Genomic DNA, 144,179 nt, shown 5'->3' with positions numbered 1-144,179 from the left:
ACTCTAAATTAATGTTCCTACTCCTTTTTCCAACTCTAGTTTGGGATTGGATTTTGTTTTTCATTTATATCTTGATCAGAATTCTATTCCAGAGATGGGTCATTGACTTTTGTGTGGAGTCTTGTTTTCCTTGGATACTAGGCTTCACCTTTGAGTCCTACATAAAGATGTTCACTGGTGTCACTTCCAATAAACTCAGTGAATCCCATGGGCCTTCATGAGTCTCCAGTGAGTCCCACAGGTATTTCCAGCACTGTGCTTAAGAGAAAAATCTTTCTAGTGTAAAGTTTGTTTTCATTTCTTTTAATGATCTTATGAAATTAGGAATGCTGAGAATGCTGAATCACACAGATTCTGAATAAAAGTTTAACTTTTCAATCAATCTCAAAATAAATCTAATTTGCAACCTTACTTGAAAAATCTATTTCAGTTCAAAAATAAGATTAAAAAAAATTACTGACAGTGCTTTTTAAAAGTCTCTATCATTTAGAGCGTCATATGACAATATTTATAGATAAAATGGTATGATTCCTGGGATTTGCTTAAAAATTTCACAGCTGGTAAGAAGGAAAAAGACAGAAGTACAGAGGAAATATGATTGGTCACAAGGTGATAATTTATGAAGATGAGTTATGTATATAATGATTCCTTTTACCATATTATTCTTATATTTTACTTCACTGTTTATATAATAAAATTCATTAGAAAATATGACATTGTCACGGGCATGAAGAAGAGAACATAGTATCCATGAAATAATGGAGAGATTGTCATTTGAGGAGAAATATTGGCTTATTAAAAAGAATACAGCTTATAGGGAGCTTTAACTGACTGACAGAGATATTTGACTTCTTCATATTCTGTTGACTTTGAGCGAAAGATAGGAAAGAAAAACTAAATTTAGAAAATCACATTGTTATCCAGACAAATTGCTTCTCCAGTAAAAAAGAAAACAGAGAGAGACAGAGAGGAGAGAAAGAAAGATAGAAAATGAAAGAAAGAAAGGAAGAAAGAGAGGAAAATAAAGCAAGAGAGAAAGAAGGAAGGAAGGAAAGAAAGAAAGAATGAAAAAGAAAGAAAGAAAGAAAGAGAGGAAGGAAGAAAGAAAGGAAGAAAAGAAAGAAAGCGGGAGGGAGGAATAAAGAGAGAGAAAGAAAGTCTGTAGTAACATGGCTCAGTTAGAGCAGTGTGTATGTATATGTGTATGTGAGTGTGTGTGTGTTTCAAATTCAAAACAATGAAACACTGTGAAACTATACAATATAATATTTTTGTTTGGTAAAAGCAAATTTTTTACAGGTATTTTATTTTTGTTTAAATTCACTGATTACTTAATGGACAATAATTTATAAAATTTACAGATGTATTTTAATAAAACAATATTTGTCATGTGTGTTTTGTTTCTGGCCATTATAATTGTTTATTTTATGATTATTACTGAATATAATTTTGTTATATTGAGGAATGATCTGATGCTACTATCAAATATGCTAGTTATACCACTCAAATTTCAAAGGTAAGATGTCATATAGGAATATATTACTTGCTTTATGGTTTATAATTATTACCTTAATATTCATTTTGTTCACTAGCAAACATCTCAAAATTTCCCTTCATAATTTGAGAAGAGTATTGGTAATTAGAGTCATGGTAAAGTTCCAAAAATTGACTTGAGATGAAATATTTATTTATCTCTAAATAACTGAACTTTTAAAATTTTTTTATTTTTATTTTTTTTTTGCGGTACGCGGGCCTCTCAGTATTGTGGCCTCTCCCGTTGCGGAGCACAGGCTCCGCACGCGCAGGCTCAGCGGCCATGGATCACAGGTCCAGCCGCTCCACGGCATGTGGGATCTTCCCAGACCGGAGCACGAACCCGTATCCCCTGCATCGGCAAGCGGACTCTCAACCACTACGCCACCAGGGAAGCCCTAAATAACTGAACTTTTAAAGTTGCCTTTCGGTGACTTCCACTGTGAAATACAGATTGGTATCAAAAACATGTTTTTTTTTTTTTTATTATTGTTCTCAAATGCTTTTATCTCAAAAATTATGGGCTACTGAATAAATAAAATGCAGTGGACTTCTGCATATGTATTAAAACACACATGAAGTATTTCACTCATTTTATTAAAAAACAAACATTGGTCATAATGCTCTTTACTCTTGACAGGAAATCCATTTTTATCAGCTTATATTCATTTAAAAGTTAAAAATAAAATGATATAAAGAACACAAACTTAGGGACTTCCCTGGTGGTCCAGTGGTAAAGAATCTGCCTTACAATGCAGGAGACGCGGGTTCGATCCCTGGTCAGGGAACTAAGATCCCACGTGTCGCAGGCAAATATAAATAAATAAATAATAAATCTTAAGAATACAAACTTGTAGCTTGGTAATGTTTCTACTTTCAGTCAATGAAGCATGTGAGTGCTATTCCTTTAACATTATGCATCTTATATCCATCCTTTCCCAGCCATCCCTGTTACAAAAACCTTAATTCCAGCTCTTACCATACTATACTATAATTATTGATGTATTATCTAGCTCATCTCCTTACTTTCCACATCTCCCCACACCACCCAGCTTGCACCAAAAACCAAGTATTTTAAAATTTCACTTTTCCTATAGTACTTCCCTGGCCCCAAATTAGAAGATTACTCCATAAATGACAAACATTTCAATCCCAAATCCCAAGCCTTTCTTTTCTTTTACTTAAACTTCTTCCAGCTTTACTGAGATATGATCAAAATAGAATGTATACATTTAAGGAATACAACATGATCATTTAATGCACATATATACTGTGAAATGATTACCACAATAGGGTTAGTTTAACACTTCCATAACCTCATATAATTATCACTTTTGTGTGTGGTGAGATCATTTAAGATTTACCCTTATAGCAACTCTCAAGTATGTGACAATATTGTTAACTATACCCACATTTTACATTAGATCCCCAGAACTTATTCATCTTATAAGTGGAGGCTTGTACCCTTTGAACAACATTTCCCCATTTTTTTCTAGCCCCCAGTCTCTGGTAACCACCATTCTATTCTGTTTCTATGAATTCTGCTCTTTTAGATTCCACATATAAGTGAGATCATACAGTATTTATCTTTCTCTGTCCAGACCCTTCTTTCACTGTAATCTGTGTATCTCCCAAATTTAATTAGTCTGTATATAGACTCTGCTCCAGATACACTGATCTACACATGCACATCGAGGATACATGTGGTTAAGTCTTGCCTCAGAGCATTAGCTAAAGTCATTGCCTCTTTCTAGTTTCTGTCTCTCTCGTTGATGTTCAATGAATCTTACACATCCTTCACATCCAGTGTGCCCCACCTTTTCCAGAATTCTTTGATGAATAAACCTAGCCCATGGAAATCTTAAGCTCTTTTAAGTTGCTTTAGAAATAGGAGTCGCTACCTTTCATTTTACATTTCTCTATACTCCCTCATGTGGCTCAATCTATTCCTCACCCTCAGCCCTGCCTCCAGGCTACAATACTCAGAAAATCATAGACACACAAGACATAGATATTTTTAGACCACAGCTAAAGGGCAGGCTTTCTAAGACCATGAGTGGCCATTTATATCTTTCCCTTTTATCATATACTTTGTTCAAAGCAAAGTGAAATAACTTTAATATTCCAGGTATTCAATCAAACTTATCGTTTGATTAAATGAATCTTCATTTCACCTGTACTCCTTTCTGTGTGCAACCTAAACTTTAAAGTCTTCCATTCTTTAAATAATGAAATAACTGCTCTATTTTCCATTAAATAAAAATTTCGGACTTCTTGTTTTAGCTCTGACATGACAAGAGCTTGGAAATTGTCACTCTGGTCTTTACAACAAGATAAAGCTGCACAAACTAAAGATCAATGACTTTTCTAGAATCTAGCAGAAAACTGAGTTTTCAGGACAAACCACTCCTAAAATCTGGAGAAATGGGGGAATCTGTAGTCACAGCTGAGATTTGCTTACCAACAGAAGAAGCCTCTGGAGTCATAAACTGTTACAAATATTCAAACTCTCATTGTGACAAGTTACTAGAGGCTGAGTATGGATTCGTGCAAAAGTGAGAAACTCTAAGGGGCTTTTGTCTTAGAGGCGCCCACACTTTTATGGGCTTTATCTACAGGAACTCTACCAGGTTCACACCGTGAAAATTTGAGAAAGATCCCTTCTTTGCTCTGGCAGTGGGAGAAGAAGAGCAAGCTTTGTGAAAGATACCCAGAGTCTTTCCCATAACTGGAAAGGTCTCAACTCAAGGGGAATGAGCAGAGCCTTGTCTCCGAGCCCTGGGAAAAGGGCATCCCTCTCACTCAACTCCCCTGTAGTTTTCCTGTCTCACAAAAGGGAGGGCTGAGAGATTAAACTTTAGTTTAATTTCCTGCCTTCCAAATCTCATGCAAAATGTTTCTTTCCACCATAACTAACCTATAACTATATAGGAAGGTGATTTTCTGAAAACTCATCTCAATTTAGCTTAATTTTCAAAATACAATCTGACAAAAGATGTATGTTTCATCAAAAAGGCAGTGTTAAGGAGCTGAATTATGTCTCCTAAAAAGAAATCGTAAAGTTCTAACCTGTGAATGTGAGCTTATTTGGAAAGACAGTCTTCACAGATGTAATCAGGTTAAGATGAGTTTATACCAGATTAGGATGGGCCTCAAATCTAATTTCTGGTGTTCTTATAAGAAGACAGAGATTTAGACACACACACATGCACACACATGAACACACACACACACGCAAGACGGGATGAAGGCCCTGTGATGATTGAGGCAGAGATTGGAATGATGTAGCAGCAAGACAAGAGATGCTAAGAATTACCAGGGACCACCAGAGGCTAGGAAGAAGCAAAGAATAATTTTTCCTCAGAGCCTTCATAGGGAGTATGGCCCTGTAAATATCTTGGTTTTAGACTTCCAGCTTTTAGAACTATGAGAACTTAAATTTCTCCTGTTTTGGGAAAAAAATTACCAATGAGTGGTTATTTTTTACAGCAGTCCTAGGAAACTAATACCAGAAGTATTATCTCAATTGTGACTTGAATATCCTTCTATGGAGTTTGTCTTTACAAATTAGAGTCACTGAAATGTAGTTTTTATTCTGAATAATTTGTCTTCCATTTTTGGATTAGTTTCAACCATTCATGGTTATTTAATACTTGGTACCCTGATTTATTGAAAATCAAAGAGAAAAAGAGATAGAAAATATGATATTTAAAATAGACAAAAATTGAGTGTAAGAAAACATGAAGAAGATATTATCTGGTAATGACAAAGATCTCAGGAAATACCAGAAATGATCTATCTATTGTGAAGGAGGCTGATATTTTAACTGTAGGAATATATGTAATTTAAGTTATGACAAAAGGAAAATAAAAATGTTTCAAAGGAAAAATAAAACATTTCATGCATCTTTGAAACTCCCCTTCATAAGAAAGTTATGACTTAATAGTACTGTTTTTCACCAAAGATAGATTTTCAAAGAGAATGACACTTGTGTGTTGTGGTTGACCACACCCACATGGAGGGAGTACAAAAGTCTGGGGGCAGCAGGTGATATTCATTCTTAAGAAAGTCATCTTCAACATCCAACCTAATACTCGAGCCCTGTCACAATGAGCTACTACTACGGCAACTAGTATGGTGGCTTTGGTTATGGCCTTGGTGGTTTTGGTGGCCTGGGTTATGGCTATAGTTCCAGCTATGGTCGTGGAGGCTATGGTGGTTATGGCTGTGGCTACTTCCGTCCTTCTTTCTATGGAAGATACTGGTCATCTGGATTTTACTGAAAGCATTCTACATCTACAATGGTCTGTTTCCCCCGTCCAGAATCCACCACACAGGCTGCCTATCTTCACTCCTGCTATGTTACTGACATGAAGCTTCCTCCTTCATCCCTCCTGTGATATTTCTGGAAGTATTTTCCAATAAAATTTGTCAACATTCAGGACCTTGTTTCATTATTTTTGCCTACCTAAATGCGCTATTTATTCATAAGTTTTGCATATTTGATTAATATATTTGGTTGAAACTTATTTTTTCCATACAATTATTTACTTCCTTAGAAGTGATCTTATTAACTTTTAGCCTGTAACTTCTACATCTCATGTGATAACTTGCTCATATATTGTTCTTTTTTAGATTTGACATCCTATAAAAACAAAATATTTAGGCATAAACTAATTCTTATGAATATAATAACACTTCCTTTGTAAAGTTATTAGTTTAATATAATAACTACTTTATTCTCAGTGTATCAGGGAAAGAATATTTTTAAACCTATATAATCTTTAGAAACTGTTATGTTTATGAGCTTGTAAGGAAGAGCTGTCTGTACCTCTTTGCTCAGTCTTTGTTCAATGTGCCCTCTACTAGGAGCCTCCTTAGAAAACAATGACAGGGATACATGTTGTTTGAATCGTTTCTCCCTCCCCATCCTCTGCTGCCAAACACATACACACTGCTCACTCCAGCAGCTTCAATCTTTTTTTTTTTAAGTATGCCTTTTTTTTTTTAATATATATTTATTTATTTATTTTTGGCTACGTTGGTTGGGTCTTCGTTGCTGCACGCGGGCTTTCTCCAGTTGCAGCAAGCAGAGCTATTCTTTGTTTCTGTGTGCAGGCTTCTCATTGCGGTGGCTTCTCTTGTTGTGGAGCACGGGCTCTAGGCGCGTGGGCTTCAGTAGTTGTGGCCCATGGGCTTAGTAGTTGTGGTTCGCGGGCTCTAGAGCACAGGCTCAGTAATTGTGGCACATGGGCTTCGTTGCTCCGCAGCATGTGGGATCTTCCCGGACCAGGGCTCAAACCGGTGTTCCCTGCCTTGGCAGGCGGATTCTTAACTACTGTGCCACCAGGAAAGTCCCAGCAGCTTCAATTTTTATAAAAAATTGGAAAACCTGGGTTTTCTTTTTCTATGTTCAGACTTTCCTTATTATTTTAACATTTTAATATGTAACTTTTCAGGTTTTACCTTACTTTATTCATAAGTTAAAAAAATTGAGGCTTGAATCAATGTTTCTATAATTTTTCCAACTCAGATTGAGTAGTATTTGTTCCTCATTTAAGTCTTGAGAGGGATTTTATTGCAGGTTATTTTTTTGGGGGCGGTGGCTTCCTTCAAACCTGAGACTGTTATGGATTTTTATTTCATATTCTCATAATTAGGGTCTTAAGATCCCTAACTTTCATCTTTAAATTATACATGATAGGACTCCCAGTATAACTCTCATTTAATTAGGTAAGTTGCACAAGTTTTCATGGATCTCCAGTGATTCTTACTAATACTTCAGTAATGTGTTAATAAACTAATAGTTGTGCTGACTTTTTTGTGATTTAGTGAATGGAGAAATGATTTGGAGGATGAGTTTCATTGATTCAAGCTAGAAATCAGAAACTTCAATTCAGTTATTAGCAGTTACCTACATACCACTAAATCCAACCTGACAGGACATTTTAAATAATGGGGCTTAAATTCCAGAAAATAAATAATAACTAAAAAAATCACACACCGCATACCTTTTTTTAAAGAAAGAATCTTTATATCTATCAGGTATATACTGAAATATTTATGGACCTAAAAAGTAGGGCATCTCAAAATGATGCAACAGTGAAGGAAGCATGTGAGGCTATGTTTGAAATACAATTGACCCTGACTTGGTAATTCATTAAAATGAATGAATGATTGGTGGGAGTTTTTTATATTGTATTACTATATTTCTGTATTTAATTTTTTTTCCATAACCATATTTTCAGAAACAATTAAATGTTTTATTTTGTGAGAAGGACTCTAGGACTTAAGGAATGTGGAGAGATGTATTGAATAGAACCTTACTTCGCGTACCCCCTGCCAAAATGGTATTTTAAACAAATTAGAGAAGGGCAGAGTTGAAGAAGAGAACAGCATGTGCATTGTCATGGGGAGGGAGAAGAAAAATATGTTCCATAAGATAAAGAAGGAATTGGAGCTTAAGGGTCATTGTTGGATTATTAGAGTGAATATAGTATATGGACATCTTAAATAATGAAAATGGTTTTCATTTCATACTGCCATAAATTAAAAAAAACAGTGTCACAGAAAAAAAATGTTTAAAAGAAAATAATTGAAATGCAGATAAAATACTGTAATCTTGGCACCTGCCCAAGAAGTCCCAGCTCAAACACTGTGCCCATATATGGGGTCTGGACTAGAAAGGAAAGCAGTTTGAGATTTATTTCAAGAATGTCATGCAGAATACAGTAAACAGGAAATCAAATTCTAGAGAGACAAAGGGGATTCCTAAGGTGATAAAGACAGCTCCCTTAACGCTGATTATCAGATGAAAGAGCAGTAAGTATGGATTTGAACAGTGCAGAAGCTGCTGAAAAATGGCAGAAGAAGTGGTGGTAGTAGCCAAATTTGATTATGTGGCCCAATAAGAACAAGAGCTGGACATCAAGAAGAATGAGAGATTGTGGCTTCTGGGTGATTCTAAGTCCTGGTGGCGAGTTCAAAATTCCATGGATAAAATGGGTTTTGTGCCTTCTAACTATGTGGAAAGGAAAAACAGTGCTCGGAAAGCATCGATTGTAAAAAACCTAAAGGATACGTTAGGCATTGGAAGAGTGAAAAGAAAACCTCATGTGCCAGATTCTGCATCTCCTGCTGATGATAGCTTTTTTGACCCAGGGGAACGTCTGTATGACCTCAACGTGCCTGCTTATGTAAAATTTAACGACATGGCAGAGAGAGAGGATGAATTGTCATTGATAAAAGGGACAAAGATGATCGTCATGGAGAAATGCAGTGATGGGTGGTGGTGGGGTAGCTATAATGGACATGTTGGATGGTTCCCTTCAAACTACATGACTGAGGAAGGCGACAGTCCTTTGGGTGACCATGTGGGTTCTTTGTCAGAGAAATTAGCAGCAGTTGTCAGTAACCTAAATACTGGGCAAGTGTTACATCTGGTACAGGCTCTTTACCCATTCAGGTCGTCCAATGATGAAGAACTTAATTTTGAGAAAGGCGATGTAATGGATGTTATTGAAAAACTTGAAAATGACCCTGAGTGGTGGAAATGCAGGAAGACCAATGGAATGGTTGCTGTGGTGCTGAAAAACTATGTTACCATTAGGCAGAATAATCCATTAACCTCAGGTTTGGAACCATCGCCTCCACAGTGTGATTACATTAGGCTTTCACTTACTGGAAAGTTTGCTGGCAATCCATGGTATTATGGGAAAGTCACCAGGCACCAAGCAGAAATGGCATTAAATGAAAGAGGGCATGAAGTTGATTTCCTCATTCATGATAGTGAATCTCCGCCAAATGATTTTTCAGTATCACTAAAAGCACAAGGGAAAAATAAGCATTTTAAAGTCCAACTAAAAGAAACTGTCTACTGCATTGGGCAGCGTAAATTCAGCACCATGGAAGAACTTGTAGAACATTATAAAAAGGCACCAATTTTTACAAGTGAACAGGGAGAAAAATTGTATCTTATCAAGATTTATCATGATACTGCTGACCAGAAGTGACTGCTATACAGTTGTAATTCATCATGTAATTGAAGACTGAGAAAATATCAGTCCAATCACGCTTGATTGGAAATTGCTGTTTCTAACTCTATATGAAAATTGACTCTAATACGTAAGTATTTTTATTATAACTCAGTCCATACATATATACTACAGACGCCAAACGTCTGCATAGAGCAATTCCTTATCCTTGGTCTTCTGTTTTATTGTTTTTTTGCTCTTTTTCTCTTTACTTCTAATATTAAGGTTTTATATTTTGAAAAAAATGATGCAGATCGAAAGTCTTTATATGGAAGAATTTCTTTATTGCCTTTCTTTTATTTCCTTGTAAGGGCACCACCTTAGTTACTTCTGCAATGGTTCTCTTCATATAAAATTATTATATCAATTATATCAATATATGGCATATGCTAAAATAAATTTCTTGGAGAGTTGTTAAAAAAAAAGAATGTCATGCATACTGATCATATGAATGATGATAAAGAAGAAGAATGTGAGTTGTGTTCACATTTTCAGGGCTTGAGGCTGAATAAAGTTCCTGCTCATGATCTTATGAGCAGAGAAATAGACATATGTATGAGTAAAAGACAAGAAACCTTGACCTCAGAATATTTGCATCTACACTGCCACTTTGATTGCCAAATGAAGATACCTTGTTGACAGAATATTATGATTGATGTGTTCATCATGTAATTTCCACTTATAAATTATTTGTAATTATGAAGAAATGCCTCAAAATTTTCTTTCTGCACAGCAGATAATTGCATCTTAAATACAGAGTAAAGGAATCAAAGTGACTTTCCAAAGTTGGTCTTGGCACCAAAATATTTATTTTTTTAGAGTTTTCTTTTTATTGTTATAATTAGGTTGCATTCATGTGTTCTCATTCCCAGGTATTTACAAATATATTTCCCCTCCAATTGGCTGTTGACTGACTAGAATTCCAAGGAAATGGATTTTGTCATAATTATTTGGTACTGAGAAATTTGGGGCCTGATACTGTTTATTTATTTAATTTTTAATAAAGTTAACTTAAAGGAGGATAGCACATTACATTTAAACAAGGAAAAATAATAACTATGTCCTGTAAGTTTCATATTTGTCTCTAAAATCTGCACAAATACTACTGATATTTAATAATATACCTTATGTTTATCCTTTCTAGTCCATTTTTCTTATTTCATACTATGACGGGATATTGTAAGAGTTTCTCAAGTGGTCCTCTTGCTTTCAAGAATTCACCATACAATCCACATTTCAGAGAAAATATATATTCCTAAAACATCACTTCTCTGAACCCATAGCCCGAAACAAAACTATAGAATATAATGTATGGCCCACCCTGCAGGTAAGTTAAAATGCTTCCCAACCATCAATTATTCTTTATTTAAACTCTGTGCTCCAACCACAATGCTTTGCTCATTGAGGACACACCTTGCTTACCTTTGTATCTGATCATAAGCTAAAACCAGTTTCTGTGTTGGAAACTCCTCTTCTCACTTTGTAAAATTCTTATACACATCCTCTAGATGCAGCTCATTATACATTTCTACAGAATTCTTACTTGCAAGACATTGCAGCCACCATAATAGTTAATTCCTCTAAATTACCCTTGAAATCAGTGTAACTATCCATCATTTTACTCCTCCATTATACTACTTTATGGTATTTATAAGAAAAAACACATATGTCTTCATTCACATACACCAAATAACACACACATACATACAACATAAAGAGACAAGCACACAAGCACACATACAATTGAGAATACAATTAAGTTGTGGGATTTAAAGTAAATGGAGTCATCATTTATATATTTATCATCTATCATCTCCCTTCCCAAAGGCTTATCATTGTTTCTTTCTCATAATATAATGTAAATATGAATATTTTATTGACTATATTTGTTTTAATTGATTTTTTTACAATTTGAAGTATATAAATATAAATATTTCTATCCCTTCATATAAATACTTCTCTATTTACAAAAAACTCATACAATATGAATTTGCATTTCAGGAAAAAATAAATTTAAAAAAATCAGCAAATACGTATGTTGTTTCCTTTTACAAGGTATTGTGTTAGGTGTCAGCTTCATGCCTTCGAAGTACTTTTAGACCAGTTCCAGTAACCAGTCAAAAAATGAAAAATTTTGTAAGAGGCAGTGTCAACTTAAAAGAGTAGATGTATGTTTGTAGGTGCTTTTGGACTAGAATTGTTGAAGAAAGCTATGAGGAGAGGGAGTTATTTTAGAGTGAGAAAGGATGTCTGATACAAAGCTTAGAGTGAGAAAGGCAACTGAAGTTTCAAGAAACAACTGGAGAGGGCTCACCTAGGTAGAGTGGAGGTTTATTGCCACTTGTAGTGGCAAGAAACTGGAGGAAGTAGGCTTATGATCAGATACAAAGGTAAGCAAGGTGTGTCCTCAATGAGCAAAGCATTGTGGTTGGAGCACAGAGTTTAAATAAAGAATAATTGATGGTTGGGAAGCATTTTAACTTACCTGCAGGGTGGGCCACACATTATATTCTATAGTTTTGTTTTGGGCTATGGGTTCGGAGACGTGATGTTTTAGGAATATCTTTACACGTATGAAGGTGCTTACAAGGTTATCATACAAATATGCAAAAAGAAAGAAAAGCCACATACTTGTGCATATTTCCTTTCTAAAAATATGTGTTCTCAATCATTTATGGATTATTTAATAATTTTACCTTAGTTTATTTCATCATAAATAATAAGGAACGATCATCATTGAAGAGAACCCTATCTGAGGCAAAATGGAGATATCATTGACAAAGATCAAAATCTCAAATTATCTAAAATAAGGGAGCCTGATCATTATGATGTAGGTACAGAAATATGTAAAAACATAAACTTTGAAGACATGAAAATAATTATTAACACAAAGCCTGTTTCTGAAGAATGAAAATTCAATTCAATTCAAAGAAAAATCATACTTGTGCATCTCTGGAACTACCCTTCTTAAAGAAAGGTATGGCTTAATAGTACTGTGTTTCACCAAAGATGGATTTTCAGAGAGAATGACACTTGTGTGATGTGGTTTACCACACCCACACGGAGGGAGTATAAAAGGTGGGGTGCAGCTGGTGATATTCATTCTCAGGAAAGTCACCTTCAACATCCAACCAAAGCTTCAGCCCCTGACACAATGAGCTACGACTGCAGCAACTACTATGGGGGCCTTGGCTATGGCTTTGGTGGTTTTGGAGGCCTGGGCTATTATGGTCTTGGAGGGTATGGTGGTTATGGCTTGGCTACTTTGATCCTACTTTCTATAGAAGACACTGGTTCTCTGGATTTTTCTGAAATTTTTTTTTTCTGTTACTCATTCATTATTTTTAAATATTTTTTTTTCTTTTTTTTTGTGGTATGCGGGCCTCTCACTGTTGTGGCCTCTCCCGTTGCAGAGCACAGGCTCCGGCCTCGTAGGCTCAGCGGCAATGGCTCACGGGCCCAGCCGCTCCGCGGCATGTGGGATCTTCCCGGACTGGGGCACGAACCCGTGTCCCCTGCATTGGCAGGCAGACTCTCAACCACTGAGCCACTTTAAATAATTTTTAAATAAATTAGTTGTTTTGTTTCCTTCAAAGCAAGCAGTGAAATTTTTGAGAGGCTATTGAAGATATTGCAATAAAGATTGACACTTTAAATCAATGGAGACATATGAATCTAAACCAGAGTTTCATCACTCATGCTGGAGGTTCTCATTCCTGCAACATTACTGACATGTAGCTTCTTTCATAATCTATTCTGTGATAATTCTGGGCATAGTTTCTAATAAACATTTTTCACAAGCATAAAAACTTGGGTTTGTTTTCTTTCATTCATTTTGACATAATTGATTTTCAAGCTTTGTAATAATAATGTTTTTTCATCGAATTTTTTTTCCAAGTGGAATTATTTACTTCCTACTATGTTCCCTTATACATGACACTCACTGATGTTTAAGATTATAACTCCTTCCAGTGATACATGTTTTGCTTAGTTCATGTTTCCATTTGTTTGGAAATCCCACAGAACCAAATAGTTTTAGACCTTCTGAATTCCAATGAAGATACTTTTCCTCTACAAAATTCAGCGGTCCATGGAACACGTGTTTTATTTTCAATATTGTTATATGCATTACTAAGAATCTTCAGTGATGTAACATGTGGGATGCCTTTCTTGGTGACATCAGATTTTCTTGAATTACTAAGCGGTGCAAAAAACAGGTAGCTGTGAACAATTGCTATGTCTTCAGGATACTTTGATGCAATGTGTCTTCTTAGAAGCCAAAGGCATTATGATGTATTGATTAAACCCCATCACCTCTAAGTCAGATTAATTCTCTTAGTGACTTTCAGCTGTTCAATTACTATTTTCTCGTTGTCTAAAACTTGACAGGAATTACTTCCGAGATCTTGTCCTTGGTTTTTGGCTTCATCTGTGAGAGGGGCTGTGAACTTCTGCTTCATATTTGGCTTCCTCAGATCTCTCTTCTTATCCCTCGATCTCACACAATGTTCCTCCTGACCTACCATTCACTCGATTGTGAGCCTATTGTGTTTTCATATGTCGTAATCTATTCTCACAATAATTCAGCAATGAATTCAAGAAAGAAGAGTGTCAGTAGTGATTCCTTTTGATAACTTAGAGAAATTATGCATGATTACAAGAGGGATACTCACCAATTCCACAGAGAATTGAAGTTTTTCACCCAATTCCATAGCAAGTATTTATGCAGCACTGCAGCAGAATCTAAAAAGTGACCCTATTGATGAAAGCCTGTTTTACCAGGAAATAAGAAAGATCAAAGTACAACTGTAATTGCTTCCATTATTTTTAATTTGTCCTTATGTTCTGTATATTATATTTCCATGTTCCATATATATTATATACACACATACCTTTAGGTAAAATGGTATAATGTCTGGATTTTTTTCAGAATTATAGAAACAGGGCATTAGTATAGGTATAAATGAAAGATAATTGGCAATGAATTGATTATAGCTGAGGATGAATGACATTCATTTATGGGTTTAATTCATAATCCATGTTTGTACTTTTCCATGAAAAGTATATGAAAACTGTACCCCAATTAAAATTTCTATCATGGAAAAATATGCACTACAGGACTTAAAGAACCTGGATAGATAGATCATACTGAACTAAGTAATCAGAGGAGAATATAGTTTATCTGAACCTTACAAAATTGTTGAGACATGAACTCGTTGATCAAAGGCATAACAAATGACACAACAGCTGATGCTTTCTGAATATGAAACGGATATGTTATATTAAAAAAAATTTTAATTTAAAATAAAAAAGCAAACTAAATTTCAACATTTGATATTGGATAATTAGACTGAATATAGCATTTGGAAAGCTTCAACTTGATAAGTAAGTTTTCCCTAATTAGGTATATTTGAAGATTTCTAGAAGTGTAGTTTAGTAACTGAAATGCAAAGAAATTGGTTTTAATGGTACAAAAATTATTTAAGAATAAACTTAACCAAGAAGGTGAAAGACAAAGGCATATACTGAAAACTACAAAACACTGATGAAAGGAATTAAAGGAGACACAAACAAATGGGTTGATATCTTGTGTTAATGGATTGGAAAAAGTAATATCGTTAAAATATCCATACTACCCAACGTGATCTACAGATTAAATGCAATGCTTATTAAAAACCAATGTCGTTTTTACAGAAATAGAAAAAAAAAACTTGTGCAATTCATGTGGAAGCACAAAAGACCACACAAATATCTAAATTATTCTGAGCTTTACAAGCAATTAATCCTGACATCAAATAATTATTCCTAAAATGTCATATCTTTGTGGCAGTACCCTGGATATAACCATAGAATGATTGACTCTCCATATTCAGCAGGGAATATGCAAAGATTCCCATGGATCTGGAAACAACGTACTTCTTAATCTTCAGTTATTCTTCGCAGAAGTTTTCTGTCCTGTCTACATGCACATCTTGCTTAGTGTTCCTCCTCAGCATTTGTTAAAACCATGGCCTCTTGAGGAAGTCTCCTCTTCTCTTCCCTATTGAATTCTTATAATTTATTTTTGATTCAGCCTAATTTAAACCTTCTCCAGAATTTCTTTTACAGGACAATCCATCCCATTATAGATTTTCTTTCTCTAAAAAAACTTAAATAATTTTAGTTTCCTTTAATTTTCTACTTCCATATATTTAGCTTTGTACCTTCATACAACACATACACATGTAGAATACACACACACACACACACAAACACACACACACACACACAAGCACCCCTTGGGTCTATAATGAAAGGGTAAGCTTTCTAAGATCATGAAGTAATCATTTATTTTTTTCTCACTTATCATCTTCCTGTCTAAAAGTATGATAAATTACCTTTTATATGATAGGGACTCAGTAATACAAAAAGAGAACAATTCAATAGATGACTGTGGTCTGGAATATTAAAAGAGACTATAAGGAGAATATATTCCACAGGTGTAGGAAGTGTAGGAACATTTAGTTGAAAGGTGCAAGAACAAGCTTCGACTATAGATACAAATTGCAGTTTTAGAAACAATAGGATAATCCTTCTATATAGGATGGATGCTTCATGAAAGGTAGCAGTGAGAAGAAAGTTAGGCTTGAATATAATCTAGTAGAATTTGACCAACACAATATGCAGGAAGTTAGAATGTCTTGCAGAAAAGGCAAACAGAAGGATGGTCAAATATTGGATAAATTCTCTCTCTTGTTTTAAAATTATATAATTATGCATGGTAGTTTTATAATTGTTATGCTAGTTTATTCAATTTTTAAAAGAAAGAAAACACGATATTTGGTACAAATTGAAACTCTATTGTAGGCAAAGTGAAGGAAATATCTTTTGACAAATCCAAACTCTCAGAAAACGACAGAAACAAGCTGCCTGATGTAAGGGATTTGATGATTACATTTTAAATGTAGAAATAGGTGTAGTCGTTACCTTTGAACATAAAACCTGTTCTTCTATATAAAGACTGGTTCTTAGACACACTATTTAAATAAATTCAAAGGAAAAATTGACTTCATCCATGTTTGAAACTACCCTTAGTAATAAAGTTATGTCCAAGTGGTATTATTTTTTAATCAGATATTCATTTTCAAAGACAACGAAGCTCATGTTGTGGTTTGCCACACGTTTCACTGAGAATGCCAAAATGAACTGGTTTCTTTCCAGTCTTCATTCTCAGGACATTTATTTCACCATCAAACCAAATCTTCAACCCCTGATATGATGAGTTACTATGGAAACACCTACAGTGGCCTTATTTAGTGTTGGTGGCCTGTTTTATGTCTCTAGCTCCAGCAATGGATTTGGAGGCTATAGTGGTTCTGGCTGTACTACTACTACTACCTTTCCTCTATTGATGGAAATTACTGGTCCTTTGGGTTCTACTTTTTCTGTAGAACTTGCTGATCTCTTAGGCCCTTAGAAGCTACACACAGTCATGTGTTACCTCTACTTGCATGTTCTTCTGTATCATAAACCTCATATTTGTTTTATCTTCTTTGGCTTGTAGCTATTTATTTGGCATCCAGTGGCAAAACAAACAAACAAAAATAAACAGAACAAAACAAAACAAACAAACAAAAAAAAACAAATCTGGGCACTGATTAAAGGTAGTAAGAAAGATTTTATTCACTACTACTGAGGTAGGGGAAAAAGTTTCATAGAACTGAGCTGAATTCCAATCTATGCAGAAATGACAGGGTGCTTTAGAAAGCGAATGAGGGAATAAGGTGGAGGAACAAACATGGCCTTGAGCAGAGTCAGAGCAATTGAAAATTACAAAAAAACAGGAAGAGAGATTCACTAATGTGATTAGACCATCTGGGTTTGTTCATTGGGCTATCTGAAGGAAAAACAACTTTTCAAATCTTCATGGCAAGAGGTAGTTTTGCAAATTGTATCAGGGCACCCAGTGAAGTTAAGCCCTTACCCTCTTATAGGACTAGAGGCAATGGAAAACCTTGGAGGTTTCCATTTCAAAGAGATGACTCCCAGGTCCAGGAGGAGACAGTCCTGTGTTGTAGAAGATACATCTAAAAGGGACAGAGAAGGGATTTACAGTCACAACTTGTTAAAGTAAATGCTTCTAAGAAAAGCGTGGTCAGGGGCCTATGGTCAGCTTTTGGCTGGAACAACCAACTTCTTTGGGCACTGCTGAGTTTAGGAAGGCTGAGAGTTGCAGTTCTTATAAGTCAAGTCTAAGGCTTAGCTCTGAAGGGAGCTCAGAGGACACCTGGATAAATTTGGTCAAGAAAAGAATCTTTGTCACATGCAAGCCTAATGATGAAGAATGTGTACTCTTGAATAAATGCTAGTACAAATTGTGTTAGCAGGATCTCACACCTCGAACACCTTCATGGATTGTGCTATTGGGAAAATGTTCTACCATGCTATCATTGTCAAACTGTTCTTAAACACAGGGGTCTCCTGTGTGAATTTTCTGCTGATTAATAAAAAAAATATCCTTAGCTCACATAGCAAAAAAAATGCTCCATTTTTATTAGTCTTCTAGGTAAAATTCTTGCATATAATAATTTTTCAATTACAATACCATTTAAAAAGTTTTTATTATTTGATTCCCATTTTATATAGTATTTTTATTAGTATTGACTTCTAGAACTACTTGGTCTAAATAATTAAAGGTAAAATTTAGTGGAAAAAATGTATTTTGTCTTACATATACATTCCTTGAGTGTCTCAGTACTTTCTTTATTACTATTTTCTCTCTTTTAAATGACTTTTCTTCTCAGTGTCTATACGTCTCAAAACAGGTCAATGTCTGCTCCCTCAATGGACTCTAATTAATTTTTTTTTTCAGTACGCGGACCTCTCAGTGTTGTGACCTCTCCCGTTGCGTAGCACAGACCCTATTAATGAAAGCATTACAAATTCTCCACTATCACTTCCAGAAAATAGTATCTGAGAAAACATTTACAAACTCATTCTGCTGGGACATTATCCTAATATCAAAATCAGAGAAGAATATTAGCAGAAAAGAAAATTATAAAACAATGTCTCATGGAATTTGTTGTAAGAATCCTCAAGTAAATCTAATCTAACAATTTATTTTAAAAAAATGAATGAGGTAGAATTCATTCTAAGTATGTAAGGCTGGTTTAACATTTGAAAATCAGTTTATGTAGTCCACCATATCAATGAACTGTTAAACAACATTTCAGAAAAAAAGACTTGATTGAAATAAAGAGACATTTATTTGGGGTTTGTTAAGACTGCAGCCCGGTAGCATAGGTTCAAGAAGCACTTGAATTGTGGTTCACTGGACTACAAAATAGAGGAAGCTTATAAGGGCAAAGACTGCAAGGTTCCAGTTACATGTTATTTGTCCAGAATTATGATTGGAGAGGCAAGAAGTAAGAGTGCTTGTTAAGCAAGGATTAGTTGCGGTCTGAAATGGTTGCATATTTGCAACAAGGTTATAACTAACAGATGTTGTACTAAAAATGGCTGGTGGTTGCCTTGGGTTTGGTATAGTTCAGAAAGTTCAAGTTCTCAGTGGTGCAGAAATGTATCTGAGACCAGAAACTCAGTGGCTGCCCGACTCCATTTTGTATGCCTGAACTATGATTATCCCATTATGATTTCAATCTGTCATCAAGGCGAAAACAAATAAACAAAGAAGCAAAACCGCATGGTCATGTAAATGGATGTGGGGCATGTAATTCTCTATTATGTTTAAAAACTCACCTCCAGCTAGGAACAGAGTAGAACTTCTTCAACTTGATAAATAACAGGTAAGAAAAAAATCCTCTATTGCTAACTTAATCATTAGAAACTAGAGACTGTCAACTAAAAAATTATTCACAACCTAGAAACTGAGTTATGCTTTATTCAGCTGGAATTTTTAAGGCTTCAAGCCCGAGGCGCAGCATCTCAAGTAAGCCTGAGAGAACTGCTCTGAGGAGACGAAGAGGAGAGCCAGGATATATAGGAGTTTTGCAACAAAAGGCAGGTAGTCTGAACATCAAAATATTGTTGTAAATTAAAGAAAACCAGATGCGTCAAGTTAAGGAATTTAGCACTTTGTATGGAAAGATTCAAGAGTCTGGGCTCACTGAAATCATTCATTTCATATGTACCTCAGCTATCTGGGACCAGTATCCTGTGTTTTCACATCCTGAGTTCCCTCAGGCTCACCAGCTCACCTTCAGCTGGTGGCTGCAATCTCTAATGACTGTGACATCCTTTGTTTACTGATATTGAAATGGTTGGATGTCGCTTGGAGGAGCTTGGTCCTTTATGCCTCAGTGCAGAAAGAATTCAGTGAGTGGCAAAATGATAGATAAGTGATTTATTAGAATAGGATGCTTGTGAGTCTCACAAGTGGGTGGGCGAGAAGGTGCTGCCCCCGGAAAACTTAGTGGGCTACAATTTTATAATCAAAGGAAGAGAGGGAAGGGGGCAAAGACCATTTTCTTCTTCACTCTTGAGTAGACATCATGCTTTCATCATTAGCTCTTCCTCTAGATTGGGTTTCTTCTCCCTACATGGTCATGCCAGGACTGTCATGGCACTATGGAAATTATTATTTTTTTATGTGTGCAGAGAGTATGTCCTAGGGGTCATTAAATTACTGAGCTTACTGGGCAGGATGTGGGTCTCATGCCACCATTGTTTTACTGCTTGGGAGCATGTCTCGTGTCTCTGTCACATGATTTTTGTTGCTAAGCAAGCTTTCTTTGTTTTGTGGTTAAGTAAACCTGTTTTCTTGAGTAATCATCAATTACAGGGGTCTCCTACACGTTTTTCTTTACTTACAATCCCCTAGTGAGATTAACTATTTAAATACCTACTTTGTTCCTTTACTCTGTACCTATCATATGGCAGGCGATATTCCATTTCTCAATATATTAATTCTAAGATTGGGTTATTTTATACAGGTTGACTCAGTTGTTTTCTCTTTAGGAGATCAAATGGATCCCACATTAGGTATGAATATTCACATGCTTTTTTCCTACAGCAATTAACTTTGATAAAAGTTTTGAGATACTTTCAAAATTGCCCTTGTTCAAATGAGTTATCCTCATTCATGTTGGTTCTAAATTACAGACTTGAAGTATGTTATTAAACTACTGCTATTTCCTCTAAGCTTAAACAAACAAACAGGACCAGACAGTAAATATTTTAGGCTTTCTGGTCAAACATTCTCTAACACAACTACACAATTCTGTTGTTGTAGTAGGAAAGTAGGCACAGAAAATATACAAATGAAGAGTGTACTTGTTCGACAAAACTTTATTTACAATTACAAACACTGGCAGGATTTAGCCCATGGGCTATAGTTTTTATATTATCAGACCTAAAAGATAAAATAAAAATACTTTATTGGGCATGTAAAGTTTTTAGAAATAAAGGTTTTCTTTTTTTTACCTTATGTTATATCAATACCTCCCCACCCCTGCCGCTTTTTATTCCAACATCATTAAACTTTATTCTACATACAAATTATGAAGTATTGTGGTTCTATAGCATGCTACTTAAAGTTCCTTCAGTATAAAAGGTTATATTTCCTTTTTTCTTCTACCTGTTAAATTATTAGTTTCTCTTTCTGAAAAAACTTATACATATGCAATCATGTTTATAGGAGGTTTGCTGGTTTGAGCTTCCTTAGATATGAATTACTTCTGGGGTGACCAACCATCCCAATTTACTTGGGACTGAGGGTTTTCAGTGCCCAAACTGGCACAGTCCCAGGAAAACAAGGACAACTGGTCACCCCAGCTGTTTCCATGTTCTGCTCTCTTAAATATTTAAATTTAATACTCTTATTAAATTTAAGAGATTTTATATTCTACCACAACTATGACAATATTGAATTATAAAACATACATTTCACTTTCTATTTATTTTCCGTAATAGTGAATTTTATAACTACAGTAAAAACTAGGTACTATTCATCATTTATTGTCCAAAAATATCATATAGTTCTTAAATATTCCATGACTATATATATATATATATATATATATATATATATTAGAATGAGGTTAATAGAAAGTGGAAAGAAGAAAAGAGGAAGGAAAAAGAAAAAAGGAAGGAAGGAAGGGATAGCTCTGTGTAAATAAAGTATACATTAAAAAGTAACTTTTTCTTTAATAACCAAGAAACCACAATACAATTATAAAATTATTTAGCCTTACAAATGTAAAGATAGATTTTGGTAGAAGTCTTTAATTACTTGTAATTATTTGTAATTAGGATTACAAGTAATCTTTAATTACTTGTTATTACTTTTTGATATAAGAAATTGAAGTAGTATTGACAGAAGAATATGAAAATATACTATTTCTTGCTATTACCAGAACGTAATTGTAAATATTAAATACTGGTCTTGTTGATTGCCTACTAAAATGCCAGATCAAAATTCTCACCCATGAAATACTTTTGTGTTATCAAAAGATTAAAACATGATGCAGAAAATAAATGGTAAAATGTAGCATCAGATAGTTTAAAAAATTTGAATGAAATAAATATTAGAAAAGCATATGTATTACTAAATAATTGCCCTCTTGTCATGTTAAATTAATTATAATTTTATTAGCATTGCAACTTCAGTGACTAACAGGTCTAAGAGATGTCTTGAACATTGAAGAGATAGAAATCATTTGCATCATTTAATATGACGAAAAATTAATGGCCAATAAAATAGATTGGGCTGTGGCTTCTGTGACCAGGGGTGTTACTAATCTGTGGATGTGGCAGCTTTTGAGAATAGGTGGTGGTGGATATGAATGCTTCCATCCAGCTTGTCATGGAAGACACCTCTGGTGGGTAGGACCTAAGATTCTTGGGGGAATGATCCAACAACAACATCAAACTTTTCAAGTGTTTCATCCTATCAATTCTATTTCTAGCTTGTAACAAGCGAGAAGATGAATTGCAAGCTTACAACTTGTTGGCATAAGATTTAAGAGCTGTCTGTATATGTACAGCTGTTCAATAGCAATTTGGACTTATTCTATAAATATTGGATATTTTACCACAACAGTTTTCTCTCCTTGCACTCTCAAGATAATGATTTTTCATCTGAAATTTCTTTTGTGTATTTACACTGGGAGAGATCTCTATAATCACTTTTCAATACATGTGTTTAAGATGGCATTATAGTGTGGTTTTAACTTTAGTCATTCATCTTAATAAGTTTCCTTTGTTTTATGGTATTTGAAATGAAGGCAACTGTTTCTCTTCCTGAAGACAGCATTTATTCCTATTATTAAGTCAGTGGAAAACAAATAGCACAAATTAAGTTTGAGAGGGAGAGATTGCTGATCTTTCCTGGTTTGCTTTTTTTCTTCTCTATTCTGTTTGTGAATGAGAATCCAGACTTCCAGTCCTAAGTAGTGTCATCAGTCATCACTGAAGTACTTATTAGACAGTAAATATGGCCTCAATGGCTTTTTGAATTTTTAATCAAAATTCATATTGTTGTTAACTGCAATTTATGGCAATGATCTTGTGTGCTAAAATCCCTGGGTTGAGATTCTGGTTATAGACATTCTTGATTTTAATTTCTTTAGCCACATAGACTCTGATTATATCTACAGATAGTATTCTGAATCACCAAAGGGAAATTGATATCAATGAGCTGTGTGAAAGCTTTATACTGAACCAGTGAATCAAAGAGTCTACCCATCCTATCACACAGACCCTGTTATTTGTCTTTTAATTAGCTGACTCACGACTTATTTATAGGGTGAGGACTACTTAAGCTGCTCATCAGCTAAAAAGTTTGATTGATTTTCTTTCTCCAAATCTTTGCTATTTCCACCTTTTAAAAGCATGTTCACAGAGTCTTTTTGGTACTCTGCACCAAAACCTTAATTGGGAAATTAATTGAAAGTCACCCTAATTTAAATTAGAAACATTTAAAAATTAACCTGATAGGAAATTTTCTATAAATCACAATTAATCTAAATCATAGTCCATTGAGTAAAAATAACATAATTTTTTTTTCATTTTAACACTTCTAGTGGATGAGTATATAATTGTGGTTTTTAATTTGCATTTTCCTGATAACTCTGATAGCTGATGATGTCAACATTTCATTTACTTATTGGACATTTGTATGTCTTTGTTCCAGTGCGCCTAGGTTTTTAGTGATGTTTTATCTTTGGACATTCGAGTTGTAGGAGATCTTTTGATGAATATATCGATCTCTATCTGTATCTCTATTCCCTGTGTCTAATCTATATCTATATCATTTATATCTATATGTATATCTATCTATATTTATACTTTATTTCTTCCAGGCTGTGGATTGCTGTTGATGACGTAGATTTCACAATTTTTATTTTATAGTCAGTGATTTCTGCATCTAAAACAAATCAAAACAAAAATGTCTAGAGGCTTTAGAATTTTAGCTCTTATGCTCGGGTCTATAATACATTTTGAATTAATTTTTATGTATACTATGAATAAATTAAGCCATTTTTTCTGTTTTCATATGAGTATTTCATTGTTTCAGTACTATGTAATGAAAAATCTTTTGTTCTGGAATCTTTGTAGAAGAAAAAGTCGAATTCTAGACTTCTTAATATTTTCCATTCTTTTATTTGTGTATCCTCACTTGAATATCACACATTCTTGATTATATTAGTTTAATGTCTTAAAATCAGTTAAGGCAATTTTTTTAAGATTGTGTTGGATATTCTAGGTCCCTAGGATTTCCTTATACGTTTTAGAATACTTTGTAAATACATATTTTGTACAGGCTTTTTGATTAATATTTTATTTAATATATAATTTTGAGGTATTCAATCTATTGTCAATACACAAACATTATATATAAACATATATATATTTATTAACTTATTCCAGCATTAATTTGTAACTATCAAGGACTAGGTCTTGCACATCTCTCTTTAAAATAATCTCTAACTATTTTATGTGTTCTGATAATATTTTAAATGATATTTTTGCATTTTATTTTCTAATTTTTAATGTATAATTTCATACTGGATTTGTAGATGGAGTTTATTTTTTCAAAGATATTTTTACATTTTATTTTCCAATTTTTCATGTATAATTGTATTATTAATTTGTATATAATTAAACTTGGGCTTATTTTATAAAATAATTAGTGTAAAATTAATATTATTTATTGCACTAATTAGAATTATTTAGATAGTTGCTAACATTCATCATTAAAGCAATATGGGCTTAGTGTTTTCTTATTAGAAGTCTATTTTTTTTTCCTACAAATTTATTTTCTTAAGAAATATAATCTTTAAAGTCTTTATTTTTTCTTCTTTCAGTTTTAGGAAACTTTTTATTTTGAAGAATGTTTTAACTTCTTCCAAGCAGTATGCAGTTTAGAAATCAGTACAGAGCACTTGATTTTTATCTTATTTGGTATTAAGAAAGCCTTTGGATGTGGTGGCACAGTGGTTAAGAATCTGCCTGCCAATGCAGGGGACTTGGGTTTGAACCCTAGTCCAGGAAGATCCCACATGCCATGGAGCAACTAAGCCCATGAGTCACAACTACAGAACTTGTGCTCTAGAGCACATGAGGCACAACTACTGAGGCCATGTGCCACAACTACTGAAGCCCATGCACCTAGAGCCCATGCTCTGCAACAAGAGAAGCCACTGCAATGAGAAGCCCACACACCGCAACAAAGAGTAGCCCTGCTTGCCGCAACTAGAGAAAGCCCGTGCACAGCAATGAAGAACCAACACAGTCAAAAATAAATAAATAAATAAGTAAATTTAAAAAAAAGAAAGCCTTTGGAAAATCAGGTTAGTTTGTTTTCTATTGTATTAGTCCTGTCCTGGGTGGAACCAGTTTTGAGCAATTAGTCATTATATATATAATCATAATATTGATATAGCTCAATAAAATCCAAAATTGAGACAGTAGAATAAAGCAATGGCATGAAGTATTTTGTGACTTTTTAAGTCACCATAATTATCTTGAAGCTCTGTGGTAATCTTACCTCAGAGAACTTCAAATATGTTTCTAGTCATTTAGTAGCAGGTTCTCAAAAATGAATCACATGAATATCAGGCAGTGGAATATCAAATATCCCATTAACATTATGTGTAAACCCTTAACAAATATTTCCTTCATTTGTTCATCCTTTGATGGTGATGAATTTTTAAAATGTGTCCAAATTTTTTAAAAGATCTGTAATATTAAAGATATCCATAATTAATCTCTGAAAGAAATCACTACTGTAGGCTCACATTGTCTACTACTCTGTTCCTCTTCCCAGTTTCTGCACAAGATCAATAGAGCCATTTACTTATTTTCAGCATGTTATCATAATCCTGGATTCCAGAAACCAGTCCTAAATTTCCAGAATGCCCTCTTGAGTTTTTTGAAGTATTTATTGCAAAGGATTGTCAACATTTATTTAACTGGGGCACTGTTGGTTTTGACCAGGCTTAAATATAGGGGAAAAGGAACATTTATTTGCTTTGTTTTCTCTCTCTTCTTTCTACCTCTTCTCAGGTTTGGAAATGCCTTCTTTAAGGAGGCATCAAGGTTTTAAATATTGTCCATTAAAAATTAAGAAATAGGTCTATGCTGGACACTTTAAACAAGATTGGTTCTAAGTTGGCTTCAAACTGCACACAATCAAGTAGAACTTGTTTGTATATCAGTATTTTTAGATATTTGACATCTAAGTGATTTTAATTTCAAATGAGACATGGATTTAGGAGTATAATTAGTGCCTTGATTACCTCAAATGATAAGAACTAGTCATTATTATGGAAAAATAAAGACAGAGAGCCTTCACAGCAAAGGAGAGTCATCTTCACGGTATTGTCAGCCACTAAACTGGACTGGAGAGATTCTCAAAAGTCTAAATGAGGTGGAGGTTATGCCAGTCCTTATGTTAGAACAGTCTTGAAGTTGCAAATAATAATTCTTATTATAGTCACAATTTAATCAGAGGAATCCTAATTGAGCTCAAGAGTTAATTTAAAAGTTTTACTATGATGGGCGATGACTCCGTGCATATTAAACAAAACAAATAGCCAATAACATTAGTTTCATAAAATTTCTTCTGAGGAATGAAAATGAGGTAGTTCTGAATGATTTACTACACCTGTAACTTAGGGTATAAGAACTTCAGCGCAGGTGTTGAGATCCATACACAGGAAACACACCTTCAATAGCAAACCAAGACTTCAGCCCCTGACACCATGAGCTACTACTGTAACTACTACAGAGGCCTGGGCTATGGCTATGGATAGGGTTGTGGATGTGGCAGCTTCCGCAGACTGGGCTATGGCTTCAGAGTCTATGGATATGACTCTGGTTATGAAAGCTTCAGATATGGCTGCCATCACTACCCATTTTTCTGTGGAACATATGGATTCTCTAGCTTGTATTAAAATTCTTCTTTATGAATCTAATATCTGGCTCCATAAGTAGACTTGCTTAATCTGATTTCAATCATGGGCCAATCAAGATTATGCTCGGTCCATTTGTTCAATATAATTAGTGCCAAAGACTTTTAGTACATTTATAATTACATCAGGTCTCCTCAATTTCCTTAATAAGCACTCTTAATGAAACAGCAAATATAGCTTTGGTTTAATTCATTTATTCTCAATGATATATACATATAACTCAGTATAAATATTAGTCAACATTGAAGGAATATTTTAATATACTTTCTTGAATTTTTATTTCCTTGACTTTAATCAGATAATACTTAGAGTTTATTTCAACAATAATAAAAAATTCAACTTTAACAATTTTGAGTAACATATCTATGGTAACAAATAAAAATGATTTATATGTTTTACATTTGATGTAATTTTATTTATCAATGCAGTCCAAAATATGTAAATAATCCATCCCTTCTTTCAAAATATGTCCTTTTGTGGTAATTAAAGAACAGTGGTAGACTCCAAACTTCTAGGAAAGAAAAATATTTGTTAAATGAATTTCTTTATTATATATATCACCTTTCTCTATTTGCTGTTATTTCACTTGGTATTCTCATGAAAATAGTTATTTTATAATCTTACTAAAAGTGTTACAAGCTAATTAATTAAAATATATGTAGTATTAAAAATATAAATTAGTTTAGATTTTTATTGTTACTGTTTTTCTGTGGCATGCAACAATATTCTTTTTCACTATCATCACCATGACATTAAATTCTTTTGCAACTGTAAATGAATGCAAACACCTAGTTATAACCAATAAATATATTATTCTGCAGCTTTACTTGAAGAGAATCATCGAAAGAGTTTTTTTTTTTTTAAGTGGAATTTCAACCAATTAACACATACCAAAAAGCAAACATTTTATTGCTGGTGTTTCACATAATTGGGTATATAAATGATACAATATAAATATATTGTTTCAAATTTGAATGGCATTTTCAGGTAATATGAATAATATGAATATGAATAATTCATGTACAGTGAAGTTTGTTTTTGTTGTTTAAGTTGGTGAAATCTAACAAGGACAACAGAAATAGGAACTGGACCTAGCATTAAGGTTGTACAGTGCTGCTCCCTATAGTGCAACTAGGGAAACTGCAAATGGTTAAATGGCTTGCCTATAGTCACAAACCCAAGTGTCAGAACCAAGATCAGAAAACAGTTCACCTGAATTCTGGTGTTCTGCTCCATCATGCTGATTCTTTTTCATTGTATATTTTAAAAATTTGAATACCATCTAGAAAGTTCTCATCATGTTTTCATGAACAGCTATAATTTTATAGCTAAATTTATGGGGATTAATTTCCTCTTAGATTAACTACCTCTTATTGTGTTTCCTTTTACATTTTTATTGTTACAATTTTATTTTATTGTATGTAATCTCCTGCTTCTCAATTTCTAATTTAGTTTTGCTTCGAGGCAAATGAAGAATGAATAATTTTAAAGCTCAGTTCTCAAGATCATGACTTTTTATTAGATTTAAATTTGTTTAAACTATATGAAGATAGAAAAAAATAAAACTCGGCCAGTTCTGGTCATTTGTCCAATCATATGTTATGCTTTCATAGGAGAGGTTATGCTAGTTAAATTTTGGTCATTCCATTAAAGGAACTTTGACCCATATAACCAAATTTCATTTGAAACTATTCTATTCTCACACAGGTCAGTATCTTCACAGCCTGAGGAAGCTGTTGCAAAGTTACAAAGAGAAATAATTATAAAAAAAATTAGAATGAGAAATATGCATGTGTGGCACTCCTAGTATAATATTTTTGTAACCTACATTTTCATACTTTATTGATTTGTGTCTGAATTTTAAGGAAAACTATGGAATGTATAACAGAAGTTTCCATTACATATAAGTAAAGACCATTACTTACCCCAAAAGCAAACACATTTTCTTCTTTGCCATCCATTATCATAGAATTGTTTAACATAAATTTCAAAGGAAACTTCCTAAAAGTGAAATGAAGGAAAAAAAAAAGATCATCATTCAGTCTACTTAGGGTCTAACAACGAAGCATAAAACAATATTTCTCTAAAGAAATATATATCGCTCATTTTCCAATGAATACTTTCATTTTGATCATTTTTTTCACTTAGGAAAAAAACAAGGCAAATATTTGTTCCATAGAGTCTATAATATTTTAGTATTGATATTTTATTGCCAATGATCATGAATCAAATTGGTTTTGGGCAAAACTCTCACATTTTATTCCTTGAAACTATTTTGGTTTCTATTTGACTGTTGAAGTTTTCCATTTATGTTTTGTTTAGTGTTTTATCTCAGGACGGTGCATCCTTTTTATCCCAAACAAACAAGATTGTCCATTAATCACTCTCACACAATATGGCTGAGTTATATGGGCAAAATGTGATATCCTTAACTCAGTCTGAATTAGTTGTGATTCTATGTCTTCAAAAGGACTCACTGAGAATGAAAATTGAGCTTATCAACTCTTTCTAGTTCAGAATGAGAAGTCATGAAACAGTATTTGGATAAAAGACACATGGAAAATGGATTATGGCATACTGAGTCATATTGTGGCTTCAAAAGGTAGCTTGCTAAGGTGCAGTCAGAGAGTTGCACAGATTGTGGTAGCCATGATAGTAAATGTAATTTACTTATACTTTATTTATTAGTTCTATAAACAATTCTTAATTCCCTACTCTGTTGTTTAGAATTGAAAACATCCATTTGAAGAAATTAATCTTCGATAAAATACCTGGATATCTTACAAAAGTTCAACTACATGTTCAAGACCGTGTAAATTAAATAACTTTTTACTGACCCAAGTCAAGAGTCAGGTGCTACATGGAGATTAATCCAGTGTAGGGTCAACCTTGGACCTCATTGACTAACTCAGTGAAATTAGCAGAGGAACTCCATGAAGTCCAAGACGAAAGTCCTCACATATATTTCTTGTTTCTTGGTTCTGTGTTATTTTGACATTGTGTTCTCATTTTCAAAAATTTGAAGATATTTTCAATATTAAGATACTATTTTAACATTCAGAAGGACCTAGGAGTTTGTTGTATGTTTTAAAAGACAAGACCTTAATGAACAATTAACAGATTAGTAGTGAGTGGTAAGAAATCGCCTGAAGATGAATGGGTACAGGACACACATATAAACAAACGGAAAGATACTATGGTAAATATAAAGAAGAGATAGAAAGAAAGACATTTATTGGAATAGCAAGTGGAAGACTGGGGTAGGGGGAAATATTGTCAACTTTAAAAATTTACCTGGTTGTTCCTCGTGAGTATTGAGAGGAAGGGAAGAATAATGAGAGCTAAAGTGAGTATGAAAATAGAGATCATATATGGATAACTGAAGAAGGGTAAAGAAAGGGAGAAATAAGCTGGCTTGTGCAAAAACATAGACGCAGATGCAATCTGCAATTTTAGTAGGACTTTGAATAGAACCAATTATGGAGGAAGGTCTTAGGATTTGAAATGAAAATTGAACTGCTACTCCGATAAGCCAGCAAAAAGCTGGATTTTGTGCCCTCAATTTCTGAAATTAATTGTTCCATGTTTTGCAAACAAAAGGTTCTGAAGATGGTGTGTAAAGCCAAAAATTATAAAGGTTATTATGAGTTAAATGTTAAAAATCAACATATGGCTTTTTTAAAAAAAAATAAAATGTTTTCATATATTCTAAATAGAGGCACTTTCTTCAGTCCTCACCCCATAAGTTTGCTTTCTAAAAAATATAGATTTAACGTCTGTAAATTGAACAAATATCTGTGAATTTAGTTGGAGATGGAGTTGTTCATTCAGGAGATGACAGAACAGAGGAAATGTTTAATTATAAAAGAAATGCCATCAAATGTAAATGGTGTAGTATACCTGATAATAAACAATTCAGCTTAGAGTTTGGAATGCACAAATTTTGAAGAGTCAGACATTTCTTCCCATAAAATCAAAGCAACAGGCTCAAGGACATCTTAAATAAGAAGCTAAGTAACCTGAAATAATTTAATGAGAATGAGGACCTCTCTCTGTGTCAGGAGACAGCAGATTAATGAGTTATAACATTACAGGTAATATGTAGAATGACACATAGGAAGGCTATACAGGTACTATGTAGAATGACACATGATTTATCACATGCTCTAACCAGGGTATATAAGCTTCCCTCTACACATGTTGAGATCCACACTCAGGATCTTGTCTTGAACAGCAAACAAACCTCACCACCCCTGACACCATGATCTACTACAGCAAATACTATAGCCATAGCCTGAGCTATGGCTATAGTGGCTTTGGTGGACTGGGGTATGGCTATGGTTGTGGATGTGGCAGCTTCTGCAGACTGGGCTATGTCTGTGGCTTCAGAGGCTATGGCTATGACTCTGGTTATGGAAGCTTTGGATATGGCTGCCATCGCTACCCATTCTTCTATGGATGATATGGATTTTCTAGCTTCTGTTGAAATCCTACCCCAGGAGCCCAATATTTGAGGCCATAAAAGAATTATCTAAGTCTGACTAAAATAACTATACCAAACAAGATCACCCAGGACCAAGCCAAGATCAAAAGTATTTAGTGTCTAAGATTTTAGGAATATTTATCATTTCATAATTGTCTGCTTCATGTTTCTTGTTGTCTCTTATTCATGCTTTCTTAACTGTGGGATTTATCTAATCCTTTTGCAATAAATTTTCCTAAGTTAAGACAGCATACATGGCTGTTATTTTTTTATTTAACTCACAATATCAATGTGATTATTTGTAATTGCACCTAATTGACAATGAAAAAAATAAACTACTCCATGAAGAGCTAAGGTAATAGGAGATCTTACACTCACCCATATGGCTAGATAGATACACATAAACCATAACCCTCAGTTGAAATAAAGATCTTTTTCTCTGAATGCTAAACCAGATCTTATTCAATGCTTTTGTTTAGATAACATTGGTATTTAAAACCAGCACTGAAATATCAACTTTATATATTTTCATATTTAAAGTGAAGCTAACATGAAGAATAAGTGTCCTTCTGTTTTGTCCAAAATTGATATTTATTTAGCTCTTTCAGTGATAAGAAAACATGATGATAGAATAAAACTTCTCTCTAAATATACATTGAAAAATGAACTTCTTTTTGTGAATCTCTATCATGTTTTCCTCATGGTCTGCCATGGTGTGACATGACATTGTTCCTCAGTATTATCAGCACATTGAAATAGTTTGCACTTCATCAGGGAAACTTAAAAATCACTGTCATTCCTTGGGAATGACATTTGATCAGGACATATTTTACATTTGGTAGTGTATATAGGTCCTTTTTTTTTTAATCTGTATTGAGGTTATGGCTGATCTGAAGCTTTATACATTCTAACAAGTGTCTTAAAATGTTGACCTTCAAAAAGTGGGTCACTTCTTGTTAGTACTTCAAATAAATATTTGACTGTGAAAAACACATAACAAAATGTCAGCATTTTGCCAAAAAAAATGTTATATATTTAGGTAGTGAAACAAAAGTGAATATCTTTTGTTTGAGTTATTAAATTCAATAAAACCAAGGCAATAATATAATGACAGAAATGTGAAGCTGGCTGGGGCACTGTAAAACTTAACAAAACAGAATCTTAGATGGGAAAGTACCTCCAAAAATTAAAATGAATTGCTAATGATCAAAAATGGCATGAGCAGGACAGACTAAGACGAGAACCAGTTTTACTGAATACTAGACAGTCTGCTTCACCATGCTTCCTATCCCATTCCTTGAGCACTTCCCTTTTAAGTGCTATCAAATAAAACATCTTGAAAGTTCTGGCCATGTGTCTTTGAAGAGATAAATTATCACAGCTGGTGGACCACCTCTATTTATTTTGATTTGCAAATATTCCGACACAGAATGTTGAACTACCAATTTCTTTTTTTTTTTAAACATCTTTATTGGAATATAGTTGTTTTACAATGGTGTGTTAGTTTCTGCTTTACAACAAAGTGAATCAGTTATACATATACATGCCCCCATACCTCTTCCCTCTTGCATCTCTCTCCCTCCCACCCTCCTTATCCCACCCCTCTAGGTGGTCACAAAGCATGGAGCTTATCTCCCTGTGCTATGCGTCTGCTTCCCACTAGCTATCTATTTTACATTTGGTAGTGTATATATGTCCTTGACACTCTCTCACTTTGTCCCAGCTTACACTTCCCCCTCTCCCTTCCCCCTCTCCGTAACCTCAAATCCACTCTCTAGTAGATCTGCGTCTTTATTCCCGTCTTGCCAATAGGTCCTTCATGACCATTTTTTATTTTTTTTTTTTAGATTCCATATATATATGTTAGCATACAGTATTTGTTTTTCTCTTTCTGACTTACTTCACTCTGTATGACAGTCTCTAGGTCCAACAACCTCACTACAAGTAACTCAATTTCATTCTTTTTATGGCTGACTAATATTCCACTGTATATATATGCCACATCTTCTTTATCCATTCATCTGTCCATGGACACTTAGGTAGCTTCCATGTCCTGGCTATTGTAAATAGAGCTGCAATGAACATTCTGGTACATGGCTCTTTTTGAATTATGCTTTTCTCAGGGTATATGCCCAGTAGTGGGATTGCTGGGTCGTATGATATTTCTATTTTAGTTTTTTAAGGAACCTCCATACTGTTCTCCATAGTAGCTTTATCAGCTTACATTCCCACCAAGAGTGCAAGAGGGTACCCTTTTCTCCACACCCTCTCCAGCATTTATAGTCTGTCGATTTTTTGATGATGGCCATTCTGACCGGTGTGAGATGATATCTCACTGTAGTTTTGATTTGCATTTCTCTAATGATTAATGATGTTGAGCATTCTTTCATGTGTTTGTTGGCAGTCTGTATATCTTCTTTGGAGAAATGTCTATTTAGGTCTTCTGTCCATTTTTGGATTGGGTTGTTTGCTTTTTTGTTATTGAGTTGCATGAGCTGCTTGTAAATTTTGGAGATTAATCCTTTGTCTATTGCTTCATTTGCAAATATTTTCTCCCATTCTGAGGGTTGTCTTTTGGTCTTGTTTATGGTTTCCTTTGCTGTGCAAAAGCTTTGAAGTTTCATTAGGTCTAATTTGTTTATTTTTTTCCCATTTCTCTACAAGGTGGATCAAAAAGGATCTTGTTGTGATTTATGTCATAGAGTGTTCTGCCTATGTTTTCCTCCAAGAGTTTGATGGTGTCTGGCCTTACATTTAGGTCTTTAATCCATTTTGAGTTTACTTTTGTGTATGGTGTTAGGGAGTGCTCTAATTTCATTATTTTACATGTAGCTGTCCAGCTTTCCCAGCACCACTTATTGAAGAGGCTGTCTTTTCTCCATTGTATATTCTTGCCTCCTTTATCAAAGATAAGGTGGCCATATGTATGTGGGTTTATCTCTGGGCTTTCTATCCTGTTCCATTGATCTAAATTTCTGTTTTTGTGCCAGTACCATACTGTCTTGATTACTGTAGCTTTATAGTATTGTCTGAAGTCAGGGAGTCTGATTCCTGCAGCTCCATTTTTCTTTCTCAATATTGCTTTGGCTATTCAGGGTCTTTTGTGTTTCCATACATATTTTAAAAATTTTTGTTCTAGTTCTGTGAAAAATGCCAGTGGTAGTTTTATACGGATTGCATTGAATCTGTAGATTGCTTTGGGTAGTAGAGTCATTTTCACAATGTTGATTCTTCCAAACCAAGAACATGGTATATCTCTCCATCTATTTGTATCATCTTTAATTTATTTCATCAGTATCTTATAATGTTCTGCATACAGGTGTTTTGTCTCCTTAGGTAGGTTTTATTTCTAAATATTTTATTCTTTTTGTTGCAATGGTTAATTGAGTGTTTTCTTAATTTCACTTTCAGATTTTTCATCATTATTGCATAGTAATGCAAGAGATTTCTGGGCATTAATTTTGTATCCTGCTACTTTACCAAATTCTCTATTTAGCTCTAGTAGTTTTCTGGTAGCATTTTTAGGATTCTCTATGTATAGTATCATGTCATCTGCAAACAGGGACAGCTTTACTTCTTCTTTTCCAATTTGGTTTCCTTTTATTTCTTTTTCTTCTCTGATTGCTGTGGCTAAAACTTCCAAAACTATGTTGAATAATAGTGGTGAGAGTGGGCAACCTTGTCTTGTTCCTGACCTTAGTGGAAATAGTTTCAGTTTTTCATCACTGAGGATGATGTTGGCTGTGGGTTTGTCATATATGGCTTTTATTATGTTGAGGAAAGTTCCCTCTATGCCTACTTTCTGGAGGAATTTTATCATAAATGAGTGTTGAATTTTGTCGAATGCTTTCTCTGCATCTATTGAGATGATCATATGGTTTTCCTCCTACAATTTGTTAATATGGTGTATCAAATATATTGATTTGCCTATATTGAAGAATCCTTGCATTCCTGGGATAAAACCCACTTGATCATAGCGTATGATCCTTTTAATGTGCTGTTGGATTCTGTTTGCTAGTATTTTGTTGAGGATTTTTGCATCTATGTCCATCAGTGATATTGGCCTGTAGTCTTCTTTCTTTGTAACATCTTTGTCTGGTTTTGGTATCAGGGTGATGGTGGCCTCATAGAATGAGTTTCAGAGTGTTTCTCCTTCTGCTATTGTTTGGAGGAGTTTGAGTAGGATAGGTGTTAGTTCTTCTCTAAATGTTTGATGGAATTCGCCTGTGAGGCCATCTGGTTCTGGGCTTTTGTTTGTTGGAAGGTTTTAAATCTCAGTTTCAATTTCCTTGCTTGTGATTGGTCTGTTCATATTTTCTATTTCTTCCTGGTTTAGTCTCAGAACGTTGTGCATTTCTAAGAATTTATCCATTTCTTCCAGTCTGTCCATTTTATTGGCATAGTTTCTTGTAGTAATCTCTCATGATCCTTTGTATTTCTGCAGTGTCAGTTGTTACTTCTCCTTTTTCATTTCTAATTCTATTGAATTGAGTCTTCTCCCTTTTTTTCTTGATGAGTCTGGCTAATTGTTTATCAATTTTGTTTATCTTCTTAAAGAACCAGCTTTTGGTTTTATTGATCTTTGCAATTCTTTCCTTCATTTCTTTTTCATTTATTTCTGATATGGTCTTTATGATTTCTTTTGTTCTGCTAACTTTGGGGTTCTTTTGCTCTTCTTTCTCTAATTGATTTAGGTGTAAGGTTAGGTTGTTTATTTGAGATGTTTCTTGTTTCTTAAGGTAGGATTGTATTGCTGTAAACTTCCTTCTTAGAACTGCTTTTGCCACATCCCATAGGTTTTGGGTTGTTTGGTTTTCATTGCCATTTTTTTCTAAGTATTTTTTGATTTCCTCTTTGATTTCTTCAGTTACCTCTTGGTTATTAAGTAGTGTGTTGTTTAGCCTCCATGTGTTTGTATTTCTTACATATTTTTTTTACTGTAATTGATATCTAGTCTCATAACATTGCAGCCAGAAATGATACTTGATACAATTTCAATTTTCTTAAATTTACCAAGGCTTGATTTGTGACCCAAGATATGACCTATCCTGGAGAATGTTCCATGAGCACTTGAGAGGAATGTGTATTCTGTTGTTTTTGGATGGCATGTCCTATAAATATCAATTAAGTCCATCTTGTTTAATGTATCATTTAAAGCTTGTGTTTCCTTATTTATTTTCATTTTGGATGATCTGTCCATTGGTAAAAGTGGGGTGTTAAACTCCCCTATAATGATTGTGTTACTGTCGATTTCCCCTTTTATGACTGTTAGTATTTGCCTTATGTATTGAGGTGCTCCTATATTGGCTTCATAAATATTTACAATTGTTATATCTTCTTCTTGGATTGATCCCTTGATCATTATGTAGTGTCCTTCTTTGACTCTTGTAATAGTTTTTGTTTTAACGTCTATTTTGTCTGATATGAGAATTGCTACTCCAGCTTTCTTTTGATTTCCATTTGCATGGAATATCTTTTTCCATCCCCTCACTTTCAGTCTGTATGTGTCCCTAGGTCTGTAGTGGGTCTCTTGTAGACAGCATATATATGGGTCTTGTTTTTGTATCCACTCAGCCAGTCTATGTCTTTTGGTTGGAGCCTTTTATCCATTTACATTTAAGGTAATTATCTATATGTATATCCCTATTACCAGTTTCTTAACTGTTTTGAGTTTATTATTGTAGGTCTTTTTCTTCTCTTGTGTTTCTTGCCTAGAGAAATTCCCTTAACATTTGCTGTAAAGCTGGTTTGGCAGTGCTGAATTCTCTTAGCTTTTGCATGTCTGTAAAGCTTTTAATTTCTCCATCAAATCTGAACGAGATCTTGCTGGGTAGAATAATCTTGGTTGTAGATTTTTCTCCTTCATCACCTTAAATATGTCCTGCCAGTCCCTTCTGGCTTGCAGAGTTTCTGCTGAAAGATCAGCTGTTAACCTTATGGAGATTTCTTTATGTGTTATTTGTTATTTTTCCGTTGCTGCTTTTAATATTTTTTCTTTGTATATAATTTTTGATACCGTGATTAATATGTGTTTTGGCATGTTTCTCCTTGGATTTATCCTGTATGGGACTCTCTGTGATTCCTGGACTTGATTAACTATTTCCTTTCCCATATTAGGGAAGTTTTCAACTATAATCTCTTCAAATATTTACTCAGTCCCTTTCTTTTTCTCTTCTTCTTCTGGGACCCCTATAATTCAAATGTTGGTGTGTTTAATATTGTCCCAGAGGTCTCTGAGACTGTTCTCAATTCTTTTCATTCTTTATTCTGCTCTGCAGTAGTTATTTCCACTATTTTACCTTCCAGGTCACTTTTCCATTCTTCTGCCTCAGCTATTCTGCTATTGATTCCTTCTAGAGAATTTTAAATTTCATTTAATGTGTTGTTCATCACTGTTTGTTTGCTCTTTAGTTCTTCTAGGTCCTTGTTAAACTATTCTTCTATTTTCTGCATTCTATTTCCAAGATATTGGATCATCTTTACTATCATTATTCTGAATTCTTTTTCAGGTAGACTGACTATTTCTTCTTCATTTGTTAGGTCTGGTGGGTTTTTGCCTTCCTCCTTCATTTGCCATGTGATTTTCTGTCTTCTCATTTTGCTTAACTTACTGTGTTGGGGTCTCCTTTTCGCAGGCTACAGGTTTGTAGTTTCCATTATTTTTGGTGTCTGTCCCTAGTGGCTAAGGTTGGTTCAGTGGGTTGTGTAGGCTTCCTGGTCGAGGGGACTAGTGCCTGTGTTCTGGTGGATGAGGTTGGATCTTGTCTTTCTGGTGGGCAGGTCCACATCTGGTGGTATGTTTTGGGGTGTCTGTGGCCTTATTGTGATTTTAGGCAGCCTCTGTGCTAATGGATGAGGTTGTGTTCCTGTCTTGCTAGTTGTTTGGCATATGGTGTCCAGCACTGTAACTTGCTGGTTGTTGAGTGGAGTTGGGTCTTGGCAACTCCAACTCTCAACTCCAAGGTCGTTGAGATGGAGATGTCTAGGAGAGTTTTGCCATTTGATATTACGTGGATCTGGTAGGTCTCTTGTGGATCAGCTTCCTGAACTTGGCTTTCCCACCTCAGTGGCACAGCCCTGATGCCTGACTGGAGCACCAAGAGCCTGTCTTCCACATGACTCAGAATAAAAGGGAGGAAAAGGGCTTCCTTGGTGGTGCAGTGGTTGAGAGTCCGCCTGCCAATAGAGGGGACACAGGTTCGTGCCCCAGTCCGGGAAGATCCCACATGCTGTGGAGTGGCTGGGCCCATGAGCCATGGCCACTGAGCCTGTGTGTCCGGAGCCTGTGCTCCGCAACAGGAGAGGCCACAACAGTGAGAGGCCCATGTACCACACACACACAAAAACAAAACAAAACAAAACAAACAAAAAAAATGGAGAAAAAAAGAAAGAAAGAAGAAGATAAAATAAAATAAGTTATTAAAATAAAAAATAATTTTTAAGAAAAAATATTTTGTAAGTAATAAAAAACAAACAAAAAAAAAAACAGACAGACAGAACCCTAGGACAAATGTTAAAAGCAAAGCTATACAGACAAAATCACACAACGAAGCATACACATACACACTCACAAAAAGAGTAAAAGGAAGAAAAAATATATATCATTGCCCCCAAAGTCCACCTCCTCAATTTGGGATGTTTCGTTGTGTATTCAGGTATTCCACAGATGCAGGGCACATCAGGTTGATTGTGGAGATTTAAACCTCTGCTCCTGAGGCTGCTGCGAGAGTTTCCCTTTCTCTTCTTTGTTCCCACAGCTCCTGGGATTCAGCTTTGGATTTGTTCCTCGTCTCTGTATGTAGGTCGCCTGAGGGTGTCTATTCTTTGCTCAGACAGGACGGGGTTAAAGGAGTAGCTGATTCGGGGGCTCTGGCTCACTCAAGCCGGGGGGAGGGAGGGGTACTGATGCCAGGCGAGCCTGCGGCGGCAGAGGCCAGCGTGACGTTGCACCGGCCTGAGGCGTGCCGTGCATTCTCCTGGGGAAGTTGTCCCTGGATTCTGGGACACTGGCAGTGGTGGGCTGCACAGGCTCCCCGCAAGGGAGGTGTGGACAGTGACCTGAGCTCACACACAGGCTTCTTGGTGGCTGCAGCAGCAGCCTTAGTGTCTCATGCCCATCTCTGTGGTCCGTGCTGTTAGCCGCGGCTCGTGCCCTTATCTGGAGCTCCTTTAAGCAGCGCTCTTAATCCCCTCTCCTCGTGCACCAGGAAACAAAGAGGGAAGTAAACGTCTCTTACCTCTTCGGCAGTTCCAGACCTTTTCCTGGACTCCCTGCCGGCTAGCTGTGGTTCACTAACCCTTTCAGGCTGTGTTCACACCACCAGTCCTCTCCCTGGGATCTGACCTCTGAAGCCCAAGCCTCAGCTCCCAGCCCCCTCCCGCCCCGGCAGGTGAGCAGAGAAGCCTCTTGGGCTGGTGGGTGTTGGTCGGTACCCATCCTCTGTGCAGAAATCTCTCCATTTTGCCCTCTGCACCCCTGTTGCTGTGTTCTCCTTCATGGCTCCGAAGCTTTCCCCCTCTGCCACCCACAGTCTCCGCCCGCAAAGGGGCTTCCTAGTGTGTGGAAACTTTTCCTTCTTCATGGCTCCCTCCCCGAGGTGCAGGTCCCATCCCTATTCTTTTGTCTCTGTTTATTCTTTTTTCTTTTTCCCTACCCAGGTATGTGGGGAGTTTCTTGCCTTTTGGGAGGTCTGAGTTCTTCTGCCTGTGTTCAGTAGGTGTTCTGTAAGAGTTGTTCCACATGTAGATGTATTTCTGGTGTATCTGTGGGGAGGAAGGTGATCTCCGCATCTTACTCTTCCGCCATCTTGAAGCTCCTCCTCCAAACTATCAATTTCTAATTGAGCTTCTTTGTAAAAATAGGTTCTAGTAAATAGTGTTAAAGCCAACTCTACTTTTAAAAAATTATTATAATGCATTTGAAAAGCTTAGACTTGTTTACTGCACATATGAATGGATTTACTCAGCCAGATCATATCCTTTTATTCAACTCAGGAGAGGAATCGTAGCTTCATAGTAAATAGGTGAGGGTAGATATATTTCAGTGTCACTATTGGAGGATGGTAATCTTCAGTTTGACTGAATAAAACATAATTTCATACGAAAATACTTTACCCCCTAACTGGACAATAGAATCATAGTCTAAAGAAAGACTTTATGTAGCTAAAGAAAAACTACAATCAGTATAACTATTTGGAGAAACTGCTTAGCATTCTTAGTATAATGCAGCTTTATTATTATACCTCTTACTGGTACATTATATTGATTTGTGTTGGAATTAACAGAAGAGCTCCAAAATCTTCTTTTAAGGAAAAGCTGTTACTGGTCTGGAGAAAATGCATCACAGGATCATCAGCACCACAACTGAGGGAAGATATGGCAGAATTAAATGGTCAGCGTGTGACATCATTAAACCTGTTTGAGTTATTTCTGATTTTATGGCTTCCTGTTGACTTAATGGGAATGAAATATTGAAATTAACAACTGTCTTTTAATGTAGGATGAACAATAAAAAATGGAACAAGTTCTGAAGAGAGAAGACAAAGGAATTAAAAAATAAGTGGTGAGGTAGCCAAGAGTTTTTTAAGACAAAAAAGCATTAAACATAAAATTTAAAAATTAATAAACTGGACTCATTCTATTAAGAAATTCTGTTCATACATAGACATCACTTTAAAGTGCAAAAATAAGCCACATATAGAGAGAAAATACTTTTAAAACAGATTTGACAAAATACTTTTACCCAAGTACTCTACAAATCAATACTAAAATATTATAAATGCAATTAAAAATAAACAAAATAATTGAACAGCCACTTCCAAAAGGTTATCTAGCTGATCAATAAATGTATATAATGGTCCCTAGTGCTATTACTCATCAGGTAAAAGCCAAATTAAAACAATGCTCAGCTACTACTACTTTCCCACAAGAATGATCAAAATTAAATAGTCTGAAAATAGCAAGTGTTCTCAAAGATTTAGAGCAAGTGGTGCTCTCTTACATTGTTGGTGGGACTGTAAACCTGAAAATCATTTTGGAAAACTATTGATAAGATCTAAAAAAACTGCTGTCAAAATCTAGAAGGATGGTTATCTCTAGAGAGTGAGGACAAAAAAAAAAAAAAGGAGCATAGAGACACTTTAGGCATTAGGGCATGCTTAGTATGAGTAGTGTATGCCTATTTATAAGAATTCATCAAATTTTACACTGAAATTTATATATAATATATAATTCATTATTATGCTTTAAAAAAAACCCAGTGCAAATAAAATGATGGTTATATGTTCCTCTAAATTCAGAAAGCCATTTGAGGTTATTCCTCCCTTAAATCTTTATTGTTTAGATGCCATCACAGAGTTACCCATGCCTGTCAGAAGCGTGATGCTTAATTTTAAAGACCTTAGAATTCATTCATCCTTTCAACACATATTTGTTGTGTTCTTATTACATGGTAGCTATTAAGAGAGGTAAATAAATCCAGTTGGGAAAATTCATCATTTGAAAATTACTTAAAAGACTAAAAGAACCTGAACAATACATTTGAGGTTATATAAAGTTCACACAAACTTAAGGACTAGAGCCAAATGTTAAACGCAAAACTAGATAAATTTAACCAGGTTTGGAATAAGCTTCAGCTATAAGTGACTAACTTCTTAGAGTCAGCTGAGGGACTTTTGTTCTCAATTGTCTTTTTCCACCCCTTATCTTTTAACATAACATCTACAATTTGGAGATGCTGAAGACATTTCCAATGTTAATGGTATCTTATTGAATTTGATAGAGCCCTTGGATTTGTATTATTTTTTTAACATCAGAAACCTTAACAAACATTTAATATCTTAGTGAGACTAGTATGGTGTTTCCTGAGAATAAGGGGACCAAAAAAATAAATAAATAAAGCACAGAAAAAGCAAAGGGAATAAAAGGGAAAACAGTTTTCATAAAAGTAAAGATACAAGAAGAAGGAAAAGGAAGAGATTAACTAAGTAACTATAGACTGAGTGAAAATTGATGGGTGCCAGAGAGAAATTTTATGTACATCACAATTTTACCTAGCCACCATAGCCTAATGGCTAATTGGAGGACAGAGGCTAGATGATATATAAAAAGAGATAGTAACGTATATGTTAGAATGGCTAAAATTTAAAGCACTAAAAACAGTTAATGCTGGCTTGATTGTGGAGCAACAGAAACTATCATTCATTGCTGATGGGAATGAAAAATGCTACAGCAACTTTGGAAGACAGTCTGGCAGTTTTTCACAAAGCTAAAAATGGTCTTATGGAAAAGATTCGGTAATCATTTTCCCTGGTATTTACTCAAATGGCTTGAAAATTTATGTCCACACAAAAACCTGAACAGAGATGTTTATAGAAGTTTTATTCCTATTTGCCAAAGCTTGGAAGTAATCAAGATATCCTTCAAGAGGTGAATGGATAAATAAATTGTGGTACATCCAGACAATGGAATATTATTCAGGGATAAAAAGAAATGAGCTATCAAGCCACAGAAGGATAAGGAGGAATCATAAAGGCTTATTGCTAAGTGAAAGAAGTCAATGTGAAAAGGCAAAATACTGCATGATTCCACTATGACATTCTGGAAAAGAAAAAACTATGAAGACAGTCAGAAGATTAGTATTTGCAGGAGTTTGGAAGGAGGGAGGGAAGAATAGAGGGGGCAAAGGGGATTTTTAGGGCAGTGAAACTATTCTGTATGGTACTGTAATAGAGGTTAATGACATTATGTATTTGTCAAAACCCACAGAACAGTACAACACAGAGTGAACACTAATCTAAACTACAGATTTTAATTATTAATATATTAATATTGGTGTGTGTGTGTGTGTATGGGGGGTGGCATATAGGAATTCTGTATTTCCTGCTCAATTAATCTGAAAACTTAAAACTATTCTTCAAATAAAATTTATTAATTAAAAAAAAGATATTGTATAAGATAGATATATGGGTGAATAAACAGGAGGAAATGGTGAATGTAAAGACAGGGAGGAATATGTACACTTTGGAGGCAACTTGGATAGATGACATGCCAGAGAATAGGGTCAGGATTTGAGAAGATAACTTTTAATATGTTTTTAAAGCTACTTTTGAAATAAATTTTTGATTACTGTGATTTGCCATCAGTTTCTGAACAATTTTATCCCATGGTTGTCAAAGCCCATAGAAGGGTACAACACAAAGAATGAAGAGTAAACTATGGATTTTAATTAATAATTATGTCATTATTGGCTCATCAACATAAAAAGCAATAATGTTTCTTTATTTTTTAAGGTAGCATGAAAAGTAAAAAGTATGTCAGTTATGATGGTCAATGTTCTAAAACTAAATAAAAAGTAGATTTATTTTTCTAAAGTTCCTTACTAGTGTTCACAACAGTCAAACTGGTTCTTTCCAGCTCTCAAATGTTTCTGTTTTCTTATTTCTGAACTAAATAAATAATTCAGTTTTGGGACAGAGGAAAATATGCTTTAAAAGGATATTATTGATTACAGAACTTTGACCAATTTCTTTGGTTTAATTTTCTTAAGTGAAGTATCTAAAGAAAACCAGAGATGATGAAATATTTAATTGAAAACCACAACACAATCAAACCTGATTGGTATGCCTGGCTATGAAGAATAGTATTTGGGATCTGATATGTCTAGACTTTGAAGATACAGCATTCCTTCTTATAAAGTGGTTCAATAACTTTTTTCACCTGCTTTCTTGAGGTATAATTGACAAATATAATTGTGTATATTTAAAGTGTGCCAAGTGATGATTTAATAAAGTGATGCAATAACTTTTAAGAGACACCCTAACTAGGTAACAAAGTGATCCCAAATATTTTAATGAGTGTGAGGCCTTCTCCTTGTGTCAGGGGACAAAGAATTAATGAGTTATTCCAAGTATATATATATAATGTAAACATGACATAAAAGGAGGGTATACACATGATTTATCACATGCTCTGACCAGGGTATATAAGCATCCTTCTACACATGCTGACATTCATACTCAGGTTCTTGCTTTGAATAGCAAACCAAACTCACCACCCCTGACACCAAGAGCCATTACAGCAACTATTACGGAGGCCTTGGCTATGGCTATGGAGGCTTTGGTGGTCTGGGCTATGGCTACGGTTGTGGATGTGGCAGCTTCCACAGACTGGGCTATGGCTGTGGCTTCCGAGGCTATAGATATGGCTCCGGTTATGGAAGTTTTGGATATGGCTGCCATCACTACCCATCATTCTGTGGAAGATAGATATGGATTTTCTAGCTTCCACTGAAATCTTACCCTAGGAGCCCTATATCTGAAATTACATGGGGCTTTCCAAATCTGATCTCAAAAATTGGACCACAAAGGTCATACTGGAGTTATCTGCACAGAAGTATCTAGCTTCTCAGAATTTTGGACAATTTTTCAATACACTCCTATACCTCCATCATAATCCTAGACTCCTCTAATATTTTTTAAAGCTAACTGGATTATCTGTTTACCTTTCAGTAAAACATTAAATTTGAAAACAAAATATATTTTTTGTCTTGTTCATGAAACTCAATTATATGGAAGTGATGATGGTTCCATTCTACTCAATTGTCAGTAAGGGATGGTATCTCCTTGGCTTAGAATCATTTTTGTTTTCCATATACCTCACAAATATCCATACAGATAGAAAGACTGATATAAAGACTAATTCTAGACTAATATGAAAAGATTTTTTCAAAACTGTTAGTGATTTAATATTTTTACATCTCTTGCTTTTGTTTAGATAGTATTCAGATTTAAGTCAACAACAAAAAGCAATGCCGATTTAACATATCTATATATTTATTTATCAAATACATGTGTTTTATTTAACTTAACTCACATTTCTCAATTCAGTCCAAATGCATAATGAATCCTTCCATTTATTCAAAATCTATTTGGCTTTTTATTGTAAATGCAAATACATGGTAATAGATCAAACCATCACTAGGCTATGAAAGTAAACCACCTTTCCAAATTTTTTATATTTAGTATAATCCACCCTGTGTATCATAGTCTTCTACACATTATTTTCTTTGATATTTTCATCAAGCAGCTGATCTATAAGTAAATAATGAATTAGGGTAACGTTTTTCATATGAGGTCATTTAACTGAAAACGTTTTAACTAAGACTTTTCTGTTAGCTTTCCTATATTCTTACTGAATCTTCATGACTTGACATGGTATTCTTCTTTACTACCATCATTATATTGGCCATTTTTTCAAGCTAAGAAGGGAAAAAAACAACAAGACATAATCGTGAACTAATTTATTTTTTAGCTTAAGCTGATAACAAGCACAGCTATATCCAAAGAGCTTTCCTATAAATCTGAATTTCAGTTAAATCTGAATTTCCCCTTATAAAAATGGAGAGGAGGGGACATTTCATTGGTGAAATAAGAAAAATATGTAAGCAAATACCAAGTTTTTCCTAAAATAAAATGATATATTCAGGTAATAATATGAAATTAAGATTTTTTTATTGAGGTATACTTGACATATAACATTCTACCAGTTTCAGGTAAACAACAAAATGATTCAATATTTGTATACAATATTTGTATACACCACAATAATTCTAGTTAGCATCCATCACCACACACAGTTTCATTTTCTTTTCCTGTGATAAGAACTTTTAACATTGCTCTCTTAGTAACTTTAAAATATGCAATATAGTATTATTAACTATAATGACTATGCTGTGCATTATATCACCGTGATTTACTTAGTTTGTAACTAAAAGTTTGCAGCTTTTGACCTCCTTCACTCATTTTGCCCACTCCCAACCCCCTCACTCTGGCAGCCACCAATCTATTCTCTGTATCCAGGAGGGGATATTTTGTTTAAACTGGTCAAATATATTTGATTCAGTCAGATAGCAGTATCATAAACAAACATTAAATGTCAGCAGTGCTTTGTACCACATTTCTCAGCTTAAAAAAATCTCAGAAAAGTAATTGGCTTCTATAGAATTATATATTAGCTCTAGTGATAGCATCAGGACCAAGGCCAAGATCTTCTGAATCTAGGTGCCAGAATGCAGCTGCCTTCTTCAGTGTATTTTCCCCATTCATACAAGCAAATGGAGTATCTTGAAAGCTTTGCTCAGCTTCCATGAACTTAGCTGAATTTATGGGGGATGTGAAAGAGGATTCACCTTCTTAGATAGAATTACCATTTTTATAACATTTTATTCTTATAGAACATATAAAAAATAAAACTCAATTTCAATTTTAGCTTTATCTAGATTTCACCTATATCTATATCTATTATATTTATACATGTATACCTATATTTATACAAGATCAAAGTCTTCATTTGAAAGGTACATACTTAACCTACATAAAGAGAAATTTGGTTTTGAAAGATATCACTTATCCTTTCAATCAATTCAGTCTGGGTGTTGTAGAGTCTCAGTGTACAAAGCAGGTGAGATAGAGTTGTGTGGCTCCATTTTGCACACTTAATGAGGTAATAGTTCCACAGTCTATGGACATGCCTTATAGGTCTAAAAATAAAAATAGCCATCAACGTCATTAGACTGGGAAACAATCTAGTGTGCATGATACTCCTAGTGAAATGCATTATCATATTTTATTACATCCTATTTTATGATTTAATTAATTATGTCTAAGAAACACATTTTGAATTCGTGGTAGAAGTGCCCTTAGCTTCCTAATAAAAGCTATAATTTGGCCAGTGGAAGAATATATTTTCATCATTTAGCACATCAACACAGGATCTGAGCTTCACAATCAACTGATTGTCTTCTTGTAGAAAGCTCCCAAAAAGATTAACAAAGAATTGTGCAAGTCTTTGAGTCCACTGAACTAACAACAACAACAAAAAAACACAAAAAAATCTCAAAAGAAATAAACATTTTTCTGTTTTCAAAGATAATTAGTATCTAAAGGATATTATAATTGTTTTATTTTTTAACCCAGAAAAAAGTCAATAAAAAATATTTGGCTCATATATTTCACAGCATTGTTTCACAATTTTTTGTTCTTAATTATATATTGACATAATATTATTTTCTTTGAAAATACACAAATAAGTCATGGTATATTTCATTATTGAGATTTTTTAAAAATTTGTAAAATCTATTGGATTTTATCTCATGTGAGCATAGCTATTTTCATTGGAAATAAGAACATAAATTAGCCCTCATCACAGACAATCTAGCAAATTTACTTAATCATTCATGGAATTCTTAAACTTGTTAGATTTATTTGTGATCATTTGACTTCAAAATGACTCACTGAGGAAAAAAGATAGTTTTTGCCAACTATTTTCTTTTTCAGAATAAAAAATAAAGATGGAATAATGTTTGCTAAAGGAAAAAACAGGATTTAACAGTAGGATTAATTATTCCTTTGAGTTAAATATTCCTTTAAAACCTGAAAGCCATTTGAGTCCATAATTCAACTTAGAGAATGATTACAAGTTGTGTGTCATGCAGAATTTAGTTTTTCATTAATTCAACAAATATTTTTTGTTTGGAAAAACAGTAAACAAATCCAGTTAGGGAAATGTATTATCAAAAATGTTATAAAAACACTAACTCTAAAAGATATTTGCGGTGAGTTCCCTGGTGGGCTAGTGGTTAGGATTCTGGGCTTTCACTGCTGGGGCCCGGTTTCAACCTTTAGTCGGGGAACTGAGATCCCACAAGCTGTGCAGCAGCACTCCCATGTTCACTGCAGCATTATTTACAATAGCCCAGGTATAGAATCAACCTAAGAGAAAAGTGATGGATAAATGGATAAAGAAAATGTGTTACATATATATGTGTGTCCAAGATATGGGCACATCTAGTGGGGCTTAAACTTGGAATGGGTTTACTATCTTCACAGAGCAAACTGAGAAACAGCAGAAGACTGGCCCACTACTTCATATACCTGATTCCTGTCTCAGTCATTTCATCACTGCACATTCATTTTTGGAGATTTCAAGGCAAGAGGATTTTAAGAAGCCCTGTTAAAAAATATTGTATGATTTTAAGAGCATACAAACATATATATATATATATATATATATATATATATATATCTTAAATTTAAAACCTTAATGAATAAGTAACTATGAAAAAAATATTTGCTGATTACCTGAGAAAAAGTAAGGGTCTGGTATACACAGAATTGGAAAAGAAAAATTTAAGAGCAAAATTATTATGGTAAAATTAGAGACGTGAGTAGAGGGATAAAATATTGATTGGAAAAAGTGGGTAAGAACAAAAGACCTAGCTGGTTCAAGCATGTATTGGGAATGAACGTAGAATGAGATTTAAAGAGATGTTTAAGAAGAGAATGATATATGGATTATAAAGAAGCATAGAGGAGAGAAGAAAAATGGTAACTGTGTAGCATAGAGCCAAGATCATCTGCATTTTTAGATCATATTTTGGGTATTGTCCATTCTGGAAAAGTGGGTAATTGTGCAAAGGGAATATTTTTTAATGGTTTTCAGACTGGTTTTGAAAGTGAGTTTGTCTTGTGTGCGTATATATATATGATATATATGTATATGTATATATATTTTATATGTGTATACAAATGGAAATAAATTTGATATTTATTTGGAGAATTTTATAGATTTAAAAACTTTAATCTTGGGCTTCCCTGGTGGCGCAGTGGTTGAGAGTCTGCCTGCCGATGCAGGGGACATGGGTCCGTGCCCCGGTCCGGGAAGATCCCACATGCCACGGAGCGGCTGGGCCCGTGAGCCATGGCCGCTGTGCCTGCACGTCCAGAGCCTGTGCTCCGCAACAGGAGAGGCCACAACAGTGAGAGGCCCGCGTACTGCAAAAAAACAAAAAACAAAAAACTTTAATCTTGATCAGCGTATTTAAATTTAGGTGGAATTAATACACAACAATCCAAAAAATGCTATGAAAATGAGAAAATATTTAATGAGAAAACTCCATCAAATATGAATGATGTAATATGCTTAGTAATGAAGAATTCTATTCAGGGAAGTTTTATTTTGTGACTTTGAAGACAGATTTTTTTTTTCTCATTAAAAAAGACTGTAATGAGTTCAAGGGCCTTTTGACCAGGCAGCTAACCAAGCTCAAATATTTTAATGAGTGTGTGCCTTTCCTTGTGTCAGCAAACAGATGAACAATTTGCCTCAAGTAAGTGAATAATCTGGAATGATACAAAAGAATGGCCACATGTTTTACCACATGTTCTGACCAGGGTATATAAGCATCCCTCTACACATGCTGATATTCACACTTAGGTTCTTGCTTTGAACAGCAAACCAAACTCACCACCCCTGACCGCAACTACTATGGAGGCCTGGGCTGTGGCTATGGAGGCTTCAGTGGTCTGGGCTATGGCTATGGCTGTGGATGTGGCAGCTTCTGCAGGTTGGGCTATGGTTGTGGCTTCGGAGGCTACGGACATGGCTCTGGTTATAGAAGCTTCAGATCTGGCTGCCATTGTGGTCCATTGTGCTATGGAGGTTATGGATTCTCTAGCTTCTACTGAACTATGGCCCTAGTAACCCAGTACCCGCTACCATGAGTGGATTTGACACAACATTATTCAGTCAATGAATTGAGATTACCCTAGACCTATTTAGCAAGAGAAACAAGAATTTCAGAGAATTTATTATTTATAAGCATGTCTGCTTTATGTCTTCTGGCATCTGTTAGCTTGGGCACTAACAGATGATGTATGTTGACTACCAATAAATGACCTAATTTGAAATAGAAAATATAGCTCTTTGGGGTTCATTTAACTCAGTTATGTGTACATACCTATATGTATTTTTGCTATTTGTCAATTATAAATACAAGGATTATCTCCTTTAATTTTTTTTTAATAAAAACAAGTCATGTTAGATACACCTATTTATAGTTGCTAGCCATCCATATTATTAAAACTGTAGTCAGAGCATACTTGCATTTCACAAATATTATAATCCATATTTCTAAATTTTTAGAGAATGTAAGCTCTGCTTTTCTGTGAATCTTTGAATTATATGTTATCTTCCTTTATTCATAATCTGCTTTCATCTAGTTTGTTATGCATGTAAGATAAGACTGACTTAAATTACTTAAAAGTCATTGACAAATTGGATAATAAAAATGTGAACTTGGACATGCAACTCATCTCATTTATCCTTTTATGGGAACACTGTCCTTCATCTTCCTCATCATTACTACACTGAAGTATTTGTAATCCAGTAAGAACAATAAATGAACGGAAATATCATCAAGGAGCAAAACATTGTTTACCTTCAACTGACCAAAATTACCATTCAATAATTTTTTTAATTTATATAAAGATGAATTTCAGTCAAACATTATCTCTTCAAAAACAATCATTTTATTGCAACATAAGAAATAAGGAATAGAATAGGTAAAATACAAGATTTCCTAACTAGTTTTCCTAAAACTGAATGATATCTTCAGGTAATGATATAAACCAAATAATATTTGGTATAAACTGGGCAAATATAACTTTAAAAAAGGACTAAAATTAAATCATAGAGTTAAAAAACTGAAAGGGATGTTAGAACTCTATAATGCTGCCTCATAATCTTGCAGGCAGGGTATCTCAGAATAAATGATTTTCCCTTGAAAATTAGTGGTAAGACTAGGGTCTGAACCCTGTTGTCCTGAGTCCCAGGACAACTATACTATGTTGACTCTCTCTTTATGTATTTTCTCTTTGAAGGTTGTCAAATAGACCATTTAAAATGTTCTGTTCATGGTTACAAGAAGAGCTAAATTATGACAACTGATTTTTGAAGATTGGTCCCTTTACCTTGATTAACACCTGTGCTTCTTTAACATTTTTATTGTTCTGAGATAGAGATTGTACTTATAATTTTCTAGTCTATCTGCTGTTGAATGTAACTAAACAATGAGCAATGTTAAAACTCAAGTCTAAGTAAGAACAAGACACAACAAAACAAAAAACCCATGACTTCTTCTTTTAGTCATTGCTACCTAAAAGTTGTATGTAGCTTCACAGTGGGCTGAGCAGGAGAAATAAAGACAAGTTACTCTACTGAAGGATCAGACTATGTACTTTGACCCAGGAGGACAAAATTTCTATTTTCCTTTCATTTGGTTAATAACTCTAGGGACAGTATCCATGGGGCTGACAAGGAGTAAATAATCAATACAATCAAACAATATTATTATTGTTGCTGACATTCTTAGTATAATCAATATTATCATAATTCTGTGCTAAGATTGCATTGATCTATGTCTTAGGTGAGAGAAAAATGTTTTGAATTTTTAACAAAAGACTTCTTTACTTCCAGGGAAAATGTGAGAACATTTTTCACTCCATGAACAGAAACTTAGGTCATGAGTTAAAACTTTAAAAAATATAGTGACAATCCAAATCTGCTTTTGATCCACTGATTGGACAGAAAAATAATAACTCCCCAAAGAAATTTCCAACATGACTTTTTCTCTTATGCATGTGGAGGAAAAAAATACAGATTTGTTCCATATTTTTCAAACTGTTTTTTCTTGCTTTTGCAACTAATGGACATTTATGAAATATGCATACCTTTGTCACATGTTTTCTTTTTTGAAAACACATTTAGCATTATTGTTATTGAAGATTTTCATTTGTATCCCATATTCTTTCCATATATAAAGTAGAGACAGTCTTTATGTTTAAAAAAATAGCTATACATTTAGTCTATACATTTAAAAAAATAGCTCTTAATCATGGTCGCATGCTCTGACAGAGTTACTCAAGAAGAATGTGAAATCCTTAATGTTATGTAATTTATTCATATTGTAAATTATTCATTAAAAATAAAAAGATTCTTATTTTCAATTGGCTGATTTTCTGAAATGAGGAATAAAAATGAAATAAAGTAGGGTTAGAGTAGTATGGAGTTTAAAGCCTTATACTGGATTAAACGCTAGTCTGTAACCAGAAAGCCTGTTGGAACTCATGTCAAACTTAAAATATTTCTAGAATAGCCAGTGAATTGCTCAGGTTATGATATGCATGTTCCTTGTTTTAATATTAAAGTCTTATAATTCTTTAAAAAATAACTGTTGCTATGCTTTATTTAGATACTAGGGTCAGCTTAGTGAACAAATCTGTCAAAAAATATGTCATCCAAATATTACTTATAGATCTCAGCAAAAGCTTAGCAATATGGTTATAGTCATATAAGACATGTTTTGTGAATCTCAAGTTTCAAGATATGGGCACACTTACCTAGGGCTTATTCAGGTATGGGATCAACTTTGGGTATTAGTAACTACCTCTCTGTGCTGAGGTGAGGAACTCTGTGAATATCAGGCCAAACATTTCCAAAGAGTGTCTCCTTATTCTCTGTCCATTTTTACAATTATGCTGCATATTTAGATAATTTAAGTATTCCAGATTGTACAAGTCCTTTTAAAATTCAGATGATTTTAGGAGTTGAAATATGTTTTAAACAAGTATCAATATCTTATAGAAAGGTCTAGTTGATATTTTAGAAAAGACCAGTAACAAAAAATTGGCACAGACTAGGTAAAGAGAAGACAAAGGCAAATGTAATATATTGCCTATGAGATCTAGATGGAAGGAATGCAGTGTTGATTTGAGTATGTAGGTTAGAGCCCAAACCATTTTTCTCTATTCACACTTTTACCTGGATGCATAATGAATCATGGAGGGAGGAAGTTGGATGATGTTCAAAATGGAATTCGAAAAAGATGTAAAGTACATGGATAAATGATGAAGAGTAGAGAAAGAGAGAAAATGTGTGGAGGTGAGTATAATCTGCATTTGGAGCAGCAGTGAGACTAGAACTTATTCTGGGGAAACTGTTCAGGATATTAAAAAAAAATAACTGTGCATGAAGGTTTTCCACAAGATGGAGTTTTGATCACTGTGATAGTCTCTCCATTTCTGAGTCCAATTCTGCTAGTTTTTAAGCCAAAACAAGTATGCTGGTGTGTAAAACCAAAAATAAATCGATCATAGTACATGGTCAAAGTTCTAAAACTCTAGAAATCAAGTGAGCTTTTGTTGTCGCTTTCTGGTATACACAGCAAGCGAACCAAATCTTTCTGGACTTAGAATATTCTTTTATCTTCTGAAGAAAGGTGCATCCTTTGTGTCTCATGCTGCAAAATATGTGTGCCTTTTGACAAAATTGATCAATTTAAATGTCTTGATATTTCCTAGAATCAGTTATGACAACCCTCAAATGCCTATGATGAGAAGATAACTAGAAATTCAACAACATTTAATATAACTGATGTTAAGTGACTGGTGATAAAGAATTCAATTTAAGGTTTGGTATGCTTATATTTTAAAGAAAGAGCAATTCATTTTAAGAAAATTAATGCACCTATCTCAGGAACAACCTAACTAGGGAGCCAAGCTGGTTAACACATTCTTAACGAATATGGTCAGAGCATCATAGATTTAGGAGTTTTCTTAGGCAAGTATAATTCATGAATGAAACCAAAGGATGGGCACCTGTTTTATCACATTCTCTGACCAGGGTATATAAGCCTCCCTGTAAAGATGTTGACATTCACACTCTATGTCTTGCATGGAACAGCAAACTAACTCACCACCTCTGATACCATGAGTCATTACAGCAACTGTATGGAGGCTTGGGCTTCAGCTATGGAGGCTTTGTTGGCCTGGGCCATGACCATGGCTGTGGACATGGAAGCTTCCAAAGACTGGGCCATGGCTGTGGCTTCAGAGGCTATGGATATGGCTCTGGTTATGGAAGCTACAGTTACAGTTGCTGTCACCATCCATCGTGCTATGGAGGATATGGATTCCTTAGTTTTTACTAAAGAAAATGGAAATTGGATGCAGAGGGAAAACCTCCAAATTTGTTTGGTCCTATTTTGTGCTTTCATCCCCAAAACATCCACCCTATTTTATCCAGGATCAATTAATAGCATTTATCAATGGTTACAGTGCCCTTATGAATATTTGGTGACTTTTTACCTCTAAAGCTGCCATCTAAATGCATAGTCAATAGGTATCACCATTCTAATTTGATATCCTCATTTTGGTTTACTCTTCTTGCCACCATTACCATGATGTTCTCTTTCTAGCAAGACCACAGAGAAAACTTGTATTTTGCTTTTGTCTAATAAACTGATACTTTAATAAAATATAAATGTTTCTTTCTGATGCTTTTATCTTTTTAACTCCTTCTTTTGAAACTAATCTAAAAAATTTACTTGTGAAGCAGTGAGAGCTGTGGTTACATGTTATAGTATGATGCAAATGTTTCTAGTTCACCACATTATATAAGCTTGAGAACACCTAGGGTGTCAGTTAACACTAAATGAAATTAACGTGTCCCTGTTTACTCACTTAGGATATCAGCCCCCTCAAATGTCCCTCAAATGTTCCTAGAATGACTAAGGATTCTGGGGTTCTCATATTTGCATTCAAGTGCATTCTTCTGTGTGACATTGCTGTTAGCTAAATATCTTCTTATTTTAAGACTTTTTTCTTAGAGCAATTTTAGGCTCGCAGCAAAATTGAAAAGTAGGTATTATGATTTCCCACATACTCTCTGCTCCCACACACTACCAGTATCTCCCTAGAGTGGTATACTGATTACAACTGAAGAACCTGCATTGACATATCATAATCACTCAAAGTCCATAGTTTACCTTAGCGTTCATTCTTGGTGTTGTACATTCTATGGGTTTGGACAAATATACAATGGCATGTATCCATCATTATAATATCATACAAAATATTTTCACTCTCCTAAATCTCTTCTATGCTACTCTTATTCATCCTTTCTCCCACTGAATATCTTCTTGGTACCACTGGCCAGACGTGCCTTTGCTTTATTTCCAAACTTTCTCTTGGACAAGGGGAGGTGATAGGGAAGTATCACTCATTTCCTGGGAAGGAACTACATTTCTATAGTTGGCATCTACTGAAGGTCGTTGTCCCTTACAAGGCTGATCCACCTAGCACTGCCAGGATGCACTGGATCATAGAGGTACAGTGTTCTATGGAAAATAGGGGTGGGGGATCTTTTCTCATTTCTTTTTGCATTCTATTAGAGTGTTCTTAATATTCTATACATTTTCTCATGAATGGATGATGGTACAAGTCAAACCTGAGTAACACAAAAGATGCTTTGCTGATAAGAGTTTCTCATGGCTGTCAACTCTGGCTCCATTACTCTGTCAAGATCAAGAAAATTTGTTGGCTCTTTCTTCTTTCAAGATTTATTCTCTCCCAGAAAATTCCTCAGTTTCTCTAGAGGGACTTTCTTTTTAGGTTATTTCATCATTCACCACTTGGAACAAGCTTTTTGGAACAAAAACAGTGAACACAGATTGAATCCTCCTCTAGAAGGTTTTTTAGCCAACAGGCCAGAGCAGCCTGTTTCACCAGTTTGTCCGACATGACCAGACATGTCTGAATCCACTTAAATTCATACTTGGACCACTATTGCTTACCTCTTGAGAAATTCTTTTTATCCTTTTGTAAATCTAAAGGAAGAGCATTACTATATGAAAAATTTCCCAATGAAAAAGTATTACTTTTTAACCTACACTGCAGTTTAGATTTCAAATTAAAAAAAAAAAAAAAACAAACATGAGAAGCAAAAGAAAAAAAATAAATGAAAAAGAAGAATTCATAGATCAAGGGCTCAGTGTCTTACATAGAAGATAGCTTACATCATGGGGATGACATGAAGCTCAGAGTGAACACACACCCAGTGCTATTAGCTGGAAGGCGTCAACTCAAAGAATCTCCAGAAGATCCCTTTGTATGCATTTAACCTTGCTAGTGATATATAAGCTTTGTATTTTCATGCATAAAGCTTAGTATGTTCTAAATCCCTTGGATAAAATAGAAGAGTTCTTCAGATAATTATTTTGTCCTTTAACTAAAAAGGGCAATGGAATGATACTTGTAGATTAATAATGATGATAATTGTAGTTCTTGTTCTGTATGATTCATATCTTTGATTTTCATTTTCTATTGTCTAAAATTTAACAATATGTGAATTGATTTGCATGTACTCTGATAAACATACAAAACATATGAGCCTTCTAGAGGACTATTACTTGGAATATATAGTATGTGATTGCTCAACTTAATTTTCTCCAGACAGATAGTACCTCCTACTAAGTATGACCTTGTATACCATGTATGTTATGTTTAAATATTGGCCTTATTTGAAGGTGTTTCTGATTTTTTGAACTGTCTAGATGCTATTAAATTGGATTTGTGCCCAAACATAATTAGTGATTCTCCTGAGTGTCATATCTTTTAGAAGCATATTGCAAAAGTGATGTTTATGTCCTTGGTTTGCTTGTAAAAGAATTGGAAGCCAGGAACATGAAACATTTTAAAATTGCGATCACTAAATAGTTCTGTTGAGAGAATTTTGTTTATATCTATTATGTCAGTAATACGTTAGAAAATAAGTAGGGGAGAAATCTCTTGATTAAAAATAAGGTCCTAATTTTGAAGAAAGCATAATAGTGTTAGTTTTATCCCTGGTATGCTAGTAAATAAAGGTTGCATAATTTAGGATCCAAGATTAATGTTAAAGGATAGAGTGGAGGGAGAGTAATTTCTTGAAATGTGGATACAAAAAGTAAAATTTCTTACCCCCACTAAAAAGGGTTTTAGAGACATAACATTCATAATCACAACTCATTACAGCTTAAATTGGTCACAGGAAATCTAATGATAAAAATAAATATAAAAACTCTTTAATCAATGAAAAGTACTCTATTAATATGAAAGGGCAGTTTAGTAAATATTTTATCATATGTATGTATAGAATAAAAATTCAGTATACCTAGTCCATTTTCCAAGTCTGAATCAAAGTTTATTTTTTTTAAATATATTTAACAAATATAATTGCTGGTCTCCAAATGAAGGGGCCTAGGCTAAATCTATGAATCCGCCTATAACTATAGCTATGAACTTGGAGATTCTGAGGTTTAATATTGGCATATATTTAGTTATGTTCTTGCCAAACACCTTGCTATGGGCTGTAGAAACCATGTGAATTCTATTGTCCAGTTTGTTGATAATGGCACAGTGATCCATACAGCCACTCTGGTCAGAATTTGGAGAGGCTTCACATGTCTTTTCTCTCATCCATATCCAATTGGTAACCATTTTGTGCTGCCTACTTAATGTATGTAGTTCAGTTTACTAATTTTTTAAAGTCTATAGTTATCGTTTGTCTCTTGGGCTATGGCTATACATTCTCATCTATTCATTTTTTCTTTTTCATTTTATAAATTTAATTTTTATTGGAGTATAGTTGCTTTACAATGTTGTGTTGGTTTTTGCTGTACAGCAAAGTGAATCAGTTATACGTACATATATCCCCTCTTTTTTAGATTTCCTACCCATTTAGGTCATCACAGAGCATTGAGTATAGTTCCCTGTGCTATATAGTAGGTTCTCTATAGATAATAGTTATCTATTTTATACATAGTAGTGTATATATGTCAATCCCAATCTCCCAGTTCATCCCACCTCCTTCCCCCCTTGGTAACCATAAGTTTGTTCTCGACATCTGTGTCTCTATTTCTGCTTTGCAAATAAGTTCATCTGTACCATTTTTCTAGATTCCACATATAAGCAATATTGTATGATATTTGATTTTCTCTGACTTACTTCACTCTGTATGACTGTATGACCAGTCTCTAGGTCTGGTTTCCAGGACTCAAAGCCTCCTTTCTTTTCCTTTTTTTTTTTTTAATTTAATTTAATTTATTTATTTTGGCTGCATTGAGTCTTCGTTTCTGCGTGCGGGCTTTTCTCTAGTTGTGGCGAGCAGGATCTACTCTTCCTTGTGGTGCACAGGTTTCTCATTGTGGTGGCTTCTCTTGTTGCAGAGCATGGGCTCTAGGCGCGCGGGCTTCAGTAGTTGTGGCTCACGGGCTCTAGAGAGCAGGCTCAGTAGGTGTGGCATACGGGCTTAGTTGCTCCGCGGCATGTGGGATCTTCCTGGACCAGGGCTCGAACCCGTGTCCCCTGCATCGGCAGGCGGATTCTTAACCACTGCACCACCAGGAAAGCCCTCAAAGCCTCCTTTCATCCTTTGGTCCCTTTGTTGAAAGCCCTTTGTTTAAAATGGTTTCTTATCTGTCTTGGGATGACACATTATGCTGCTATTATGAAGAGAATAATTCAGCTCCCAATGTGCTGATATGGAAAGAATTCAATTAAAAATCAATTTGCAGAAAAACATGGATCATAAATTTGGTCCACCAGATATGAAGCTCAGTAAACACTGACTGAATGAATATATGGAATTACCTAAATAATCCATAATCTTTCTCAAATAATTGCCTTTGTCCTAGCTCCTTCCTCACCTCAGATGATATGGTCTTCTCTTTTCATGATGAGCTCCTACTCATCTTCAAATATCAATCTAATTATTATCTCTGTTGGGATGCCTTCTTGTATTCCACAAGGCACCCAACAACATCACGTACAAATGCCCGTTCCTGACTACCTTATTGGCCTCTAATCCCCTATGTAGCTTTTTCCTCATAACACTTATCACCAATGGATATTATATATTTGCTTATTTATTCACATATATGGTTTGTCTTTCCCAGCAAGTGTAAACTCCATATGGGCAGAGACTTAATATGTTTTACTTACTGCTGAATCTTCAGTGTCTAGAGCAATGTTTGATCCATTTAAAGTATTTCATAAAGTATGTACTGAATAAATCTCTGCTAGCACTAATCTATTAATTATTTTTTATGTCACATTCTTCATTAAATTAGAAGTCATTTATTATAATAATATGATTCTATTGATGAAAATGAAAAATAAACTTTTATTTTTATTTTAAACATCATGGTTCATCATCTTTTTCACAGATATTTATTAACCGTTTACAATATGCTAAGCACTCTGCTTGGTACAAAGGCACAATCATAAGCCAACGTCAATATAACTACTAGTAATAATAACATATTTATTGTGTTCTTACTTTGCCTGTCATTGTCACACCTAAACTTCAGAATTTTAAGAGATTGTTGCTATTCTAGGGTAATAAATGAGGGAATGATAGTTTGAGAGGCTAAATTACTTATCCCAAATCACACAATAGTGAGTTGTGAGATAATAATAATCAATGATAAATTAAAAAGTAAAAGATTTTCAACCTCAGCACAAGTTCGTATACATGTAGTAAAGATGGTCGGTTATAAGAATGTAGCTTCATGCTGCCATCACATTGCTGGTTAATGACTACAAACCTCAACTGTATACAAAAATAAGTCTAACGCTCATCCGAGAGCTGGGGGAAATGAGATAGATTTTCTGGGTTCACTAACTTGACTGGGGGTTGGTGTGGGTACTTGGCTCTGCACCACACATCTTTCATACTCCAATAGGCTAGACCAGATATGTTTTCATGCAAATGTCAGGGGTATGAGAGCAAAATAAATACCTGCAAGGTTATTGGATACCCAAACCCAGAACTGACACACCATTAATTCTATCTCATTTTCTTGGTCAGAGCATCTTATATGGCTGAACTAGGGGTCAGACTGGGAGAACACTAAAAAGTCATAAGGCAAAGAGAGTTGATGAGAAAAGGGGCAAAACTTTGTATTTTATCAAGGACATCATTGTCTACCCTCACTTTTGAGAATTCTTTTTCTTAGGTAATGTCATTATTCAAGGTAATCAGTGATCTCTTCTCTGCAAGCTGATGACTCTCAAATCTATATCTCCGGTTTGTAGGGATGCCAAATTAAAAACAGGACAACTTGTGAAATTTAAATTTCAGATAAACAAAAAATACATTTTAAAAATAGGAATGTTCAAAATATCAAATGGAACGTACTTGTACTAAAAAAAATATCATTTGCCTGAAATTCAAATTTAACTGGCACTATGTTGTTTTTTTTTTTTTTTTTTTTTCTCTACGCGGGCCTCTCACTGTTGTGGCCTCCCCCGTTGCGGAGCACAGGCTCCGGACACACAGGCTCAGCAGCCATGGCTCACGGGCCCAGCCGCTCCACGGCATGTGGGATCTTCCCGGACCAGGGCACGAACCCGTGTCCCCTGCATTGGCAGGCGGACTCTCAACCACTGCGCCACCAGGGAAGCCCATCACTATGTGTTTTTATTTGCACTATATTGTATCTGTCTTAATCTAGCCTTTCTTCTGATATTTTTCTGCTTGGAGAATGTTTCCAAATGTGTGTCTATGTAGGCAACTGAACCTCAACATGGTCTAATAGTTTATTCTTACACATGTACCCTTTCTGCCTCCAGACCCTTTGTTCTGGTATTTCCATCCACCTAATACTACAAGACTGAAAAATCAATTACGAAAATAATTCTCAATTTGTCTCCTCTCCTCATTCATTGATTTATCTTTAATTCTGCCATTTAAATCTTCCTAAAAGAGATCTCATCTTCTTCATCACCAATTCTTCTCCTTTACTTGACATCTTTTCATCTCTTCATCACAATATTCTCCATTAAGAGTCTTCTTAAATCAACTTTTACTCCATTCACATCTTAAGATGACATTCTCTTTTACATCCATTGAAGTCAGACCGCTTGGGTTACAATGTCAATGTCAAATAACTCTATTACCTTGGGCAATTTATTTTACCTCATTAAGTCTCATTTTTGTTATCTGAAAATTGAAGATGATTTCATTGTTTTCCCTGTAATGTTGTGAGGATTAAATGAGCTAATATTTGTAAAGCCCAAAGAATGGCCAGAGTAAACAATAGACTTGAGCTATAAGTATAATTATTACTCTAATACTTTCATTGCTGTATAACACCTTTTTCCTCTGTTTCATTCCATAGAAGCACCTCCTTATCCTGTAAGGCTTAGCATATAAAAACTATTCTTTCATCATGGTCCTGAAAAAATAAAAATAAAAAATCTGTCCTCAACTATATTCTTTTCATGTGTTTTATTTTTTCACAACAACCTTTATTTTATAATGTAATGTTTGCTTTTCTTTCTCCCCTGCTCAATAGTGAGCTCCTTCATTGAAGTCTAGATTTACTCAAGTTTAATGCAGCTACATTGAAATTCATTACAGACTCATACAGTGAGATGTCTTTCTTTTTTCATTCATTGCTGTAATACTAGATTCCTATTAAGACTGTAATACCAGATAGTTCTTAAACTTGATATGATCTTATTATAAGTTGAATTTCTTTTATGCTATATTTTTATGCTAAAATGAGAACTGAAATAATTTGCTAAAAAGATTTAAACAGCCCATATAAAACACTGCATTGCTTCCTAGGTAGACAGTAAATGCACAATTAAATTATCAGAACCCACATTCCAACAGTCATTTGTACCATATGAAGAGGCTCAAACCCACGTTCTCTCCACCAGTCTACTTCTTCTATCCGCCTGTCTACTCCAATGTTCTGTTCAGAGATCTTAGGAAAGCACTATTTACTAAGCAAGGAAGTAGTTAAAAGAAAGATTACCAAGTCATTACCATTGTCTTCATCATGTACTTTTCTTCCAGAAGTAAAGAATGTTAAGGAGAAATTGGATATATCTAACATAGTTCTTGATTGGAAGAGATGGAAACCACTTAAAAAATAAATTTATTGATAGTACAGGTAACTCAAAGAACCTGTTGGTAAGCTGGGAGATTAATTTAACAAACCATACAGGATCCAGGGATGTAAAGATGGCTGGAATAGCAACCAAACCAATGCTACAGCAATAGTCTTGTCACAATATCACTTTATCCATTACTGTCACAGTTGGACTGATGTGGTGGGACCTGCCCTGTGGTTTTTATAATTGTTAGAAACTATTAGCAATAATCAGGAAACTTTGGGGAAAAAAGAAAAGGTTTATTACTTACAGGACCTGGAAATTACACAACACACCTGGGGTCACACAGCGAGGTCAAGGGGAGAGAGAGGGAATGCATGGGTCTGAGGTTCTGCTTTTATTGAGGTTGAGGGTGAAGACCTAGGGTTTCATGGTCTTACTCTTTATTGGTGAATTAATACATAAGAGTGAGAATTTACAGTGCAGGAAGAGAAAAAGAAACAAATGGCCCGTTATTGAAATCAATCAAGAGCTCTAAAACAAAGGTGGCTTGACTCTCTTTATCTAATCATATGGCTGGAAATGTGTTTATTTGAGATACTTTCTTTGAAGTGGATGTCTCTTTGAAGTGGATGCCTGGGTAATCAAAGCTTAAGTCAGGCACTTGACTTACAAAAAGAAAAAAGCAAAACAAGACAAATGTCAAGGGTTTAAACTACATAGTGAGAGTATTTCTTCTTCTTTTTTTTTTTTTTTCCAACATCTTTATTGGAGTAGAATTGCCCTACAATGGTGCCTTAGCTTCTGCTGTATAACAAAGTGAATCAGCCATATGTATACATATATCCCCATATCCCCTCCCTTTTGCATCTCCCTCCCACCCTCCCTATCCCACCCCTCTAGGTGTCCACAGAGCACCGAGCTGATCTCCCTGTGTTATGCGGCTGCTTCCCACCAGCCATCCATTCTACATTTGGTAGTGTATATATGTCCATGCCACTCTCTCACCTCGTCCCAGCCCACCCCTCCCCCTCCTCGTGTCCTCAAGTCCATGAGTATTTTTGAGATGTGGTTAACATCTACAATTAGTCCGCTTTAAGTAAAAGAGATTACCTGTGTAATGTGGGTGGATCTAAACCAATCAATTGGAAACCTTAAAAGCAAAAACTAAGGTTTCCAAAAGAAGGACTTGGAATGCTTTTAAGACTGCAGTAGCAAGTCCCGCCTGAATTTCCAGCCTCAGTGTGTGTGTGTGTGTGTGTGTGTGTGTGTATGTATATATATATATACACATATATATATATATACTATTGCGTCAGTTTATCTGGAGGCCCCAAAGATGCACCTTCCAAACAATTCTTCCAGTTTTCTATAGGTGGTGAAAATTTCCCTAAATGAAATCAAATCACCACTTAGCACTTAAGGTTATGACATGTGATCATGGTTAGAACTGTCAATTTGTTTCCCAGGGTTTGAGTGCACAGGTGGTACATTACTCCCCACCTGTCCCTGAAACACTAGACACAATAATATTGGGAGGAAAAGGAAAGAAGAAAACAAAGAGATAAATCTGGAGCAAGAGATATGGTGTCAAGAGGGCAGACTCATGTGGAGTGACACAGTGAGAGCCTTGGAACCTGTGAATGAAAAATGTTGCCCTCCATATTAGTAAACAAAGGAGGTTGCAGCCATCAAACCACTACAGTCATCCCCAGCAGTGAGCCCTGAGGGAACTCAGGATGGAGACAAATGGGCTGCCCACCACCAAGCTCTCAGCCACTGCAGCTCCCCAGCAGTGCACCCCAAGGGGACTCAGGATGAGAAAGCACAGGATACTGACCCTGGATAGCTAAGGTGTATATTAAAGGGATAATTTCAATGAGCCCAGACTCTTGCGTCTTCCCATACATAGAAAAGTGCTAAATTCATTAACTTGAGGTATCTGGTTTTCTTTAATTAATAGTAATCTTTTGCTGTTCCGACTACCTGGCCTTTGTTGCAAAAACTCCTATACATCCTGGATCCTCCCTTACCTCTTCAGAGCAGTCCCTCAGAGTTCTTCTGAGAGGCTGTCTCCCCAGCTTGAAGTCTTCAGAAAGTCCTCCAAATAAAACATAGTTCTCAATTTTTAGGTTGTGCTTTTTTTTTCAGTCGACAAACTCAGGGAAAAGCATTTGGTGAGGGAGATCCTAAGAACAGATGTGACAGGGGTGAGAGACAGTGACCAAAAGGAAGAGAAGTCACCAAAGATCAATCACCTCTACAAAAATTATGCCCCAAGCTTTTACTTGTTCTAAGTGTGTTGTAGAAACACCATCAAGAAGTGTCTATCTTATTTCTCTTCTGGGGGCTCTCTAAATCAGCAGTTCAGGCAAGTGAAAACCAGATAAGCTCTCAAGCCTCTTAGCTAAATTCAAAACCAACTTATGCAGTTAATAGCTGTGATGCCTTGGGGCATGTTATTACTTAAGTGCTCTGTGACATCTGTGGAATGGGGGTAATAATAGTATCTACCTCACAGGATGATTGTCTTAAATGAATTAATACATCTAAAGTTTCTGACACATAATAAATATGAATAGACACTATTTTTACTATTATTGTTACCAAGTTGAGATTCCTTGTCTCTATTAGTTGTTTGATTATCTAATAGGTAGCCTATAAAATCTGCAAGGAAAGTGCTACAACATTCAAGCCAAATATGTTTCCAGCTTTACCTAATGTACAAAGGCATAAAAGATAACTGCTCTTTAGTGTTTACTAAAGAATCTACTGAGAATTTAAATTCATGACTTGAAATAACTTGGGTTAACTGATTTTTATTTTCAAGATATTTTCTTACCCTTCACGAATTGATTTTTAGTGCTAAAAATAAAACAAGTAAGCATATGATTTTTGATGAGTTTGAGCTACAGTGCTTAGCAGTTAGTCTGGCTGGCCTCAAATTTAATCACCTGGGATCAATTGAATTGAATTTAATAAAAAATCAACCATTTAAAGCTGAATAATTTGCAACAACATGGATGAACCTGGAGGATATTTTGCTAAGTGAAGTAAGCCAGACACAGAAAGACAAATACTGTGTGATATTACTTACATGTGGAATCTAAAAACGTCAAACTCATAGTAACAGAGAATAGAATGGTGGTTCCAGGGTTTTCGGGCTGGGGGAAGTGAGCAGATGTTGGTCAAATGGTATAAACATTCAGTTATGAGGTGAATAAGTTCTGGAGACCTAATATATAGCATGAGGACTGTGGCTAATAATAATGTATTTTATACCTGAAAATTTTCAGGAGAGTAAATTTCAAGTGCAAAAAAGAAGTTAACTATGTGAAATGATGGACATGTTAGTTCACCTGATTATGGTAATCATTTCACAATGTATATGTATATTACAACAGCACGTTGTACACCTTAAATGTATACAGTCTTTATTTGTTAATAATACCTCTATAAAACTAGAAAAAAGTTGCCATTTAAATGTGCCATTTCACACTAAACATTCTATCCTCCTCATATATCTATAGATGGGGAAGAGGAAGAAAGAAAACCCCTCTCTTTCATAAAATTCACTAAGGTTTTATTCCTTTCCTTACAAGGCAATAGTTGTCAAAAGTATGTTTGGACTCATCAACTTATTTTTATTTGTTCAATTTCTTCCTTTATTATATTTTCTTTAGGTCACTTTTAATCTCCTTTGTCCAAATTTCCCGTTCTTTTCTCCAAACATTTCCTTTACTGCAAAAGACAAAAAATAATTCCTTTCCAACATGTTTATCTCCTTAAATTCTTCCTACATTATATCTCTAAATTAAAAGGAAATAATAGAAAAACGTACAGAATCAACTAAATCATCCCTTGACAGATTAGACAGAAACTATAAATATCAAAAACAGCTCCCTTTTTGGGGTAAATATCAAGTATGTGTTTGCATTTGAACAAATGCATATGTAGATTTTGAACTTTCTATATGTGAGGACCGTCTTGAAGACTATTTAAAATGAAATTTGTATTAATCTTTATCTGCATCAATTATAAGAGGAATACATTCAATTTTGAATATGACTGAAAGGTTTTTGAGCATCTAACCTCCAAGCAGAAAAAAAAGAGAAAGTACTTTTAATATGAGTTGATAAAATATTAAAGTTGGCTGTTTCAGTCTGAGTGTTCATCAGCTAGTGTTACTGAACTGTGAAGACATAATTTTAAACACATCACCTTCCATATCTTTTCTACGAGTCTCTTAAGGAAGAGAATTGAGTCTTCAGAAATCAAAATGAGAAGTGCAGAGAAAAGAGAAGAAATGTTTTGCTAAATTGCTTTAGTTCTTGTCATACAAAGATTGAGAAACAGTATTATAGTAGTATCATTGTATGAATATACCACATTTTCTTAACCCATTCATCTGGAGATGGATGTTTAGTTTGCTTCTGTCTTGAATAATGCTTAATAAACATGGGAGTGCAGATACTGCTGTTTCTATTTTGAGTGAAAGGTACTGAAGTTTCCATGGGTGACTTTATAAAGCATTGACCTTATAAAAAAATTAATATGGAGAAAAATGTAGTTGCAGAGAAGAAAAGATATGATTAGCTAGCGTTAAAGATACTAAGAACTTTAGAAGAGACAAGTACAATAGGAGAAATATAATATACAAAAATATTATAGACATCACTTATTAATTACCTAATTTAAGTCAGGCATTTTGAGTACCTTACATAAACTCTGAAAAAATTACTATCCCCATTGTAAAGATAAGGGAATTGGATCAGACAGTGGAAGTGACTTGTCCAAGACCAAGCAGCTGGTAGGTGGTAAAGTTAGGATTTGAACCTGGATTCAAAACCCATGTTTTTTCTTTATGCTACACCCTGCTGTTGCCAGAGAGAGGCATCAGTGGTGATATTTGGGATAAATTGTGGACTGCGAGAGATGATATTGATTTTGTAGTCTTCACTGGTTAATTTATATTGAGCATTAATTGGTAAAACTCAATAGTTTTAGAAACCAGAAAAGAATAGAGAAAATGAATTTTGCTTAAGATCATAAGTTTTTCATTGGCATATACCTGGGAAAAATTTAGGAAACTTTAGTATAAGCCAACTGTGAGTAATTTTCTATAGTGTTTTGTTTTAGCATATCAAATTTTACATAAATTGAAATAGATATTAATAAATACTTTGTGTATAGCTGTTGAACAAGACCTATAATTTTAAGTAGAGGATGGACAGAAAATCACTTAAATAGAGGAAAATTCATAAGGCTCAGGATCACAACAGTGGGTCTCGGTCTAGTGGGATATGGGTGAAGGAAGAATAGTCATGTAAGCAGCAGATTCTAATCTTTCTTCATCCTCCTGTTACTCTCTCTTTTTCACCATGGGATATATAATGTCTCAAACCCTAACTTTTAAGGAAGGGAAACTTTGCAAATATTCTCCCAGGTGGAATAAGACATTTTGTGGGAGGTAGCCTAGGTATTTGGAAGGAGAATTTTTGAAAGAATAGTCCAAATGGAGCACAGATTCTCAAGAAAAGGGAAGATGGACTCCTCTTCATGGAACATTTTCCTAATGTGCAATGTTGCCTAACACATAAAGTCTAGCTTCTCTGTGCTAAGAGTCGTTGGATTATTATTAGAGGGCAGATGGTTTGAACAGCAGAGGTCATATAAATGAAGCATTAATTAAATGTAGTTGTAAATAAAGTAATATTTGAAAGTAAAAACAAAAAATCATGGTTGTGGAAAGACTGTATTTGATTTTCTCAAGATTGAAGAGCCTCTAAAAATCCCTGATACAGGCAGACATCTTTTTCTTTAAGCAAGGCAAACGGCTGCAGAGGTACCTCTGTCCACCAGGGGGCATGTCACCATTGTTTACTCTCCACTTTCCACTTAGGAAATTTCGGAAGTAATTTTCAGAACTTTCATTCACTCCCTCTCTTGCTCATCAGCTCATTGATCATTTGATTATCTTTCAAGACTGCCTTTGGTCTCTTCTAATTTTATCCTGGAGTCTGAAGACCTTGAAGTTGGCTGGGAGTTTCTACTGCAAGTGTCGTTTATAGGCCGACTGAGAGACATTTTAAGATTGGAATAAATCTCTTCAAACTTTCTTTATTTCAAAGCCTAAATTCTTTGTTCTATTAAGCCTGACACTTCTGTTGAGGTAGAAACTGCTGCAAATTAGGAAGAGCACGACCTAGTTTTACATGCTTTGGATGGTTGTACTCCATTGCTAGTTTGCTGAGGATCTTTCTGACCTTACTTAGAACAATTCCCATGAAAATCAATGAAAAATTAGTGATACTTAAGGACACATAGAAAAAGCCCTAGAATACTGTCTAATGCTTCTTAAAGAAAAAATATTCATTAGCAAAAATCCTTTATTTTTAGTTATTAAAGAGTATATAGATTTTTGAAACTACTGAACCATAATCCTTGGTGTACAGAAGGTACTACTGCAGCCTTTTTGCCTTTGTCAACAAAAAGAAAAGGAGATTTCTCTCTCTCTCTCTCACTTGCTCTTTCTCTGTACACACACACACACACACACACACACACACACACACACACCCCTTTATTACAATTTCAGGACAAATTGAAATGCAAATGTAAAATAGAATATAAAAACCGAGCATTCTCAGCCAATTGATTTTTAACACTTGAACCTGAAGGAAACAGAGGCTGTGTATCAATAATAGAAAACATGATTTTCAATTTGCCTTGCAAGGCACAGTCTCTGTAAGGTGAATCCCTCATACAGATCAGAGTTAAGCAACATAATGGAGAACAGCATCTGACGTGGTTTCTGAGGCATGCCATAAATCATATTCTATTTCAATTTGGAAATGTCTCTGCTGGCAACAACCTTTGCATTCGGGGATCAAGTGGAATACTCATCTCCTATTAAATCAATGCAAAATGTGAAGCAAAGCTTAGTGGCTGTGTTGTGGTTTATTTCTCAAGGGACTCTGGTAATTACAAGTGAAAAAACCCTGGACTGTTCTCATGATAGAAGGTTGTGGAAATAAATATACCAATGCACAAGTGTTGCTTAGCAACATGGTTTTCGTAAGGAAAAAGCAATTGTTGAACATTTCAGAAAGTCATCACTGTGAGTATACCATATTCCAGTGCCTTTAGTGAAAAGGTGAGAAAATTGGAAAAAGGTACAAACACTTTTGACCTCACTGTTGATGCTAAACTAGTGATGTTTATGTGTAAGTTCCAATATTTATTTACTCATGCAAGAATTCACATTTTGGGGAACATCTGCTACAAGCTAAGTGTGCACTCCAAATGTGATGTCAATATCTCACCTCATCAGAACAACATCCACTATCTCTTAAAGAAGTAGCAGATTACAAATAAAATGATTACCATTTCATAGTACTTCCATATTTTTTAATGGCCATAAAATTGGAAAGAAGAGCAATATTGTAGGGGTCATTGTTTAAGACTGTTTAAAACATTGTCTAGGTAGCCTTCTCTAATTACATTAAGTCCAATGAAATAAATAAAAATGAAATTTCTAGTATATAGCAATAAAAAATAGAAACCTGGGTTGGATGCTGTATTAGATTTTTAATGAAGTATGTACTCAAATGGTAGGAAACAAACATACATAAATTTCCCAATACAAAGAGAAAAATGGTTGTCATAAGTAGCAATATCATAGAACAGAGGAACACTTCTGAGAGGGTGAAAGTAAGAACAGGCTTAGAAAGAGTCGAGTATTTCAATATATAAAAAACAGAGCAAGGTCAAAAACAAAAGCAAATGTATATAAAAGCATAGTATAAGAGGAACTGATGAATAATTTGAAGTGTGGCAAGAAATAAACTGGAAACAGTGGGTTGGAACCAAATCATAGATTATTATGTGAAAGAACTGTACTGAAAAGATGAGTTTGGATTCAGACTGAGCTAAGAATCCTGGCTTCAAAAGTTATTAACCCTGTGTGCCCTGGGGCATATTATTTGTTTTCCCTGACTTCTAGTACCAACCACACAGAGTTGTGAGAATTAAGGTACCTCATGGCAAGATGAGACCTCATATTTAAACAGCAATGAGAGCCAGGCACTTTATATAAATAAGTACAAGAGAGCCACACATAAGGATTCAGTATATCGTTTTTCAAATGGTATCTTAGCTTCCTTTTTTTTTTCTCACAAACAAACTTGGTTAGTGTGGTTAGTGTATTCAGTATGTAGAAATAATCTTTCACAAAGAAGTATGTGCTTTAATATTTTTAAAAACATAGAAACCTCTCAGTATTTTTTTCACTTTTGATAGAGACTAAGGTTCAAGAAATATTTCACCGCTTTTAAAATTTTACTGTATGATAGAAAACAGTGCAAGTACATTAAAAAATTCTAATCACATTGGTTCTCAGTTTAAAAGAAAGAGGTGAACTTCTGCAAAGTGAGGATCATATCCCAGGATAAAAGGAAATATATCTACAGTTTTAATCTATTGTCCTGTAGGAGTCAGTCTGAGACTTACCAGATTAAAAATAAAAAATCCGAGTAGCAAGATATCTTTTAATTTCTCCCTTTTAAAACCTTGAAAACCTATTCAAATTAAAAAAAAAAAAAACACTAGGGCAATCAACATATGTCAGTTGAACAAAACTTGGAAGAATCATTGGCATACAGAGATTCTCTATAACTACTTATTGAATGAATGAATGATGACTGACTGAATGAATGATTGATTGAATAAATGAATGCAGGACCAATGTGGCCCACAGTTTTTGAACTCTGAAGTAAAGTATGTATCATATATGCCAACAGATAGTTCTCAATAAATCTTTATTCTTGTTATTATCATTGGCAAACCACTGAACATCTTTAAGGGAAGAAATGATATTATCTGAACTGATTTAAGAAGACAACTCTGTCTTATTATTCAACTCTGTTTTATCAATTAAATTCTGTTTTATTCAATGCAGAGACTAGATTTATGTGGAAAGTAACCAGACGCAGGGAAGTTCTTGCAATATTGTCTGACAAGAGGTCACACAGGCCTCCATAAGAGAGTAGGACAGAAATGAGAAGAAATGGTAGCTATTCAGAACATTTTAAAGTACAGACTAATCCGATTTGTTGTGAATGAAGGTTAAGAGAAAGATAAAAATCAAACGAATATCAAGATTTTTGAGACTCGGTTACAGAAGTAATGGTTTATCTTAATAGAAATAAGATATAACAATGAGTTCAAATTTAACAAGCTGCATTTGAGATAGTGATGGTTAACATACATGGCAAGACAGAACTTCCCTGGTGGTCCAGTGGTTAAGACTTCACCTTCCAGTGCAGGAGGTGTGGGTTCCATCACTGGTTGAGGAGCTAAGATCCCACATGCCTCGGGGCCATAAAAACCAAAACATAAAACAGAAGCAATATTGTAACAAATCAATAAAGACTTAAAAAAAAAGGTCCACATCAAAAGATATATATATATAAAAAACTACATGGCAAGAGGTATAAGAGATATCTAGGAATTAGTTGACTTTCAAGACTTTCTTAGGAAAGTAGTTAAGATTTTGAATGCAAATTTTAAAATTATCTGCAACTTTGATAGTGGAAAACATGAAAGAAGATGCAATTGTCCTGGGAGGGAATATGGAGCTGAAAAAAAGAGAGAGCATGGTACTCCATCTTGCAAGATTCCTACATTTGAGGACTGGATAGGAGGACATGGGAATGGAGAACTTATGGTGAGGTGCATGGTGAGAGATCTGAATGACACAGAATCAAATAAATAGTTTCACGAGAAGTTCAAAGGAAGAGAGAATTTCAAGAGAACGTAGAAAAATAGTCCTATGACACAGTTTAGGAAGGGCAGGTAAGGTTAAGAATGAGAAGAAAAGTACTGAGTTTGATCACTAGCAGGGCATTGGTGACCACTAACTCAGCATTTCAGCCAAGAGGAAGTGGCGGTGGCCAACAAAGAGTGAACAGGTAAGAAAAAGAAGAGACATCAAATATGAAGTTTATTTGTAGGGACTTCCCTGGTGGTCCAGTGGTTAAGACTCTGTGCTCCCAATGCAGGGGGCCCAGGTTCGATTCCTGGTCGGGGAACTAGATCTCGCGTGCCTGCCACAACTAAGAGCACACATGCCACGACTAAAGATTCCTGCACACGGCAGCAAAGACTCCACGTGCCGCAACTAAGACTTGGCACAGCCAAATAAATAAGAAAATATTAAAAAAATAAAATGAAAAGAAAGTTTGTTTGTAGATGTCGGTAAGGGTCATGGAGGTGAAAAATGGGGATGGGACATGTAAGTAGTATGGAGGCAGGGGAAGGGGCTGCGTCAGGCAATCAGATTTCACCAACTTGTTCATTTTTTCTCTGTTCTCATGATATGTGTATTTAACGTTACACTTTTTATTTGTTACAAGTTGATGAGTTGTATTGTGATTGTTTTGAGTCAGTCTAGATTGTAAACTCAGCATTTGCATGAGCGCCTTGAATTATTATTGTTCTAGTGACTAGACCTGGTAATGTCAGTGGAATGTAAGCTCTCCGAAGTCAGGAATCTTCCCTATCTTGTTCAACACTCTATACCCAGCATGTTTGACACATAATGGGTCAAAGGATGTTGACTGATTGACTGATTGATGTAGAAACCCTTTCTGACTCACTTGCTCTAATGTTTTACATGCATATCTACTTCCTTAATTGGATTCTAAGTATCTTAATGGCGAGAGGTGTCAGTTTTTAATTCTTTTGGTTTCCCACAGTTACTTTGAAGATATGTGATATTCTTAAATGGTTTCCAGAAGGGTGGGTGACAATTAGATTAAATTAAAAGGTGAAAAATATCTGATAAACTGTATTATCAGACTATTTTTAAAGGCCTACTTTTTAGGCATCCAGTTAGCTCAGGTTGTCCTAGATGCTTAGTCATGGCACATACTCTAATTCAGTGTTTTGAGAATTAATGTCTAAAATTATGTGAAATAATTACTTTAAAAAGATAAAAGATTTCTGAAAATGAAGTATTTTATTAGATTTATCATATATAAATAAATCTCTCCCACCACCAACTCCTAGGAAATTCAACTAAATATTAATGATCATGACATTTCTGCCTGCAGTTTCATTAAGGTGATAGATTCATCCAAATATCATGGTTGGACATCACAACCATTAGTAAGGCACAAAGGTTAGAATACTGGGTGCAATACTTTCTCAGACCACTCCCTAAAAATGAATGCATCAGAACCATTATCAACTGACATTCTGGAAACTTCAGTCAGGTCCTTAGGGTTCCTTTTAGCATCTCTCCTTCATTCTTCCTATCCAAGTCACTTTATTCTCTTCCTCATACCTTTAACTTCTCTCCTTCATTCTTCTTATCCAAGCTACTTAATTCTCTTCTTCATGCTTTTCAAGATGGCTCTCAAATCCACGAAGGTTGCCATGATTCTTTCTGCAATGCCATTCACTATCTGTGCTCCACCCCTGTGTATCCAGCCAAAACTTTCTCCCCGTCTCATTCTTGACAAAGAATTTATACCAGATAGTGGGATTACAGAAATGGAGTTTACCATCTGAGCAGAGAATTCCCTGGATTTCCATCTTTAAGTTATGATCCCTTGTGATATCTCACCAGGTGGAGAAACTGGTCACCTTGCAACTGATACATGAGTGTCCAGGACCTATGGCTGAATGTGTGGGACTTACCAATCAATGTGCTGGCCCTTTTGTTGGGATTCTTCTGGTTTTGAATATTAGCAATCTGCAAATTCTCTATTATGAGGACATTGTAATACAATACCTTTGAGAAAGTAGTAAATACCTGTATCTTCTATAGTACAATAGATGGTGTTCACATGTAATGTATTAAAATACCATATAAACTGTAAAACACTATATGAAAATTAAGGAACATTAAAATTTGTTAAGAGTTTTACTTGAAATAATTCAAACTTGAATAGGTACTTGATTAATATGTTTTGATTACAAATATAAGCAGAGATATATGTGAGTTATTTTTTAATTGATTTAAATTTGCATCAACATACTTTCCTAATTGTTATTTATTCCTTTTAGAATAGCAACTCTGATTTTGTCCTAAATCATCTTTCCTTCTAAGGTTTTGTAATTTCAACTGAAAAAACATGTCTAGAAATCTAAGATTTCTTCTATGACCATCTAGTGACCCATGGTAGAACCATTGTTTAATAGGAATTTTGTTCCACTTACTGGGAGAGAGATAGTGCAGTGTTATATAAAATAATGGAAAATGTTCGAGATAAGGTTAAGTAGAAGGACATGGAATTAGCTGCTTCAGTAACTCCCATGTGGGTAATATCCTTAGCAAAAGTTTCTATATGTGAGTTTTGTATCATTAATGGGTCACAAAATCTATTTCTTGATGGTGACCAGTACTTCTTCTAGTGAGGAATAATAGAATAGGATAGGATGGGATGGGATGGGATGGGAAAAAATTTCAGAGTTATCTCACACATTTTTTTCTGAAAGTTTGGTTTTTAAGAGAGAGTAAGACACACACACACACACACACACACACACACACACACACAGAGACACATACAGAGAGAGAGAGAGAAAGAAAGTAGGAGAAATAGGTTCTGAAGTAAAATGTGTTTCTCAGTATCGGTCAGGGTTACACATATTTGAAAGGCTCTGATATTACAAGAACTTTCCCTGTCTCCCATTGCCCTGCCTGCATAGTGAAGGCCACTGTGTCAGGGATGGTGTGGAAAATCTTCTAGTAGAAGAGCAGATACAGTTCTGGATACTGTTCTGGATACAGTTTTAAAGACTCATACATAGAAAGAGAAATAGTAAAATTCCTATGCAAAGTGTCCATTTTACTCTTCCAGCACTTGAAAACAATTTTCTTCTTGTGCTAGATGGAGTCTATTGTTTCTAATGCACTTAAATACACATGGGGATTTTCTTTCTTTCTGCTACAGTTTTTCTAACTGCCATGTAAGTTGTTTGAGGGTAAGAACTATGTTTCTTCATTTTGTAAACCCAAGGCCAGAACCGTGACTGCTACACTGTTGACATTCAGGGTTAAGTATCCACTGAAGAAATCTCCATGCTTTAGGACATATAAATTAAAACTAGTAAAAATAATACATCAAAGGACCTCACATTTGTGGCCACCTTCCATTAGATAACAAGTGTTTTTTTATATAATGTCTCTAATTCCTAGTCTAAACCTGCCAAATATAAGATTTTATTCAATTATAAAAATGAAGAAATTGAGGTTAGGAGGTAAGTCACCAAGAGTCACCAGTTTGTATGTCAGGAAAAAGTCACCCCTGATAACTAAGTTTAAAAGGAAAAAAAAAATTAAGTAGATTTCTCAAGAAGAAGATGTGGAAACTGAGATGGGTCATATTTCCACCATAACTGAGCTCAGAGGATATTCAGGATCTCAGTTTCTCAATAAAAACAGCCTCTCTCTATTACTTAGTGTTATTAGTTTCAGAAAACACTTAAAAAAAAGGAAAACACTTTTATTCTTAATAGAGCTCATTTTATATATAAATATAAAATGGTTGTATATATTAAATTGTTGTATATGCAACAGAATAAGAACCATAGACAAATAATGAATAGTTATGTGTACTCATTGAAATATAAGGCATCTTTGGGGGTTGAGCTGAAGAATCAACAAACTAAATAAATCCTAATTCCTCATAATAGAATTTGTACAAAAATGGCCTATTTCATAATTTTTAAGGGGCTAGAATGAATTTGCATTCACTTGACCACTGCTTCACAGAAGCCTGGTACTATGAACTTAAGCAATTTAGAATTTATCATTACAGACTTGCATTCCTCTGTTTCAAAAGGCAGCAAAAAATATTCCGTGCATGACATACAAAAGAGCAAATTAAAATGTTTCATAATTTTAATTTTCTTGTTGGTACTTTTTGTGTTCCTTCTATATTAATGTGAAATCTGATTACTTAAGTCGATCTCATAATAGTTGGAAATCTCTAATTTAGTTGTTATGAGAACATGGTAGCCACATGTGTTTAATGAGACTGCATTGTGCAATATATAAGAAAGCCTGCTCTTTGCTTGGGTCTTCTGCATGAACACTCTTGTCTTTGTGTAGAGGTGTCACAATTTACGTAAAATAGAGCCTCTCTTCAATTGCAGACAATTTTGTCCAATTCTCCACACTATTTCTTTCATGTCATCATTTCTCAATTTGTACTTCACTTGCTCAAAAAATATTCTTAGATACCCATCATGCATATGGCTATAATTTTTCAGAGTGTTTTTCAGCATTCATTTTACCTTTTACTGGCCTTTACAAAATAAATTTGAAGAAATGCAATTTGTTAATGGTATAGATTCTTAATAACAAAATGCTACATTTTTCAAGGTCTTTGAAAAAGTAATGCTCAATATTTCCTTGATGTCAAAAGCTTAGAAAATATTAATAAGGAAAATAGATACTTTATTATCTAGAAGACTGTGATGGTTCACCATCATCAGGATGTGCTCCTTTTAAATTAATTAATTAATTATTACTCCTTGCATTGGGTGATATGTTAAAAAGATAAAGTTTTAAAAGTAAAGCTGAGTTTATAATACATCACTAACTAGCTGTATGATCTTGGACAAATTGACTTCTTTGTACATTATTTAAAAACAAAACAAAAACAAACAGACAAACAAAAAAACTGAACTCATTGTCTTGTTTTATGGATTATAAGAGTATATTGTTATAACATATATTATTAAAAATGGAAGCCCTCAAAATTTAGACTACTGCTTTTAAAAGTAACATAAAAGTGGATGAATTAATGACTGTAATTGTGATAACTAATTTTTATTTTTGTCTACAATGAAAATTTTTAAATGTTGTGATCTTTTTTTCAGCCAGCAATAAAAGCCTAACAATATAATTTGGTATTAATGGAGCGACATTGTTCAAAACGTCCTTACACACAAGCATGTTTGAAATTGTCATTAATAAGAAATATGTGCTGCTTCTGAGATGGAACATTCAGCTCCTTTGAGAGGATTGCTCTGTCTCCAAAATTTTCTACTGTTCATCAGGAAACATGACCTGTCTGCAACATAATAAGATACATGTCAGAAACATCAGGAAATAACAGAGATTTTTGTCAATCAAGACAACTTCTGAGGGACAGAAGATATCAAGGTAGTTTTCTACATTTAATAAATAATTTATAACTAAAGTGCTGTGCTCCCTTAAAAGAAGAGTGACTCAATTGTTAGCATTTTATTAAATGATACTCTGAAGGTAACAAATTATGAAGAAGATATAGTTCTTGTCTTGGGGCTTCCTTTCAGGCAAGTGGGCAAGAGTTGGAAAAAAAGGATATAACCCTCTAACTACAAAATATTTCTAATACCTTTCTGGCCAGAATGATTCCAAATGATAAAACATGAAAAAAAAAAGTGAATTGCAAATATATTGCAAAAAATCTATTGACTAAAATAATCAAATGAAAGTTCTCATTTAAAAATCTGCCCCCCAAAATGCACATTAAATTGAGATGACAGAATGAAATTCTAAAATTATTACTCAGAAATTTCTATTGATCTCCAGTTTCTTATATAATATAATCTAAATTTGTAACTATGATACCCATGGCCAAATAACCTTTCTACTTCAAGCTGAAGCTTCTTTTCCACACACAAAGGCAAGGGAGTATCCTCATAGATACTCTTTGCCTATTTCACTTGTCCTATTTCCTGTGACTTTAATCTGCCTGTTCAAATGTATTATCTTCTAAGTCCTACCTTGAGCTTTACTTTTTCTGGGAAATGTCTTCCAATCTTCATGTCTTGTCTTGTGAGATTAAATCAGTCTAACTAAAATTATAGTTAGTTTACAGTATTGTTGATAGCTGTGTGTCAGTTTCATTACATTATTACCTAAACTTGTATTCTCCAGGACCTAGCATAAACCCTGGCATATAGCAGGAACAAATAACTGTTTGTTTAAATAAACTTGTTTTCTTGTATTTGAAATATTAATCTCTTTGAGTAGATGAAATATTTAGCATGAAATATTTGGTAGATACAACTGAAGAAGTTCATAGTAAAGTACCCATATGATGAATTGAATTGAAATGTTGAGATACTTAGAGAGTAAAACTTGTGATGTCAGCTTCAAAGCCTCAAATTGAAGAAATGTAGTTTATGATCAACTCCATCACTGCTGGCACATACTAAAAGAGTTGAAGTCTTTTTTGTGGAGTACACAGAATGAGTCAGATAAATTGAAGAAAGCTCTCAGAATGTCCAAGAGATATTGCAGCAGAGTCTATAAACCAGAAATTGGCCTCAATTGGTCTTGACTATTTGAAACAGAGTGAGAAGATAACTAAGTCTTACTATTACTTTTTGGTCTGGGATGATCAGAATAGGTGTGATCCCAACAGACAACTTAGACATTCTAGAGCTGAGAAGCTTGTCACAAACATACCATTTTCTTTTCTCTAATTGCATTTGAACAGATCATTATAATTGTGATAGTTGTAAACATAATCACAACTACTATATTTATGTGCAACAGTGGAATAATATTTGCCAAGTAAGTATTCAACATTATTTTAGATTTATGAAGTATAAATATATTTATTGGGTAGTCATCATTCATAACACCTCATTAATCCATGGAATAAAGTACTATTGCATTTTTACTGTTCTAGCCCTATCCCAAACATCTCATTCTCAGAATACCCATCTAAATCAGTGGTTCTAAACAAGGGATAATTTCACTTCCAGGGGACATTTGGTAATATCTGAAGACATACTTGTTTGTCACAACCGGGGTGAAGAGGGGATGGTAGTGGGAAGAGACCAGGGATGCTATTAAACATCATACAATGCACAGAACAGCCCTATCCTAACAAAATAGTATCCATCCTAAATGTTGATAGTGCCAAAAGTTATGGAAACTGTGAAGAGAATGAATACATGTATAAAGTACAGGAAACAAAGCAGGAAAATAGAAAATGATAAAAGAAGGGCATGACAAACAATGGAGGCATGAAAGAAGTTAATGAAGCAAATATGAGAAATATGATGACAGAAATAGCATAAGTTGAGCAAATAGATTAAAAATGATCTTGGAAATAAATTCTCTGAACATTGCCCTCTGCCCTAATAAGTCTCTTGTGCACAGCTGGGTCATAGTTGTGTTCTTAGCAGAACCACACTAAAGAGGCCAGAGGGCTCATTAGCAGAAAAGAAATAATTTTTGTGAACAAATATAGACATTTTATTGAGACTTAGTTATTCTAGTGAGTGATCATGAAATTGTGCTAGAAATCTCTCTTACAAATTAGACATAAGAATCTGAAAAATTGATTATTAAAAAGTATGAAAATAATTTTGTAAACTGAGAGGAAGAAAAATTGATTATTAAATCAATTGATTGATTATTAAATTGATTATTAAAAAATTGATTATTAAAAAGTATGAAAAATTGATTATTAAAAAGTATGAAAATAATTTTGTAAACTGAGAGGAAGATTGCTTATAAGTAAAATTTTGATTTACTCTCACTTTCAGTCTTGTGCAGTAATTTAAACTATATTTTTTTATGAAACAGAAACTGTGAGCCCAGATTTTCTTGGAAACAGAGACTTTGACGGTTAATTTTATGTGTCAGTTTGGCTAGGCTATGGTGCCCAGTTGTTTGGTCAAATACTAGTCTTGCTCTTGTAAAGGCATTTTCCAGATGAATTTGTCATTTATAATCCATTGACTTTAAGGTGATTGCTCTCACTAATGTGGGCAGGCTCATTCAACCAATTAAGACCTTCAGAGAAGAAGACATTCTGCCCATCGAAAGCATGCTGCCAGACTCTGCTTGCATGAGTAGTGTAGCAAGTGTGTGTGTGTGTTTCCTTTAGGCTAAGAGGGTTGGCTCCACAACAAGTGGATCCTAGCAGAGGAAAGCTGGGTAGGTGCAGCACTGGTGGTGGGCAGGAACTGAGGGTGAGGACCTACAGAGAAGTTATGGAAGTGTGTGTGCTATCAGGGTAACGGTTCAGTGCAGAGGGTCCCATGGAGTGGGGCGGGTGGTAAGACGGTGGTTTCTGGAAAACATACCACCAGAAAAGAGCTAGTATTCAGACATGAGTGATAAGTGAGGATATTCAACAGCAAAGACAGAACCATAGGGGACACTTAGCACTGGCTAAGTGGAAAGACTTTTGATGTCCCTTTTGAACATCTCGGAATATCACCAGACAATCTGTTAACTAAGCAAAATGAAGTGTATTCAAACTTCCTGCAGAAAAGGGAACACCGTTGCATGGAGGCATTTGGCTGCGTCTCTATAGACAGACATTAGAAGTGAGATCTTGGGCTCAGATGGTTTCAAGGCACAGAATTGATCAGCACTGGGCAAATTTATTAGTTGATAGTTTAGAATTGATGGGCATGGCAAAGAGGGGGTACCAACACGAGTCTCTTGAAAAGTTAACTGTTGCTTAATTAGAGAGCTATTTTTCAGGTCTGCAGACTGTTGTATTCATACTACAGGAGTTTCCTGAAGCATACAGTGAAATGATTTATTGGTTTAGTCTCATCTTTTCCCAGGAAAAGTTTCCTGAATCAACTAGCTCATGCTGACACAGTTGGTCTAAAGCAGATTGAGACAGATGGTCTCAGCTGTCATTTCCTTTCCTCCCATCCTTTCTTTTTGGCTTGAAGAGGAGAAGCCAGGAGGAGCACATTAATGGAAGACAAGGGAGATCAAAGCAGGTAAATAAAATGATTGGGCCCCTCCAAGTCACAGGCGGCCTACGTAATCACATGACAGGCTTGAACTCAAGATAAAGGGAGGAGGCTTTAATATGGCTGTAAGACTGGTTCTTAATTTATACTGGAGTAAACTTAACTAATATGGAATAAAATGTTTCTTAATATCTTAATGTGATCATAGATCTGCACAAGGTATTATTCAGAAATTCAGGGAAGTTAGAGTCTGCAGGTCAAGAGTGAAGTTCCATAGCAGGAGAAAAATGAAGCACTTTCCTAATGATGCACTACTGGGTCTAATCTGTTTAATACATCACTTGCATTTAAAATCAAAGATGGCCATCCAATAATTCTGAATTGTTTCTCACATTCAGTTGTAAGGTTTGACTTTCACTCAGTGAGTCCCATATAGGGTCTAATACAGGAATTAATTTTTTTGATTGATGAAAGTAAAATAAAGTATATTGAACTTAATTCATGGAAAAGTCTTTTTTTCAGTTATTATTATACTATTTGTCATTATTTCGGCTTATTTGAAATCAGAATAAATTTCATGAACATGGAAACTATGAAAATGTAGCTCTCAGAACTTCCCTGGTGGCACAGTGGTTAAGAATCTGCCTGCCAATGCAGGAGACATGGGTTCGAGCCCTGGTCCAGGAAGATCCCAAATGCTGTGGAGCAATTAAGCCCATGCACCACAACTACTGAGCCCACGTACCACAACTACTGAAGTCTGTGCACCTAGAGCCTGTGCTCTGCAGTAAGAGAAGCCACTGCAATGAGAAGCCTGTGCACCACAACGAAGAGCAGTCGCCGCTCGCTGCAACTAGAGAAAGCCCGCGGGCAGCAGCAAAGACCCAACACAGCCAAAAATAAATAAATTTAAAAAAAAATGTAGCTCTCATATCTCCCACTTCAGGGAGCATAACTGACTTACAGTCCCAGCTGCCAGTCTCTGAATCTACCCCCACGTTTATGCCAAGGTCATGCTGTGCCCTGTTCTTGGCCAGTGACTGAGCTTGGCAGGGATACTCAGGCAGGCCCATCTCTGTGACTTGCGGGTGACTTACCAAAACTTTCTTGGAACTGCCTGAAGAAGATTATTCTAATACAAACTTCCTTCCTTCCTTCCCTCTTTCCTTCACTGAGTTCAGACCTGCATTGTTGTCTGCTGGATCTCCCAGAATTCTCCAGCTACCTCCCCATTTTCACTGACAGGTATTTTCCCCAATAAATATCTGTCATGTCAAATCCTAGAGAGCAGCTATTTCTCAAAGGACCACAACTAACACATTAGAACAGCAAGATTTATATTTTTATACGAACTGGTAATTTACACTTACTATTGTCAATAATGAGTTTTGTGTGATATTCTCACCATTCTTTGAAGTTTCTGTTCTTTGTGTTCCCTTTGAAACACGTTTTTATCACCATTTTGCACTTGCTACGTGGCAGTGAGTTAAAATAGTGTGTGTGTGAATTCCGTGAAGGCAGGGAATTTATGTCTTCATTCAGCATAAATGCCTGGTCTAGCACCAGAACACAATAAATATTTTTCAACGAATGCCTACCTAAAAACAAAATTTTCTAAAGCAGTTAGGTGAACAAATGCACCCATTGAGGAATATAAACCTGTTAAGACATAAGATATGCCATATATTTAGATTCTCTAAACTTCCTCTTTTCTACCCAGCAAAATATTAATGAAACATACGAAACAAAGAAAACAACAACAAGATGTTTAGCTAATGAAGACAGTTGAAGATACTGGATGCATTCACTAAATGTACCATATGGATAAAAAAATGGAATGCCATAATTCATGCTAGAGAAATAAGTTTATTTTAAATGCCATATCTATTTGAAGTACACTTAAGTGAAAGAGTCTCAGGAGGAAAATAAGAATCTTATTAAGATAGTAACAGAAATGATTCAGAACATTGGTATAGGAATGAAAATTCAAGATATATCTCACATGCCTGATTTAGAAAAGGTTACAGGCCAAGGTTACTTTGTTACTTCTGGGAGGACTGTGATAGCGAGTCCTAGTGTTGAAGATGGTCAGTAGTCAAAGATGTTGGAGAGGCTGAGTGTTAAAGTTTCATAAAGTGCAGATATAACCATGAGGTAACGGGAGACATTCAGTAAATTTATGCAAAAAAGCGAGAGCTAAAGGCTGGTTGGTAACAAGATGACTGGCAATTCCTGGAAGAAAAGTAAGCTGGGCAGCAGAAGCTGGATCCACACCCCAGAGACTGGAAGCCAGTATTTCCATAACCAAAAGATCCAAGGCCAGTATTTCCAAAACCTAGAGATCCAGTGTAATTTGTTTGGCAGGGACTGTGGAAGATGATATGTTTTTGGATGGAAGTAGGATTTCTGGTAGGATCTGGTCACAGCCCAGGGTGTCTGGAAGCTGGTGGGCTTAAAGAAGTTCTCATGACAACCACCGTGGAGAGAGGAGCCCAGCTGGAAAGTGTTGGGGTGGGGGTAGATTATATTGATGGGGTAGAAAGAATCATAGGTGGAAACTGGGTACCCCAGGTAACCTCCGAGGGAGAGGGAGGAGAAGTTTCCGGAGCTGCAGTTGAAAGACATGTTGTCAGGAATTCTAAGTTCAACTGAGTTGCAGAGGGAAGTTTGTGAGTGTGAACATTACCTTCTATAGTGGACAGTTATATACTGTACTCTAGCAATGGGTGTAATAGCATGTGCCCATTTTAATAAGAACGCTTAATTAGGTTCTAGTCCAAATGAAATACATTAACCTTCAAAGACCTTTTTTTATGAATGTGGACTTTTAAATGAAAGAATTGCATTCGTTTTTTAAAGTAATTGTTCATGAAGCAAAAATGTTACTGTACTATAATTGTACCTATAAGATTGGTATTTTATTCATCCTATCCTTAAAGATATTGTATTGAATGGGTAACACAGTGAGAATTTTGTTGTGTTTAAGGCTCTAAAAAATACTTTGTATTCTGGAGGGGACATTTATTTAGTTCAAAGTTTAGCAACCAGATTGAGAAAAAGAAACCCTCAGTATCTGCTCCATCTCCCAAATTTTGTGTACCTTATAGAAGAAATAACCTACTTACAATCCTCAATTGGTACAAACATTAGATGAGTGTTTAAACACATTTACATTCTAGTTTTCTTATAGCACAGGTACCCAAGCTGCTCTTGTGTGCATGAGTTTTTGATTTAAAAGTAAGGGTTCAGTATTTGCAGGAGTGCTTTGAAGATTACATTATAAAAATACTTAAGTCAAGAAATTTTTGTTCTGAAGTTGATTTGCTTCTTGAAAGAACTCATCAATAAATTTAATTCTCAAAAAAATCTCTATCCCCATAAAGTTTAAGTAACTTTTGGTGGTGTTGATGTTACTGGGAAGTAAATGATAAGCAGTATACATTAAAAATGGGCTTTTATTCCCTTAGTTTTCACTCATAGAGTGGGATTTTTATTACAGAAGGTAAGTAAAATCAAGAAATTAGGAAAGTGTCTACCCCGGGTAAACTTCACCGAAAGATCAAGTTAGAAAAATTCATAGTTACAAATGATCTTTATAAATTGAACTGAGAGTGGAGGTTATCAAAATGTATGATAATGTAAAAAAGAGAATGAATCCTTTTGGGACCTCTGATGTGGTAAATATATCAAATGACATATATATATTCTGCCTAGAGGACTAGTATAAGTATTTTTCTAGACTCATAAAGTTCATCATCGCTAACTGTAAATAGAGTAGTGCCTGGTACAGGGGATGGCTTAAGATAACCTGTGGGTATAGGCAAATCTCTTAAGACATCTATCCTCAAAAATTGATGTATTGTCCAATGGAAATGAGCTGATACTCATTCTATGAAGACTTGAAATTACTAAGTGGAAGTTTTGAGGAAAGATTCACCTAAAAATCTAAAACAAGGTACTTTTGCAGGTAAGTGAGATTTCCATCTTGGGGGCACTTATTAGATATTCACCTAAAGAGGTATTGTAAATGGGATTCCAACATGGTAGAGTACTGAAGGTAATTGCAAAACTCCCTTCCAAACTGTAGATTTTATGAGTCTGAACATTTTGAGTAGACAAATTGGTCTTCAATCATGTTGCGTATACTAGGTAACATAATTCGTGCTCCATTACTGTAATAAACAATTCTTATTTATTAGGCTTCTTAATTATGAATAGAAAAAAAATTCTAGTAGATTCCAAACCTTCCTGTTTTATTTGTTAATAAATTATTGAACATCAAAACATCCATATAAATATTTAACTCAGCTAAATTGAATTTGCTTGCTTCAATATCATCCACTCTTATATAAGCTATTTCTGTGGAAGAATATTCTATGAGATCAGATATTAAGTAATTTTGAACACCCTTTTCTCAACAAAATGGAGGTTTGTGTACCCAAGCACTTTTGTTCAAAAGTATAAGGGAAATGTTTTTCTATGAAATGAACAAATCAAACAGCACAGAAGCCACAGAAAGATAAACCTTCTTAATCTCTCCTCTTCTTCAAGGTTGTCAGTCTTCATTAGCCTACTACACAGAGGTGGAATACAAGTCATAGAACAATAACAACAAAAAAAAATGACGGTTATTTTAGAAATTTTCTAATACTTGTCAGAAACACCTGAAAACAATTTAAGTCAAAGTGATATATGTCACTTTCTGAGGCAAAGGAAAAATCTGCTTAAGATGACTCCTTTGCTCCAAAAGTTCAAGGCAATTACCTTATAAACTTTCTATAGAACAGGGGCATTTTTCAGATTCTGGGGAATCCTTTTAGTGGTAAACATTGCCTCTGATTAGAGAGAGAAATACTAGGCATTTTTGCCACATTTCTAATGTTTGTTTTTTCCAGCATCTTAGATAAATAACCTCTAACATTCCAAACTAATATAAAGAAATTTATATTTAATACTTAACTCATTCTACAGTAAAGACACACACAGAAGACAGAAAAACTAAGACTGACTCATTAGTTTGCATACAATTTTAAGCAGGGACATCAGAAATAAGGGAATCTCTCAGTTAATATTTCACTAAAGCCATTAAAATCAAGATCAAATGTAAAAAAATAATCCTCATACATCTGCATGTTACCATTGCTGCTTCCTGATGGCACTGTCCATTAGGTAAACTTTCCACTTCCTGGTAACAGTCAATGTATGTTTTTGCTTTTGAAAAAATGACTTTGAGTAGATCAGTTAGCAACTTTGTTATCCAGATGGCAACGATTTTGAGACAGACTTTGAAAGGGGTATCAATTATTTTTAATTAAGCCCGCTTCCCTCAGCCCAGACACTACATCTAAAGTTTTCTGAGTGATCTGCTCAGTGACCTTTGGTAGAGAAGGATGACTAAGAGCTTTGAAAATTCAATACTATTACCTGATTCCAATTACCTGAATTCCAAGGCACAAACATGACTGCACTTTCCAGTTGTAAAAACACAAATACTACATATGTATAACTATGCTGATCTTTTCCAATTCATTTAAAAAGAGGAAGGTGACTTGTTTTTATAAACCATGTGGATGACACAGTCAATGATAAGATTATATAAATGCCCCTGTCGAAAAAGCGACATTCAAACTTAGAGTATTCCCATTGTAAGTTACATGTCCTGTCAACATGTCCTACTACCGCTGCTCTGGAAACTTCTCCCGCTCCCTTGGGGACCACCTGCGCTACTCAGGCTTCTCCTGTGGCTCTTCTTACCCCAGAGACCTGGTCTAAAGCACTGATCGCTGCTCTCCCAGCTCCTACCGTCTGCACTCCTCTCTCTACACTGGCTGTCAGGAGACTTGTTGTGATCCCATCAGGTGCCAGACATTCCATATTGTTTCCGGTCCCTGCCAGACGTCCTGCCGGAGGACCTCCATGTTCTTCATTCCCTGCCAGATGACTTACTCTGTGTCTCTGGGCCTCTGGGCTTTGGCTCCAAGTAACTTTCAATCTTTTGATTGTGGCATCCCATCTCTGGGCTTTGGATCCAGTGGTTTCCAATCAGCGGTTTGTGGTCCCAGTGCTTTCTCATCCCTAAGTTGTAGATCCAGCTTTTACCTTCTGACCTACCTCTCTTCTAGGAGCTGCCAGTCTCTTTCTTTCTAACCAACCTGTGGACCTGGCTTCTACTAATATTATGCGTGAACACAATATCTACTACATCTAGAAATTTAATGCAATACCTGCTATATCAATATCTATACTATTTATTGACCTTTTGTCCTACATTTAGCTTATAAATTTGACTTCTACTGTTACCTACTATGGCTTAGGGATAATTTGAATACCACTAATTGGTATTACTAGTAGAAAAAAATGTTGTAAGTTTAAATAAAAATATGGTAGGGCTTCCCTGGTGGCGCAGTTGTTGAGAGTCTGCCTGCCAATGCAGGGGACACAGGTTCATGCCCCGGTCCAGGAAGATCCCACATCCCGCAGAGCGGCTGGGCCTGTGAGCCATGGCTGATGAGCCTGCGCGTCCAGAGCCTGTGTTCCACAACGGGAGAGGCCACAACAGTGAGAGGACCGTATACCGAAAAAAAAAAATGTGGTATATGACATCCGCATATTGGCTTTAACATTATTTGTTTACTTTTTGTCTTCAAAACTACTTTTAAATATCTGGTTGAATATTTCTGTATCTTGTATTCATCATTTAAAAAATCTTTACTTTAAAATGTAAAATTGCCCAGTGTCCTTTAGGCTTGGAAGAAATTATTTCATCTTTTATGTTTACTCCATCTGTTAATACCTTCATATGATAAAACCTGAAAATACATTTTTAAGACTACAAACAAATAACTGTGACCTTTGGTTTTGTCGTGGGTTAGAAATGAATATTTTTATATAAAATAGTTACAAATTGTAAGGTATATTAAATTGACTACATCATATAATTCTGGAAGGAAAGTTAATCATAAATACATTCTAAAATATTTGAGAAATTGAAATGGGGATATTCAGTAAGAACTTAGATTTTAGTGAGTTAGATTTGGTGAGAATTCCAGTTCTCCCAGCTTTACAGGCATATAAGAAATCAAATGAAATTTCTAATTGATTTATAAATGAAACATCTAACACATTCCAGCACTTATTAGCAAGTAAGCCCAACATTTTCCATACAATCTGTTATACAAGTTTGATGGAGTCCCAATTGCTACTATTTTTTTAGTTCTGTTGATAACATTTGTTTGGAAAAAAACAAACAAAAAGAAAATGAAATTCAAAAACAATGCAAATATTCTCTTGTTACAACATTCAACTAAATGTTAAGGAGCTGATCACTCCTGAATCAGCAGTTATGCTCCAAACTTTTATCCATTATGTCAAGGACAACATTACTGAAAGATACAGATGATCTAGATTCTCACCCACTGGGTAACCATATGTCTTGGTTTATTCCATTTGTCTCAGCATCCAGTCCCATTTGGTAATTGTCTTAGATTTTTCACTTTTTATTTATAATGAATAATTGAGTTAACATAAGTGATGATCAGTTTAGGAAACCACTTTGCTTTTCCTATGGTTTCATCTAGTGGAGTATGGCATACATGTATAGTGTACAGAGTTTTCACTTTAACCAGTGTTAAATCTGAAAGAAGACAAGCCATATCCTATCCTTTCTTTGGTCATCCTGCCTGAACAAAATGTAACTACTCCTTTTATTGCAGAGGGACCATGGAAAACAAATTACACTCAGATACAAGCGGTAGGACAGCTCACATGTTCAAATCTTGCTGGAGGGTCATTTGTCATTCTAACCTAGCCAGTACTGCTACGGCTCTTTCCACAGCCTGCAAGACGCAATAATACACCCCAAACTACCAGTTGGTGGAGGTAATGGGGAATTTAGAATTACTGATTAGGTGTACATAAAATATGGGCCTAAAATTGAGGGTGGCACACAGCATATAAGTATTAATCTAAATGTTCTTGCTACAGTGGCTTGGCCACATGTCATATTGTTTAAATCTATAACTATTCATTTAATTGTTTGGGAACATCTTTCTTCTTTAACCTTTGCAAAAAAAATATCTTTTTAGGAGCAAAGAGCTAAAGCTAAAATTTCATATTTAATTTAAAAATGTGAATACTTAATATCTATTACTAAAACAAATTGATGGTGAATATATGACTTGTACAGCAATTCAATAACATTAACTCTCCACCACTGGGGTCAGAAATATCACTTACCACATGAAAAATAAAAGAGGCAATTTTGCTGAAGAAGCATCAGTATCTATTTCAAAAGATAGAAATTTTAAGACGATTATTTCCAAAGATAATTATTTATCACTAGTAGTTGCAAAAGCTGTGTTAATATATCACTCTGATGCATACATTTCATTTAGGTCACATAACTATTCTAAATCATTTTCACTCGTGTTAAATTCTAAGTTTTCTTGTGGAAGTAAAAACAAACAGGGCTTCCCTGGTGGCGCAGTGGTTGAGAATCCGCCTGCCGATGCAGGGGACATGGGTTCGTGCCCCAGTCGGGGAAGATCCCACATGCCGCGGAGCGGCTGGGCCCATGAGCCATGGCCGCTGAGCCTGCGCGTCAGGAAAGAACAAGAAAAGATTAATTCAAGAGATTGGATTCTACTAGATCTTTGATGTATAACCTTGGGCAAGATTCTAATTCTTTTTGACTTTTCATTCCTTCATGCCTAGAAAGATCTATATGACACAATATCTGTCCTTCTCACAAGGATGTTTGAGCATTAAATGCAAGTGGTATATCTGGTACCTTTGTATTCTCTGTTATATCCTCATTTTCTCACCTATGATCCCAGGCACACCTATGGTGAACAATTTCATGCAGGTTTCAACCCTCTTTGCACAGACAGTCTCTCCCTTCATGCATAGACAACTTTTCTTTCACTCTCTACCTGGGTTTCTCAGAGGGCACAGCCAGGAAAACAAAAGGAACACACTATGAATCCTCTTTGCACAGGTAATGACGTTCCAGAAAAGTGACAAACATCAGGGACAACATTCTAGCAATGGGAAACAGAAGCTGATGCATAAATGCTTCCCCCTGTTGATCAGATCCTGGGGTGGACAATTCCAAAAGTCATTCTATACATTCCTAAAAAGGCCCTGAACGACTGAGTCCCCAGTGCCCACCATAAAGTCAACCAAAAAATATGTCCCTTTGTGAAATTTTCATCTTTCATTCTTTCACCTTCCATGGTCTCCCAAACTAGCTCCTTGGGGTCTCGTGGCAAATACACTGTCTGCACCCAAGGTTTTGACTTCAGCTCTGCTTTCGGGGAGAGAGGGGCTCAGGCTAAGACTAATGGATACAAATGTTTGTTCAGCATTGCTCAGGTGTGTTGCTCTTAGTTGATGCAGTTTGAACCTTGGAGAAGCATCAGGAGGTTTTCCCACACCGCCTTAACCCAGTTACTCCCCACTTAAGGTCATTGTGCATCTCTTTATATATGTTCATAGGGATGGCTCACGAATGGATCATGCTCAGGGACCAGGCTCAGGGAAGGATCATGGCACTTATGCCAAGCAACAGGGAGCAAAACATCTATCTTAGCAGTTGTTTAAGGCTCATCTTTTCTCTTAGCTGAAAATCCACACTCAGATACTAGACTTTCAGGTACATTTTTGGTCTATGTGTAACCTTATCTTATAAGTTATATTGTATTCTTGTTGCCTGCATTTCTAGTTTTGTGCCAATTTCTCTGTTTTCCTTTATCAGCAGAAATCCATGCCTCCATTCTCAGGAAAGTGTCACTGATATTGAGACATACAAAATATGGACCTCCAGGAAATAAATACTCCCAGTAGGGAACATATGCACTGACAAAAGAAATTTGCTCAAATCTATCAAAATGTGTGTTCCCAAACCCAGTTTCAGAGTCATATTGGTCTTTATTTTAAATTCCCAAATCCTAAATAAACTATAGGCAAATAATAATAAGCCGAACAATATATTTCGGTGCTAGATGACAATATAAATTTATCAGATTAAGGTTTTCATTTTCAATTGCTCTTACAAGAAAATCCAATAGCATATTTTCTATCAATAGTACAGATATTAGGACTTCATACTGGGTTATTCATTAAATTCAGAGTCTCTCAAAAGTTGATGATGCAAGAAACTGATGATTTTAGAATAAAAGAACAGTGGTAAATGGTGAGAATGAAAATGATGGCTGTACTGAGTAGAGACTTTGATCGCAATACTCGAAAAGATCTAGACCCTCAACAAGTTGAACGATAGAAAGCAAATCCACATGTTGTTCTGTAACACGATGATTGGCAGCTACTGGAGGCAAAGTTGGTTAGACGGAAGAATCTGGATCCACAGCCCAGGGAAGGGAAGCCACAGACTCCATAACCCCGGGGTTTGAGGCCATGGAAGCCATAGCCCAGTGAGTAGCAGCTTCTGGATCCAGAGCTCAGGGAACTTCAGCTGCTGGACCTAAAGCCCAGACACCCAGCATAAGTTGTCCAACAAGGACTGCAGAGACTGGAGGGCCTGGGGCAGTAGCAGGATGTCTGGCAGGGACTGGACACCACAAGGGACATCTGGCACCTGACGGGCTCATAACAGGTCTCCTGACTGTAGAGAGAGGAGCCCAGCTGTCAGGTGCTGGGAGAGCAGAGGTCAGTGCTGTAGATCAGGTTGCTGGGGTGGAAGGAGCCTGGGTAGCACAAGTGGCCCCCAAGGGAGTGGAAGGAGAAATTTCCAGAGAGGCAATTATGGGACATGTTGACAGGAGATGGGAGTTCAGCTGAGTTACTGTGAGAAGATTCTAAGTTTGAATGTCACTCCTGCACTATGGCATTTATATACTTTCAGCAATAGGTGTGACACCTATGGGGTCATGGGCCCTACGTTAGATTTCCTCTTTTTCATATGTGTAATTCGATAGTCTTCTCTGTAATTGCAGTTGCATTCGAATAGTTTTCCGCATTTGTTTTTATGGGTGCTGTATTTTGTTGTTATAGCCAAAGCCAATGGACTACTGCTGTGTCAGAAATGCTGACTCTTTTACATTAATGCACATCCCATCATGGCCAGGAAAGCAACAAGACCAGGAAAGCTTTTCCTCTGGTTTATGCTAATCTGATTCCTGTGTATCCACATCTGGTTTTGCTGGTAGATGCTTTCCTCCTAAGAGTGGGGAGTGAGACAAAATCAATTTTCTTCTGGTACAATGGATCAGAGACACAGTTTCTAGCTGGATGGAATCCTTCCTGGAATGATCCGCCTTGTCAACATTCATTCCCATTCTCCAAAATCACTTGGTGGTAATCTGTTATGGCAGCAATAGAAAACTAATACACCAAGTATCACAGTTACATTGTGTCTTTAATCTGATGAAGAGAGACCAAAAATAAATAAAACAGAGACTGAGAGAGAAATGGCTAGAAACTGAAAGACACTTTGCTGTGTATGTAAAGATAAGATGACAAAAACAAAACAAACAAAAAAACAAAAAACGGCTCAGTTGAAATAGTACCAGGGAAGATCAATCTGGGCCCATCTCTATTCAGCCAGGAAGGAATAGTTTGATGAGGGGAGGAAACAAATGAAAGTGAAACAGAGAAGGCTCAGGATTTTTTTTTTTCTATTGCACTAAAATTACTATCTGTTTCCTAATGTCTTTTTAATTAAAATTTTCAAAATTAGTATATTTTATGAATTTTCATATGTTGTTCCTTTGCAGAGCTGCAGTTTGAAGGTTTTTTTTTTTTTTTTTTTTTTTTTTTTTTTTTTTTTTTTTGCGATACGTGGGCCTCTCACTGTTGTGGCCTCTTCCGTTGCGGAGTACAGGCTCCGGACGCGCAGGCTCAGAGGTCATGGCTCACGGGCCCAGCCACTCCGCGGCATGATCCTCCCAGATTGTGGCATGAACCCGTGTCCCCTGCATCGGCAGGCGGACTCTCAACCACTGTGCCACCAGGGAAGCTCAGTTTGAAGTTTTTTTTTTTTTCTTTCCAGTTCTCTTTTCCTCTGCAGAACGTATGAATCTCTCTCTCTTCTCTCTTTCTGTCCCCACAGTAGCATTTTTCTTTCCTCCTTTTTCTGTGCTTAACTTAGACTTTCTCTTCTGTTTTTTCATATATATATATATATACACACACACACACACACATATGTATATATGTATATGTATATATGTATATGTATATATATATACATATACATATATGTATATATGTATATATGTATATGTATATATATATATACATATATGTGTATATATATATAGCCTCTACTTAACTACAGATTATAAGCTTAAAAACAAAATTTGCTAGATTTTTCATATTCTGAGAGTATAAACAGATACTTTCTAATTCATTCACAAAATATTTAATGTTAGAATAAAACCAGTTAAATTATATTCCAGACTCAAGGAAATATAGTGTTATGGTTGATGGCAATATTTTCTTATTTTATTTTCTAATAAAACTGTTATAAACTTACAAAAAATAATAATGTTAAAAATATTGAAGTTTATCAATAAAATCTATGGCAACTGGGCTTCCCTGGTGGCGCAGTGGTTGAGAGTCCGCCTGCCGATGCAGGGCACACGGGTTCGTGCCCCAGTCTGGGAAGATCCCACATGCCGCGGAGCGGTTGGGCCCGCATACTGCAAAAAAAAAAAAAAAAAAAAAAAAAAAAAAAAAAAAACTATGGCAACTTTAAAAGTAACATAATGTAGACCTTATAGAAGGAAGAGGACCGAGGAAAGAAGTAAATACACCCAATTCAAATAGTTACTTGGTGAGTCCTTTATTTTCTGTTCTTCAAGACCAGAATTCATTTCTCCTTGCTTTGTGCCTCAACAAGTAGGTAAAATGTCTAATTGATACAATACTGTGGACACTATTCCTTCCCCATTTTTTCTGTTTTCAAACATAACTCTAAAAGTATTCTGATATTGGCCAAAGGGTACAAGATGTTAATTATACAGGATGAACACATTCTGCAGATCTGATGTACAGCCTGGTAACTATAGTTAATGATAACACTAATACTATTTTGTATACTTGATATTTCCTAAGAGAGATGATCTTAAGTGTTCTCACCACACGTACACACACAAATTGTAACCACATGAAGTGATGGATATGTTAGTTTGATTTCAGTAACCATTTCACAATATATACCTATAGCAAAACACCACATTGTACACTATATATATCAACTGTTATTTGTCATTTATACTTCAATAAAGCTGGACAAAATTTTTAAAATGTTTGAATATAAAATACCTGAGTTAAAAGGGGAGCATAAATTTATCTGGCAAAACTGGGAAATTGAGTGAATTTGTCTTCAGTTACTCCAGTTTCCTTGTTCAAGGACTATTCCCTGAGAAGAGGTAGTCTTCTCTTCCCTTTGCTCTAAATTGCTAAATTTTCATCTACCTTAAATTAATATAAATTCAAGAAGAATTTGTAAACTCCCTAATCGTGGAGGAAATTAAGCCCAGAGATTATATTGTTTGTTCTACGTACCATAAACCTCCACCATTATTTTTGTTCTTTTTTTTACACTGAGTTATTTATAACAAAAAATGAGATATATATTTCATGTAAAATTTAACACTTTGAGCTGTGATCCTGTGACTTCTGATTTTTTAATTGCAGAGTCTAAACCCTTATGTTATGAACAAAGTTGTTTTGATATGTGAGGTGTGTTTCCAGCAGAATCTCATCCATAGTTAAAAGTTACAATGGTCGGCACCCAGCTACTACTCTTCTCCAAATGACCAGTCAACTTGTCACTAAACTGCTGGGGATCTTTCTTTTATTAATCATCTAGGTTTGAAACAATAAACAAAAGCCAATACTTCTTATATAAAGATCCCCTTTAATCACTATCTATTATTACCTATTAACCACAAAATATGTTCTTTATTATTATCCAACATAGATTAGAAGTTTTTTGAATTCTGTGTTCTTAAAAATATATTCATTGAACAAAGATATCATGGCTGCCTTTCTTAAATGTGTCACATGCAATACTAAAGCACATTTCTCTTTGTAATATATTCTTGGTATTTTTCCCTAGGACTTTAAAATTACAATTTATTTATTTTTATTAAATTATGGTTGATTTAGAATACTGCATTAGTTTTAGGTGTACAGCACAGATTCACTTATAATGTACGTATTATATATATATTCCTTTTCAGATTTTTTCTCTTATAAGTTATAAAATATTGAGTATAGTTCCTTGTTGTTATAATTACAATTTTACAAGGTGGAGAAACATCGAAGATTTTTCAGTAAATGTATTAATGAGGCATCCAAGTATTTTTCTATAAATTATCTGGAAACAAAGCTTGAGAACATGGATTCAAGGGCAAGTTTTTTACTTGGGAAGTGATCACAGTAAACACCTGCAGGGGGTGGGAAGATTGACAGGGAATGGAAGGAAAGCAGTACAGTGTGCATTACTAAGCCAGGCACCACTGTAGACATCTGGAGCTCAGTTCTAGTGGAGGATTCCCTGTGCAGGGGCTCAGCATGCCCTGGGAAGTGAAAAAGTCCTTAGACAGAGCTTTACAGATGCGCTGAAGAATCAGCCTTCAGAATATACAGATGATTACCCAGGAGACATAGGCAGGGTGTGGACAGCTTCCGTTGGGAGTGGGGTGTCACTTAGAAAAGCAAAGATGCAATAAATATGGAACAGAACAAGATAAGGTCTGGAAGGTTAAAACGGGATGAGAAAATCAGAAAGGTATGAAGGCACGTGGTGAGTGTAGGCCATATTGTAACAGTGTAAGGCACGGGAAGTGGTACGGGGGTGGGAGACAGGGTTAGAAAGAAAGGTTGATACTCACAACAGCAGCTTTAAATTCCATGACTTCTGGTGTCATCTATTACTACTTAAACTGCTGTAACAGACTTTTAAATGGTCACCTTCACTGTAGCTACTCCCTTATTTGAAATGCTCTTATGTTTTCTAAACATAAATAAACCTTTCAAAATTACATAAAATTAGCAAGCTAACATTGTTTAAAACATTGAACAATTCCTTTCAATGAGAATAGAAAAGCTGGAGAAATTTAAAAAAAAAAATCTGTGTTTGAAAACTTCAGAGACATATCAAAATGTTCCAGAGTCACAGGGATACTATATGGGTCAGAACTGAAATCAAAAGAAATGAGCCTATATCTGGAGTTTGCTATTCCCTTCAAATTATATGTTGATTTTGGAAGTAGTGACTAAGAAGCTGAGAGAATTTTCATAAACTAACAGGACTAGAGAAATAAAATTAGAATTTTGGACTTACCAAAGAGTTGGGACCATGGAAAATATCCCAGACCATGGAGAACCAGTTCATGGAAGTAAAACTGAGTTGCTAATAGACAGCTTCCTATAAGAACTGAAGCCCAGGTTTGAATTCTCTCAATCCCTCTTTGGATTAAAATAATCTAGAATTCTGACATCTTTATCCTAGCAGCCTTCCAAAAATATAAGCAAATCTTTCTGGAGGGAGATAAAGTCACCCAGGTTTTTAAAATATATATGAAATATCTATTACTCTAAAAATATAGCAGGAATATGAGAAAATAAGACTGGAACAAAACAGAACAGCAGAAAATAGAATCTGAAATACACAATCCATATAATGGACATGTCAAAATCAGACATTAAAATACCTATGTAAAGAATTTAACAATAGGAAATAGGAAAATACTATTATCAAGGAATAGTTATGTTTAAAGAATTAAAGATAAGATTGAAGATTTTGACAGAAAACTGAAAACTAAACAACAGAAACTAATTGAAATTTTTAGAAATTTACAAAATAATAACATTTGGAAAACCTAATTTATATGTTTTATCAGGGGATTAAACATTGCTGAATAGACAATTAGTGAATTAGAAGATGGAATAGAAGGAAATTCCCAAAGTAAAGCATAAAAAAACAAAAAGATTGAAAATAGAGAAAAGACTGTAAGGGGCATATATAACATAGTTTAATAGTGTATTTTGCTTATAATTAGAATCTCAGGGAAAAAAAGAAATAAGAATGGGACAGAAAAAATACTTGAAGAGACTATAGTTGACAATTTATCAAAATTGATGAAAGACATCATCTCACATGTGCAATAGTAATGAGGAAAATAAGAAGAACTGGCCTAAGGTTGAGATGGCTGAAAGATGATGGGCTTTAGCAAACGTTACCCAGAGACAGCCTTCAACAAATGCTCCAAAGCTGAACTTCCAAACAGTTTTCTTTAATTATTAAATAACTGAAATAATTTTATTTGTTAACCTGGGTTGGCATGTACAAGACAGAATGTTCAGTCTGAATGTTTTACTACCCACCAACCAATTAGTTTAATTCCAAAAATGTGTAAACAAGATTCAACATACTCAGATTACCTGCATTTTTCCCTCACTAGAATCTACCCTTTGTATTTTAAATCTTATCTTGCCTTTGCTTCTTTAAGACAAAGTTTAATGACTGTCTTCCTTACATTTAAAGTAAGCATTTAGAATGTTTAACATGCAAAACAGAGAAATGCATCTGGGAATTCTTTGACACACAGATTAAGGAACCATCACAAATTTCAAACACAATAAATACAAAGAAAAAGATGGCTCACACTGCCACACCAAAAAAAAATGACAATCTACAAAGAGAAATATACAAATCCACAATCACAACTAGAAATTTAATACTCTTCTTTCACTTCTGAAACAGATGACAGACAAACAAACAATAAGGGCATAGAAAATATTAACGACATGATTAGCAAATATGGCCTAAGTAACATGCATAAAACATTGCGGTCAAAACTTCAGAATATCAGTTATGTTCAAATGTCCACAAAGCATTTACCAAAATAGATCATATGCTTATCATAGTGGTATAAGCTAAGAAGAAATAGCAACTAGAACAACAGAATTAACTAGTAAATCCTCATATATTTGGAAATTAAGCATTATGCTTATAAACAATCCATCCTCAAAGAAGAAAACACAATAAAATATAAAATATCAAAATTAAACTGTGCTTTGTAGGAAAGTTATAGCCTTAAATGCATACATTTTAGAAGAATGGCTGAAAATCACTGAATCCATATCCACACTAAGGAGTGAAAATTGGAAAGTACATTAATCCCAGACTAAGCAAAAGAGTGAACTAACAAAAGGGCGGAATTTACTGTTAAAAAAATAAGGAAATGGAGAATCAGTAACACCAGATAGATTCTTGGCAACAAATCCGTAAGGCCTGGAAGAGACATAGTTGGGCTGGCAAAAGTCACTCCATAACTTACTGTGTTAGTACAGGTTATTCATGAAGCAGACACCAAGATGGAATTAAAGGTACAAGGATTGTACTGGGAAATGTCTGTGGGAGAAAAGAGCTGGGAGAGGGAGTGAAGAAGGCTAGGAGATGTCAGACTTCCATACGAGTCTGACCAGAGTGAAGAAGAGAGGGAAGGACATGCCCCAGGTAGCCACAGATTAAAGGTAGTTCCTCAAGGCCATTGGAGAATCCTCAGTTGTTGGCCATCAGAGGATTCCATGTGTCTCTGCTATGCTCAGTCATTGCCTGGCAGCAGTCACATGAATAGGAAGGCTTCCATGCCAATGAAGTGCTAGATTTCAGACCATAGCATGGAGGGGGGCCCTTGGTCAATCAAGCCTCCTGCAGATGAAGATCTGAGAAATAAATTCTCAGGGCTGCTACACATACAGATGAGAATCTGTTAAGACTACAGGTCTCATATCAGATACACTGAATCTAAAACTCAATTTTTCCTTCCCTCATCTCAATATTTCTTAGCTCTTTGATTCTCTTCATAAGGGTCCAAACTGGCCTGCATTTGTGACTCTGTCTTGGTTCTGTCCCTCACTGTCACTATGTCTCCAAATAATTGTCCAAGTTTCTCTCTGGTTGTAGCCATCAGTGATATTAAATTTGTCCTGGCTGATATTTTTTCCTCTCCATTGTATCTGAGACACATGTGTAATAGAATGTAATAGATGCGCAATAATTTTGGAGAATGAGAAAACATAGGGACAAGTAAGGTCAGTATTTAATAGATTCCTCATTCAAGCCAAAGTTGCACCTTTGATCCATTGACAAAGAAGAGATATAATTTTATCTTATTTAACCACCATTTGAGAAAAGTGTTTTCTCATCATTGCCAGACATAAAACACACAAGGATCATGACAAGAGGAAAAGGAAAATGATGCTTATCTCACCATTTCCTGACTATGATGGGATAAGCATTAGTGTGAAACAGTCATAGCATTTCTGACATAGTGTAGTTCATTGGCCTGGGCTATAACACCAAAATTATAGCACCCATAAATACAATATGGAGAAAACGATTCCAACTGCAATTACAGAGAAGATTACTGAGTTACACACATGTAAACGAGGGAGCACAAATATGTAAAAAATGACCCTGTAGGTTACCACACCTACTGCTGAGAGTATATATATACACACCTGTCCAGAAGGTTAAATTCAAACTCAGAATCTTCTCCCTGTAACTCAACTGAGCTCATACCTCCTGTCAGCATGTCCTACAACGGCTGCCCTGGAAACTTCCCCTCCTGCTCCCTTGGAGGCTATCTGCGCTGCCCAGGCTCCTTCCAGCCCAGCAACCTGGTCTACAGCACTGACCTCTGCTCTCCTAGCACCTGCCTGCTGGGCTCCTCTCTATTACGAAGCTGTCAGGAGATCTGCTATGAGCCCATCAGGTTCCAGACATCTCGTGTGATGTCCTTTCCCTGCCAGACATCCTGCTACCGCCCCAGGACCTCCAGGCTCTGCAGTTCCTGCTGGACAACTTATGCTGGGTGTCTGGGCTTTAAGTCCAGCAGTTGCCTCTCCCTGAGCTCTGGATACAGAAGCTGCTACTCAATGGGCTTTGGATCCCATGGCTTCAGACCCCTGGGTTATGGAGTCTGTGGCTTCCCTTCTCTGGGCTGTGGATCCAGATTCTGGCACCCAATCACGGAGTTTCCGTTCACCTTGTTACTGGCCAATCTGTAGATCTGGTTTCTACTGATTAATTTGTAGAAGAGTCAAATCCATTAAGAAATTTAGATTCTGTACTGTGATTATCTATTATCTTAATTTCCTCCATTGAAAAGTATTCTAATGTTCCCCGATAACCGGCAACTCTTTACCTCTCCAGCCCTCGAACACTGGGTGATAGATTAACTCTGTCAACCTACAAAATTAATGAGAAATTCAAATTGTATTGTTGATAGAATTTATGGTTTTGTACTTCTCCCAAAGACAGATGGAAAATCAAATAATTTGATTTTAATAAACTCTTTATTCTGCTATCCAAATATGCTGTGAATATTGTTATTTACAAGTAATGTGTCAGCTAGGATTTGTATTGTCATTGCTTCTTTTAATGGGCTTTGGTAAGGTCAGATTTGGGGGACTATGCACTAATTTTGATTAGGCTTAGATATTTTTCTTTTTTTTAAGCAAGAGTTTTCCCCGGATGCCCACAGTTTCTTGGTACAGACTTTCTCTAAAAGAAAATCCAAGTGATTTGAATACCTTTATTCACACAATAAACACAGACCATGCATCTCTAAAGATATTATGTATGAGAATGGTTTTAAGGGTGTAGGAAGAAAATTTAGACTTCTATGATGAGGCATGTGCATAAAGGGTATTAAAATGGAAGACTAGTGTGTGGGTGTACATTTTTAGACTAGGAGCATCTCTGAGCTTTAGATAATCACAGTGGTGGAAATTTTCTCATTTTTTTAATTGACTAAATCCCTGTACCCCAGTTACTATTTTCAGTCTGCTCTAATTATCAACATTTGTATAAGAAGGCAGGCAACAAACTTAGATAGGAAGGAACTAGGCTCAGCAGGTGTGAGGTTGCACCTGGGTTCTTAGCCAACATAGAAACTGAATCTAACTGCAAACAAGAAAGCTTTAATATTATCAAAAATGAATGTTTCAATTGTATATTGAAATAAAATTGGATATTCTTTATTTTATGCCATTCTTCTGACATCCAAGTGTTACACAAAGTAACATACTGACATAATATAATAATAACTGGAAACTTAATATCCATATAAAACAAGTAATGTTCAATTATTTTTCTTATCTTTATTTTATAAGATTCTCAAACATCCCTGAAATTAGAAAATGGGTTGCAGGGTATGAGAGGCTTAGCAAAATCTAGTCTTATAAGTATTTCTCAGTCTTCTCATCACGTTCTCTTTACTTCTTCCTTTACGACCAACGTGATAAAATATAAAACATAAAGGAGTTAAATAGAATTTTACAAGATTACACAGCAAGTTATAGTAGAGTGATGAAGTAGAATGACTTTATTCCATCCAACTGTACCATTCTCTCTTTTCTCTTCCCTCATATGCTCCTTCTCTGCCTCACCTTCTTATCCCTCTTCCTTCTCCTCCCCCATGTTTAGGAACTAGTTATGGTGACTGTATAGTTAGAAGGAAAAAAATAAAAGAATAATGAAAAATAATTGGAAAAAAATTCATCAGCCACTGCATTATAAAAATTTAAATGATAAACAGTAAATCTTCTGTAAAGTGTCCTGCTTATGAATCTTAATGATTCAAGGTCATCTCATGTGCATAATCTCCAACCAAAGAAATAATCAAATTTTAAACTTCAAAACATAAGCAACTGCAGAACACTCATGGGGAACAACTGAAGTTGTTGGCCAAGCTGATGCCTCATCTATTAATGTCTCTCAATTTGAGATGCAGGAGTGGAAAGTTTTCTGACTTTAGGAATATACTAATATCTTAGTTTTTAAATTATTGCTATAACAAATTATATCAAATAAGCCATACATATATATATATGTACATATACATATACACATAATAGCTTAAACAACAATTTATTATAATTCTGTAGGACAAAATTCAGGCAGTCTCACTGGACTAATATCATGGTGCTGGAAGGACTACATTTCTTTCCAGAGGATCTAGGGGAAAATCTATTTACTTACCTTTTTTTTGTTTTCTAGAGGCCATCCGAATTCCTTAGCCAATATCCCACTTCCTCCATCTTCAAAGCCATCAATGGTGGGTCCAATCCTTCTTACAGTGTATGACTCTGACCTACTCTCTTCCATTTTTAAGGATGCTTATAATCATGTTGGGTCCACCTGGCAATCTCTATTTTAACATCAACTGGTTAGCAACTTTAATTACATCTGCTACTTTCATTACCTTTGTCACATAACATAACATATTCAAAAGGTATATAAATAACTTTAAGGGGCCACTATTCTCCCTACCAAAACTAGTAAACAAGCAAATTTATAAAAACAGCTCAAAGATTTATTAAGTGTAACTAGCAGTATAATGAAGTGATCACAAATAAACACTAAAATTCAATGGTGGAGACAATGAATTTATAATACTACAATTATGTCTGAAATTAAATATAATATCCCACTTCAGGTAGATAGTCAAAATAAGAAAACTGTATTAGTTTTACAACAAGAAACACAACTCCTGAACTGATGTCTTGCCTTTACCACTCAGAAAACTGCATCTTCCTCTGTTCCAAGTCTCTGGCACATTATAAATTTCCCAGAGTAAAGATTTTATTCTTTCTCTATTTCATCAGTTAATTATAGTATAGTGAATAATATAGTGGTCATCCAGATTTCATTAACTTAATCCCACTCTGCACAACTAAGAGGACACCAGCTGGCACTTATCTGGCTTCTAGCTTCCGAATTCCTCCTGGTGCATGCTTCCACAGATGGCTAACACCATGGACTGTGAACCCAGGGGTTTGAGTCCCAAGCTGCTGTCCACACAACTAAATTTCCAGAAGCTGCTGATTATCTGTCTATCAACTTGCTTCCAGTTCTGATTTCCAAGGATAAATATACCCAGTTTCCCAGGAAATTCTCTCATGAATCATTTCTAGGCACTTGATATAACAATTTCTATTTATCAATGTTTATCTCATTAGTAATTACAGAGAACAGCTTTATCCTTCCCAACTCCCTGTACCCATGTTTTTGTTTTTGTTTTCTTAATTAGTCACACCTCAGAACACATTGTCAAACATTTTGCCAGTATTACTATTTTCACAATGTTTTCATTAAACCTCTACCATGAGCCAAAATCTCTGCTATGGGAATATATTGTTGAATATACCTTTTAAAATAAAATTGTTTTGTGTATTACTCCATAATGAAAAATAAAGTAAGAAAATGTGTGCTCTTTGTTCTAACAGGACTGAAAGTCTAACAGAGAAAGCAAATATAAAATAATGAGCTGTGAATGAGTCCTTGATGCTACAATAACATACATCAAGGGCACCTCATCTAGTCTTAGAAGTCAAGAAAAGATTCCCAGAGGAGCTGCATTTGAAACAGGTCTAAGGAATAAGTAGGGCATAGATAGGTGGGGCTTGCAGAAGTGTTTTTAGGACCAAAGTCTTGATATGTGCATTATAAAACTAAAAACCATTTTGTCTGGTCATTGAGGGGAAAGGAAGGAAGGACTTGAAATTAGACCAGAAAAATTTTGGGGCCATTTTTCCCCATGTCTTTAGTGCTAATTCAGCATTGCACTTTCTTCTAAAAGCAACAAGAGCTGTTGAATGGTTTTAAGCAGAGGTATAAGATTGTTGCACAACACATTTTTCCCTTTTTTTTTTTTTTTAGTTCTTTAAATGTATCCAGTGATTTTAATACCATGTGTTGAAAATATATTTTTCTGCATTTGAATAGATTTGGCATCTTTGTAAAAAGAAATCGACAGTATACTTGTGAATCTATTTCAGAATTCTATTCTGTTCCCCCGAATAATCACCTATACTTTTTGCTGTACCATAATTTCTTAATATATCTGTATATTAAGTCCTGAAATGAGATAATAAAAGACTTCCACATTTAATTCTCTTTTTAAATATTATTTTGCCTCTCCCTGCTCTCATATAAATTTTAGAATCAGGTTTTCAATTTCTATTAAAATGCCTGCTGGCATTGTTGTTCAGAATATATTGAATCAAAATGCAAAATGGATGGCTAGTAGGAAGCAGCTGCATACCACAGGGAGATCAGCTCCATGCTTTGTGACCACTTAGAGGGATGGGATAGGGAGGATGGGAGGGAGATGCTAGAGGGAAGAGTTATGAGGATATATGTATATGTATAGCTGATTCACTTTGTTATAAAGCAGAAACTAACACACCATTGTAAAGCAATTATACTCCAATAAAGATATAAAAAAATAATTAATTAATTTTAAAAAAAGAATATTGAATCTGTAAATTAGGGATATTGAACAGCTTTCAATCTGTGATATATCTCTATTTATTTGAGTCTTATTTAATTTCTTTCTGCAGTATTTTATAAGTATAATATGGGAATCTAGAATCTTGAAATGTATTTTTAGATTGTATGTTTTGTTGTCATTACAACATATTTTAGACTTAATTTTTCATGTACTTTTGGTTTGTATATTGAAGTAAAATAGAGTTTTCTGTAGTAATTTTATACATTCCTAGGATTTTTTATGTAGACAATCATTATACCTGTGAATAAAGACAACTTTCTTATTCACTTGCTGATATTTATGTCTTTTATTTGTTTTTCTTTTACTGCTCTGGCTAAGACCTATAGTACAATGATGACTGGAAATGTTGTGGGAATATGGTAATGTGGCTGATTTTGTGCGTGTTTATATGAGTAAGTAGTGTGCTACCTTCTCTATTCACAATTGATAAATATGTATCTTTTTAGTTTTACAAGCCTGTTGTTTATAGTATCTAAGTATATCTGACCAAGGGAGTGAGTGAAAAATGACTGATATTATTAATCTAGTTCATTTAGAAGGCATTTGCAAAAAAATCCCTGCTCTGTTATCCCCATGAGCCTGGGAGTTCCATTTTCAAACTCTCCTGAGATCAGGAAATGGGGTCTTTACACATAGTAATTGACTAATTAAATGTCTAATTCAAGATTGCCAGACTCGCTCTACCATATTATCCCTATTACCTCACTCTTTAAATTTCACTGTAACTCAGTTCAGTTCCAATATCAGAAGATGGAAAGAAAACTTTTATTCGATGATGTAAGAATTATAAAGGAAATGGCATTTAAAAATGAATCTAAAAGTTGAGACTCTCTTAAATATCGAAAACACAAAAGTTATGAGAATAGATAAGGGAAAATATATGAAGATGAAGTGAAATGACCAAAGCAGAGGGGAAAAATACACACGTGTTCAGGGAAGAATTGAAGTTCAGTTGGTTTATACTAGAAGGAGAAATCTATGTAGAAATGAGAGACAGAGATAGCAATGTAGGATGGGTACATGTGGATATGCTGACTTCATTAATGATAGGTTTTATTATTTCTGTTCAGATTGGTACAATCATCTAATTGGGTACCTTTGCTCCAGCTTCTACCTGGATCAAGCCATTTTTACTCATTCTCCAGACTTAGCTTCTAAAATACTTTCTCTGGGAAGCTTTGTTAACATCTCAGATTGTTATTAAGGTCTCATTGTCAAATGTACTTATATGTTGAAGAACAGTTCTTTTACAGCTTTACTTACTGTTGTAATTAAATGATTATTTGGTTAACCTTGCTAGTTGGTAAGTTCAGAGAAATGGGAATCCCACTTAAAAACCAGTTTTAAATTTTTCTTAATATAGAGAAGTATATGAATGAATGCATTCTCCCTGAAAAAAAAAATGTAATAGAACATTTGTTCATCCTGCATTCCCTAAGAACAGAGCTAAATGAATATTATTTTGAGGACTGGTGCTGACAAGATGTTTGACAAGGTACTACTGAGGCATGACTAATAAAAAATATGGGAGTTAAGGCCGGGTTGGGGGGGGGGAGAACAAAGCTGTTACCTATAATCACTAATGTGACAAGAATAAATAAATAGAAATTGGTGAAATCAATTGCATGGAAATGACTCATGATGAGTTTCCTGGGAAACTAAATACATTCATCCCCAGAAGTAAGAACCACATGCTGGCTGGTAAAAAGATGACTGGCAATTCCTGGAAATAAAGTTGCTTTGGCAGCAGGAGGTTGGGAGCTGAACGCCTGAGTTCAAATTTCATAGGGACATTGAGTGTAACAGAGGGACAAGGAATGCAGCAGGAGGAAATCAGAAATCTAGTTGGGGCAGGATCTAAGAAGGAGATAATGGGAATCTGGTAGAAAGTAGGGCTGCTTTTGTAAGGAACTGAAGACCCAGAATCCCTGTTGCTGGAATATAGGGAGAACCTTATCTTGATCCTGATAAATTCAGAGTGGTATGGATATAGATACACTACCAAATGTAAAATCGATAGCTAGTGGGAAGTAGCCGCATAGCACAGGGAGATCAGCTCCATGCTTTGTGACCACCTAGAGGGGTGGGATAGGGAGGGTGGGAGGGAGACGCAAGAGGGAGGGGATATGGGGATATATGTATATGTATAGCTGATTCACTTTGTTATAAAGCAGAAACTAACACACCGTGGTAAAACAATTATACTCCAGTAAGGATGTTAAAAAAAAAAAAGCTTTGAATCCGGCCTCTGTATCCCAACACCAAATTAAATCTCAGAGACAGAGTTTTGGGTGAAGTAGAAAAGAATAGCTTTATTGCTTTGCCAGGCAAAGGGGGACACAGGAGGCTAGTGCCCTCAAAACTGTGTGTCCCAAGAACTGGGGGGGAGGGGAGTGGCTGTAAGGAGTTTTATAATCAAGGGGCAGGGTTACTAATAGGGACCGTGGTGCATGCAGGGCCCACATTCCCTCAATCCAGAGATCATCTGGTGTCAGGTGATGAGGGTTGAACTGTGACCTTCTCTGGAAGGAAGAATGCTTCATCAAGTAGTTAACATCTTCCATTTGGTGGTGGTTTTAGTTCTGCCGAAGAGCTCAAATATATTGTTATGTGTTTCCCTTGAGGGGGAACCAGGACTCTGCCCCAAGTCTGTACCCGGTGTTTCTTGACTGCTCTTCCCTTATCTCTGCATCCCCTCCCTTTCCTGGTTAGCAACGGTTTGAACCTGCCCTTTGGAACTCAGGAAAGGGGACACAGAAAGGCTTTTGTGCCCAGGAACTCCACAGGGCCCTGCTCAGTTTCAGAGGTAGGGGTTGGCTGTTTCTAGATTGTTGTATGGGATTGGGACAGTTTCTTGAGAAATAATGATAAAAGTTTTTATACTTTGATACTTATATATTTAAATGAGACTTTATTATATTTAACTTCAGCACCAGTTGTGATATTACAAATTTATTCTTTCCAACATTATAATTACTAGTTGTGTGTGAGTACTTCACTTTATGGCTGTATAAATATTATTGAAACTATCCCTGATTCTTCTTTAAAAGTAAGTTTGCTTTTTAACTAGAGTACTTCCGGAGGCCAGAGAACCACTTTCACATCTGAAATATGCAGGTAATTTTTAATCATCAGAGGCTGCTCCGACTTAACCAAAGTGGGCATTTGCATAAGGGGATAACTTGGATTATCACATTTTCAAAACTTATGGAAGTTATAAACAAAATATGATTATGTTCATAGGGGAGCAACCCAATATTACTATTTCAATTTCTGTCAGGGATGTCAAATAAAATTTCTATATTTTCTCTCATTATTTTGATCCCTTTAGATTTCCCAGTAATAGTCTAAAAACCGTGAATATTTCCCAAGCATTCTAATAGCGATGATGATGGTGATGATGATGTGGAGGAGAAGAAGAGAGAGAAATGACTGAAGGGGAGAGAAGATGAGATCGCGTGGCACAACTGAAATTACATTAAAATGAAATAAGAGGGATTCCCTGGTGGCGCAGTGATTGAGAGTCCGCCTGCCGATGCAGGGGACACGGGTTCGTGCTCCGGTCCGGGAGGATCCCACATGCCGCAGAGCGGCTGGGCCCGTTGGCCATGGCCGCTGAGCCTGGGCGTCTGGAGCCTGTGCTCCACAACGGGAGAGGCCACAACAGTGAGAGGCCCATGTACCTCAAAACAAAACAAAACAAAACAAAACAAAATGAATTGATATCGCCCCTTAAAGATTTTGTCAATCTGGACTTCCCTGGTGGGGCAGTGGTTGAGAGTCCGCCTGCCGATGCAGGGGACACGGGTTCGTGCCCCGGTCCGGCAAGATCCCACATGCCGCGGAGGCCACAACAGTGAGAGGCCCGCGTACTGCAAAAGAAAAAAAACATGAAATAGGAATTAGGAGTTCTGTTGTTAGCCTTACCATTAACTTCCTGAGAGACCAAGAAACGAATGCTTCTAGTTCTCAAGTTCTACATCTGTACAATAAGTAAGTTCAGCTTGGGGATCTATACAGTTACTTGTGTCACTCATATTTAATGTACTTAGGAAGAGAGTGAGACATTTTCATTTCCTTAAAGAAATGCCATCTTTGGCAAGTCTGGTTCTCTTTGAGCCACTCTCTTCTTAAATGCTAAAAGGACCTTAAAATATAATGAGCAAATTCCTCACAGGTCTGCTTGAGGGTATAATGAAATACTAACGCTTAGGAAATTTCTTTAGATTCCTTGGCTCTACACAAAGATAGCATTTTATTTTTATGTTTGGCTCATTTACAGCAAGTTATATTTTTAGCAACTTATTATTTCCTGAAATTATATGTATATTTATAAAAACTTAGAAAATAACCATAAAAAATCAAACAGTAACCAATTTCATGGTGAGAGGCAAGCAACCAAAACGGACATATGGGCATTTCTAGAAGCTCATTTTCAGCTGCTTTGAGTTTGAGACTTGGGAAGGCATTGAGATGAAACAAATGCCTTCTGAACCTGACCCTTCTAGAGCTTCTAGAGCAGCCCATGTATCTGTTTTGGTTTTATCTCTTAGGTTTAGGCATAACCTCCTTACATACACTTAAGAGAAATGAATCAGACTAGAAACTGGTTGTTGAAATGCAAAATTCAGATACTTTTGCCAACCAAAATGAGGCTAATTCAATGATAGTTAATGAAAGATCATAGGCATTTTTTTCTCAAGTTTACAAATGTATACTAGTCCTTCATTTACTTTTTTTTCATATGAACTGGAACATATGAACTAAATTATTTCCTTGTTTTTCCTAATTCTGTCCTTCTCCAGATGCAAACACATGGTCAATTGTTCATGAGTGAATTCAGCTCTCCTTTGCTTCAGAGATTTATAGTCAGAGAAAGTTGTGCCTTCAGTGAAATTCCAGGAAATTACCATATTAAGACACTTAAAATTCTGAAGACATTAGTTTAGACCTTGCACAGAGTTAGGATTTCAAAGCCCATTCACAGGGGAATATTGATCTTTTCTTTTAATCCCACAAATGGACAAGAGAACAAAATTAGAAAATAAACAGATAACAAACCACCACATTGTTTTTGAATTAAGGGGTTTATTACATTTAATTCATGTGAATTTCATTTTGAGGAGAAAATCTATTGAAATAAATTCTATCACAAATGGTGACATTAGACGTTAAATTTGGTTTATTGTTCAGTTTACTGCTGGCAATACATTTTTAAAAGGTGAGAAATCAGTAGATATCAGATAAAAATAAACTACAAATTTTAAATAAAAAGAACCTCATATGGCTGTAAATTAACACCATTCATAAAAATTCAAACATCAAAGAAAAAAATGGATGAAAATTTGGAAATATTTTAAAATGCATAATGATGATATAACCCAGTAAAATTTGAGAGGTACAGCTGTTTAGAAGGAAAATTTTAGATTTTAAAGTATATATAACAATTCAAGAAAGCTTGAAATCAATTATTTTAGTACTTTATATGAGGAACTTAGAAAAAAAATAGCAATTTAAACCAAAAGTAAATTTAAGATAAAAATAAGAAAGGAAAGAACAGAAATCAATGAAATAGAAGTCAAATATAAAACAGAGAAAAAAAACAAGGTCAAAATTTAGATTTTGAGAAAATCAATTATTTTAATTTTTAAAAGAAACATCATATAAGAAAAGAAGTAACCAACAGCTTCACAAAATTTAAATAATTATTTGGAAAAATATTTATTTTTCTATATTCCAAAGCAGAATTAATTTTTTTTTCATTTTTTCCAGTAGGCAAGGTAAATATCTTAGCCTTCCTTATTCTCCCTCTTTTCCAAACACTTCCTCAAAATAGCCCTGTTGGCAAACTTAAGAGTAACCACAGGATGAGCAGGGAGCAGAACTACTCTTAGACAAAGTGGAAAGTTAATCCATTTGTTTTCAAAGGGTATAGAATCTTAGTTCATAACCTCTGCACCAATCAAAGAGGCTCATGGCCTCATTCTTTACTAGTTTATTTTCATCTTTAATTCTACATTTGTATTAAAGTGAATGATGAGGGTTATCAGTTGAAGGAGACTTCCCAGGAACTCAGAACCTGGTCAACCCAGCTCCAGTCTTGTATTGATTATTCTGTACAGTGTAGGTTTCCAGGGGCAGCTTTTTTTTTTTTAAGAAAAAAACGTAATTATAAAACTGGGCATTTCCAAAATATGTGTGGTCTTTACCGTGGAAATATTGACTTGCAAGTTTTTTTGTTTGTGAGTCTGTATTCCTTAGATATGGATCCAATTCTTTCTGATATGAGAAGTGTTATTGATAGATTATAGTACTTTTTCAACTGCACCCACTTCTGGAAATTGTTGATCAAATCAGGCAGGGTCAAATTAATTATTTTACAGAAAATTTTTGAGGATAAAATTTTTCTGAAAATTTTTATTTTTTCTTTATTTTTGAAGGATATTTTGAACTGATATAGGCTGACTTTTTTAAAAAAACTTAAATCTTTAACTTTCTGTTTGAGAATATCCATTAGGTTGTTGTTGTTGTTTTTAAATGTACATATCTCTTAAAATTCCCTATATATTTATTAGTTATATCCATCTTTTTCTTAAATTATTCACATATCCATCATGAGCATTTTAGCCAACTAATTCTAATAAGTGTGTTAAATGTGAATTTCCTCTTATTGATTGTTATTCTTTTGATGGGGACAGTAACACTTACATACTTTCTGACATTTTTTTGTAATGTTTTATTGCATTATGACATTGTATATAAAAGAACAGTGTATCTTGTAGTATAAATATTTATATTTTTGTACACATATGATTATATAATTATGTAATTGATACACATATATACACACAAATATATATATGAAAATATTTTGATTTAATGTTTTCAAGAGAATGTAAGTCCTTTTTTCTGCATGTTAGATGGGTCAAGGGCTTATCAGTAATGTTCTTCTAATAACTGAGTTAGGCAGGCACCGTCTCTATTTTTTTTAATTTTTTAATTTAATTTAATTTATTTTTTATACAGCAGGTTCTTATTAGTTATCCATTTTATGCATATTAGTGTATATATGTCATCTGATTTTAATCAGCTTGATTGAACCTCTAGTTTGCCTATACTTTGACCAGGTATTCTGACACTCCCTTATCTGAGCTCATTATTATATTTTATTTCAGCTGGGAGGGATATTGGCCCATAGTTTCAGACTGTTTTAGTTTGCCTTTGAAGTCATTTGAGTTTTGTACATTTTAGTTACTGTATTTTACAGTTTTTGCATTTTTCATTTTCATCTTTATATATTCAAGCACTCTGTCAAAATTCTTAAACTCATCTTTAATTTCTTAAGAAAAATAACCACAATTATTTTTGTGTATATTTCTAATATGTTCATTATCTGGATCTCCTGTAGACTTGTTTGTACTCTATGTTGTCTCTGTTCTTGTCTTGTTTTTTTTTGCAGTATTGATAATTTTTAATCAATTACTATAGGTAATTAGAGGTCTATTTGCAGAATTTACTCTGGAAGTACCAAGCTGGGGTAAGATTAGTAATATTGTCATATCATCAAGATGGATGTAATTCAAAGGTTGACTTCAGTTCCTGTGAAACATATTCTGTTTGTATACCCTTAAAATTCTAGTGGAGTTTTAAAATCCTATAATGTTTCAAAATCCTAGAATGTTTACCAATATCCCCAGTTCCTTGCAATGCCATGGGAGTCTAATTCTGTTCATTCACACTATGAGCCCATTGACGTTTTTGGATTTAGTGGGCAACTCTAGGAAGAAATCAGCCCAAATACCAACATTTCTTTTGACTTAAAACCTCTCCTAATTTTGATCTAGCAGTTCTTAGCCTGGTAATGCTCCAGTGTTTGTGCACAGATTATTTTATCCAGTTTTACTAGCGTTCTAGTAGTGATTTGAACTACCCACTCTGATGCTGACAAAAGTTATACTTGGTAAATGATATCATGTTACACTTCTATATATAAGGATGGTTGGTAAAAATATTTATTTTACAATATATGCAAAATTATTTAGAATAGACAAGAAATCTGGTGTGAGAATTATCACTGGAAGTCGGTTCCAGTAAATTTAATAGGTGGAGAGGAAACCTAGGATTAATGTCATTAATGTCATTCAAAATTCAAACTTCAAAATGATGGAGTAATGTGCAGCCATTAGAAATGCTATCTAAAACTATTTACCAAATGACTTAATTGCCCATTGTAAATTAATTGCCCATATATTCCCTGAACATACCAGGTAACTTTATATCTCTCTGCTTTGTCCATTCCATTTTATTTTTCCAAACTTTTGCGATTCTATCCTATACTACTTCTGTTTTTGCTTTTAATAGGAGGTTCCATCTTTTAGGAAAATTGTGAACATCAATTTCTCTGTAAGACTGGGATCTTTGGCCGGATCTTGAGTCCCTTTGAACTTCCATTGCCTCATGTTTAAAAAACAAACAAACAAACAAACATGTAGCACACAAAAGTTATGTTCCTCTGAGTGCTATTTAAAGTTCTAAAGAAATAATGACTTGAAAATCTCTTTGAACGTTTATTTAGCTCAACACAAAGATAATGCCCTTTTATTATTAGATTTGTCTCCTTTTCAAAATGTGTCCAACAGCAATGTACCATTTTCTGAAATCTGTGTCCTATAAAAAAGATTAGCACATGACTATAAAAAAGTAAAAGTAAAGGATATCCATTTTTTGCTGACATAAAGGTTGTGGTTCTCAGCCATATATAGCCTGAGCCACTGGAAAGCATAGAGATAAAAACTCACACATCCTGAATCAAAATTCTTCACAACAAGAATAATTGGCTTCCTTCTTACATGCTGTAAAAAAAATGACTTTCATGGAAAAGTACTTACTGAGATTCAAAAAGTCGGTCACTTTTACCAACCAACTTTGGATGAACTTAATAGAAGTTATTTAAGCTTTATATTTAGTATTTTCTGAAAATATACAGACACAAGTTAGATTTATATTTAATTTTTGTTTTATGTGCAAACCTAGAACTATACCTAAATTTTATTCTTTCTCTCTGCATTCCATACATATCCATTAACTTTTGTGCTTTTCTTCTCCTGTGAAGAGAGGTATAAGGACACATGATTTAAAGAACAAGGCTTTTATAGCTCTTGAGATGTTTATTTGTACTGTCTAACAATAATAACATATATGGATGCCAGAATAAATGTGTTTATTTACTTAAGATAATTAGATACTGTTAAATTTTGAAGGATATCTAATAATTGGATGATTTCCATCACCAATGCAGGTATATGATTTAAAGTTTAGGTTTGTTACTTAGTTTTACATTCTACAAGACCAAATCTGTAAGTTAGGTTGGGTGGCTGGCTGCAGAGTGAGTGAACAGCCAGTCTTTGGGGACCATGAAGAGGGTTGTTTCTTGTGAGAATAAAATAGTTGTCATTTGGGGTTTCCCTGGTGGCGCAGTGGTTGAGAGTCCGCCTGCTGATGCAAGGGACACGAGTTCGTGCCCCGGTCTGGGAAGATCCCACATGCCGTGGAGCGGCTGGGCCCGTGAGCCATGGCCACTGAGCCTGCATGTCCGGAGCCTGTGCTCCGCAACCGGAGAGGCCGCAACAGTGAGAGGCCCGCGTACCGCAAAAAAAAAAAAAAAAAAAAAAGTTGTCATTCTGCCAAAAGATCTAGACATCCAATAAATTGGTCTTTAGAAGCCAGATCCACAGATAGGCCGAAAATCAAAATAGGTTGGGTGGCAGAATCTGGATCCATAGCCCAAGGTAGGAGAGCCCTGGACTCTATAACCCAGGTGTCTGAAGCCACTGGATCCACAGCCCAGTGGGTAGCAGCTTCTGGATCCAGAGCTCAGGGAGCAGCCTCTGCTGGACCTAAAGCCCAGAGACCCAGCATATATTGTCTAACAGGGATGGTAGAGAGTGGAGGTCCTCGGACAGTAGCAAGATGTCTGGCAAGGACTGGACACCGCACTGAATGCCTGGCACATTGTGGGCTCATAGCAGGTTTCCTGACAGCTACTGTAGAGAGAGGAGTCCAGCTGGCAGGTGCTGGGAGAGTACAGGTCAGTGCTATAGACCAGGTTGCTGGAGTAGAAGGAGTCTGGGTAGTGCAGATGACTCCCAAGGGAGATGGAGGAGAAGTTTCCAGAACAGCAGTTGTAGGACATGTTGACAGGGGATGTGAGTTCAGCTGAATTAGACTGACAGTATTTTGTGGCATTAGACTGAGAATATTCTGTGGTATTTATATACTCTCAGAAACAGGTGTTTACAGCTACAAGGCCACCATTCCTACATGTCTGCTCCCTCATGTGCATAGTATTACCTCAATCATCATTTCTGTAATTGCAGCTGCATAGTTCCCTACACATTGTATTTATGGGTGCTATAATAGTTTTGGTTACAACACAAAGCCAATAAGCTAGTCATGTCACAAATGCTATGACCGTTTTATATTAATGACCATCCCATCACAGCCAAGAATGTCCCTCCTTCCTGGTATACGCTGCATGTGTATCTGAGTCTGGCTTTGCTGGGGTATGCATTCCTTCTAAGGGTGGAGATCAAAATGGTACCATCTTCCTTTTTTATTTGGTTAGAGGCATAGCTTTGGCCTTCTAAAAAGCCTTCTAAAGATTGAAACTACTTGTGACTATTCATTTTTTTCTCCAAAATTAATTTCCAAGTATTAAATATTAATGCAGATATATCCAATGGAGAAAGCCCAGCAATGTTACAAATGGAATGGAGGAGAGCTACTAACAGAGGGAACCCTGGATCTAAAGCCATTGGATCCACAACCCAATGAGTAGCAGTTTCCAGATCCAGAGCTCAGGAAGTTGCAGCTGCTGAACCTAAATCCCAGAGACCCAGGGTAAGTTTTCCAGCAGAGTGTGGAGGTCCTTGGGTGGTAGCAGGATGTCTGGCAGTGACTGGACACCACACAGGATGTCTGGCACCTGGTGGGCTCACAGCAGGTCTCCTGACTGTAAAGAGAGAAGTCCAGCTGGCAGGTGTTGGGAGAGTAGAGGTCAGTGCTGTAGACCAGGCTGCTGGGGTAGAAGGAGCCACGGGAGAAGCCTGGCTAGCACTGGTAACCCCCAAGGGAGTGGGAGGAGAAGTTTCCAGAGCAGCAATTGTAGGACATCTTGACGGGAGATATGAGTTCAGCAGAAATACACTGAGAATATTCTGAGGTCTAAGGTCATCTTGTGGACTGGGTAATTATATACTCTTGTCAATGGTTTGGCACAGTACTGGTGCAATCCTCTCACATTTTTCACTCTTCTTCTGCATGTGTGTAATTCATTAATCGTCTCTGTAATTGCAGTTGACTAGTTTCCTACTTATTCTATTTACTGGTGCCATGATTTTTTATAACACAAAGCCAATGACCATTCCTGTACAGAAATTCTAGGACAATTTGTCAGTTATCTTCATCCTATTAAGGACAGGAAAGCCCATTTTTTACTTCCTGGCCATGACTCCATGTATATCTACTCCTGCTTTGCTCTGGGATTTCTTCTGTCACTTTTCTACCATGTCAAGTGATCAGTGGCATAACTTTGTCTTTTATAAGGATGCTTCTAATGATTGATTCTACTTGTCACTACTGATTCATATTCTTCAAATTTATTTTCCATCTATCACATATTATTATACAGTGCTCCTCATATCCAATGGAGGGAAGAAAAATAACACATAATGAGAAATGGTTAGAAACAGAAAGGAATCAGGCAAACATTTAAAGACAAAGTTACTCCAGAAGACTGAATTAAGATGGAACCACAGGAAGAAACTGATTTGTGGCACGTGAAGAGGGAGTGGGGATAATGATGGTAGTTTGAGAAACTGGGAAAAGGGATGAAGAGACAGGGATTTCAGGTATCTCTTCTACTTGCTTTGAGACTATGAATCTAAATGCTGTTACAAAAAAACACTTCAAAAATGAATATAATTTATATATTTTCATATATTTTTATTTACCTCATAAAAATTTTAAAAGAACCTGGGTTCTGCATCCTAGAACAACTCAGGCTTTTCTCTGCTCATACTGTGAATGATTTTTGTGCATTTTTCAAAGTCAGTTCCTTTTCTGTAATTTCTTTCAAAAATATAAAATATTTTCCCTTTGTCACCCCTGTTCTCCATTTTATTTTTTCTCTTGTATAATATAATAGCTGAGTGCTAATTTCCAGTGGGCTAATTATATCAGATAAACTTGCACTGAAATAAACACAGAAATTCTTTAGGATGAAGGAAAATAATCTTAAAAGGAAACATTAAGTTTCAAGAAAGAATAGAATATTTGCTAGTTGGATTCTCCAGGAAGCAGACACTGAGACAGGAATGGAAGAACAAAAAGTTTGTAAGAGAGTAACACTTGTGAAAGAAAAAAAAGCCATTATACCACCTTGTTCAGTCATTGACAAGGGGCTGCCATGAGAAAAACCTGACCTTGGCTTGAAATCCGAGGCAGATTCCAAGGAAGCCAACAGAGAAAGGCTGTCAACTAACCTCACTTGTCACATCTGGATAGCTATTCCTTTTTTGAAGTGATGTGAAGTGAGTTCCAGTGCAGATCTGTACCTGTCACAGTCCACCATTTTCACCTTGAGGGTCAACTTATCAGGAGAGAGATTCTCCGTAGCTCTGGTTGGCCTCTTTTCCTGAGGGGAAATGTTCAAGAGTGACTGGGTGGGATGAAACGCACTCTGTCACTGCATTTGATCTTGGAGCTGAGATGGATACTCATTATTTCCCTCCTTCACAATCCATTAGAAATTTGCTTCACCCTCAGCTACCACTTCTATTGGTCTCAGTGGATTTCTTGGTGGTATTACCTATGCCCTTTCCTAAGAAGTATGAACACTGATAACCATACCCTTTTCTTGCTATAGTTACTGCATATGACAAATCACATCAATTGGGCGGGAATTTTCAAGGGCCATCCAAGTAGATCGACTGAGCTCCACACATACTCCCTCTTACCTTCACTGTGTAACAGTAACCCTACTATTTTCTACTAAACAGGATCATCTACCCTTGGATTAGATGGTAACTCTTTTTTTTTTTGCTTGCTGGTACCTGAAACAAGGAACTCGAAGTGCTCAGCCAGCAGTCATAATTGTAGTTCAATGAGACCCTTGGTATGTCCGTTAGAAAGTTTATCTTTGGGAACAGGTCTTCTATCCTTGGAAATTCCAGTTGCAGAAATAGGAAGCACAAAGTTCTTAAACGGGTCATTGGGGATGACAGTAAGTGGATATTTGGGACCCAATCTTTGAGGACATTGCTTCCATGCTCCAAGCAAACTTCAGCTTTGCCGTCAGTGGGGCTATTTAATGCACTATCAGGCAGACAGCTTCAGGGTCCTGTGGTTTTTGATATAACTTGTGGATCCCATTTCTTGCTGTCTCTACTATGAAGTGGATTTCCTGATTAGATGCTGCCTTGTGAGGAATTCCATGCTGGTGGATCAAGTTTTTCATCAGCTCCTGAATAATATTGCTGCTGAGATAAGCACAAAAAGCAGAGGCTTACTCTGAATAGGTAGTTATGTGTTTGAGGATGAACCACTGATCCTTTCAGGGCACAAGGGGGCCATGTTAACTTGCAACCAAGTGACCGGTTGGTTTCCTTGAGGAATAGTGCCATACTGGGAGTTTAGCATTAGCCTCCATTGCTGACAGATTGGACATTTGTAGTGGCATTAATTATATCAGATTTGTAAGCGGGAGCTTATGCTGTTGGACCCATTCATAGCCTCTTTGGTCACTTATTCACATGCTCATCTTGCCAGCATGGTGAGGACTTCTGGCAAAGGCAAGCTAGCTCGACTGACAGTCATTTTGTCAACTTGATTTTTTAGTTCCTCTTCCATGATAGATGCATTCTGGTGGGCATTGAGAAGAAATACAAAGATCTTGACACTTTGGACCAACTTGCATATATCCATCCATATGTCTCTATACCAGATTTTATTGTCTGAATATTATATATTCTCCCTTCCAGGTTTTTAACTAGCTGCTCAGGTCAATTGCAACTGTCCAGGAATCTAGATGTATCATCAACTGGGACCACTTTTCTCTTTTATACAAAGTGGATAACCAGGTGCTAGACATATGATTCTACACATAGAGAAAGCATATTTTTCTCATCATGGTGTTTAAAGGCATCCATGCAATGAGCCAATCCATCTGCAAGCCTTGCTTGGGCTTTTCCCTTCCTCCTTCAGCTGATCATTTGAGGCACCAAATGTGACCACATATGTGATCTGAGAAAGAGGTGGTGGTGCAGTGCTGGTCGGTGACATGGAGGTCTGGGCTTCTGCTCATGGAGCCTGCTTTCTTGTTCTGCTAGTGTTCATTCCTCTATGAGCTATTTCTGTCTTACAATGGATTGGTACTGAGTCCACCTGACTTCATGACTTGGAAGTTTCAACAGAACGCAGCTCACGATGGAAGCTACAGATGCATGATCACTTGTCCCAAAGTCAAGTTTTGTACCTCTACCAGGTCCAAGTAGTTTCCAAGGATCTGATTATCCAAAGATATGTTAATTTTCAACTACAGATTATAAGACCTTGTTCTACAACTTTATTTGCCTGCATTGTGATTTTCCCACTGAGGTGTGCCGTAAACTTCACATTGCAGTTTTATTGTATTTTTATTTTTTTCAATACCACAGATGCCACCAACACCATATGGTCTGCCAGATTGTTTGACCCAACCAGTAGGGTTGCTTGCATCTGAGACTAGACCTACAGAATCTTTTCCTGCTCCTGATCTAAAGGAAGCTTTGTATTAGGCCAGAGAGGTACTTCTACTTGGGGAGTATGTTTGTTCCAGAACCCCAAAAAGCCTACCAGATGCTCTGCTACTTTATTTGTAGTTGGGGATTTAAGAGATTTAACTGTTTGTTATATTTTTTATATTTTTTATATTATTTTATATATTTAATATGAATATATATAAAATAAGGAAATATAATGACATACTATTTTACATAATATTTGACAAAAGTTTTATTTTATAAAGTATTTTAAATGTTTAAATAAGTAGAAAATAAAATGAAAATGAGCAGGCAGAAAGCTATTTTAACAGTATGAATAAGAGAAGATGAATCCTAAGATTAATGTGATCCAAAACTCAAGATATCCAAAACAATGAAGTGAAAGAGACCAATTATACCTCTCTAGCTGATTTTCCATTACTAATCCATACAAATTGTAACTTGATTTTCAATAATTTCCTGAACACAAGTACCTTTGTACCTCTCTGCTTTGATCATTTTATTTCACCTTCTCAGAATTCTCTTTATTCTCTCCCATGTTGCTTGTGTCTTCACTTCTTATATTAGTCCTCATCTATCATATAGATAGATGGTTTTATTTGGTTTTATTGTAAGACTGGGACCTATAGTGAACCCTTAATCTGCTTTGAGTCTTCATTTCCTTCTGTGTAAATTAACTAGTTCATAAAATGTGTGTTTCTCATAATTCTTATAGTGATCTGAAAAATGATGAATAGGAAAATTCTTTGAACCTTGTTCTTTATCTCTGTATAAAGATACTGTCTTTTGGCTATTTTCTTTAGACCTTATCAATATGTTATCTATACTAGCACTATGCTGTTTTCTGAAATATGTGACCTATAAAATGTCAGAATTGCAACATAAAACATAAAAACAAGGAGTGTGTAAACGTGTGTTGCAATATGAATGAAATAGCGACTTCTGATGGTTTGAAAGCCTTGTTTTTCCAGCCATGTTTAATTTGGATCTTGGATACAATAGGTGAAAATCTACATCTCATGAACCTAATTAATTCTCACCAAATATAATTGGCTTCCTCTTTACACCTGTGAAGAAATCAATTACATACAAAGATACTCAATGAGATGAAGGGATATGTTTTTTTTGCCACCCAACATTGACTGAATCAAAGAAAGCTCTCTAAACTAATGTACAAAACTTTTCATATAACCTAAAATTTTTCCCCATTCAGTTGTATTTTCCAAATTGCTTGCTTTTCTCCTTCAGTCAGCAAACATCAAGGCCCCATATTCTTTGAAGAAAATGTGCTCTATGCCACTCCTGAGATTATTATTCACGTGAAGTTTATACATGCAATGTAAGGATTTCAGAAAACAGAAGTTTTGAAGAAGAAAATGTTTAAACCCTCAAATAAATTAGTTCAAATCTCTCAATATTAGTTTTTCAAAGTTTGCTTTCAGAGGTATAGTAAACGTTAACTCAAAAACAGCCTCCAAAAAAAGCAAAAGGAAAAAAAACCCACTTAACTAGTTAAAACTAACAATAAAATTAGTAGCATATTTGCAAGCCAGATTGAATGAGTTTATTAGATTATATTCATTTAGATTTTTATCCATTTTGTGAATAAAATTCATGAACAATGATCCCATTAATTTATTAACATTAATTCATTGTTTGTTAACATGAATTTCATTAATTGATTTAGTAATATATTTCATTCATTTTACTAATTCCGTTAATTTATTCCATAAAATTAATCATTAAGTTCAGTATATGTGGCAGACAGTTTTTTGGTCAGTATTTTACGAATGGAAAAAAGATGAAGAACAGGTGATATTCCCGAAGATCATGAAGATGATAGAAGCTCTGTATAGAGGTTGGACACATTGCTCACATCTGAATGTTCCACAAGCTGATCAATAGAAGGCAGATCCACAGATTGGTCTGTAACACAGTGATTGGCAACTCCTAGAGGCAAAGTAGGATGGACGGCAGAACCCAGATCTATGGCTCAACTAAGCGAAGGCATAGACTTCATAACCCAGGGGTCTGAAGCCATGGGATCCAAAGCCCAGTGTGTAGCAGCTTCTGGATCCATAGCCCAGGGAGAAGCTTCTGCTGGACCGAGAGCCCAGAGACCCAGGATAAGCTGTCCAGCAAGGACTGTACAGCATGCAGGTCCTTGGGCGGTAGCAGAATGTCTGGCAGGGACTGGATAGCACACAGGTTGTAAGGCACCTGATGGGCTCATAGCAGCCACTCTGGAGAGAGGAGCCCAGACGGCAGGAGCTGGGAGAGCAGCGGTCAGTGCTGTAGACCAGGTTGCTGGGGTAGGAAGAGCCACAGGAGGAGCCTGAGTAGCACAGGTGGTCCCCAAGGGAGCGGGAGGAGAAGTTTCCTGAGCAGTGATAGTAGGACATGTTGACAGGAGATGTGAGTTCCAATGAGTGACAATGAGAAGATTCTGAGGTTTAATGTCACCTCCTGGACTGGGGTGTTTTTATACTCTTAGCCATGGGTGTGGCATTCTACACAGTCACCTTTCTCATGCTTGTAATCTCTCATCTCTGTATGTGTATTCAATAATATCTTCTGTAATTGCAGATGAAAAATTCCTTTCATCTCATATTCATGGGTGAATTCACCATGTTGTTAAAGCACTAAGCTAATGACCTGTTCCAAAGTCAGAAATTCTATGACTACATGTCTTTGATGCCATCTCATCATGACCAGAAAATCCCCTACTCTTCTCGCTGGCCAAGATTCTTTGTTCATTTGACTGTATATTGGCTGGAGGCTTCTTACCTCTAAGGGAAGAGATTAAGATGAAGTAAATTTTTTTTGTCAGTGGAATAAAGGTACCCTATTTGCCACCAATGATTTTCTTTCCCTAACTTTATTTCATTGCCTAAAATTATTTTTATATATTTTATTATAAAATTGCTTCTCAAATTCTTTAGAAAGAGAAAATAGATCAGATAAACTGAATAAGAAATATGGTGGATTACAGAGATAAACCAGAACAAATGTTTAGAGGCAAAAATGACTAAAGAAGTTTACTTTGAAGCAGAAACTGAGGGGATGCCAATATGTGCACATGTGAAATGACTCAGAGTCAAATATTTTAGAGTCAATTGGAGATAAGCAGTGACTTTATGGGGTTTTCTTTCTCTGTAGTTTAAATTAAAAAGTTCAATATGAGTATAGTTTATGGCTTTTCATATATATATTGTCCCTTTTGTCATCTATATTTAAAATTTTCTAGAGGTCTTTCTTCTCTAGAACAACTCCCAAGTAATACCTTCTGAACATTTCTACCTTCAGATTCTTTCATATGATTTTCTTTTTCACTTTAAAACATACTTTTTATCTACTCTATTCCTTTAAGATTATTTTTCCACTGTAAAATATCCAAATATCTTCTTTTTATAGAGCTTTCCATAACAGGTAAACCTGAACTAAAATGAATATTGAAGGATTTTCTCAAATTAAAAAGACAATAATCTCAGGGGGAAATTTGGAATTGCAGAAGGGGAAAAGAAGACTGAAATATGAGTAAATTATGTCTAAATACACATTGTACACAACACTAATTAAGTGGTTCTTAATATATAAGAAGAAGTAAACAGTAATAAATTAAGAATGATCATTAAAATCTAAGATTTTGCTTAAAAATTAAAAGCCTGGAAAAAATAACAAAAGAGTAAAATTATAGCATTAAACCATTTTATTACTCCTCAAATGCATGAAAGGAGACAAAAAGAAACATAAAAGATGGATTAAATAACAATAAAATAGTAAATATGAAGGTAGAAATCTGACTGTATCAATAATTAAGTTAAATATAATATGACAAATAGTCCATATAAAAGACTTAGAATATCAGACTGGAATGAAAATCAAAACTATTTTCTACATAAAAGAGATTTTCTTAAATATGAGGAAACAGAAAAGGAAACATAAAAGATATATCTGGCAAAAGAAACAAAAATGCTAGTTCTACTTTATTAATTTCAAAGTTTGCTATATGTTAAGAAGTTTATTGTATATTAATCAAGATATTTCTTAACAATCAATCTGTCGGACTACCAGGAGGATACATATTACTTCATTAGTTATTTAAATGTTACACTAAGACCACACCATCCAATAGAGTAGGCACTAGCCACATATATCAAATTCAATTTGCATACATTAAATTAAATTAAATTAAAATTCAGTTCCTCAGTCATATTCATCACATTTCACGTGCACAACAGATAACGTGTGGCTAATGGATACCAAATATTGGAAATTGCAGATAAAAAGTATTTTCAGCATCAAAGAAAGTTCTCTTAGGCAGTGCTGCCTTAGGGATCACAGCCGATTTGTTGATTTGTTAATATAAATTCATATTTTTACTGTTTTCTGTACAATGCAAGAATGTGAGAAATCTTAAGGCCATTTATCCTTACACCAATTCATGTATTATTATGTTAGTATTTTCATTTTATGTATGCTTATGCATATTGATAAATATTGGTCCCCATGTTTTTACAGGCAATATTTGCTTAAATGTACCCAATATATATTTTTTATTTACTCTTTATTCTTTCCTACATTTTTTTGCTATAGGTTAGGATCATTTTGCTTTTGACTATGTATAACTTTTATCTATATATTTTGTGCTGGAAGGCTAGTGACAAGTTCTCGAAGTTTTCAATTGTCTGAAAATATCTGTATTTCTATTTCCTTTTTGAAACAGATACTCACTAGTGATGTATTCTAGTTTTAAATTGTTCTTTCTTCACAAATTTGAGGCTATTTAATTTTTTTCCTACCTTCCCCTTTCTATATGTTTAGAGTTCAGTTGTCAATTTTATTGTTGTTGTTGTTGTTTTTGTGGTACACAGGCCTCTCACTGTTGTGGCCTCTCCCGTTGTGGAGCATAGGTTCCAGACACTCCGTGGCATGTGGGATCTTCCCAGACCGGGGCACGAACCTGTGTGCCCTGCATCGGCAGGCGGACTCTAAACCACTGCGCCACCAGGAAAGCCCTATTGTTGCTTTTTTTTGAAGGTAACTTGATTTTTTCCCCATAGGTTGTTTTACATTTTTTTTTCTTTTTCTTGTTCATCAGTTTGACTCCATTGTGCCTAGGTGTGGGCCTTTCTTCATATTTGTCATACATGGGATTTGTAACATTTCTTGAATTTGTGAATTGATTTTCCTCTATTTGGAAAATTCTCTCTGGATCTGTTTCTATTCTATGCTTCGTCTCTTAGATTTGGTGATGTCTTGACTTGTCAATGGCTGTTAATTTTTCATTGAATATGAACGTGTATATATATATTTATATATATGTATATATACATGTGTCTGTGTGTGTGTATATATATATATATATATATATATATGTATGTATACATACACACACAACTTGTTTTAGGACTCCAGTTGAAATTTTTAGACCTTTCCATATTCTCCATGTTCCATATGCTCTGGAATGCTGTTCAATATTTTTATGCTTTCTTAACTTTTTAGTTTGAACATACTCTTCTGAACAATCTCTAATAGTTTCTTCAGCTATGTCTAATTTATTTTTAATCCAATTGTAACCAATTCTACATTTAATTTATTGCATTTTTTAATATTAGAATTTCTACTTGATTCTTTTAATATGTTTCAATGTTCTGCCAAAATTTTCTATCTTTATTTCTTAAGCATATGGATTATAGTTATTATAAGATCTATGTCTTACCTTTCTATTTACTGAATCCCTTGTAAGTCTGTTTATACCACATAACACATATTTTGGTTTTAATAATTTCTTAACTTCTTGAAGTCTGATAAATTTTCCTTGGATATCAAACTATAACTGTATCATCTATATATTCATCTATATTTACATATTCATTTATAGCTATATATTCATTGGTAATTATAGCTATATAAAACTATATCTATAACTGTATCTATGTGGGGATCCACATCCTACAAGGGAATCAATCTAATTTCTGATTCTGAGATATTCTATTCAAACAATACTCTTCCACCAGTTATAGTCTGAGTAAGAAAAATATCTGAGGTCCTCTAAAATTTGTTCAAATCCCCAACTTTGTAGGATTTCAGAACCTATTCCCATGTGCATATTGATCTTTTTCTTTTTTTTTGCGGTGCGCGGGCCTCTCACTGTTGTGGCCTCTCCCGTTGTGGAACACAGGCTCTGGACATGCAGTTTCAGCGGCCATGGCTCACGGTCCCAGCCGCTCCGCAGCATGTGGGATCTTCCCAGACCGGGGCACGAACCCGTGTCCCCTGCATCGGCAGGTGGACTCTCAACAACTGCGCCACCAGGGAAGCCCTGATCTTTTCATATTATCTTTTTTATCTATCACAATCAAACCCTAGTCAATAAACACTTTTATCTATTACAATCACATAAACAATAATAATAAACAACTAACAATAATAAACATAGCTGGATATCAGAATCAATTAATTTATTAGATTATAATGACTTTTCACACAATTTTGGAAGAAAATACAATGTCAATTCTATCTGCAATGCAGACTTTAGACTTTATTTTGAGTTAGTACTTTAATAATAAAAATTGTTAGATAAAGTTTGTCAGCCAACGTTCAGGACCAGAGATAAGGTGACAATTTGATAATTAGAAATAAGAGGGTAATTCTTCCTGTAGATGATGAAAACAATAAAGGTTATGAATAGAGTCATTGAAGACATTGGACAAGATTAAAAATTATGTACGATGATCAGTAGGAGCCAGATCCACAGGTTGGTCTGTAACAAGACTGGACGTTCCCAGAAGTGAAGTAGGATGGGTAGCAGAATCTAGATCCATAGTTTAGAGAAGGGAAACCACGGACTCTGTAAGCCACGGGTCTGAAGCTACTGGAACCACAGCCTGGTAAGTAGGAGCTTCCAGATCCATAGCCCAGGGAGCAGCTGTTGCTGGACCCAAAGCCTAGAGACCTAGAATAAGTTGTCTGAGAGGGCCTGCAGAGTGTGGAGGTTCTTGAGTGGTAGCAGGATATCTGGCTAGGTCTAGACAGCACATAGAATGTCTGATACCTAGTGGGTTTACAGCAAGTCTCCTGACAACCACTGTAGAGAGAGGAGCCCAGTTGGCAGGTAGTAGGAGAGCAGGAGTCAGTACCAGTACCAGTAGACCAGGTTGCTGGATAAGAAGAGCCACAGGAGGAGCCTGAATAGCACAGGTGGTCCCCAAGGAAGAGAGAGAATTTTCCAGAGCAGCGGTTGTAGGACATATTGACAGGAGATGTGAGTTCAGCTGAATTACAGTGAGAAGATTCTGAGTTTGAATGTTACTCCTGGACTGTGGTATTTATATATTCACAGTAATGGGTGTGGCACCTTACAGTAACATCTTTTCCATATTTGAGCCCACTCATTTGCTTAAATGTAACTCAGTAATTCTTTTTGTAATAACAGTTAACTAACTCCCTTCATCTTATAAGTGAACAACTCATTTTTATAGCTCTATGTCAATGAATTATATCTATGTTACCAATGGTCTGACAGCATGGAATTAATGTCTACTTCATCATGGCCAAGTAAGCCCTTCTTATTTTCTTGGGCAATAACTCCTGTATATCTACTCCTGGTTCGGCTGGGGAAGGTTTTCTTCCTAGAATGGGAACTGCAATGCTGTCGTCTCCCTTTTGTGCCAATTGTCAAGAGGCAGAAATCAGGTCTTGATGAGAAACCTTACAAAGATTGCCTTTATAGCAAGCCATTGATTCTCACTCTGCAACATAATTTTCCATCTTACTTACTTACTGTTTCCAATTTGCTTAAACTATTAGCAGTGCTTACTATGTCCAATCTAGAAGAGCCGTATAAAATATGCCAAAGGGATTGAGAGAGATCACTAGGAATGGGGATGATCTTGAATAAATTTTTTAAAATTGTTTAAAAAGTTAATCAATTCTAAAGAAAGAACAGACCACTATGGACATATGTGAAGAAAAACAAAGTGGGAGATACTATGGGGATGAAGTGAGGAAACTAGTGACAGTGGTAGAAAGAGGGACAAATCTGCCAGGATTTTCTTCTAACCCAGTGGACGAGCTATGGATACTCTACTTTTAATTCAACTAAATCAAAATTGTTTCAAAATGAGCTCAATTCATGAGTTTTGTAGATACATTTATATTTGTAAAATGTCCTAGGGTTTCTCCTCCCACGATATTTCTGAACCTGATCACAAAATTTTGAATGCCTTCTGAGTATTTCCAAGGCCTTGGTAGAGCCCTAATTAAGTACATGATTCTGTCCCAGGTTTCTTATTAAACGTGGACTCAGGTTTTGAAAACCTTGAAGTTTATAACTTCAGGGTCCTTTTATAGCACAAAGAATACAACACTGTGTATATAATAGTAGATATAAATATGAATACTACTTTAGAATAAAGAATATTAACCAACAAAAACCTACAGGTTGACTAAAGACACAAATATTACAAAATCAAGACATTAATATATCATCTATAAACTTTCCCCAACATTTCTTGGCTACACAGTCCTTGATCGCCTCTACGTAGGATGATCGTTTTATCAACATGATTTTCTTTGGAAAGAATAGAAATATAATTCAGCTTTTCTCTAGAATTGTATATCAAAAAACACTTAAATTATTTTCAATGACATGGAAAGTTTTCTTTCAACATTGCCATTTGTTATAACTAATGCTGCACCTGTAACATCCTCCGTTACTCCTTCTTGGTCAGAGCTTCAAGCCTGGGGTTATGCTTAGCTCTGCCAAGGTGTCCTGGTTCACCTCCCCTCTAAGTCTTCTGGCCCTGGGGTTTGGGGACTTGTGTGAAGATTAGCTGCAAATAGCTGTGGACCCTAGGCTTTAGTGGCCTCCTAGCAGGTAGCAGAGCAGTATATTGGTTCAAATCCTTCTTCTTGAGGTCAAAGCTCCCTGAGGTCCTGAGGTTCATCAGGTTGACTCTGTTGGCTAGAGGTAGTAGAGGCAGCTCTCTGGATTCATCCACAGCCCCAGAACTACCACAAGGACACAGAAGTGACACCCAGTCCATAGCAGCCCAGCTGGAGCAGCAGCTTTGTCCAAGCTTCCCTGGAGGAATACCAAGAGAGTTTTGGAAAAAGTTAAGCAAAAGAATCCTCAGGAGGACCCTCACACTTAAGCTCCATTAGGTTAAATCTGTCTCTGTCTTTACCTTAGATGCCCTGCCCAAAATGTCTGAATATGTGCTATTGATGTTCTCTTTGAAATATCAGGAACCTACGTGGAGTGCCCAAATCTCCCTCCAAGATACCTTCCATGGCAACGTCTCTCTCCTGTGCTCCAACCAAAGCTTTGATCATTACATTGTTATAATTTATTGTTGCTTTTGTTATTTGTCTCTGATCTTCTTTAACTCTAAGTTAAAATACATAGGAACATATCTGACAGATTTATCATATTCTTTGAGTATATTACTATGTTTCTGACAATTTCAAGAGAAACGCACTGATGTAACACACACCGATGGTCAAATATGTGTTATCAGGAATTCAAGAAGTTAATGTTGTGGCTTATGGCACTGAATTGCAGCTTTATTTAATAAAAATACAATAAAATTATACTATATATGCTTAAATTATCAACTTTTCCTCAGTGTAAAAATATGTTTAATTGCCACTTAAAAAAAGAAAGCACTATCCAGCATTTTTATAAGTCAAAGGAAAGATAAAATAGCTGCACTCACATCAAACAGCTACTTTTTAAAAGCTTATCTTTTAATTTTCTAATTTTTTTCATATGGACTCCTAGCCACTGGGGTAAAAATCCTAGCCCATGCAATGTTGTGAAGACCATGCCTTTCTCAAATCTCTGTTTCCTTTCTTGAAAATAGTTGCCTTATCACAAGTAAGAATGACTTTTTACTGGCTTAAGGCAGGACCAGTGTTAAGTAAAATAATAAATTCAGCAAAATTTGTCTGTAGTGACACAACCTTCTGGCTGCAACGATGCCCTTCTCTCCTCAGTACACCTCTAACCATCCTTACATCAATGTGGTAATCAATGATGCCAGCTGAAATAATACATCACAAACTCTCAGGTCCTCTATCAAATCCAACCTACATAGGTTTGTTTATTGCACAAGTGCGGGTCTCCATAGGCTTTTATTAAACTCCAAATTAGTTGCCTATATTTAAAAATCAAAAGAATTCACATAAAATGTGGATTTATGACTTCCAAAATTTCTGAAACTCTGGCTACACCGGGCTCCCTTGCTTGTCGTTGCCTGGAAGTGCATACAAGCTGCTCCATTCGTATGGGTATGCTTCCTTCTAATTCCCAACAACTCTAACCATGCTGCTAATTTCAGTTACCATTAGCCATTGAGCTGGCACTACTATTTTGTTGTGTTAGTTAATGCCTCTATCATAAATAGGAGAATGAGAGATGAATTAGAAGCTTTGAGTATTAAGACAATTTGTGAAAACCAACTCCCTTGTGCACTTGAGGGATATTCTTCCATGTTTAATAGGAAAATACCACATATCTGTGTTGATGGGCTGGAATATAAAACATCAATTATGGAACAAATCACAAGCCAATTGGACCACCTCACTTACATTGATGATCCTCTGACTTAAATTCTTCAGATGCCAGAAGAATTTGAGTTGGTTTTTATATACTGGGCAAAGACTTAAATCAGTGGTGTATTACTGCTGAATATGCAACAAACCATCCTGAAAAATACATAAACAATTAAAAATAACCCAGATGATTGAACTCCTTCCCAGACCACTCCACATGTGATTCTGATTGTTAAATCAGAATTTAACCATTGTTAAACTAAAGGTTTAACATCTAGCTGGTAGCCCATAGGAGATGCTTGTAGCTGTGTGAAATCATACTACGTGCCTGACATGTGTAACCACTTTTGTATAGGAATTGTCTTTCCAAGAATATAAAGCAGAACATTAAAAAGAGAGAAAGGGAAATCTAGTTTCTGTTTATAACATCATAATTCTATTGTAATGGGAGGTTTCTGCTAATAATATGCAGTACCCCTTCTTCTTGTTACTGAAGAAATATAATAGCTGTTATGAACACTGTTGTTTGGGAACGTTGAAGATGGATTTAGTAACATTAATATCCATCCTGCAAGATGCGGCATCTTAGGGATTGAACAAAGGCTGCGTGTCACTACCCAGTGGCACAGTGCAGATGGCCTCATGATGACTAGTAATGACTGACTATAAATACAGGAGAGAAGAGCAATTTTGACAGACTATGATAGCTACAATTGGGAGGCAGAATAAAAAGGTCTTTTTAGTTAAAAATCAGATGAATGGCATGTTGAATATATGAGTGGAACTGAAACAGTCCATGGCATATAGTAGACACTCCATAAATATATGTTGATTGACTGAAAAGGGAATTTAGATAGCAAATATCTTAAATGAAATAAAACATGTAAGAAGGTTATGCAAATATTAGCTACTTTTTGTTTGTTCTTTCTTTGATAGGGTAGCTGAGTGAAGGTTGACTATACCTATTAACAGATTTGGAAATTTTTCCCCTCACAAGTCATGCTCAGATAAGACTTATAGGCTTGGATTTATCGAGCTGGTATCAAGTCCTGAGCTAGTGGAGAGTAGTGAGATGGGGAAAGAGAAAATGCTAGAAGACGTGTGTGTGAGCACATTTCCTCTCCTGCCACGTTGTGGAGGTTTGACCTCTTCCTGATCTGGGGTTGTCACAATCCCCTGCCTCATTTCTTTTTGCCCAAAGTCTTTGCTGATTGAAGACATGATGAGTGGCATACAGAAGGCAGGCCCATATTTACTCTCTATTTAGTCATCTAACCTCTGGAAGGTAGCATAGGATTGGATGAGCTTCCTGTTCATAAACTCTCTTCATCTCCAGATGTAGGGGTAGGCGCGTTGGGGGAATATGGGTGGGGAATACCTGGAGGGGAGAGCAGGAAAAAGGATGCTGAAGAGGAAAAGTTTATCCCAAGATGTTTCTGGATTTTCAGAGCCTTAAAAGTAGAGGATACTTGAGATTTATTTGTTTCCTAGGCTGTTCACCCCTGTAATTAGGTGGAGCCCTAGACAGGAATGGAGCCCCATTTTCTCTCGAGCAGACTGGTTTTGCAGTGCTAGGTTGGCTGAACACAGCGGTAGTTGGATGATTGGAGATACAGACATAGCAGAGGCCATGGTTTCCCAATGTCTGTTGGAGACAACAGGAGAGAGTTCTGACAACTGAGAAACCTCTAATTTAGGGTCTTTGTTTTGGTTTTCTCACTTAACTTGCAGGGTAAGCTGCTTAACTCTATTTATTTTCACATTGCAGTACTCAAATTCTATGATGCTAAAACTTGGTTCTGGCAACAACACTGTCAGAATTCTGTCCTAGACGAGTACTGTCCTAGACGAAGTAGACTAAGGTTTTGATAAGAGTGGTTAAAGGGCTGTAAAGCATAGTTTAGTCCATTTATTTCTAGGGAAGTGTTATGCACAGGGTTCCTTCTTCCTTTCTTGTTATCTTTTTTTATATTGAATTTTAAGCTTATCCTAAAACCACTAATTGATTTATTTCTAAAAACTTGGAATTTAAATAAAACAAACAAACATATAGGGCACTGTGGAATGAAGTATGTTTGATCACTCAGAATCTTATATTTTTTAATTATGGAACTATAGTTGATTTACAATGTTGTGTTAGTTTCAGGTGTACAGCAAAGTGATTCAGTTGCATATAAATATTCTTTTTCAGATTCTTTTCCATTATAAGGTATTACAAGATATTGAATATAGTTCCCTGTGCTATATAGAAGGACCTTGATGTTTATCTATTTTTTAAAAATTTATAATGTTTTTATTGTGCTTTTCTTATTACAAAAGTATTTCATGCAGAAAATTTGAAAAGTAAGGATAAGCAACAAATAAATATGTAAGAAACACTTGAATCTTATCACCCAAAAACATTCGCTGATAACATATTATTCTTCGCTCTTTTCATTTTTTATGTTTTAAATTTTTATTGAAGTATAGTTGATTTATAATGTTTCAGGTATATAGAAAAAATGATTCTGTTATATATATTCTTTTTCAGATTCTTTCCAATTATAGGTTATTACAAGATATTGAATATAGTTCCCTGTACTATACGGTAGGTCTTTGTTGCTTATCTATTTTATATATAGTAGTGTGTATCCGTTAATCCCAAACTCCCAATTTATCCCTCCCCCCATTTCCCTTTTGGTAGCCTTAAGTTTGTTTTCTATGTCTGTGAGTCTATATCTGTTTTGTAAATAAGTTTATTTGTATTATTTCTTAGATTCCACATATAAGTGATATCATCACTTGATATCATCGCTTGATATTTGTCTTTCTTTAACTTACTTCACTTACTGTGATAATTTCTAGGTCCATCCATGTTGCTGCCAATGTCATTATTTCATTCTTTTTTATGGCTGGGTAATATTCCATTGTGTATGTATACCACTCAGGAAGTGAAACTCTGGTGAGATAAAACATAGATCTCAGAATCTCACCAGCACAGTGAGAAGCTCTGGGGAGGGGGCCTCCCATCACAATTGATGGACAATGTAAGGTAGAAGTGAAAGCACAGGCTCTGTCATCAGAATCCCTTTGAGGCAAACCCTGGCACTGCCTTTTCTAGTACTGAGATCTTGTGCCATTGACTTGAGAACTTCATGCTCCACTTTTCCCACCAGTGACATGCAAATAATAGTACCTCCCTCATTGGATTATTATAAGAATTAAAGGACATAATGCACGTAAAATAACCAGAGTACTGCCTGGCAGTTAGTAAGGAATATATGTAAATCTTTGCTCAAATAAACAAAGAAAATATTTCCCAGGAACTGAGTGAACACAGTGACTTCCTATGCCCAGTGTCTACCAAGTATTTTCTGACCACCAGGGAAACTTCCAGCCATCCTGTGACCACATATGAGAGCTCTTCCACATCAGTGTATCTGAAAGATGAGACTGTGTGCTTGGTGCTGTAAACTCTGTGATTTCCAGTCTCTGGGCTATGGATGAGGGACTTCCTCACCTCTAGGGATGGACTGGTGTCCCTGGACAGTCCTATTGTTTCTCCAGGAAAGGTTGGTTGACCTTATTCCCAACCCATGTGTGTTCAGAAGTACACAGGTCATGTGACACAATTCCAAGATCTCAAAGAACTAATTTTTTAAAACTTTATTACTAAGGAAATTTCAGATCTGCTAACTCAGGAGCTGCCTATAAATTTCCAAGAAATTACACTTTTAAAATCTATTTTTAATCACTAACTCAAACTTTTCAATTCACCAATAATTCAAGCTACAACTAGGAATCTGCAAATTATTACTTCTGAAATTCTCTCTCTCATTCTCTTTCTTTCTCACTCCCCACCTCTCTCTCTCCCTTTGTGTTCCTCTCCCTTTGTCAGAACACATTTGTTATTTTAATATCTTTATTGGAGTATAATTGCTTTACATGCTTGTGTTAGTTTCTGCTGTATAAAAAAGTGAATCAGTTATACGTATAAATATATCCCCATAACACCTCTTGCGTCCCCTTCCCATCCTCCCAATCTCACCCCTCTAGGTGGTCACAAAGCACCAAGCTGATCTCGCTGTGCTTTGTAATTGCTTCCCACTAGCTATCTATTTTACAGTTGGTAGTGTATATATGTCAATGCCACTCTCTCACTTCTTCCCAGCTTACCCTTCCCCCTCCCTGTGTCCTCAAGCCCATTCTCTACATCTGTGTCTTTATTCCTGCCCTACCCCTAGGTTCATCAGAACTTTTTTTTTTTTTTAGATTCCATATATATGTGTTAGCATACAGTGTTTATTTTTCTCTTTCTGACTTACTTCACTCTATATGACAGGCTCTAAGTCCATCCACCTCACTACAAATAACTCAATTTCATTTCTTTATATGACAGAGTAATATTCCATTGTATATATGTGCCACATCTTCTTTATCCATTCATCTGTCAATGCACACTTGGGTTGCTTCCATGTCCTGGTTATTGTAAATAGTGCTGCAATGAACATTGTGGCACATGACTCTTTTTGAATTATGGTTTTCTCAGAGTATATGCCCAGTAGTGGGATTGCTGGGTCATATGGTAGTTCTATTTTTAGTTTCTTAAGGAACCTCCATATTGTTCTCCATAGTAGCGGTATCGATTTACATTCCCACCAACAGTGCAAGAGGGTTCCCTTTTCTCCACACCCTCTCCAGCATTTATTGTTTGTAGATTTTTTGGTGATAGCCATTCTGACGGGTATGAGGTGATACCTCATTGTAGTTTTGATTTGCATTTCTCTAATGATTAGTGATGTTGAGAGTCCTTTCATGTATTTTTGTGAAATTTGGATATCTTCTTTGGAGAAATGTCTATTTAGGTCTTCCGCCCATATTTGAATTGGGTTGTTTGTTTTTTGATATTTAGCTGCAGGACCTGCTTGTAAATTTTGGAGATTAAACCTTTGTCAGTGGCTTCATTTGCAATTTTTTTCTCCCATCCTGAGGGTTGTCTTTTTGTCTTGTTTATGGTTTCCTTGGCTGTGCAATAGCTTTTAAGTTTCATTAGGTCCCATTTGTTTATTTTTGTTTTTATTTCCTTTTCCCTAGGAGGTGGGTCAAAAAGAATCTTACTGTTATTTATGTCATAGAGTGTTCTGCCTATGTTTTCCTCCAAGAGTTTTATAGTGTCTGCCCTTACATTTAGGTTTTTAACCCATTTTGAGTTTATTTTTGTGTATGGTGTTATGTAGCGTTCTAATTTTATTCTTTTACCTGTAGTGGTCCAGTCTTCCCAACACCACTTACTGAAGAGGCTGTCTTTTCTCCATTGCATATTCTTGCCTCCTTTATCAATGATAAGATGACCATATGTGTGTGGGTTTATCTTGGGGCTTTCTATCCTGTTCCATTGATCTATATTTCTGTTTTTGTGCCAGTACCATATTGTCTTGATTACCGTAGCTTTGTAGTATAGTCTGAAATCAGGGAGCCTGTTCCCTCCAACTCTGTTTTTCTTTCTCAAGATTGCTTTGGCTATTTGGGATCTTTTGTGTTTCCATACAAATTGTGAAATTTTTTGTTCTAGTTCTGTGAAAAATTCCAGTGGTAGTTTGATAGTGATTGCCTTGAATCTGTAGATTGCTTTGGGTAGTAGAGTCATTTTCACAATGTTGATTCTTCCAATCCAAGGACATGGTATATCTCTCCATCTGTTTGTATCATCTTTAATTACTTTTATCTGTGTCTTATAATTTTCTGCATACAGGTCTTTTGTCTCCTTAGGTAAGTTTATTCCTAGGTATTTTATTCTTTTTGTTGTAATAGTAAATAGGAGTGTTCCCTTAATTTCTGTTTCAGATTGTTCATCATTAGTGTATAGGAATGCAAGAGATTTCTGTGCATTAATTTTTTATCCTGCTACTTTACCAAATTCATTGATTAGCTCTAGTAGTTTTCTGGTAGCATCTTTAGGATTCTCTATGTATAGTATCATGTCATCAGCAAACAGTGAGAGTTTTAATTCTTCTTTTCTGATTTGTATGATTTTTGTTTCTTTTTTGTCTGATTGCTGTGGCTAAAACTTCCAAAACTATGTTGAATAATAGTGGTAAGAGTGGGCAACCTTGTCTTTTTACTGATCTTAGTGGAAATGGTTTCAGTTTTTCACCATTGAGAATGATGTTGGCTGTAGGTTTGTTATATACAGACTTTATTCTGTTGAGATACGTTCCTTCTATGCCTACTTTCTAAGAGTTTTTTTCATAAATAGATGTTGAATTTTGTCGAAAACTTTTTCTGCATCTATTGAGATTATCATATGGTTTTTCTCCTTCAGTTTAGTAATAGGGTTTACCACATTGACTGATTAGCCTATATTGAAGAATCCTTGCATTCCTGGGATAAATGCCACTTGATCATGGTGTATGATCCTTTTAATGTGCTGTTGGATTCTGTTTGCTAGTATTTTGTTGAGGATTTTTGCATCTATGTTCATCAGTGATATTTGTCTGTAGTTTTCTTCCTTGTGACATCTTTGTCTGGTTTTGGTATCAGGGTGATGGTGGTCTCGTAGAATGAGTTTGGGAGTGCTCCTCCCTTTGCTATAGTTTGGAAGAGTTTGGGAAGGGTTAGTGTTAGCTCTTCTCTAAATGTTTGGTAGAATTCTACTGTGAAGCCATCTGGTCCTGGAATTTTTTTGTTGGAAGTTTTTTAATCACAGTTTCAAGTTCAGTGCTTGTGATTGGTCCATTTATACTTTCTATTTCTTCCTGGTTCAGTCTCAGAAGGTTGTGCTCTTCTAAGAATTTGTCCATTTCTTCCAGGTTGTCCATTTTATTGGCATAGAGTTGCTTGTAGTAATCTCTCATTCTCCTTTGTATTTCTTCAGTGTCAGTTGTTACTTCTATTTCCTTTCTAATTCTATTGATTTGAGTCTTCTCCCTTTTTTTCTTGATGAGTCTGGCTAATGTTTTATCAATTTTGTTTATCTTCTCAAAGAACCAGCTTTTAGTTTTATTTATCCTTACTATCGTTTCCTTCATTTCTTTTTCATTTACTTCTGATCTGATCTTTATGATTACTTTCCTTCTGCTAACTTTGCAGGTTTTTTTGTTCTTCTTTCTCTAATTACTTTAGGTATAAGGTTAGGTTGTTTATTTGCGATTTGTCTCAGTTCTTGAAGTACGATTGTATTGTTATAAACTTCCCTCTTAGAATTGCTTTCACTGCATCCCATAGGTTTTGCATGTCATGTTTTCATTGTCATTTGTTTCTAGGTATTTTTTAATTGCCTCTTTGATTTTTTCAGTGATCTCTTGGTTTTTTAGTACCATAATGTTTAGCCTCAATGTGTTTTTATATTTTACAGTTTTTTTTTCCTGTAACTGATATCTAGACTCATAGCACTGTGGTCTCAAAAGATACTTGATACTATTTCAATTTCTTAAATTTACCAAGACTTGATTTGTGACCCAAGATGTGATCTATCCTGGAGAATGTTCCATGAGTCCTTGAGAAGAAACTGTATTCTGGTGTTTGTGGATGGAATTTCCTATAAATATCAATTAAGTCCATCATGTTTAATGTGTCATTTAAACTTGTGTTTCCTTATTCATTTTCATTTTGGTTGATCTGTCCATTGGTGAAAGTGGGGTGTTAAAGTATCCTACTATTATTGTGTTTCCCTTTTATGGCTGTTAACGTTTGCCTTATGTATTGCGGTGCTCCTATGTTGGGTGCATAAATTTTTACAATTTTTATATCTTCTTCTTAGGTTGATCCCTTGATCATTATGTAGTGTCCTTCTTTCTGTCTTGTAATAGTCTTTATTTTAAAGTCTATATTGTCCAATATGAGACTTGCTACTCCAGCTTTCTTTTGATTTCCATTTTCATGGAATATCTCATTCCATCCCCTCACTTTCAGTCTGTATGTGTCCCTATGTACTGAAGTGGGTCTCTTATAGACAGCATATATATGGGTATTTTTTTTTTATCCATTCAGCTAGTCTATGTATTTTGGATGGAACATTTAATCCATTTACATTTAAGGTAATTATCGGTATGTATATTCTCATTACCATTTTATTAATTGTTTTGGATTTGTTATTGTAAGTCTTTTACTTCTCTTGTGTTTCCTGCCTAGAGAAGTTCCTGTAGCATTTGTTGTAAAGCTGGTTTGGTGGTGCTGAATTCTCTTAGCTTTTTCTTGTCTGTAAAGTTTTTAATTTCTCCATCGAATCTGAATGAGATCCTTGCTGGGTAGAGTAATCTTGGTTGTAGGCTTTTTCACTTTCATCACTTTAAATATTTCCTACCACTCTCTTCTGGCTTTCAGAGTTTCTGCTGAAAGATCAGCTGTTAACCTTAGGGATTCCTTTGTATGCTATTTTTTGTTTTCCCCGTGTTTCTTTTTTTTTTTTTTTAACATCTTTATTGGAGTATAATTCCCCGTGTTTCTTTTAATATTTTTTCTTTGTATTTAATTTTTGATAGTTTGATTAATATGTGTCTTGGCGTGTTTCTCCTTAAATTTATCCTGTATGGGACTCTCTTTGCTTCCTGGACTTGATTGACTATTTCCTTTCCCATATTAGGGAAGGTTTCAACTATAATCTCTTCAAATAGTTTCTCAGTCCCTTTCCTTTTCTCTTCTTCTTCTGGGACCCATACAATTCAAATGTTGGTGCATTTAACATTGTCCCAGACGTCTCTGAGACTGTCCTCAATTCTTTTCATTCTTTCTTCTTTATTCTGTTCTGTGGTAGTTATTACCATTATGGTATCTTGCAGCTCACTCATCTGTTCTTCTGCCTCAGTTTTTCTGCTACTGATTCTTTCTAGAGAATTTTTAATTTCATTTATTGTGTTGTTCATTACTGTTTGTTTGCTCTATAGTTCTTCTAGGTCCTTGTTAAATGTTTCTTGTATTTTCTCCATTCTATTTCCAAGATTTTGGGTTATCTTTACTATCATTACTCTGAATTCTTTTTCAGGTAGACTGCCTATTTCCTCTCCATTTGCTTGGTCTGGTGGGTTTTCACTTTGTTCCTTCTTCTGCTGCACATTTCTCTTCTTCTCATTTTGCATAACTTACTCTGTTTGAGGTGTTCTTTTCACAGCCTGCAGGTTCATAGTTCCTGTTGTTTTTGTTTTCTGCCCCCAGTGGGTAAGGTTGATTTAGTGGGCTTTGTAGGTTTCCTGGTGGAGGGATTAATGCCTGTGTTTTGGTGGATGAGGCTGTATCTTGTCTTTCTGGTGGGCAGGACTGAGCCCAGCGGTGTGTTTTGGGGTGTCTGTGAACTTATTATGATTTTAGTCAGCCTCTCTGCTAATGGGTGGTTTTGTGTTCCTATCTTGCTAGTTGTTTGGCATGAGGTGTCCAGCACTGGAGCTTGCTGGTCGTTGAATGGAGCTGGGTCTTAGTGTTGAGACAGAGATCTCTGTGAGAGCTCTCACCGACTGATATTACATGGGGCCAGGAGGGCTCTGGTGGTCCAATGTCCTGAACTCAGAACTTGGCTCTCCCACCTCCGAGGATCAGGCCTGACACCCAGCCAGAGCACAAAAACCCTGTCAGCCACATGGCTCAGAAGAAAGGGGAGAAAAATAGAAAGGAATAACAAAATTAAAATTAGTTATTAAAATAAAAATTAATAAAATATATTATTAAAATTTAAAAGTAATTTTAAAAAAAGAAGAGAGCTAAAAAACTGATAACCAAATCCACCAATGATAACAAGCACTAAAAACTAAACTAAGAAAAATATATAAATCAGAAACTATTTAGTTGCATATAGCAAACCCCAAGTCTACAGTTGCTCCCAAAGTCCACTGCCTCAATTTTGGGATGATTCATTGTCTATTCAGGTATTTCACAGAGAAAGGGTATATCAAGTTGATTGTGGACATTTGATCCACTGCTCCTAAGGCTGCACGGAGAGATTTCCCTTTCTCTTCTTTGCTTGCACAGCTCCTGAGGTTCAGCTTTGGATTTGGCCTCGCCTCTGCATGTAGGTCGTCCTCTGGCATCTGTTCTTCACCCAGATAGTAGGGCTTTAAAGGAGTGGCTGATTAAGGGGCTCTGGCTTACTCAGGCCAGTGGGAGGAAGGGCTATGGAATGCGGGGAGAGCCTGAGGTGGCAGAGGCCTATGTGACGTTGCAACAGCCTGAGGCGCACCATGTGTTCTCTCTGGGAAGTTGTCCCTGGATCACGGGATCCTGGCAGTAGTGGGCTGCACAGGCTCCCGGGAAGGTGTGGATATTGACCTGTGCTTGTACACAGGATCCTTTGTAGCTTTAGTAGCAGCCTTAGCATCTCATGCCCATCTCTGGTGTCTCACTGGTAGCCGCATCTTGTGCCCATCTCTGGAGCTTGTTTAGGTGGTGCTCTGCATCTCTTCTCCTCGCACATCCTGAAACAATGGTCTCTTGTCTCTTAGGCAGTTCCAGACTTTTTCCCAGACTCCCTCCCAGCTAGCTGTGGTGCACTAGCCCCCTTCAGGCTGTGTTCATGCAGCCAATCTCAGTCCTCTCCCTGGGATCTGAACTCCAAAGCCCAAGCCTCAGCTCCCAGCCCCCACCAAGCTTCTCAGGCTGCTGAGTGCTGGTCGGCACCAATCCCCTGTGTCAGAATCTCTGTACTTTTCCCTCTGCACTCCTGTTGCTGAGCTCTCCTCTGTGGCTCCAAAGCTTCCCCCTTGCCCACCCCCCGTTTCCACCAGTGAAGGGACTTCTTAGTGTGTGGAAACCTTTCCTCCTTCACAGCTCCCTCCCAGAGGTGCAGGTCCCATCCCTATTCTTTTGTCTCTGTTTTTTCTTTTTTCTTTTGCCCTACCCCGGTACATGGGGAGTTTCTTGCCTTTTGGGAAGTCTGAGGTCTTCTGTCAGCGTTCAGTAGGTGTTCTGTAGCAGTTGTTCCACATGTAGATCCATTTTTGATGTATTTGTGGGGTAGAAGGTGATCTCCATGTCTTACTCTTCTGCCTTCTTGAAGGTCCTCTCCTCCAGAACACATTTTATTTTCCCTACTTTCTGGATCATCTCTTTCTAGGATGTCACAAAAGAATAGAAAGATTCCAGCTTATTTTACAATAATTTGCTTAACTTAGGATAAAAAGTCAGGTTTATGTTTCTATTTATGTATTTCAGTGTGTTCTGTGTGCCTTTGGTCAGTTTTCTTTGGCATGAACATACATTGGTACTGCTTCCCTTAAGCAATACCATGTAACTGCAAGGTATAGAGTTTCTGAAGAATATGCAAACCAGGTGCCCCAGATATTGAAATCATTGTTATAGTTAGATTCTTAATCATCTCTCCTTTTTCTCTATTTTCCTCTCTTGGTATCTATCCAAACATGGAGCCCCAAGCAAGATATTTTTTTAAAAGTCCAAACAATAATTAACCTCTCCCCATCCCTTGTGATGTAAAGCAATGAGTACAACTTAAGAAATGTGCTGAGGAAAGATCTTTATTTCATGTTACCTGTTCCATTTGAGACCTAAGTGTTATCTCAAAGAAGTAGAATCAAAATTCAGACTAAGTTCAGAATACAGTTCTTGTCATCCAGAAATATATTGCAGGCTCCTAACAAAGTCAGAGTTTGGGAGAATGTGGGAATGGATTTGCTACTAATAATTCAGACTTTCTTCATTTGCTTTATTGTTTGTGTATCTATATATCAACTCATCTGTTCAAAATTAATAAAATACTTATTCTGTGTAAGAAACTCATACTTATGAGAGCAAACTAAATGAATAGAAAGTAAATTAATGAATGAATGAAAATAATGGAATTTGGAGTAAAATAAACCTGAACTTGAATCTTAATTCTATCACTTATAAGAAATGACTTTACATAAGTTGTTAAATTTTGTTTGTCTCTGCTTCTACATCTGGAAAATGTGAGTTATAATGGCATGTATTTCTTAAGGGAATTAAATTAGTTTGTATATGTAAAATTCCTGGTATGTAGTTGCTTTTTTTGTTGTTTATTTGTTTGTTTAATACATATTGAATCTTCTACTTTCTTTCCTTTCCATCTAACCTCTATGCTACTCCATATCCCCCTTTTTTAGTCTCTCTCTACCCAGAAAGACTTTCTGGATTAAATTTTCTCGACTTCTTATTATTTGTGTCTCTGCTTTCTCCTGTATGAGCTTGCTTCTGATTATTAGTAGTCCTGAACTTGTCTTTTTTATGATTTTTCTATGCTTATAATCTATGGCATGTAAATTAGAAACTAAAGTTTTCAGAGTTGACAAAAAAGGGTAACACTGATGAATATATTTGAACCAGGGGATCTTGTCAGAGCAAAGCTAGAAAGTCCTCATGAGTACCATTATTTGAGGTGGATCTAAAGTTCAACTCTTTGAATCAAAAGTTGAATCAAAAGAAGATGAAGATATTCAGGAAAGATTCAAGAATTTGTAATAAGTAGAGAATCAGGATGGAAGATTTTGTTTTTTCTATTAAGGAATATAAAACATTTTTGGTGTCATTGAAGCCTAGGGTGGCATGAAGTTGTAGTATTTAGATCTTAGGTATTGTTTTTTTCTGGTTTGGTTCAGTCATACACAGACTACAGTCTAATTAAAATTTATTTTCAACAGAATTGGGTTAACTGCAACCAAAATAGATCCTAAGCGTTCCTCAACCCTAATTATTCCAATATTTCTCACTTTATTCTTCTAATATTTTCTCATTCTTTAGCCTGCCTCCAATCTTTTACTCTTGATCCTCCCCACCATCCTTATCCATCTTCCTTGTTATTGAGACAGTATGCAGTTAACAGTGTAGACTCAGATAAATCTATAATGGTATATAGTCTCTGCTCATCTGTGAGAAGATATAAATCATAGAACAACTGTGAGTAAAATAGGATTCCTTATTCACCATGTATAATGCTTAGCACAATGTCTGGCCCATACAAAACACTTATTAAATATTATTCACTAATGTTATTTTATTAAGAGAGAAAATTGAGATTAGGCATTGTGTTAAAAAATTAGTCATTAGACCATCCAATCTATTTTACCTGCTTTTCTGTTTTTAAGAACTAAGGATGTTTTCCTGTATGTTTCTAGTTTCAAATATCTCTCCAGGGCTTTCCCACTGCTTACACAAGTTAATGATAATTAATTCAGTAATGTCATAGTTAAAATGTTAATAATCACAAGTATAGTGAGGGAAAATTCACATCCTACAGCAAATGGCAAATATAGTTTACAACTTTAAGTGAATAAATATATCTTAACAAATGTGTCTTCTATATAACAAAGATTTAGAGTCTCATGTTTCAAAGTCAAGAGTTCTTAAAACTATTATAATAAACATTTCAATATTATGGGAAATTAATTTATAATTTTTGGTAAATAAATACACAAGCATCAACTTTATGATGAGGTTTAGAGTATATATAGATTTAGTTTACATTTAATAGCACTGGTATATGAATATTCTGAAACATTCTTTCTTATATATGTAAGCAAGATGAATTCGTCTTTCCCAGATGGTGCTTTAGTTTTACAAAACACTTGTATCAAGAGCTTCTTCTTATTTTTTTTTAAGTGCTGTTGAGGTTTTAAAGCTTGCAACTTGAAATATAACTTCACCCTGTTGACTCAAAGATATTTAGATTTCCACAAGTTCTATATTATCAATATTATTAAAACAAACAAACAAAAAATACTAAATCAACAAAAGGAGAACATGGTACAGCAACAAATAATTACATTTTTCTTTTGAAAGCATTGTTTGCTAACACTTTAATTCCTGATAATACTTGATTTGCAGGTGTTGTTTAAAGCCTTAATAACCATCTCTAGTGGTTAACTTTAATGTTTCCACTTGCCTAGTATATGGTGTCCAGTTGTTTGCCATACACCAATCTAGATATTGCTGTGATTAACATATAAATCAGTAGGTTCTGAGTAAAGCAGACTACCTTTCGTAATGTGGATGAACCTCGACCAATGAATTGAAGGCCTTAAGGGCAAACACTGAGGTTTCATTCAGAAGAAATTATCAAGGTTGCAACATTGAAACCCTGCCTGAGCTTCCAGCCTGCTGTATAGAATTCAGACTTGACTTCCTCATCAGTCTGAATTTCTAACTCAGTCTGTTTTGTAGGTTTCATACTCAATCACATGAGCCAATTTTTAAGAATAAATCCCTCCCTCTGTCTCCACATGCACTCACATACATGTACACACTACAGATAAGTGTGTATACTGTATACATATCTTGTATAAAGACACACATATATATAGACACATATACTCATAAATATATTATATACATGCATCATACACATGGTTCTGTTTCTCTGGAGAACTCTAATATACTCTTCAAGAAATAGATGATTTCCTTAATGTTTGTTATCCTTATCCTCTCTAATCAAATTGACCATGTGCTTCCCAAATCTTGCTTGAACTTCACTAGGGAGGGAATGTACCCTTTCTTCACAGTCAGAATAGAGAATAAAACCAATATTTCAAAACTTTAAATACAGTATAATTTATAAAAATTTTGAATCTTTATTGTGTTTACCTAAAATAAATATAACATTGTAAATCAACTATACTTCAATTAAAAAAAAAGGAAAAAAAAATAAAGAAAAAAATGTAGTCATACAAAAACTTGTGTAGATTGAATTATCAGAACATGAATTTTACCTTAGAGTCATAGAATTTTGCCATTGTCAAGACCTTCAGCAGCCATTTAGTCCTGTCTCTAATG

The 144,179-nt window shown here is 35.5% G+C and overlaps 4 protein-coding genes and 6 pseudogenes across 4 annotated transcripts; 4 read left to right on the top strand and 6 right to left on the bottom strand.

The window, feature by feature from the left end:
* Positions 1 to 8,376: 8,376 nt before the first annotated feature.
* On the top strand, positions 8,377 to 9,545 carry LOC117312107 (SH2/SH3 adapter protein NCK1 pseudogene; annotated as a pseudogene).
* A 31,771-nt stretch (positions 9,546 to 41,316) lies between these two features.
* On the top strand, positions 41,317 to 49,987 carry LOC117312106 (keratin-associated protein 19-7-like). The gene is made up of 3 exons (XM_033855240.1): positions 41,317 to 41,343; positions 44,501 to 44,669; positions 49,938 to 49,987. Exons 1-3 carry the CDS (start codon positions 41,317 to 41,319, stop codon positions 49,985 to 49,987), a joined length of 246 nt encoding a protein of 81 aa, XP_033711131.1.
* Positions 49,988 to 82,938: 32,951 nt separating this feature from the next.
* KRTAP15-1 (keratin associated protein 15-1) lies at positions 82,939 to 83,386 on the bottom strand. The gene is given in 2 exon segments (XM_033855239.1): positions 82,939 to 83,148; positions 83,150 to 83,386. Coding segments are annotated over 2 exon segments (447 nt in total).
* Positions 83,387 to 86,428: 3,042 nt separating this feature from the next.
* Positions 86,429 to 86,935, top strand: LOC101333746 (keratin-associated protein 13-1-like; annotated as a pseudogene).
* Positions 86,936 to 91,021: 4,086 nt separating this feature from the next.
* On the bottom strand, positions 91,022 to 91,531 carry LOC101335471 (keratin-associated protein 13-1-like; annotated as a pseudogene).
* A 7,800-nt stretch (positions 91,532 to 99,331) lies between these two features.
* On the top strand, positions 99,332 to 99,824 carry LOC101335187 (keratin-associated protein 13-1-like; annotated as a pseudogene).
* A 5,941-nt stretch (positions 99,825 to 105,765) lies between these two features.
* LOC101334898 (keratin-associated protein 13-1-like) lies at positions 105,766 to 114,289 on the bottom strand (annotated as a pseudogene).
* An 801-nt stretch (positions 114,290 to 115,090) lies between these two features.
* KRTAP23-1 (keratin associated protein 23-1) lies at positions 115,091 to 115,269 on the bottom strand. The gene is given in 2 exon segments (XM_033855238.1): positions 115,091 to 115,155; positions 115,158 to 115,269. Coding segments are annotated over 2 exon segments (177 nt in total).
* A 5,545-nt stretch (positions 115,270 to 120,814) lies between these two features.
* Positions 120,815 to 121,318, bottom strand: LOC101333461 (keratin-associated protein 13-1-like; annotated as a pseudogene).
* A 4,336-nt stretch (positions 121,319 to 125,654) lies between these two features.
* Positions 125,655 to 126,170, bottom strand: LOC101334328 (keratin-associated protein 13-1-like). Its single transcript, XM_004314789.4, has one exon. The coding sequence runs from the start codon at positions 126,168 to 126,170 to the stop codon at positions 125,655 to 125,657; it is 516 nt and encodes a 171-aa protein (XP_004314837.3).
* Between the last annotated feature and the right edge of the window lie 18,009 nt (positions 126,171 to 144,179).

This window comes from Tursiops truncatus, chromosome 4, assembly GCF_011762595.2.
Source record: "Tursiops truncatus isolate mTurTru1 chromosome 4, mTurTru1.mat.Y, whole genome shotgun sequence".
Lineage (NCBI taxonomy): Eukaryota > Metazoa > Chordata > Mammalia > Artiodactyla > Delphinidae > Tursiops > Tursiops truncatus.
The sequence above is the reverse complement of the archived record's forward strand: the minus strand, read 5'-3'. Positions and strand labels throughout refer to the sequence as shown.

Excerpts from the sequence above, each read along its gene's own strand:
- LOC101334328 (XM_004314789.4), bottom strand. The coding sequence starts at position 126,170 with ATGTCCTACAACCGCTGCTCTGGAAAATTCTCTCTCTTCCTTGGGGAC.
- LOC117312106 (XM_033855240.1), top strand. The coding sequence starts at position 41,317 with ATGGTCCCTAGTGCTATTACTCATCAG. Across the intron at positions 41,344-44,500 it reads CTAGTGCTATTACTCATCAG|CAAACCAAACTCACCACCCC; the intron begins GTAAAAGCCAAA and ends TGCTTTGAATAG. Across the intron at positions 44,670-49,937 it reads CCGAGGCTATAGATATGGCT|ATTGTGGTCCATTGTGCTAT; the intron begins CCGGTTATGGAA and ends GATCTGGCTGCC.